At 43.4% G+C, this 144,179-nt stretch overlaps 2 protein-coding genes and 1 long non-coding RNA gene across 11 annotated transcripts; all 3 read right to left on the bottom strand.

Annotated features, from left to right (window-relative positions):
* Positions 1–22,315: 22,315 nt before the first annotated feature.
* On the bottom strand, positions 22,316–29,518 carry LOC133926702 (uncharacterized). 3 transcript variants are annotated; one of them, XR_009911166.1, is made up of 4 exons: positions 27,712–29,518; positions 25,413–27,285; positions 22,961–24,432; positions 22,316–22,845 (listed from the first exon to the last, which is right to left on the bottom strand). It is a non-coding gene; the product is annotated as an uncharacterized LOC133926702 (long non-coding RNA). The 3 variants fall into 3 exon arrangements; XR_009911164.1 differs by having other exon boundaries at positions 25,413–29,516; XR_009911165.1 differs by having other exon boundaries at positions 25,422–29,516.
* Positions 29,519–44,542: 15,024 nt separating this feature from the next.
* On the bottom strand, positions 44,543–83,219 carry LOC133926700 (1,4-alpha-glucan-branching enzyme 3, chloroplastic/amyloplastic). Of its 7 annotated transcripts, none has more exons than XR_009911160.1 (22): positions 82,761–83,219; positions 82,364–82,435; positions 82,194–82,258; positions 79,913–80,590; positions 78,684–78,856; positions 78,525–78,614; positions 76,969–77,044; positions 76,009–76,116; positions 73,418–73,508; positions 73,194–73,295; positions 72,002–72,104; positions 71,551–71,688; positions 71,278–71,340; positions 69,641–69,745; positions 57,610–57,687; positions 57,383–57,490; positions 56,489–56,569; positions 55,319–55,423; positions 54,850–54,935; positions 54,675–54,733; positions 54,460–54,603; positions 44,543–44,862 (listed from the first exon to the last, which is right to left on the bottom strand). XR_009911160.1 is itself a non-coding variant. In XM_062372724.1 (21 exons), the coding sequence occupies exons 1-21, from the start codon at positions 83,210–83,212 to the stop codon at positions 54,557–54,559; spliced, it is 2,880 nt and encodes a 959-aa protein (XP_062228708.1). In that variant the 5' UTR covers positions 83,213–83,219; the 3' UTR covers positions 54,457–54,556. The 7 variants fall into 7 exon arrangements, 2 of the variants coding, with proteins under 2 accessions (XP_062228708.1, XP_062228709.1); XR_009911162.1 differs by having other exon boundaries at positions 44,546–44,862; positions 54,679–54,733; XR_009911159.1 differs by lacking the exon at positions 44,543–44,862 and adding an exon at positions 50,555–51,159.
* Positions 83,220–90,476: 7,257 nt separating this feature from the next.
* LOC133926699 (uncharacterized) lies at positions 90,477–92,589 on the bottom strand. The gene is made up of 3 exons (XM_062372723.1): positions 91,622–92,589; positions 90,848–90,886; positions 90,477–90,757 (listed from the first exon to the last, which is right to left on the bottom strand). The coding sequence occupies exons 1-3, from the start codon at positions 92,466–92,468 to the stop codon at positions 90,633–90,635; spliced, it is 1,011 nt and encodes a 336-aa protein (XP_062228707.1). The 5' UTR covers positions 92,469–92,589; the 3' UTR covers positions 90,477–90,632.
* Positions 92,590–144,179: the final 51,590 nt, after the last annotated feature.

Below are 144,179 nucleotides of genomic sequence, written 5' to 3'. Positions count from 1 at the left end.
ATGAGACTATGAATTCCAGTTCCACCATATACTCATTTACTGTGTTTTGATCCTAATTTTCACGATCACAATACTATGGAATAGGGATTTAAATCTTGTTATCCAAACGGGGCCTAAGATGTATGCCAATGAATTTCTTCGGTTTCGTAGCCTCAGCAAAACGATTTACATAAGGATTTTAGTTATTAATATTGTTTGGACTTTTGTGACTATTTTTTTTTGTAAAACAGAAATAAAATAAAATGCAGATATGCACAAGGAATGATCTTCATCCATTCATAGATTAGCAATTTAATGTTCAATTTCCAACCACATGCCATATATGAGACCATGAGTGGGCCCTTGGTTTTCAGGATTAATATTTGGGCCAAAACAGATACAAATACACATTCCAGCAAAATCAGTCACATGTCCGATTCAAAACATTTCCTTTTCGGAAAATCACTCCTTGCAATACATAAAATAATATTGGGTTACGATTTCATGATGCAATTCAAAAGTTAAGGCTCGACGTCAATTCGAATAAATAGAACAATAACAGAAAAAACTTGACATATATATTCTTGATAATCGTAATGTTGGCATATCGATAATTACACGACGACATGGAAATACAATGTAAATGGACCAAACAAGTATTTCTATGCTTCACCATTTCAGTAGGCGTTGCAGAAATTTGTGAACACTTAAAGGGGTGCCAAGAATTAACCATTGGCTTGTGCTTTAAAATTTCTGCAACTCTCAAAGGGTGAAGCAAAGAAGCACCTGCCACAAACATATCATTTGTTGCAACTTTGATGTATCAATATTCATTGAAATTTTAATGATCCAGACAAATCTAATTTGTTCAATGGCTCGAACACTTCTGCTGATGTTTATTCACACTACTACAGAACTGACCTTATATGCCGGCCCATCACTACCGGTTCATAAGCTGAGTGGGAAGATTCAGTCATCGTGGCTTACGAGCTAGCAGTAATAAGGGGCATCACTGCTACCCGATGGCTTGACCCAGCAGTGATACCTTGATCCATCATCACTACGGTTTGAAGTCACCGACCGAGAGTGATATAAGGACATCATTGCCGGCTAGTTGTATGAGCCAGCAATGATGTCTCCCAGTGGCTCTCCCCTTCCCCACCTTCTTCTAGCTCGAGCTAATGTAACACCCTGGTTTTCAATTTCATAATTTCCTAAAATTTTCTAGAATTTAATTACAGTTTGAATAGATAAATAGGATAAAACCTATTTTCTAAATCCAAATATAATTTGGCATAGGTTGTATTTCCTTGAGATGCATTCATGCTAAGAATAGGCATTTATGGTTTATTTATTTTTGTTGGATTTGATTTGTGGCTTTTGTTTGAATTTGGTTAGCTTTAATTTGAATTTCAGAAAATTGAAATAGAAAGGAAAAGCCAAACCTCTACCCAGGTTGCCTCTCCTCTCTCTTTGGCTCAGCCGCCAGCCAGCCTATTTTTCGCCTCATTCCCCCCGCCTCCTGCCTGGGCCGCATGTGCACCCGGCCTAGCTCCCGCTCCGTTCGGCCGGCGCCTCAGCCGAATTTGCCTTCTCCACTATGTCGCGCGCCGTGAGCCGCTTTCTCCCTCCTCGTGCCTGAGTCTGAGCCAGCCATGCTGCCACCGCCCTTCCCCCGAATGGAATCACAACAAACTCGGCCTAATCCGACTCCTCGATGAGATATGCCCTGCCTATATATTCTAAGCGTTGCCCTCTATTTTCCCATCACCTTAATCCATCGCTTCTCGAGCCCTCATGTTGAAACCCTAGTTGCTGCCTCGACCGAGCTCACAGCCGTGTCGCTTCCACCGCGTTTTGTCCCATCTGAGCCGCCCACAAGCTTCGCCGTTGCCTGCTAAACGTGTTGGTTTCATTGCCTTCATTCCCCGTTCACTGGATCAGCCTCGTCGTCGAGTTCCCATATGCTGTCATGTCTACTATCGCTGACCCTCTTCCCGTGTCGTGCCACCCACAGTAAGCCATCAAACGGAAGCCCCACGCTATCCTCTCCGTTTTCCGCTACTCTCCATCACCATCGGCGAGCCGGAGTGCCATTCCGAGCCTCGATCACCTCTGTCCTCACCGTCGGTCCCCTGCCCTCTCTCTCATCCATTCAATCTAGACCCAATGGCCTGGATAAATCAATACCCATTCAGGTTATGGATGGTCCACCGTAGACCATGGACCCAAGGTCAAGGTCAGGTCCATGGGTCCATAGACCCGATCCACCCAATAGTAGTCGTGCTGACGACATCAATTGCGCAATAAATTAGTTTTTTAGAATAAAAATAAATCCAATAATATATGAAATTCTTGTAATTTTGCAGAAAAAACCATGTTTAGTTACATTACTGTTTCTTTACTCATATTTTTGCAAAGATATCATGTGTTAGCCTATCCTTGTTGAAAGCCTACATGCCATTACTTTACCACACTTGTTGAGTACTCCATGTGCTCACCTTTGCTATCTCCCACAATACATATGCTACTCAATAGAAGACTTTGAAGATTTCTAAGATGATGACCTGGTGTATTAGGAGTGTGTCTTTCGATCGGTGCCTGTGGAGTTGCTTGGACGCCAAAGCTTTCGTTCTGCTACCATCGTTTAGTTTACTGTTATTTATGCAATAAAGTTGTTCAGTTTAAGTCTTTATGTAAGAGTTGAATAGTTGTATGTTAAAGTATTGGTACTGTTACCTTCACCTGTGAGGTCCTTATGTGTGTTAAACTTCTGGGAACACATAAGCCATATTTTATTTTATCCGTTAAAACCGGGTGTGATAGCTAATAGACCAATTCTTGCTTTCTCTCCCTCACAAACTCTCCAATGACAACAACCACTTCATCCCTTCTCCCCCATTGATTTCCCCACCACTCAAGCTCAATTTTGGTCAAGAAGAAGGTCTAGATGAGCGCTCTCTAACTATCCAAACAAAATCCTCTCTTTCCTCTCCATTTGCTCATTTGTAATTTCTTTATTTTTTAGGACAAGTGAACCCTGGAGTTTTCCCCAATAGCATGTAAGCTTCTAGGAGCCTCTTGAGCTCAAGTAAGCTGAAAACCCCAAGTTAAATCCTATATTTAGCATTTTAACTCAAAATGTTAGCTTAAAAACCAAAGTTGATCTTATTCCTATGGAGACCCTAGGCAAATCTTCAATGCATGTAAAAATCAACCATACTAATGAATTTAGAAGTCTATAATGACCATTTGGATAACTTAGGATTGTTGTAAATCAAGTTGGAAATCAAATCACAGTGAGTTTACTCTCTGTTGACTTGTTCCATCTAGGAAAATTATTGTCACACAGAAGTCTATAATTTGACCCCAGACACTATCCGAGTGCTTATGGTGGAAGTTTCTTTATTATTTATTTACATTAGCTATATGTATGAGCATATTTATTTTTGATTTTTAATAAATTAGAAAAATTAGCCATAAAATTAAGATATATAGCAAGGTCTAATTATATTTTTATATTTTAATTAATTAGGAAGCTCCAATATAGAAACTTTAGGTATGAGCATATTTATTTTTGATTTTTACTTAATTAGTCCTACATAAGGGTTGATTAACAATGAAAAAATCTAGAGATGACACCAACAAACACTCATTGAAAGTGGACGTGAAAGCATACAAAAGACGGCTCCTCTAACCTAGGTCAATTGCCGATAGGAGATGACAAGGTAATTTATTTGTTAGTGATTGCAAAATCTTTTAGCTTGGGGCTGTATGATACAAATATTGATTTACAATAATGATATAGTTGTAGATGGATAGAAGATGGATGTACGATATGAGCCGTGTGGGTGCAGAGTACAAGAATGGTGCGGAATATTTCCTAGTAGTAGCCGCGACGCATAAGTCAAATACACTGTCTCAATACATGTGTTGTCTATGCGTCGATTGTGAGAACAAGAAGTAGTTTTCCACCATACAGCAGATACATTCACACTTAATGCCAAGGGGCTTTATGACTGACTATACCCGTTGGACCGAGCACGATGAAGTTGAGATCGTACATGAAGGGCAACACATTGACAGAGAAGACGAAGACTTAGGCACCAATATGTCAGCTAACGAATACACTGATATGCCACCTGTCGGAGATACTTGGTCAATAATGATCTAGAGAAGATGTTGGCTAACAACGACAACGATGATCTGGAGTAGATGTTGCATGATAGGGAGGGGAACTTCACCAATGAAATAGAGTTTCAAAAGTTTTAGCGTATGGTAAAGGACTCTAAAACACCGTTGTTTCCGAGCTGTGAGAAGGAGCACACAAAATTGCATATCGTGCTTTCACTGCTAAAATTGAAGGCAAGCAATGGGTGGTCTGATATAAGCTTCACAGAGTTATTATTGTTCTTAAAGAAATTACTTCCAAAGGAAAATATGCTGCTAGAAAACACGTACCAGGCCAACTAGGTTGTGTGCCCATTGAGGTTGGAAGCACAAAAAATACATATATGTCCAAATGATTGCATGTCGTATCACGAAGACTATGCAGACTTGGAAGCGTGTCTCATTTGTGGTGCAACACAGTACAAGCATGACAGTGATGATATCGATGGTGAGGGAAAGAAGAAAAGGCCTCTCTTCATGGTGATGTGATATTTTTCTATAGTCCCCCATTTGAAACGTTTATTCGTGAACAAAAGGTATGCCAAATTAATGCGATGGCACACCAAGGAACGCAATGGTGATGGAATGCTGAGACACCCTATTGATTCTACACAGTGAAGAAATATCGATAGGAAATACAAGAAGTTATTTGCAGAAGATTTGAGGAATATAAAATTTGGGTTGAGTACGGATGGGATAAATCCATTCAGCAACATGAGCAGTAGTTATAGTACGTGGCCCGTGATTCTATGTATCTACAACCTTTCTCTTTGGTTGTGTATGAAGAGGAAGTATATTATGATGCCGGTGTTGATACAAGGGCTGAGGAAACTTGACAACGATATCGATGTCTACCTGAAACCATTAATAGAAGATCTTCTAACACTGTGGAACAATGGTGTGTGGGTATGGGAAGAATACAAACGAGAGAACTTCACCCTACGCGCAATGCTACTCGTAATAATCCAAGATTGGCCTGCCCTTAGTAACTTATCGAGCTACACTGTCAAAGACTATTGTGCATATGTGGATTACTTGGATGAAACAGAGAGCTTATAGCTGAAGAACTACTGAAAAATGGTATATCTAGGTCATCATAAATTTCTTCGTAAGGATCACCCGTACCGCAACATGAGAGCTTTTGATAGAACAGTTGAGACTCGATCACCTCCTAAGTATCGCATTGGGAGACAAGTATATGAGATGGTAAAGGGATTTAGGGTTGTCCTTGGAAAGGGATGCGGGAGTACATCGGTTCCGAAATCTAATCTTAGAACTCCTATGTTCAAAAAGAAATCTGTTTTTTATGAGTTAGCTTATTGGCCAGATTTGGTGGTTTGACATGCAATTGATGTCATGCACATTGAGAAGAACGTGTGTGATAGCTTGATTGGTATGTTACATGATATACATGGCAAAACAAATGATACACTTCAAGCACAGAAGGATCTAAAACATTTGAAACTCGGACAGGACCTACATCCCAAAGATATGGAAGAATGCGACAAATATCTTGATCCTGCTAGCTATAGTCTAAGCAAGAAAATTGCAATATGCGGGTGCTTGTATGGAATCAAAGTTTCATCCGGTTACTTCGCCAACAAAAAGAGACTAGTAAATGATAAGCCCATGGCTCCTTCAGATATGATCAATACCGCTAATAATCCTCAAATCATACAAGGTCCAATTACAAGAGCACGTGCACGACAATTAGACCACTAGATGAACTCGTTTCTCGCTATTCATGCTTCCTTTGATGGATTACTACCAAATTCTTGTGATGTTTTATTGCTTAGGAACCTGGGAGAAGTACCACAATCTTACCTGGATGTCACCCCTCGAAGGCCATGTCTACTCGGACTTGAGGTTGAGCTCTAGTCATGGTTGTGATCGTGATCGAGTCTTAGGATAGTACGTCAGTAAAACAGTCATAACTATATCATACGAAAGAGAGTAAGAGAGTATCTTTTTTACCTTTATACCCCTACTCTCTGAAAAATATTTGTGACCCACGTACCTCACTGGTCTTAGAAAAGGTAGTAGAATAGTTTTGAGTTTATGTCACATTCAAAAAAAAAGCAAAGAGAAAAAAAAGCAAGAAGCAAAGAGTTTCTAAAAAAAGAGAGAAAAAATCAGTCTGCATTGCGAATTTTGTTCTATTGTGCTTGTGTCTATTATTGTTTCCAGCTTGCTTGAGCTAGTTCTGGGAACATGTTCGAGCCAGCAACTGTGACGAGTATTGTGGACTCTTATTCAGCTTTGCTAATCTGATTTCAATTATTGTTATTCCTTGCTACTAAATACTGCATATCCAAGCTACACCTTCTCTCGATCAAAATAGTTTCTTTCCTTGCAACACCTCACTCGCACCCGATAAGTTATAATGAACCAGCCACTGGTTATACCAACTGTTGTGATTGGTAAGAACACTTGCAAGAGCATGATAAGACACTTGAGAGTGTGTGACTCCACTTTACTTTCCACCACCTAGTAGTCAATAGGGATTCTTTTGTTATCTTGTGTCTGTTACTAACCATAACAGATAAAATATTGGATGCGAAAGTGTGTTTTGAGGGAAAAACTCATAATGTTTTTGGATGATCATCGACAAACTATTAGTGACGATATTGATAAGAAGCTTGCAAGAACCAACACCGCATTGTAGCGATTCAATGAAAGCATTGCAATACTCAATACACGCTTTAATCGATTGGTTAATCCACCACCGAACAACGATCGAGTGGATCATCATGGTGTAGCTCATGAACAAGATGAGTCCGTCGCGGATGTTGAAATTTTGAGGCAAGAACATGACACCTTTGATGAATGACAAAGGAACCGATTGAACTTCAACCGTCAAGGTATAAAAGGTAATATTTTTTAGCAACATAACCCGCGTATTAATGATGATCCATTTGCTAAGGTTAAGTTTACTATACCATCTTTTGAGGGTGCTTATGATGCAGAAAGATATTTAGATTGGGAGATGATGGTAGAACAGAAGTTTAATGCTCATTTAGTTCCTAAAGTGCATACAGTTAGGTAAGCCACTAATGAATTTAAAATTTTTGCAATCATCTGGTGGAGTAGGGTATGCATTGATGGATTAGCACCTACTACATGGAATTCTTTAGAGGTTGCTATACGTAACAGATTTGTTCCACCTTCTTTTAATTGTGATTTGTGTAAGAAATTACAACGCTTAAACCAAGGTGATAATTCTGTAGAAGAGTATTATCAGGAGCTATAAATTAGCATGATGCATTGCAATATTATTGAGGATGAAGAGGCTGCAATTGCATGCTTTTATGAAGGGTTAAGACGTGAAATTTAGGGTATAGTCAATTACAAAAAATATGATAGCATTCCTAAGTTGTTTTAACTTACATGTTTGGCAAAAAAATTGCAAGGATGACAACATTGGCCAATGAGTAATTTTGGAAAGTCAACTACTTCAAAATCAATGCCGGGTTAAGACAAAATAGCCCCACATTCAGCTCTATGGTCTGCTGCCCCCTTCTCAAGTAGGCCGCTTTCAGCAGTACCCTCGACACCATTACACGCTCCTGAGGTAAGCAAATCTGCTAGTGTGCAGGCTCTAGCGAAGAGCTCTTCTTCGATCGCTTCGACTGTTCGCACAACTGAGATTATTTGCCACTGATGTAAGGGAATGAGTCATGTCATGATGGATTGCCCAAATCAGTGAGCGTACATTGCAGCAGAGGACTGTGGATATATAAGTGCTAGTGATGTTGAGGATGAATATGCTCTTGCAGCTAACCTTAGAGGTGAAGAGGACGGTCACGTGATGGATATCGACCACGAGGAAGAATTTGGTGCTGCTGCCACGGAGAATTATAGGAATCTTATTGTGCAGCGAGTGTTAAGTACTCAAATAGAGCAGGCGAAACAGCTACAACACCACAATCTATTTCAGATGTTCCTCATAGTCAAGGATTACTGTGTTCGCGTCATTATTGATGAAGAGAGCTACAAAAATTTGGTAAGTTCATATTTAGCTGAGAAGCTTGTCTTACTGACAAGAACTCATCCTCACCCTTATTATATTCAATGGTTCAACAAAAACAGTAAGGTGAAGATAATGCAAACGGCTAGGGTGCATTTTTCTATTGGTTCATACCGTGATTGTGCTAATTTTGATGTAGTACCTATATAAGCATGCTCTCTTTTGCTAGGTTTACCATAGGAGTTTGATACAAATGTAATATATGAAGGTAGAAGTAATAAGTACACCCTTATATATAAACGAAAAAATAACATTTCTACCTTTAACCCCTGTTGAAATTGTGAAATATGAAAAAGATATAGCTAAAAGATAAGATAAAAGAGTATAAGCATGAATCTGAAAAAGAGATAGCTAAAAATCTCCACCCAAAAAGGAGAAGGTGACAACAAGTTCTAGGTCCGATAGAATTAAATTAAAAAGGTGTGTTATACTTGGTACAAAATCTAACCTTGCTGAAATTTATGACAATGAGCTTCCAAGCTATGCTTTGATATGCAAAGATGCCTTAGCTTCACTTGATGATATATCTAGCTCTTTGCCTCCTGCTATTGCTAACCTTTTGCAAGAGTTTATGGATGTTTTTCCAGCTAAAGTACCTCGGGATTACCACCAATTTGAGGAATAGAACATCAAACTGATTTGATTTCAAGAGCAACTTTGCCAAACCATGGTGCATATAGGACCAACCCGGAAGAGACTAAGGAAATTCAACGACAAGTCCAAGACCTTTTAGATCACGGGTACATATAACAAAGCCTTAGTCCTTGTGTTATTCCTATTCTTTTGGTTCCTAAGAAAGACGGTAGCTGACGTATGTGTGTTGATTGAAGAGCCATCAATAATATTACTATAAGATATCGTCATCCTATTCCAAGGCTAGATGACATACTTGATGATTTGAATGGTTCTATAATTTTCACTAAAATTGACTTGCGAAGTGGTTACCACCAGATTAGAATGAAACTTAAAGATGAATAGAAAATTGCGTTTAAAACTAAGTTTGGCTTGTACGAGTGGTTAGTAATGACTTTTAGGTTAACTAATACACCTAGTACTTTCATGCGATTGATGAATAAAGTTTTACGTGTTTTCATTGGAACATTCGTGGTGGTATACTTTGATGATACCTTGATTTATAGCAAGTAACATGAGTCGCACTTTGATCATCTACGTGCTGTTTTTAATACTTTAAGAGATGGACGTTTGTTCGGTAACCTCAAAAAGTGCATCTTTTGTATGGATCGAGTTTCTTTTCTTGGCTATGTTATTATTCCACAGGGAGTAGAAGTAGATGAAGCACATTGAAGCCATAAAGAGCTGACCAACCCTTAAGACTGATATTTAAGTGAGAAGCTTTCATGGTCTTATGGGTTTCTATCAGCGCTTTGTGCGAGATTTCAGCTCCATTGTTGCCCCCATTGAATGAATTGACGAAGAAAAGAGTGGTTTTTAAATAGGGATCTGCACAAGAAAAAGCATTTAAGCTGTTGAAAGAGAAACTTACCTATGCTCATTTACTCCAACTCTCTGATTTTGGTAAGACCTTTAAGCTAGAGTATGATGCTAGCGGAATTGGAATTGGCGGTGTGTTAATTCAAGAAGGTAAACTTGTTGCTTATTTTAACGAGAAATTAAGTGAGCTAAGTCTAAATTATTCTACCTATGATAAAGAATGGTATGATTTAGTTCGTGTGCTAAAAAATTGGCAACATTGTCTATGGCCCAAAGAATTTATTATACATTCTGATCAAGAATTGCTGAAACATATAGAGTTAAGCTAAATTGAATAAACGATATACTAAATTGGTCAAATTTATGAGTCTTTTCCATATGTCATAAAGCATAAGAAATAAAAAGACAATATGATTGCTGATGCGCTTTCTAGACGTTATACCATGTTATCTCAACTTGATCATAAATTTTTTGGTTTAGAGACTATTAAGGACTTATATGCTGCTAATTTAGATTTTAAAGAACTGCTTGAACATTATAAAGAAAGAAAAACATGGAATAAATATGTGCTGAATGAAGTATTCTTTATCGTGCTAAGAAGCTATGCATTCCAGCTAGCACCGTTCGTCTTTAGTTGTTACAGGAGACGCATGGAGGAGGATTGATGGCACATTAAGGAGCAAAGAAGACTGAAAATGTGCTAGCCGCCCACTTCTTTTGGCCAAAGATTAGACGTGACATCAAGCGCTACATTTTATGTTGTACCTCTTGCAACAAAGCTTAGTCTCACTTAAATCCACATAGTCTTTATATGTCTCTTCCTGTTCCTAGTGCACAATGAAAGGATATTTCTATGGATTTTATTTTAGGACTATGTAGGACAATGAGAGGGAGGGATAGCATATTTCTAGTTGTGGATAGATTTCTTCAATGGTACATTTTATACCTTATCATAAGAGCGATAATGCTATAAACATAGCTAATTTATTTTTTAGAAATCATTTGACTACATAGTGTCTAATTCTATCATCTCGGATCATGACACAAAGTTTTTGAGTCACTTTGAAATAAATTGGGGATGAAGCTGCTATTTTCTACTACGTGTCATCCCTAGACCGACGGTCAAACAGAGGTCGGTACGCTCCACCACCAAGATTTGAAGCCCTACTCGAGAGAAAAGGAATAGCTTAAGTCGAGGATGACTCCAATTCAAGAGGGGGAGGATCCCATGGCTCATTCGGATAAAATCAATACCACTAATAATCCTCAAATCATAAAAGATCCAATTACAAGAGCACGTGTACGACAATTAGACCACCAGGTGAATTCGTTTCTCGCTATTCATGCTTCCTTAGATGGATTACTCTAAATTTTGTGATGTTTTATTGCTTAGGAACATGCTAGAAGCACCACAACCTTACCCGAATTTCACCCCTTGAAGGTCAAGTCTACTCGGATTTGAGGCTGAGCTCCAGTTGTGGTCGTGGTCGAAGTCGTGGTCGTGTCTCAGGATAGAACGTTAGTAAAACGGGCATAACTCTCTCACACGAAGTCCGTTTTAAGCGATCTTAAACATTTTGGAAAGATTACGATGAGCTCTTTCCAATGGATATGAGCTTGACTAAATATTCCCTTTGATTTAGTCAAAGTCAAAGAAATAAGGTGTTGCACCACTGTTTTGACCTAGTTGGGTCTTGTAACCGTGTCGGGGTCGGAGTCCAGGTTGTGTACGCCTCTTTCCATGGCTGCACAACCCTAGGTTGACCTCCTCACGTCCCCCTACAAATATACAGTAGCCATCATAGTTTAGACTCGAGTTTAGCTCAGATTATTCTGTTTTAGACAATTTCGTCATTTATCGGTTTGTTAAATCCGAGTACTTTATTGGTAATCAGCAATATTCAGATTGTATCTACCGGTTTTTTCTTGTGTTCTTGATTCGCTGGCAGGAAAAGCTTTCTTAGCGAGGTCAACCACATCTTGGCACGGTTGATAACCATGGATTAGTGGTGTAGTGGTTGCGAGGGATTTTGATCTGTTCTGATCAGAGCCTTTGGATCATCAACATCGAAGCTCCACCAAATCGACTTATCATATTACCTACAGAAGATCAGGCATCCTCACATTAGTAAACATGAAAGATTTGAAATTAACTGGCGTGAAATCTCATGATTGTTATTTGATGATGACACAGACACAATGTCACAGAAGGCCATCGATCTGACTAAGGTAGATAAGCTGCAGGAAGATGTGGTCGAAGCTCAATTCCAGTTTGAGGTGTGTTTCCCTCCATCGTTTTTTGATATCATGATGCATCTCATTGTTTACATTGTGAAAGAGATACATATTGTTAGCTCTGTATTTCTGGATTAGATGTACCCTTTTGAGAGGTTTATGGGAGTTTTGAAGAAATATATTTGTAACTAAAATCAACCAAAAGGCTGCATAGCCGAGGGCCAAGGAACCCAGAAAGTCATTGATTTCTGCAGCAACTACATGAATCTCAAATTGATTGGTGTGCCTATATCTCTCCATGAGAGGAGGCCACAAGGGAAAGAGACGATAGATGCAAACTCATTCCACACTAACAACCCCATTAAATTCACGCAAAGCATATTTGTAGTTCTATAATAATCAGTTGTAGTGGTCCCGTGTGTCGAAGAACACCAGAAGATGATATGCACCAAAAACCCATGAAAGTCCGATGTTTAGATTGTGCGAGAGCATCAAGATAATTCTAGCTCCTGGTTACGTAGACATGTGATGAATAAGCAAATAGAATGTGCTCAGTTGAATGTGTTGGCTCATAAACTGTCAACTACAATACTCACATTCTAAGGATACAACATAAATGACTTTACATTTTATACGAGAGCACAATATAATAAGAGCGGCAACCAAAAGTGATGTCCATATAGATGCGTATGACTACAATGGCATAGAGATGGTAGTGAAGCCCCCCCTTCATTGTTGGTACACACATTTTGCCGACAGTAAAACCCCTATTCATTATCGGTACACTCTCTAAGCTAGCAGTGAAGCCCCCCTATATAACCAAAGTGTCGCCTGTACCCTCCTAGACTTAGAAAATTTTTCCCCCTTCCACAAACGCCATCGCCTCCACCTTGTCCTTGCTCACGCCACCGGAAGACGACAAGCCCATCCTCCTCGACACCATCATCCTTCTCCATGAAGTCATCGCCATCCTCCTTCTCCGCGACGTCATCGCCATCCTCCTCCCCGATGTTGACCATGTCGTTCTCGTCCTCCACCCTGATGTTGTCCACATTCCCCTCCCCGAGGACTATGAGGCCACGCCAAGGAGCCCGAGCCCACCGTCCCCATCGTCCTCAACGTCATCCCCATCCTCCTCCCCGACATCGTCCCCATCCCCCTCCCCGAGGTCTTCGTCGAAGACCAGTAGCCACTTGTGTCGACATCGAGGTAAGCCTCCCGCTCCTCCCCGTCCACCTCCTCCCCCTTCATCCCCTCCCCCTCCAGCAGGAGGCTGCAGTTCACAGTGTTAGTTTGGTTTTACATCTAAGGAGACCGAAAGTGCATGCATGGTGATACACAATCTCTAATCCTTGTCTATGATGATGAAAAATGGTTCTCGAAACAACAACATGTTGAAATATAGACTTGGTGCTTGCTGACTGCTTGAATTAGTCAGCTGAAGATATGCCAATCTGTTCTTTGATAGTAGACCAAAGTTCTGCACTTGCATTTTGTATTTATAAAATAGCTTCTCTAGATATGCTGTCGAAATGCAATTGCTTTGCATTCGTATTCGAAACTAAACCTAATAAGAACATATTCTACCCTACTTTGCTCGATGATTGCATGTGTGCTGGTCCTTTTGTCCCTGTACACATACTTGGTTAATAGATTCTACTCTACTTATGCCCTTAATCATGCTCCACTGAATATATTAACCCTATGATGTGATCCTGGGGGCAAGACCCTATTCCCTGCTGTCGATTACATGGGAACCAGGGGTCCCCAAGTTCCGAGGCCAGGACAGCAGAGTGCCACATGGCGCCCTCCCTCGGGGATTATCTCCCCGAGGTCCGAGAAGACCAAGTTCTGAGAGAGGGTGCTCGGGGCCATAAACAGTGGTCCCCGAGTACCCGAGTTCTCCGATACCTTAGAAGGCCAAGTTCCAGGAGAGGGTGCTCGAGGCCATGAACAATGGTCCCCGAGCACCCGAGTTCCCCGATGACAAGAGAAGTCAGCTCCGGGAGAGGGTGCTCGTGGCTATGAATAGTGGTCTCCGAGCACCTGAGTTCCCCGAGGACCCGAGCAGTCAAGTTCCGGGAGAGGGTACTCGAGGCCGTGAACAGTGGTCCCCGAGCACCCGAGTCCCCCGAGGACAAAGAGAGGGTATATCCGGGAGAGAGTGCTTGGGGCTGTGAACAGTAATCCCCGAGCACTCACAGTTCCTCGAGGGCCTGAGATGTCCTTCGCCGGTGGTCCCCACAAGGGCTCGGCGGTGAGGTGTCAATTTGTGAGAGGCCCGATGCTGCATTTAAGAGGGCACGTGGCCTGTCACTTCCAACAACTCCCCCCACGCCTGCTGTCAGTCCCTGTCACGGTCTGGCAGGGAGGCGTGGGGACATTTAATGCGCGGGTGCCATCGCGCATCATCCGGCGCACCTCGGGATAACGTCGTAGGGCTCGAGGCGTAACACCGCCGCCCTGCTGTGTCAGACTCGCTCTGACCAGGCGGGCACGCAGGGCTGCTCGGTGGCTGCCCGGCGGGCCCTCCCCGCTGCACCCGCTGAAAAGCGGAATGATGACGACAAAGACCGGACGGGGCGCGTTTTTAACCCTCCCCGTCACCTCAAGCAGCAGCCCATGATGGTTGCTTTCCATTTATGGCATCTTGGAACTCACGCCATCCTTTCTGGGCACGCTACCAACCTCGACGGGGTATAAAAGAGGGGCGGGCTCCCCGGAGAAGAAGGACGGGGACTTGGATCAGACGAAACACACGGAACGAGCTCAGAAGACAAGCTAACGAAGAACAAGAAGCACGAAGCTCTAGACTTAGACAAACATTCTTGTAGCACAAGAGATCCTCAGAGAGACTTTCCCTAAGCATTTATAGCATACACACAGGAGTAGGGTATTACGCTCTGTGCGGCCCGAACCTGTCTAAAATCCCCTGAGCATTTATTTCCTCCGGCATCCGATCATCCACTCCACCTGCATCTAATTTACTCCCATTCATTTCACGCACAAGGCGGACTCAGAATCATCCCCCAGGCCAAATCTCAAAGAGGGTCCCTCCGGATCCCTGCTTGTGGAGTTCACCCTCCGACAGCTGGCGCGCCAGGTAAGGGGGTTGCATCCCTGAATCTGCTTTGTGCCTGGCGACGTCATGTTGGAGGTGTAGTTGAAGGTTAGTCGGGAGAGGCGATCCTCACCCGTCTCGGCCCTTAGCCGCTGCTCGGCTCTGGAGGTGCTCCATCTGGAGCCTAGCGACGGCGTGTCCACGACTCAGTTCTCGTTGCCGGACGTGGTACTGTTGGTGGGGTCGGTAGCGACGGTGTAGGGTTGAGGGGCCGGGGATTTGCTTGGGAGTTGACCCCAGGCCTCCGGACCCTGCGCTGTCCTTCGCCCACTCCTTCTGCGGCCAGGTATTCTGCTGGCCTTCTGAGGTATTCCTCCCGGAAGGTCATGAGGGTGCGACAGTCGTTGGTGTTATGACCACGCCCTGGTCTGTCCAGGACACACCCGTGTGCCTCCGGGGGCGCCGGAGCTTGGAGTTATCATTGGGGTCTCTAGTTCAATTCAATTCAAATCTTATCCAAATCCTTATTTAAATCCAATCTCTCATCTTTCTCAAATTCTACCCAAATCTAAATTCAAATTCCTTATCTACTTCCATTCTTGTTCAACCTCATCTTTTGGTTTCTCTCGAATTCACTCCAAGCTCAATTCAAATTCAAACCATATTCAAATTTCCTTGTAAAAGTTCCTTTTCTAAAACCCTAGATATGCCTAAAGTGCCTTTGGACCCAATCCTACCCAAGCCAAAGCCCTTAGCTGGTACAAAAGTCATCTAGAAGGCCTAACACAAAGGATCCACAAAATCTGTAAATATTCGGAGTCCTTGACAACCTCATCTTCCGATATAGTTTCGGAGTTCAATACGGCTTCAAATGCAAATCTTGACAATACAAAAGTTGTAGGTCTCCTCGAGAGCTTCGATTTGATCATATGGAAGTCCCCTTTTGGATAATGAAGATAGGAGTTATGGCCTCCGAAATCAGTGCTACACAGATAAGTCTCAGTTCAAATAGTTTATCTTGTGACACATTTTTAGAAATCAAAATGGCATTTTCAGATGAATACAAAAGTTGTAGAAATTTTCGAGTACTACAATTTAGAGTCCACAAACGTCCAATTTGGAGTCCTAAATGTGGAGATACAATCCTCGGAATAAAGAGCTGCGAAAAAGGAAATCGTAACCAACTCGAACTCGAATCCGAATCGTGTCTGACTTGGACTCCACATCAACTAGCCACCCCTAGCTCTATAAATAGGGGTTGCACGTCATCTCCTACCCCCTTTTCATGCCTCCAAGCCCTAGCCGCTGCAGCTGCCTGTCCTTGCGCCGCCATTCGCCGGTGTCGCTGCTATCCCCGCCCGTGATGCGCTATTTCATCGTTTCCGCCAATCCTCCTTCCCCGATCATCAAAGAAAGGTGAGGACCCCTCTTTATCCTTCCTTACCCTTATTTTACCATCATGCTAAGTCCCTAGATAAGCCCTAACCCTAGCCAAAGCTCGATCTACGCCGCCACGATCGTCGCTATCGCGGACAGTCGCGCCGTCGCTGACTGGCATCAAGTTCCTGGTGACCAGAGGTCAAATCACCATGCCCTTTCACCAGAGCATGACCCATGATGTTTCCCATGCCCTCACCAACTGAGTCGTCTAGTAGAGCAGCCAAACCGTAGAGATCAATGTCGACATGCCTGCTATCCGGTTTCTGGACATGTTCTGCACGCACACCGAGTTCCTATCGCGTTCCTCGTCAATTCAGAAGACATATGGATGTTCCATCTGTGTCACAACATGTCCCATGAAGTATTCTACGTGAACCTATGACCTTTTCACCTATTGTGTCGCGACTCCACCGGAACGTGTTTGCCAACCCAGCATATCGCAACCGCCACCCATGTCATCTCCGTTGATCGATCTTCTTCTCAGAGGATGATCTACCTAAACCCATGCTATAGCATTGTGTTCCTAGGACATATGAACATCTCTATTCAAATAGTTTCTCAAATTTCATAGCCAATCTCCTTAAACACGAGCGTCTTTGTTGCTGCATCTGTTCGTAGTCACCACCAAACCTTGCAGCAGTCGTCGCTGTTTTTCTGCTACCTTGGATGACCCCTTCCAAAATCGACCATACCTTTGAGTTAGCCTTTCCGCGTTCTACGCTATGCTTCCCTAGTTTTTCTGAAACACTACTGAAGCCCAACATCGATGCCAGTGGCCACGTGCCCGATCGTCGTCTCCAATGAAACCTGAGCCGTCACCGATACGCAGGGTCATCGGTAATATCCTTAACCCAGAAGCACAACCTCCAGCCATTTGATCCATCATGGACGGCTTAGGCTAGACCACAGCTCACCTCTTCTTTAATCCAAGGCAATGCTTATATAGCATGCCAAGTCAGCACCACATCATCCTCTTTAGCCTAGTCAGTGAAGTCTAGTCAGCCCTATACCTCTTGAACCTTGCATAATGATGTTGTCAAGTCAGACACAATGATTGTGTAATAAACCTTTTCCTATAGGAAGATAACTCTAGTAAACCAGACTTTCCTTTTCATCCTAATCCATCTTCCGAAAGCCGTTATCTTTCATCCTAACTCCGACTTAGACGATTCTTGAATCTAAATTTCTTCTCTAAAATCATACCCATCCAACTATAGTATTTTGAAAGTGTTTTGATTATGTTTGGTATGTTATTCTTAGGGTTTTCCTTTGTGTTATTTGTCATTAGTTTTCACGATTAGTTAATGTTCCGAAGGAGCTAGACGGACTTCAAGACCAAGACTTTTCTGAAGACACAACTGAGTCGAGTGAAGGCAAGTTATGTTCTTGAACATACTTATCCCAATTCTTAAATGTTTTTGTTTTATAAACATGCATGTTAAAAATTTGTTAGGAATCCCAAGAGTTAGGCTTTACCTAGTTTTCCCTTATCATTCTTATCACCTTAGTTTGATTTTGGGTTATGAAAGGGTAGATGATGCTTAGCCTTGCTTTGGGATGGTAATCATGATTAATGCTCTATGAACTTGATAATAGTCCTATGCAATAATGATAAAATATGATGAAATAACTTTTGTAGCAACATGGTATAGGGATTTGAGCATATGGTATGATGTGATGTATGGTTTGGAAAGTGGTAGTCTTGCTCAAATCTAAGGGTCGGTTCGTGGGGTGGCCTTTCTGTGTTTACAGTACAACCACAAGCCTAGTGTGGGTCAGACCTAGTCAATTAATTTTCTTACTCTCAGCATAGTGTAGATCAGACAGAAGAGCGGTGAATGAACGATGTCTTGGGATCCGAAAGGAGCAAGAGGGGGCTTCCGTTGTTGAGGTGTAATCACGCGGCACTGAAACCTTAGCAGGTAAACATGTGCTGAGAGGAGCATTGTAAAGGCATGATAGTGATCTCTTGGCCACACACCTTGGATGAGTGCAAGTGTCTAACTAACACGGGCAAAATAGAGACTTAGTCACCTGCTTGCGGGTGGTGACATCACCACTTGTTGGTATGTACAACCTCTGCAGAGTTAAAACTGAATATTTAGTCGTGCTCACAGTCACGAGCGGCACGAAAAACCTACCATGATTATAATTTGATGATTTGGTCAGTGTGATCAACTGTGGTGGTGGGGACCATAGTTGAGGTGTGGGTCATCACGATGCTGGGAATCATGGTTGAGGTGGTTAGTAGTTCAACTTTGGTGGTGGGAGCCATGGTTGAGGTGTTGGGTGTTCAACATTGGTGGTTAGAACCTTGGCTGAGGTGGTCAGTTGGTTAAGTCAAGATGGGTGGAATCTTGAGGTGGTTGGTTGTTTACAGTCATATACTTAATTACCACTACTTTTCAAATATTTTTACTCAAATTTTGTTTTATGCAAAAGATCCAAACTAGCCTTACCTTGTCAAAGCCTTCATATGCATAATATTTCCTTCACAACTTGCTGAGTACAACATGTGTTCACACTTGCTATAACCAAACACTCAGTTGAAAAAAAAAATCGAAGACCTCGTGAAAGATGCATTCTAGTGAGATGCTCTTCGTCGATTACCTATGGAGTTATCGATGAAGATGTTGAAGACTACTAGGATAAGGTTATGACGTTCTAGGCGCGTCTCCCAGTTGGTTGCCTGCGGTGTTGTTGAGCACAGTGCTTCTGATCCGCTGCAGATATCTACATAGAAGACTATATATGTCAATTGTTGTAAGATTTTGACGTTTATTTCTTTAAATTATTACTTTTGTTACTTCACCTATGACGTCCTTATGTGTGTTAAATATCCTAGATACACATAAGTCGTATCTGATTTTGTCCGTTAAAATCGGGTGTGACAGAGCTGTAGGCCAATAGAAATCTTGTCTAAATACCTTCTCTACCCTGCTTCTAAGAGATATACTTCATGAGTACTCCGCCGGCGCCTCTTTGATAAAGAACGCCGTCTAGCAGGGTATACATCCTGGATCGATGGAAAATCTGCTCGGATAGTACTTTGTCTTTAGGCATAACTCGATCTTGAAGGTACTTGTGGATAGAATCCATCCACAAAATTTTGCTTTCGAGCTGAGCCATGAGTTCCCTCGTGACTCCTTTTGGGATGTCGATCCCTAGCGAGCCCCCGAGCTGGTAATAGGTCTCGTAGACCACCACTCTTTCTATTGTGTTATCTGATGATCTCACATACAACTTCGAGAGTTTCTCTTTGAAAATCATGGTTTGTCCTAGATATCATGAGGATGCTAGGTGGGTAAGACTATCTAGGAGGCAATTATCCTTCCTTGGGATATATTTGACCTTGAGTCTGACAAATTTCTTTTCCAACTTCCTTACCTCCGTGAAATAGTCCGTCAGAGTCTCATCCGAGGTTTGATACTCCTTGTTAACTTGCTTCACCACCAATTGTGAATCCTCCTTTCACGAGAAAGGCGGATGCAAAGAGCAGGAGCTACTCAGAGACTAGCGAGCAGACCCTCATATTCAGCTACATTGTTTATGACCAGGAAGTCAATCTGTAAAGTGTATTGCATGCTTTCTCCTATAGGAGAGATAAGTATAATTCCAGCCCTCACGCCTTGAAGCGTAAGCGATCCGTCAAAGAAAAGAGTTTATACACCTGATAAGTCATTGCGGCTATCCTAGGGTTGATTGAGTTCTTTTCATTTATCAACTGTCAGACCCATCCAAATCGCACTCAACTTAATCAACAGAGCCAACTGTCTATAAAGATAAGAGCTAACATACACCAGGTTGGGTATATACTATCACAACTCCAAGGATAATGCATTTAGTTAAATAGCAAGGAGTAGCCGCAAGGTTAAGTTGATTTAGGGAAAGTACGTTCATCAATGTAATGACCTAAAGAACTAGCATTAATCATTAATAATCATAATCTCTAAGAAATGTAAACATGCTCAACTCAAATAAGCATCAGGAGTTGCTTCTCCTTAAAACCCATATACTTTCTATTTTCCCAAACTAAACGGAATTCAACGATTAATGTCCAATAGACATTAAATGTGCTCATGACCGAGAGCGTGGAAATTCAAATTGATCTTACACCTTGCAGGGGAGTACTTCTTTACCCACACGACATGACTATTCGTCTTGTGCAACTGGCCACAGCTACACAAGGGGTACCCATGATAACCTTTTCCAAATAAGCTTCAATATTTGAATATGCATCTATAGGTGCGGAGGTTAGCTAGTCTACTTCCCAAGAAGCCTAGATGCCTCTACAAGCACGCTTTACTCACACCATAGGCCAACAAGCCAATGGGTCATAGCCCTATAAGGTATTCGGCCCATCTTTACCATATTTAGATATGTGGTAATACGAAAAAGTGCTCAAACCAACGACACCAATCATCGATACTTAAATGATACAAGAGGTCTGTGGCACCTGGGTCTCCTCTCTCGAACTACCCCTAACAACACCCACATCATGTCTCAACTTCTATAGCACCTGGGTCTCCTCTCCCGAACAGCCCCTAACACTACCCACATCTTGTCTCAATCAACTCATCATCTCAATTTGTCATTCCTTTAAAACAGTAATTGAAGCCTGATAGCTTGTGAATGATAGATGTAAGGGTGGCAACAGGTTGGGTCGAGGCTAGGTGGAGCCAGAAAGCACCTGACCCAAAACCCGAGATAGCAAACCCGACCTAGCCATGAATGCTTACCGAGTCCAAAACCAACCCCGATCACTGCCCACGCGGGCCAAGACCTGGAAGAGTAGATCTAGATCATTCCCGGTGTCGGCTCATCTTCCCCGCACGATGGCGCAACTCCCTCACCATCGGCTCATCACCCTCCCTCGTAGTGACTCCCTCATCGCCTCCCGCACGGTCGCCCTCCCTTGCCATGCCTCCCGCATCATCACCCCCCTCGCTACGCCTACCTCGCCGCACCTCCTGCACTGACGCCTCCCGCGTCGCACCCTCACCCTCCCTCCCGCGCTTCTGCACTGTCACACTCCCTTGCCGTTCCTCCCTTGCCGCTCGTCCCGTGACGCGCCCTTGCCACGTCATACCCTCCCGATCCGAGGAGGACAATGGTGCCAACTGCAGCCGCTGCACGCGAGGGACGGAGATAGGGAGTTAGGGAAGGAGCGGACATCGGAGACTATGGTCTGCAGAGTGTTGAACAGGGTACTGGGTGACCCAGCTTAGTCCATGAGTGGTGTGGACTATGTGTCACTGTGGCCTGTGGGCCATTTGGCTGTGGGGTGGGCGGGTGACCTCCGGTTTTGGGTGGCACCCGCGGTGCGAAATAGGACCCAAACCCAAACCCGACTCGGATCAGCCCCCGACCCGATAGCCCTGTGAGGCAGTTTTTACCCCCAAACCCACCCCACTGGATCTAAAACCCACAGGGACTCGACCCTACCTAGCACACTGCCACCCCTAGATAGATGTTGCACTGCTCAACTTCTACTGATAAGTTATGTATTGCTAAGCATTCCAAAGTTCTTTTATTACCCAAGTTACAAGAATGAAGATGAATATATTAAGGTAGCGACAGATGCATCAAATAAGTTTTACCCGATTCCCGACATCGACTCACTAAAACATACATATATGACTCAGAGTAATATCTAGAAAATTGATCAATAATTCACCAAAATATAGGAGGAGAAATATAATAGATGCTTCCCTGGTGCTTCCTGTTCTTCCCTCACGTGATGCGCATTTGCCTGATCTTTTGGAAGGTAATATGATAAGTCGATTGGTGGAGCTTCAACGTTGAAGATCCAAAGGCTTCGAATAAAACAGATTGAGAACCCTCACAACCACTACATCACTACTCCATGGTTATCAACCATACCAAGACGCGGTTGACCTAGCCAAGAAGGCTTTTCCTGCAAGCGAATCGAGAACACAAGCAAGAATAGGTAGATGCAATCTGAATATCGCTAATTACCAATGAAGTACTCAAGTTAGGGTTCTACAAACCGAGCAAGCGGTGAAACTATATAAAACAGAATAATCTAAGCAAAACATGAGCCTAAACTATGATAGGTATTGTGTATATACAGGAAGATGTGAGGAGGTTGATCTAGGATTGTGCAGCCATAGAAAGAGGCGCACACAACCTATACTCCAACCTTGACACAATTACAAGATCCAACTCGGTCCAAAATGGTGATGCAATACCTTATTTCTTTGACTCTGACTAAACTATAAGGAATATTTGGTCGAGCTCATATCCATTGGAAAGGGCTCATCGTAAGATTTCTAGAATATCCAAGATTGCCTGAAATGGACTTCGTATGAGAGAGTTATGCCCGTTTTACTAACGTGTTGTCCTGCGACTCGACCATGACCACAACTTCGACCATAACTAGAGCTCACCCTCGAGTCCGAGTAGACTTGACCTTCGAGGGGTTACGTTCGGGTAAGGTTTTGATGCTTCTCCTATATTCCTAAGAAATAAAACATCATAAGAATTTAGTAGTAATCTATCCAAAGAAGCATGAACAGTAAGGAACGAATTCACATGGTGGTTTAATTATCGCGCACGTGCTCTTATAATTAGACCTTGTATGGTTTGAGGATTATTGGTGGTATTGAACATATCTGAAGAAGCCATAGGCTCATCATTCTCCCTCTCTTGAATTGGAGTTGTCCTCGACTCAAGCTCTTCTTCTTCTCCCAAGTAGGACTTTAGATCTTGGTGGTGCGGTGTACCGATCTCTGTTTGACCGTCAGTCCGGAGATGACACGTAGTAGAAAACAGTAGTTTCGTCCCCAGTTTATTCCAAATTGATCTCCAAAAGTGACTCAAACTGTCACAATCTGAGACGATAGTATTAGGCACTCCATATAGTCGAATGATTTTCCTGAAAAACAAATCAGCTATATTTGTAGCATCATCGCTCTTATGATAAGATATAAAATATATCATTTTAAAAAAAATCTATCTACAACTACAAGTATGATATCCCTCTCTCATTATCCTAGGCAGTCCTAAAACAAAATCTATAAAAATATCCTCCTATAGTGCACAAGGAACAGGAAGAGGCATATAAAGACCATGTGAATTTATGTGATATTTAGCTTTGTTGCAAGTGGTAAAACGTAAAACGTAACGCTCGACGTCACGTCTCATCTTTGGCCAAAAAAATTGGATAGCCAGCGCATCTTCAGTCTTCTTTGCTCCAAAATGTACCATCAATCCTCCTCCATGCACCTCCTGTAATAACAAAAGACGAACGGAGCTAGCTCGAATGCGTAGCTTGTTAGCACGATAGAGCAATCTTTCATTCAGCACATATTTATTCTATATCTTTCCTTCTTTACAATATTCAAGCACTTCATTAAAATCTAAATCAGTAGCATATAAGTCTTTGATGATCTCTAAACCAAAAACCTTATGACCAAGTTGAGATAACATAGTATAACATCTAGAAAGCGTATTAGTAATTACATTGTCCTTTCCTCTCTTATGTTTTATGACATGAAAATAACTCAATAAATTCTACCTATTTAGCATATCGTTTATTCAATTTAGCTTGACTTCTAATATATTTAAACGATTCATGATCAGAATTTATAACAAATTTTTAGGACCATAGATAATGTTGCCAAGTTTCAACACACGAACTAAAGCATATAATTTTTTATCATAAGTGAAATGATTCAGACTTGGCCCCTTAATTTCTCACTAAAATAAGCAGTAGGTTTACCTTCTTCAATTAGCACACCTCCAATTCCAATCCTACTAGCATCACATTCTAGTTCAAGATCTTACCAAAATCAGAGAGCTGGAGCAAAGGAGCATGGGTAAGTTTCTCTTTCAACAACCTGTATGTTTTTTCCTGTGTAGGTCCCCATTTGAAAACCACTCTTTTCTTCATCAATTTATTCAATGGAGCAGCAATGGTGCTGAAATCTCGCACAAAATACCAATAGAAACCCGCAATACCATGAAAGTTTCTTACTTAAGTAACAGTCTCAAGGGTTGACCAGCTCTTTATAGCTTCAATTTTTACTTCATACACTTCGATTCCCTGTGGAGTAACAACATAGCGAAAAAAAGAAACTCAATCCGAGCAAAAGGTGAACTTTTCGAGGTTATCGAACAAACGTGCATCTCTCAAATTATTAAAAATAGCACGCAAATGATCAAAATGTTGTTCTTGTGTCTTGCTATAAATCAAGATATCATCAAGTATACCACCACCAATCTACCAATGAAAGCACATAAAACCTCGTTTATCAATCGTATGAAAATACTAAATACATTAGTTAACCCAAAAGGCATTTCTAACCACTCATACAAACCAAACATAGTTTTAAATATAGTTTTCCATTCATCTCCAAGTTTCATCTTAATTTCGTGATACCCACTTCGCAAATCAATTTTAGTGAAAATTATAGAACCACTCAACTCATCAAGTATATCATGTAACCTAAGGATAGGGTGACTATATCTTATAATAATATTATTAATAGTTCTACAATCAACACACATACGTCAACTGCCATCCTTCTTAGGAACCAAAAGAACGGAAACAGCACAATGGCTAAGACTTTCTCCCCTTAACCCTCCATAAAAGTGTCATTGCAGCCTCTTCATCATCAATAATATCACAACACGACATACTAATTTGTAGTTCTTGGTAATATTCTTCTACAGATTTATCACCTTGGTTTAAGCGCTACAATTTCTTACGCAAATCACGTTTAAAAGAGGATGAAACAAATCGGTTACGTATAGCAACCTTTAAAGCATTCTATGTGGTAGATGCTAATCCATCGATACATACTCCATTCCACCAAATGATTACAAATTCTTTAAATTCACTAGTAACTTATCTAACTCTATACACTTCAGGAACTAAATAAGCATTAAACTTTTGTTCAATCGTCATATTCAATCTAAATATTTTTCAACATCATAAGCTCTCGCAAAAAGATGGTATGATAAACTTAACCTTAGCAAATAAATGATCATTAACGCGTATATTAGGTTACTAAAAATTATTACCTCTCATACCTGCATGGTTGAAGTTTAATAGATTCCATTGTCGTGCATCAAAGGCGTCTTATTCTTGCCTCAAAATTTCATATTCTTACCTCAAAATTTCATAATCTGTGACATACTCCTCTTGCTCATAGGCTGCGTCATGAGGATCTACACGCCCAAGGTTTGATGGCTGATTAACCACTCGATCAAAGCGTGTATTGAGCATGAAAATACTATCATTAAAATATTGCAATGCAGTGTTTATCTCCACAAGCTTCTTATCAATGTCGTCATTAATATTTTGTCGATGATCATTCAACACCATTGTGAGTTCTTCCCTCAAAACACACTCATCTGCATCCAATGCTTCTCCTGCCATGGTTAGTCGAATATAGAAAACAACAAAAGATAAATTATCCCTATCAACTACTAGGTGGTGGATGTGGAGTCACACTCAAGAAGCGTATTACCACTCTTACAAGTGTTCGTACCAATCACTGTAATTGACACAACCGGTGGCTAGTTCGTGATCGGGTACAAATGAGATAGTTGCAAGGGGAGAAACCGTTCTGATCGAGAAAAGGTGTAGTTTGGATATACAATATTTAATAATAAGGAATGAAAATAATTAAAATTAGATTAGCAAAGCTGAATAAAAATCTATAGTACTCAGCACAGTTACTGACCCGAACACGTTCATAAAACTAGCTCAACCAAACCAAAAACTATAACAGACACATGTATAATAGAACAAAATTTACAATGCAAACTGATTCTTTTTTTAATTCTCTTTTTTCTTTTTTCACACTCTTTGCTTTCATTTTTTTCACTCTTTGCTTCTTGCTTGCTTTTCTTTCTTTTCTTTTTTTCGAATGTGATACAAATTCAAAAACTCTTCTACTGTCATTTGTAATATCAGTGAGGTATTTGGGTCACAAACTTTTTCTAGAGAACAGGAGTATAAAGGTAATAAAAAGATAATCTCTCTCTAAACTTTGGCTACCTCTGTTTGGGCTATCGAGTGATACTCGAACTTTGTCAGACAATGCTCGATATGATGAGTTCGTAGGATGTCCGAGAGCAACCAAAAACAGATATACTCTGACCAGGTTATCAAACCTGAAAGGATGGTTGGATCCGAGAAGGTGGTTGATTCCGACTAGGTGGTCGGAGTGACTGGTCGGGACCCCGAGTGGGTGGTCATAGTGACTGATTAGAACCCCGAATGGGTGGTCAGAGTGACTGTTTGGACCTCGAGTGGGTGGTTGAAATGACTGGTTAGAAGGACTAGTGGTCGAACCTGAGTAAATGGTCGACTCAAATAATGGTCAAACTCGAATAAATGGTTGAAGCGACTAGTGGTCAAACACAACTTGATGGTCGACTAGACTAGCGGTCAAACATGAGTAGATACAAAATCTCAACTATAGCAAATAAGGTTAGATCGAGATACACGACAACTAAACAACAATACTCGACACTAAACTAGATCACGATGACTTGACCAGCAACAAAGACACCGACAATGGACTCAAACTCAACATCGCAAATATTGAAAACAAAATTGCGAAGGCACAAAGTGGTTTGAACAATGGATAAACTAAGATCTAAATATTTTTGTAGGGCAATTTTTCTAAACTCTAGATGATGAAAAACGACGAAACAAAAGGGATAACTGGGATTACCTAATGGACAACCGAGACTCTGATACTACTTGATGCACATATGCCACATTTTTCGAATGGTAATATGATAAGTCGATTGGTGGAGCTTTGACGTTGATTATCCAAAGACTCCGAACAGAACATATCGAAAACCCTCGCAACTACTATACCACTACTCCATGGTTATCAACCGTGTCAAGACGCGATTGAGCTCGCCAAGAAGGATTTTCCTGCAAACGAATCGAGAACACAAACACAAACAGGTAGATGCAATCTGAATATCGCTAATTACTAATGAAGTACTCAAATTGAGGTTTCACAAACCGAACGAGCGGCGAAACTGTATAAACAGAATAATCTAAGCAAAACCCGAACCTAAACTATGATGGCTACTATATATATATAAAAGGAGAACATGAGGAGATCGACCTAAAGTTGTGCAGCCATAAAAAGAGGTATACACAATCTGGATTCCGACTCCAACAGGACTACAAGACCCAACTAGGTCAAAAATAGTGACAACACCTTATTTCTTTCACTCTGACTAAACTATAAGAAATATTTAGTCGAGCTCATATCCATTGAAAAAAACTTGTCATAAGCTTTCCAAAATGTCTAAGATTGCCTGAAATAAACTTCATATGAGAGAGTTATACCCGTTTTACTGACGTGTTGTCCTGCGACTTGACTACGACTTTGACCATGACTAGAGCTCAACCTCAAATCCGAGTAGACTTGACCTTCGAATGGTAATGTCCGAGTAAAGTTGTGATACTTCTCCCATATTTATAAGTGATAAAACATCATAAGAATTTAGTACTAATCCATCTAAAGAAATATAAACAGTAGGAAACAAGTCCACCTGACAGTTTAATTGTCACGCACGTGCTTTTGTAATTAGACCTTATATAATTTAGGAATTATTAGCCGTATTGATCGTATCCGAAAAAACCATGGACTCAACATAACGAGTTCCATTTGTTCATCTTCTAGTTCAAACACACGACACTCCAAAACATCGTTTTCTAAATAAAAACGATACATCTCAATGAGTATAAATAACATACGATGAAAGATGCTCCATAATACATGATAATTAATATAAGTGGAATACATCATGTCATGAATCTATAGCATCCCTGACTTCTTAATTTGGGTTATTATTAATTGTTAACATTTTTGGATTAATTAAGTTTAAGCCAAAATTTAATCCTAAACAAAAAATTAATTAAGTACAGCATGAGGATGAATATTTTTAATCAACAGGGAAAAATATAACAAGATTAACAAAATTGGCTTCTCGAAATTACCAAAAATTAATTATAAATTATTAAGTTTAAACACATCTCATTAAGTATAGAAATTTCAGTATATATTTTATGGCTCATGATATATTCAATATGTAGAGCATGATCATATAAAGCTAACAAAAGCAGTTTCATGATTTTTGAAGCAACAATTATTTTCCTATGAATTTTACAACTTTCAGCTGATTTAGCATTGCAACAATAATTCAATTTCGCTTTTTCTTTGGATTATCCGAAACAGTAACACAGAGCATTTTTACCCTTACTCAGCTAGCTACAAAGACTGAATAGTGGGTCCAGACAGGTTGACTCCGGTCAACATGACTAGGTTGACCAGGTTATGTGCTCTGTACAGAACAGCCTGTACAAGCAAACGCCATGGCCGGCGTTCGGCAAGCTCACCGGCGGCGAACGGCGAGCGGCTCGGCCAGGAAAGGACAAAAGCAGCACCAGCGCGCAATGGAGAACTCATTTAAGGCACAGCCGGGCGGAGGGCCTGGCCGGCGGCGAGCACCATAGCGCGGCAGCGCTCGGTCCGCGTGGACGGCCATGCCGGCGACGGGCCAACGATGAACTAGCGCGGGAAAAAGTGCAAGGAGGGTCCCATTAAGCTCACCGTGCTCTCGTTTATCCGGAAGGAGCTCTGCAGCCGCGGCTCGACGTGCGCCCGGATCGGCTCGCCGGAGTTGGGGAAGACGACGCGTGAAAGCTCTATTCGGCTGAGGAAACTGAGGGATTCGCGCGGGAACTAAAGGGACCAGATGTGCACGACCCTCCTCCGAGCTGCTGGGACCTCGGCCTGGGCGGATTGGGCTCGGGGTGTTGGATTTTGTGGCGGCGTGCTGCTCAGTGCTCTATTGCTTTGCTCTGTGCGGTCGTGAGCTCAGTGGCGAAAATGGCGAGAGACAGAGCAGTGAGGGAGAGGGAAACTGAGAGAGGAGCTGCTGTTGTTGCACTGCTCGGTTGAGCTCTGTGGTGAAGAAGAGAGAGAGAGAGAGCAGTAGCAAAGGAAGAGCTTTGCTGCCATGGTTCTGCTGCTCGGTGTGGTTGCTGCTCAGTAAAGAAAGAAGAACGAGGGCCAGGGAGAGAGTAGAGAGCACGAGGGAAAAGAGAGCGAGAGAGGGCAACTGCTTCTGCTGTGAAGAAAATATCAGAGACAGAGCAGTGAAGTGGGTGGAGATAAGGATGAGGTGATGGCCTCACTTGGTCAGAGAAAGCGGCGGCCGACTCTGTGATCTGTCCAGAGGTGCACGAACCAACGAAACAAAAACAGTTCCCGAGCTCATCTACTTATCGGCTCCGTGCCTAAACAAAGATCTTTCTGTATAAAAAAAAGCTACAAAGTTTTATAGGGTTCTATAATTTATATACAATCACTTTAACTGTTTTGTCTTCAAAATTAAATTAAATAAAAATTCTTCAAAGTTGCTAACTTTTCTAACCTGCTCTAATTTTTAAGACTTCAAATAATCCTTAAAATCTAGAAAAATTCGCTAATATCCTTCACATAACATAGACTAATTTATAAAATTGTTTTGAACCTTATGTTGCATAGAAAAATTTGTGAGCTCCTTCACAGAGCATCACTTCTAATTAAACTTAACAATTTAAGTTTATTTTCAAATGCATTAGTTAATTACTCAAAGCTTCAAATACGATGCTAATGATGTTCATGAATGCTTAATAACATATTTATGAAATTTTGGATGTGACAACAATGAAGTTAGTGAGTACTTGTGATTTGATTGCATTTTGAGGTATGAAACGAACGTAGAATTCCTCGAGCTTGACGGCCCACTTTGCAATTTGGCCAATTGTATCTGTTGTGGAGGATTTTCCAGAGTAATAATATTGATGGTACGGTGATCTTGTGACCTTAGAAATAGTGTCATAACTTGCGAGAGACCATCAATACCGTGTATGGTAGCTTTTGCACTTGCGAATAGCGCTCTTTAGGACCGTGGAGTACTTCACTAACGTACTACACCAGTCGTTGACTCTTTTCTCACTTGTCAGGCACTTCCCGTTCCACCACCAATATCTCACTCACGGTACGTGGTCCGGCCGCTATGTTTAACATAATATCTTCATTTAGGTTGGTTGCAAGTAGCACAGGGGGATGAAAGTTACCTCTTTAGATTTTTTAATATCTCGTCTACCTCTTCTGACCATTCAAACTTGTCGTGTTGGTGCAGTAATTAAAAGAAATGAAGTCCACACTCTTCAAGTCAAGATATGAAACGACTAAGGGCTGTCATGCACCCATTTAACCTTTGAACTTCTCGCACTGACCTTGGGGGTTGTTTTTCTTCGATGGCTTTGATCTTATCGTGATTAACTTCAATTCCCCTGTAAGACACTAGGTATTCGAGCAACTTTCTTGCGTCTACTCCAAACACACACTTCTTCGGGTTAAGCATGACCTGATGCTTATGCAGATTATCGAATGTTTCTTGCAAGTTGGCGATGAGATCTTCCTTCTTCTTAGTTTTGACGACAATATCGTTGACGTAGGCCTCAATGTTTCGACCAATTTGATCATGAAGGGTTATCTGCATACATCTTTGATATGTGGCACCAGTGTTCTTCAATCCAAATGACATCTTAACATAGCAGTATATTCCGAAGAGTAATAAAAGAGGTTTTGTCCTCATCTTTCTGATGCATACTGATCTGGTGATAATCGAAATAAGCATCGAGAAGACTCAGATAGTCGCACCCAGAGGTGAAGTTGACTATATGATCTATGCGTGGTTGGGGGAAGGGGTCCTTCAGACAAGCTTTATTGAGGTCGGTGAAATCCACGAACATTCACCACTTGTCGTTCAATTTTTTAACCATGATGGGATTAGCAAGCCACACGGGATGGTCTAGGTCTCTGATAAATCCTGCCTTGGTAAGCTTTTCTATTTCCTCTTTAATTAACTCCTTCTAGTCGGGCGTGAATTGCCGGAGCTTTTGCTTGACCAATTTCTCATCGGGTCGGATAGCTAATTTATGCTCAATCACCTCCCTTGAGATCCTAGGCATATCAGATGGTTGCCATGCAAACACGTCGGTGTTTTCCTAGAGGAAGGTGACAAGCGTGAGTTCCTATTTGGGATTCAGGTTAGAGCCAATCTGGATGGTCTTGGATGGCTATGTTGGGTCTAGAGGAACAGTTTTTATTTCACCATGGGACTTTACGACACCTTAGGACTCAAGTTCTTTGTCTCCTTGTCAGGTTGGTGTTGCGTCGCCATGTCAAGACTCCGCATGTCGCAGTAGAGGCCAGCTTTCGAGCAGCCCTAGACAGTAATGACTCCCTCGGGTCCTAGGATCTTCACGCACTGGTATGTGTAGTGCGCACTGGCCATGAATTTGGCCAGAGTTGGTCATCCTAAGATGGCATTGTATGCCATCTCGAAGTGGACCACGTCGAACATGATCTTTTCTGTCTGAAAGTTGTCATACTTCCTGAATGTAATAAGGAGCTCTACCACAGAAAGGGTCATCCTTGCCACCCTTTTATTGCCAGTTCAGTAATAACCGATAGTGATAAAGTATCATTGTCAGTTTTTAAGCTCCAGACATGTATAAAAAACCAAGCCAGTAAGAACTGGCAGTGGTAGTATTTATCACTATCAAACTGGTAGTGATAATATTGTTATCATTGTCGGTTCTTCAAAAGACAAGCATAAAAAGATGTGCCTTTAATAACTTGCAGTGATATGTTTATCTCTGTCGATTCATATTCCAAACCGGCACTGATAATATTTATCACTATCAGTTTTTAAAAAGACGTGCATAAAATACGTGCCTTTAATAATTGACAAAGACGAATTGGTACTTAGCACTACCGTTTTGTAATCCGAATCGGTAGTAATAATTCTTCTATAAATAGAACTCATCTCCCACAGACTCCCCCATCTTATTTTGCTCTCCTGAAGCTTCTCCCGAGGGATAGATACTGATGCGCGTTTGCCCGATCTTCCGAAAGGTAATATGATAAGTAGATTGGTGGAGCTTCGACGTTGATGATCTAAAAGCTCCAAACAGAACAGATCGAGAACTCTCGCAACCACTACACCACTACTCCGTGGTTATCAACCATGCCAAGACGTTATTGACCTCGCCAAGAAGGCTTTTGCTGCAAGCGAATCAAGAACACAAGCAAGAGCAAGAACAGGTAGATGTAATCTGAATATTACTAATTACCAATGAAGTACTCGAGTTAGGGTTCAACAAACTGATAAACGGTGAAACTATCTAAAACAAAATAATCTAAGCTAAAACCAAGACTAAACTACGATGGCTATTGTGTATATATAGGGGGATGTGAGGAGGTCGACCTAGGGTTGTGCCGCCGTGGAGAGAGGCATACACAACCTGGACTCCGACCCCAACATGATTACAAGACCCGACAGGACGCACATCAGTGATGCAGCACCTTATTTCATTAACTCTGACTAAACTATAAGAAATATTTGGTTGAGCTCATATCCATTGGAAAGGGCTCATTGTAAGCTTCCAGAATGTCCAAGATCGCCTCAATCGGACTTCGTATACGAGAGTTATGCCTGTTTAACTGACGTGATGTCCTAGGACTTCGATTAGACTTTGGAGTTCGACTAGGACTCAACTTTGACTTCGAGTAGACTTGGCCTTCGAGTGATGACATCCAGGAGGGTTGTGATGCTTCTCCCATATTCCTAAAAATAACAAAAACTTAGTAGTATCCTATTCTTTACGAAGAAAATATAAACAATAAAGGACAAATTTACCTTATTCTTTAAAAGACCTTGTAGTTGTGTATCCAAGGGAGTCGTGCCCTCATCAGATGCAGTCGCAGTGGAGCAATAGTCACCATCTCCACCACAGCTTTCTCTGTTCCTTATGCCTAGCTTCAACGCATCATCGCCGTCTGCCCAACCGTAGCCACCTTGCCATCCGTCGAGCTTCTAGTTGTAGCCATATCATTTCGCTCTTCGCGTTGAGCTTCAACTCATCCTCCACACCGAACTTCGAGCCATCTCGCCATCTCCCAAGCAACCCGTGAGGCCACGTGCCTTCCTCGTCTCCTCATCCCCTCTCCCCCTTGTCTCCTCATCTCCTCTCCCATGATCACCTCATCTCCGCTCCCCATCTCCTCTCTCCTCTCCATTATGAATGTAGATTTAGATAGACATCTCCACTGCGCACACGAATCTTGTGTGAAGATGATTGTAGCAATAGGTAGATCTAAATGAATGGCAACGACACAAATGTGTTGAAGATGAATGGTGTTTTTGCCATTCATTTAGGTTTACTATTGTCACTACGAATGCAGATTTAGATATAGGTATAAAGTACTCTACTAGGAACATTTTGGCATGGGATCTTCTATCTTAAGTTTGAGTTTCTCGAACTTGAGACAGATCCCCATGCTGAAGAGTTTCTAGTAGAGTATCTTTGCAAATACGGAAGGATTATCACTAGCAGTTCAATACATGAGCCATTAGTGATAATTGGGTTATCATTGTTGGTTCAAGACATAATTTGGCTGTGATACCCAGTATCACTACCAGTTTCTAAGCTGGCAGTGATAATACCGCTAATTTACTGTTGGTTCAAAAACTGGCAGTGATGTCAATTTTGAACCAGTATACCAATGGGAGTGATCGAAGATCAGGGTACTATGTTGTGGAAGTCCTGCGTAACTGGTTTGATGGTAGATCGGGAGATCAGTATCACTTTGAGTGCACTCACGAATAGGATATTGGTATAACTCTCCGTATCGCTAAGCACTTAAAAGACCTTGTAGTTGTTGATCGTAGGCTCAACCACTATCGGGAAGCGTCCTAGCCGTGCAAAGTTGTCTAGGCAATCATCCAGACCGAACGAGATCTCAACATTCAACAACTTGACAGCCTAATGACCCTTGGGGATGATAGCTAAAAGTTATTGGGCCACCATCTTGTACATCCTCTTGGACTCATAGGATGAAAAACCACCGAACATGTAGTCGATGGTCCTCTCGTCTGGCTGGAAAGACATCAGGTCTGAGTCATCCTAGTTGTTGTTGGAGCTAGAATCCCTACTCTAGGTCACGACCTGGGTCTTCTTTCCCTTGGCATTTTTTATCTCAGCCTTGACCATCTTCTTCCAGAAATGGTGGTCGTGGAGGCTATGTTGTCAGTCTGATGGAGATCGCAACAAGGTTTGCCGTCATGTTTGCCAGTGCTGAGTGTGTAGATTTTGCCCCAAGATGAGCCAGAGCACTTGTTAGGATGAGTGTCGACTAGATCTGCAAAAACTTCGCCAGCTTTGGCTTTCTTTCCCTTACCTCCCTTGGAGTTCTTCTTATGCTTCTCTTGGCCACACTATTGTCGAGCCCATGTTGGGGGTGTTTGATGCCCTAGGCCTTCTCCTTTACAAATAGGAGCGCCTCTTCAGCCTTGGCTACCATGTCAACGATCTTCATGAGCTCCTTAACCATCTCAGGCTCCTTCCTGGTGATGTCTTCAACGCATCATCGGCTCCTAATCATAATCCCTTATCTTGAGGGATGGTGTTCTGGGTATTGCTGAAGTGGTGCATGGACTCACGCAAGGTTTCTTTGTCTGTCTGTTCACAATGGTAGATATCGTTTTTCATACTAGGTCGAACGTACATACCCTGGAAGTTAGCCGGAATACATTGCAAAGCTGCTCCCATGAGTAGATTGTCTCTGACAATGGTTGGTTAGCCAAGTTTTGGTTGCCTCTTAAAGGGCTATGGGGAAGTAATTTTCCATTACCTTCTCATCCCCACCGACCGCTTGGTGTCGTGGTATAGATTTGGAGGACTCAATGGGATTCATGCTCCCATTATACTTCTCGATTGACATGGGGTGAAACAGTGCTCGCTTGTTCATATTCCTTAGATCTAGAGAGAAGGTTTGGCACCCGTTGATGGCACCTTGCTCGGTCCGAGTAGCCACAAGTGTTCTATCCACGAGGGTCGAAGATTGGCCCTGGCTTGAGGGGTATCGGGATGTCCTTCGATCAGACCATCGAGGCGTGATTGATGCCTCCTCAGGGGTCTTCGAGCACCTCTACTAGTTGATAACTTCGCACAGATCGTTGCTCAGATGATCTTTGTCCAACGAGGTCCTTCGGCAGTTAGTTGCTCGACTATCTTACTGGGTCATTTTGTTCCAAGGATTGCTCCTCTCTAAATTTGATCCGTCATGAGAGGGAGCGTTATGGGACTTCCCCAGATTAGAGCTATTCCTAGTGATGGCTAGATAGGAGTTCTCGACCTGAATGAGAGACTCCTTTGTCATGTCGGTCATCGAGTTGATTCAGCCTTTACCAGTGGGGGTTGTCAGATCTGTAGTCGAAGGGTGCATAAGAGCCTCTTGTAGAAGGAGCCTTTGTGCCACTATAGATCTATAGCGCTGAGCCATCTACTGATGGTCAGGAGACATCAGATCGGACACACCTTTCAGATTTTGGATCTGGGGGCTGGCATGGCCAGTGGAAGCTGACTGTCGCCCGGAACAAGAGCAGCGGGGACCTGCATGCTCGCGGGATCATCATCATAATTGTCCAGACCATCGTCCCCGTCTCCAATGGCGAAGACTTTTTAGGGGTAATCTGCACTAAAGGAAGAGTCTTGATCCATCATGGATTTGTCATCGAGTGCTTTGGGTAGGTATCTCGACAATCCATATTGTCTATAGCGGGGAAGGATCCCGACTTGTGGTGAACATCGCTTTCACGATCGTATTGGAAATCGAGTGATTAGAACTCGATGTCATAGTCCTTGGTGCATTGATCCATAAAATGACTTAACTCTTCACCGAGATCCACCCGATCGATCACCGGCTTGTAGTTGGTCGAAGGGGTGAAGTTGTTGTAGAACCCCTCATCTAAGAAGCCGGTCCTTGGTGCAGGCTTGGGCGAGGTCAATGGCATTGAGTGTGTAGATTTTTCAAGATCTATTGTCATGATACCCACAGATGATGCCAGCTATTGATGATTGGTGAATCGTCGTCTTCGTGCTCCTGGCAGCGATGTATTTTTGCTGGCTCCTAGTGGCTGGCAAGCATGGGCGATGACAAATTTAGGAGAGTATGAGGTGTTGAATGGGAGAAAATGGAACATAGGTAGAAGATAGATGTGACATGTAGGGCTAAGGGAAAAATAGACATTTCATCATGTTTCTCTCTGTTATTCCTCTAAATATTCATATTTAATGTATGCAACGTCGAAGGGAAAATAACCACTATTCAGTAGTGTCTTCCCCCAAACATAAAAAAAATAGTGCACAAAAGCTAAAGTCATAAAGTTAGAGTGTCTAGGAGTAAATTTGGCCTTGTTAAAAACATGGTATCTGTATTTTCAATTTTTCACCTTGTTTATGGCCAACGTGCACCGCCAACCTCCTCCACATTAGCAAGGGTCATGGTCACCGGAGTGGGATGCGTCCCAGCTACAACAACTGTGTATCATCCTTAACACCCAATAGCAAGGGTCATGGTCACCAGAGTCGTCAGTCTCCCTGCCAGAAGAGGACTCCACTCTAAATGTCTCACATGATTTCTCCATGACTCCAAGCCCGTCGTTGCTCTCACCTTCGCCTCCGCCTACCCATGGAGCCTCAATGCGATGGCCAATGGTTGAGCTGTGTGTGATTCACCGATCATCTACCATCAATGACAACAAAGTGACACTCTCTAGGTAGTTGGTCACGATCTTCGATGAGACGGGGCCCCATGTCTCGATCGAGTAGGTGTGTCACCTTGTTCTAGAGCATTTCGCGATGTTGGCCGGTTCGTTCACCATCCACAACCATAGCCTAGAGGATTTCCTTCTCATCTTCAAGGAGACGACCGACATGGACCACGTCACCAAAGTCAAAGTCTAAACACTTGCTTGAAAGTAAATGGTCTGTTGTGTCCTGATCACCAAAGTCATGTGTTGCATCTTGTAGCTCCTCCCTATAGGCCAATCAAAGACTGGATCGGAGTTGGAGTGCATCTACTTCCTAGAGGCGGCAATATTGTTTGTCATGTTGCCATCAACTGTTCATCGACCGGTTGTAAGTTCATCATTGTCACTAGGGGATCCCTTCCGATCATCACTGATGACTTGGCCCTGACATTCGCCAAGGACAGTTTCATTGCTTCCACTATTGAGATACCTTCGACCCAGTTGATGCCTTCTCCTGGTGTTTAGGGCTCACTGCTTTACTACATGAGGCAACACCTGCCTCAAGGGATCACACCATTCGGCCCCTTGCCAATAGAGCTAGGAGCCCCTGTGGTCCAGGTTGTCATGTCGTACGATTCTTTAGGGTTCAATGCCACTGTGCTAAGTGTTCCTACTAGGAACGCTGCGGGTGCGATGAATGACCAGCGTAGCCTTTCTTGTCTATTGTGCGGTGTTCCTTGGCTACATTGATCCAAAAGTCAACACCCCACGTTGGCGCGTTCGCTCACCAGACATATTGTCACGTCCCAAATTCTTAATCACACAATTAAGCATAATCATGCTTCTTAAGCATTATGTTTAATTTTGCATGCATAATTGTAATTGGGAATACTAATGCACTTCATTACAAGTTAATTGGATGAGGGAAGGAAATTCGGGAGAGAAAAGGGTTGAATTCACAATCAAAACGGACTCCTTTCTCTAACACGTGGGCCCCACACCTCACCCACTCCAACCACTCAAGTGGGTAGCCCCTACCTGCCCTCTCTCTCTCCTCCTCATTCTCCCTCACGTCCCCACCCGAGCTCCCCCTCCCACTCAAGCTTTCACTCCCTCTCTCCATTTCTTCCAAAATTGGACCTCAAGAGAGGGACTGAAGGTATGCATGTGGTACCATTGAATTCTAGAGCTCATAAGCTACTCATCCATCCAATTCATTTTCATTTTCTCGAAAGATTCGAGCCGGATTTGATGTCTTTTGGTGTTCTTGGTTGAAGCACAAGGAAAACCGGAGTTCTTCGATTTCCCTCCGTTTCCTCCATTCCTCGGCGGTCACCCAACTCCACAAGAATCTTGAGTAAGTCCCTTAAGCTTCCCATGGCAAGAATTCGTGATTTGGTTCATCGATTTCAAGTTTTAGCAAAGTTCATGAGTTTTTGAGATTTTGGACCAAAATGAGAATTTAGATGAGATTTGAGTTTGGAATCGAGTTGCTAGGTTGATGAGTGAATTCTAGACTCCATAAACCATCTCAAAAACGTTCCTCTTTAGTTGGAAAAGATCACAATTCGATTTGGCAAATTTTTCCCCAAAATCAGAGAAGTTCTGGGCAGTGCGGAGTATCCGCATAAAAGTGCAGATAGTCCACAAAAATGAGGAGGTTCTGCATCAAAGTGCGGAGGGTCTGCACTTTCTGGGAAAATGGCAATTTAAATTGTATTCATGATTTTCTTAGGGTTAAGCTACAAAGTTTGTCTAGAACCCTTGGTGTGGTATATGCACAGGAGTATGTAGCATAGATTCAAGTTTGGGATTAAATCGATCGACAAATCATCGAAAACACATTTTTAGCCCAGGTCCGGAGTGTCCGAACAAAAGTCCAGATGGTCCGCATATGTTCGGAGTATCCGGAGAATTCTCCGGATAGTCCGGAGTTTTCCTGAGTTGCGCAATGTCCGGATGTTCCGCATAATTTTGCGGATAGTCCGCATATGTCCGGAGGTTCCGGAGAATTCTTTGAAGGTTCTGCACTTTGGCAACTTTTCAAATTGGTTTGAATCCCAATTTTGTTCTAGCTCGCATGTTTGCACTTTTAACATGTTTTGCGCATCTTATGGCATGCATTGTTGCATTTCATCCATACTCATAGCATTGCACATGTTATTCTTTTTAGAGAACGCCGATCCGACGATCTCGACGAGCGAGGGCGGTCCAGAGGCACCCCACCTTTGTGAGCCAGTGCATCAAGGCAAGCAACTAAACATATTGATCCCTCTTGCGTAATTGGATAAGTCTAAAATTGATGAAATATGCTTATGTATGTATGCATGTTTAGTGAGTCAGTGTCAGGTACCAATGGGTAGAACCTATGCTGATTGCATTCTTCTACTTTGAATGCTTGTGTATTTACATTCCTTGTAGCCTTGAGGTGTTGTCAATGTCTAGGTATGAGTTCGACTTATATGCTTAGCCATGCTTAGGTCATTCGGTAGAAGTCGAACGACGGCGCATCCCGTTGTTCGCAAGCATAGAAACTTCTTATGATTACATACACTTGTTGAGGTTGAGATAGTTGTATGAGTGGTGAGTATGAGGCGAGGTGTGGGCGGTGCTAGGAGGTGTTTTGTCCTGCTCGGATGTGGAGTTCCCCTCGTTAGATTGGTAGAGGAAACCGGACATCGTAGTCCACTTTGCGCTGATTAAGCACCGATCGTCGGTGTTGTTGGCTGTAGCACTTACCTTACTCACCACATGCCGATCTAATGGTAAGGCAAGCCTAATACCTTCGCAGTTGTGGCTTTTTGGGCGTGGACATCGACGGTGTGAGCGGACGGGCTTGTAGTGCTACTAGTTTGCTCCGGGAGTAGTTCTAGTACCGCCACGCCGAGCGATGCATGATCCAAACAGTTGGGGCTGGTTGGGAAAGGTTGTCACGAGTACCCCCTTGTGTGCACTTTGGCCGGTGGCACAAGCCGAATGGTCCTCGTGTTGTGTGGGTCTAGGAGTATCCCCTGCAGGGTGTATAAACAGTTCGAACTGCCGCGCTCTCGGTCATGAGCATGCTTCTATCCATCTGCATCAGTCGTAGAGTTTCGAGTATGGTTTGTGGTTCGGTATGTGGGAGATGGTGATGTGGGCACTTGTTACTTATTGATATACATGTTGTTTACAGTTACACTTGTTCAGTTGTTAGTTGCAGGGTAGTTTTCATATGTTTTGGTTAAGTTTCAGTCCCTCACACATATGTCAAGGAGGCTTAGTGCATATGTTTTACTTAACCTGTGGTTCATCCTTGCTAATGATCAATGCATAATCCTTGGAGTCGAGCTATGTATATGTGCTCTATATGGTTTAAGTCTTGCGAGTACCTTCGTACTCATGCCTGTGCTTTCAGGTACTCCTGTTGCTGGTGAGGAGGCTATTTTTGGCTACTTCGTGCCTGACAATCAGGGTGGCGGGCAAGAGTAGTGCATCCTACTCTAAAAGTGGTGTTTTTGAGACGGTGCCTAAGGGCATACAGCGATGTTCTCTTTTGTTGTTTATAAGTTTAACTTTTCACTACGTAGTTCTCTTGTGGTTAGGGGTTGAGGGGTTTTGTCTGCTCCTAGCTCACTTTTGTTGTAAATTGTTGAAATCAGTTGCATGCTTAATACTTGTAATATAAATGTTTATTAATCGCTCTTTATTAAGCTATGTTGTGATGTACATGTTGGAAGACATGTGTTCTGATCCTTGGGCACAAAACACATGCCGGGACTACCGGGACGATATTCTGGTTAATCATTGAGGTTGTGATTATGAATAATGATCCTCCTGGTGATTAATTAGAATATTATTTGGACGGTTCCTCACACATATAAAGGGTCTACTAGTCATAGTATTCACCTCATGAAGAAAAGTTACGCCCGGACCACGGATCCGATAACCGTTGTTGAGAACATTGTGGTGGAGTAGATCGGGGTGACGACACCGCATGAAGTGATGCACGATAAATCCTTTGAGCATCATGTGAGGGTCTTCCCCAAGGTCTCAATCATGGCGCTATTTCCATACCATGTGCTGGACAAGTTGTGTCCAGAAGAGGAATAGTAGGACGTCCAGTCCCTTGGTCGCTTCGGGTCATGGTGTAGGTTCACTTATGGTGTGCGAAAACATTCTTTCTGAAATGTGCAGGATCTCAACTCCATAGTTTGCTTTTCGGCGGTGAAAGATGTAGTCGTGTTAGATAGGATTTCTCTTTTGTTCTTGCAAGAAACTAAGATGGATGTAATCTTTTGTAATGTAATTCTAGAAATTGTAGGACCGGGTTTTTACTTTTACTTCCTGCTTGCGGTTCATTAGTGTGGTGGCATTTTACTCACATGGCATACCTCAACGTGCTCGGTTTCTAATTTCTTGCGTCTCTCGTACTCTCTCATGACAAAGGTCACCCTCCTTGGGCCAAATCACACTTGGTAGATGATAGGATTTTATGGTGCAACAAATGACCAAGAGAAACCTATGTTCCTATAGGAGTTGCGTGAACTATGGCAAGGTGCTCTCGGCCCATGATTTATGGATGGAGACTTCAACCAAATCTACCAGGTTGAGGACAAGAATAATGATTTTCTTAACCACTGGCTGATGGGTCGTTGCACCGCCTCATCAACAATTTGGAGTGGAAAGAGCTCCATATCAGCAGTTGCCTATACACTTTGAGTGGAAAGTGCTCCATTGCAATGTTCTCCATGCTTGAATGTTGCTCCTTCAAATGGATGCCACCTTCTAGGCAAAGAAGATGTTCCGATTTGAAAGCATCTGGCCCAAGTATCCAAGGTACCTAAAGACCATTCAGCGGGCTTGGAAGTGCCCCTTGCTTGATGTAGCCCCTTCCATCGGATGGATTGGCTTCTTCACTACACAACACATGCCCTCCAAAGTTAGAGTAGCAAGTTTGTAGGGAGCATTCAGATCCAACTCTCGATGGGGAACACAAGTATGAAGTTCTATCATCTTCAGGTGAGCTATCATCGTTAGAATAACTTCATCGCCACTTTAGAAAACAATGGTGCCATGGTCACATTTAAGGAGAGTAAGGCTCACATGGTGTTCGATTACTTTAACTCCATCCTCGAACAATTGCATTCAAGAGCCCATTCCCTGGAACTCTCTCTCCTAGGCATCTCATTCTTGGACTTACCAGGCCTTGTTGATGCATTCACTAAGGAGGAGGTGTGGAAGTTGGTCTCCAACCTTCCTTAGGATAAGGCCCTGGATCCATATGGCTTCAGGGGCATCTTCTACAAGATGACTGCAGATTATCAAGCCCGATGTGTTACGTGCGTTCAATGCATTATCCTATATAGATACATGCAGCTTCCACTTGATTAACAGGGTGATCCTCATGCCCTTACCCAAATCGTCTAAGGCAAAGTTGGTGAATGATTACTATCCCATCAGTCTAATCCATAGTTTTGGCAAGATCGTGTCCAAAGGATTAGTAAATAGGCATGCACATCCATGATAACTTCAGATTCGTGCAAGGAGTAACTTAACTTTTGTATGGCAAGCACCTTCCAATGCTCCTACTCAAGGATGAAATGTCCAGACTTTTGACTATGTCTCCTAATCATTTCTCCTTGAGGTCATGGTGCATACGGGCTTCTCCTAGTCGTGGAAAAACTGGGTCTCCAATATTTTATCCATGGCAAGCACGAAGATTATGCTTAATGGTTTTCAGGCACGCTATATTTGCCACGATCATGGGTTGTGTCAGGGAAACCCTTTGTCACCCATGTTTTTCTTTATTGTGATGGAGTACTTTAACACCCTCATCATAAGAGCAAACACCGCCTCCCTTTTCTCACCAATTGGCCATAGGTCAATCACCCACATGGTGTCTCTCTATGCTGATGATATGGTCATCTTCATCTCACCGATCACCCCAGACATAACTCTGATCCAGGACATTATTCGCTATTTTGAGGGTGCCTCAATATTAGGAACAAATTTATTCAAGTGCCACATCACTCCTATCGGGTGTTCCGAAGATGACCTAGACATCGCACACACTTCCCATGTACAATCATTGAATTCCCCTACAAATACCTTGGCATCCTTCTCTCGGTCACCAGTCTAGCCAAGACTGACCTACAACCCTTGGTTGATGCAGTCGCTGACCGGCTTCTTGCTTGGATGTCCGGCCTCCTCACTTCTAGGGGTCGCCTCATCCTCACCAAGGTGACGTTGACATCCATCCCAATCTACCTCTCGGTATGAACTAAGCTTCTACCTTGGATGATTCACACTATAAATAAGTTGAGGAAAGCATTCCTCTGGTGTCGCACTGAGGTTGTCTTTGGAGGTCACTGTTTGGTCACTTGGGATAAGGTGTGTCAGTCAACGGAGTTGGGTGGCCATGGAATCCTAGATCTTAAGATCCTTGGCCAAGCCCTAAGGATGTGCTAGTTGTGGCTTAATCGGACTGATAACTCCCTACCTTGGTTGTCTTTTATTGCCAACTCTTATCTGGACATGGTTGGCATGGTTGCACTTCCCTTTCTGTACAGGTTGGTTATGGCAGTTCGGGCCTATTTTGGAGGGTCAGATGCATCAACAGGCAGTCTATTGAGTCCATCTCTCTCAACTTGTTCTTAATCATCCCAAAGAGAGATCGCATCAAACAAACCATCCATGAGGCTCTACATAATCATTGTTGGGTACGCGACTTACAGGGCAAGATCACCATGCAAGTCTTGTTGAGTAGTTATCTCTCTAGGAAACCTTGAAGGGACTCACCCTTCAACTAGATACCTTCATCTGGAAGTGGTCGCCGTTAGGGTCGTACTTTGCTAGCACTCCTTATCAAGCCTTCTTCATCGACCATTTGGGGGGACGAGTGAGGGCAGCCTTGGAAGGCATGCGCTCCCAGCAAATGTCGTTTCTTCTCTTGGTTGGTCATCCATGGTTGTTGCTGAACCTCAAAGCAATTACAGCACCATGGGCTTCCAAACCATGGCCCCTGCGCCCTCCTGGTCGGTTGTGTCTTTGTCATGAGACCTGGTTTCGGCTTCTTCGTTGTGCTCGGCTTCAACGCCTTACTCTAGCCCCAGATTCCATCTTCATGGACCGGTGGTTAGAGTGCAGGAAGGAAGTACCCAAGCCACGACGACACAACTTCGACACCATGGTCCTCATATGCATCTAGAACGAAAGGAATGGCAGGGTCTTCCGCAACTTAACTACATTGCCATCAGGACTGATGCAATTGATCATTGGTGAGGCCCTTCTATGGGATAAAGCAGATCATTTGGTTTGGTCAGATTTACTTCAGATATGAGTAGTTTATGTCTATCTGTTTTGGTTGACGGCAAGGTTTTATTTACCAATAGCAGAAATTTATCGGGAGTTACTGATAAACGAGATTTTTGGATTTATCAGAATTCTATCGGTGGTAGACAAACTTTTTCGTCAAAATTTAGAAAAAATAGCACAATTTATCTAAAAAATAACACTATTGTACCCAAACTATTTAACATAAAAAAATTACACATAATAATATAAAGTATCACTAATTCAAAGATACAACAGTAGTAGTGTACCGGTATGCCGCTAGGTAGGATTTAAAAAACGAAATATTTGAGTGATAAAAAAATTGGCCGGGCCCAATCAGTAAAACGAAAATATCCAAAATATCGGAGTTCATATCGCAGATAATTTTTTTTCCATGGTCGACGGTCAGTTGTTTTGTGAGTAATAACCCTAGCGTTCGGTGTGCCTTGCCTTTCCGGCCTCTTGCCCGGTTGGGTTGTAATTCTTGTTTGTGAACTCCTTTCTTCATAATGAAATATATCCATGGCACGCTCTGAAAAAACAAGTAGTCAGTGACGTACGAAAAAACAGCGGGAAAGAATATTAAGATACTGGTCACTTCAATGATGGCCTTCCATGGATACCATAAACACCATAACAGTGTTGTGGATCCAAAATCCCAATGTCATAAATTAATTATTCGCAGCTCCATTGAGCGGCATTCTCTGACATGACATCGCTGTTTTTGTAATTAATCCGCGTGTCCATCAATTTCAGAAGGTGGTGGAAAAGACAACTGGAGTGATGACATCTTGGAGAATGCCAGCAAGGGAGCAACTAATTAGTTTTCACAATATACAACAGGGAAGAAGAAAACGAGGCAGAGAGGGCAGAAGGACGCCACAAGAGAAATTTCGTAGGAAATAAGAAAAGGAGTTTTTTTATTTTTATATTTTTTTTATCAAAAATTTAAATAAATAGATTCCTCGTAAGATAATTTACAAAACTAGACGCCTGCAGCCCTCTGAGAGGGCGATTAGAGATCCTAACCGCCCCCTCAGAGGACGGATACAGCCTGCCCGCCCGAGCCGGCTCCCTTACTACCCTCTCTGGGGGCGGTAAGGGGCCTCCCTGCCCACCGCGCTCCGCTGCCCGCCCGGCCACCCTCTCCTCTAAAAAAAAGCCAAAAAAATAGGCTAAAATTTCATTATAATCCGAAAAAAGAAAAAGTTGAGAAGAGGAGGAGAAGAGAGGGGAGGAGAGTGGAGGAAGAGAGGTCGGCGAAGCCCTGCTGCATTTGAGCTGCGGATTTGAAGAATAATTTTGGATAAGTCTTTTTTTTCCTTTTTATTGTTGTTAATTAGTGCAGTAGTAGTATATGACATAGGTTTTAGATATTTATGACCTAGGGTTTAGAAAATTATCAAATTTATTTAGAAAATTGTACGATAGCAGTGCAATGTAAAATATTATTTTTAGTATATTATTTTTACTATATTGGGGTTGTACCTGTGGACGTAGGAGGTAGCAGTATATGATAATTTGCGAACCTAGGATAGCATTTAGAAATAATTTTATCCGATAATTAGAAATATAGTTTATTATCTTAACATTGGTTATGTTTGCGGGTGTTTCCAGGGATGACAAATAAATTAATTTTTCAGATATATTATGGTGAGGGTGAAATTAAGTACGGTCCTAACGGTGTAGATCTGTCTGGATTTCGTCATGTCATGAAGGGTCTTAGTAAAGCTAATGAGAGGACCATTGTGGGTGTGTGCAAATGGCTCATACGGTTTTTCCAACTGGATCCGCAGTAACATGAGCTGAAGTTTAAAGCCGTCCTCAGCCGTGCTAGTCATGGATACTTTGGTGAGCTTGTTCCCATCGAAGCCACATCAAATTAGAGGGCAGTATATAGATATATGTTGTGAATGTGGCCTGCAGCTTGTTTTGTTAGCTGAGGCGTACCTGAAAGAGCAAAATGAGGTGAACTCTGCGGAAGCAGTAGTAGGACCAAGTAAGGTAGTGGAAGATGAATCAGAGACGGCTAATGTCGGGTCCAAGGAGGAAGTTAGCAATATTCCAGAGCTGCAACTGATGGGTATAGCTGATGAAGGGGAGCACATCCCTAGCATCATTGAAGATATGGATTTAGAGGATGAAGAGTTGGAGGAAGGCCTTGCCGATGGGGATTCGTCTGACGAGGAGGGTAATGCTCCAGTTCCTGTAGAGTGGAGGCAGCATGAATTTTTGAAGCTGGTGGTTAGCGAGACTGACCGGACACCGTGGCAGTACTATGAGAACGAGGTGTCACAGGGTGCTATGTACCCTACAAAAGAGGCAGTTATTAATGCAGTGAAATTCTGGTCATTGTCTCTTCGTAGGCTCTTCGTAGGCAATTCAAGGTTGTTAAATCCAGTAAAAGGGAGTACAATGTGAAGTGTTTGGTACCGCAATATCCTTGGCGGGTGCACGCATTCAGAGGGAAATGGGTGGACTACTGGCAGTGCTCAATAGTTAAGGAACATAATTGTCACATTGAGGAAATAGAGTTCGCCCACCGAAACCTGTCTTCTGCTTTCATTGCAAATGTTATGTACGGAGAGATTGTGAACAACCTAAGGTATGAGCTACGATCAATAATCCGTGCTATTGAGCAAAGGTTCCAGTACACAATAAACTATGCGAAGGCATGGAGGGCGAAACAAAAGGCTATTGAGATGAGGTTCGGAACATATGAAGATTCATATCACAATCTACCTCGTCAATTAGCCACAATTTGTGGAAGAAACCCAGGCAGCTACTATGATATCAAGCATTAACCCTCTACTAATGTGGAGTACAGCGGAAAAAGAGTGTTACAGCGTACTTTCTTTGCATTCGCTACAACTATCAAAGCATTTCGATATTGCCGACCCATCATATACCTTAATGGAACATTCCTGACTAGGAAGTACAAAGGCAGATATTGTCTGTAATTGGGGTCGACGGTAACAACCAAGTCCTGCCACTAAGGTTTGCTTTCGTGGAGAGTGAGAACGGGGACAGCTGGTATTGGTTCCTAGAGCGGGTTTTCGCAACCTTCGTTTTACTATGACTTACATTTACCGTGGTTCAAATGCAGGTACACACGAAAAGGCCAGCCAGCTGGCAACCTCTGGGCAGAGCGCTTGGCCACTTACGTGGCAACATGGGCCCAAGCGCTACAAGATGTTCTGGAGGAGGCTCGTCCCCACACCAAGCGGAACTTCAACGAGTACTTACGGTGGTACGTTCCACGTACATGCACACGTGTCACCTACACCCCAGAGGGTGTTCGGCCCCACATCGCGTCGACAACGGAGGCATACCCGATGCATTAGGACGAGGACGCCGCATTAGCAGGAAGTTATTTTTTGAAGTCAGTAGTCCATACTGAATGAACAAAACCGTATACTTTAATTGTTTACTTCTGTTCGTATCCGCAGACAGATATCATTTATGATGTACATAGGGATGTAGCTGGTGCCATGGACCGCCTCCAGCAAGGGCACCACCTAAGTGCGTCAGATGTTGCGAGCTTCATCAAGCGGGTTTTCGACAAGACAGCGCGCACCTTGAAGCTTACCTCCTGCCGATCTACCACAGATGTAGCAGGGGCGCCTCCCAGGTCCATTGGTGTCCACGCCGAGTCGTCTCGGCCGTCAGACGTGCACCGTCGTTCATCCGTGTCGGCACCCACACGACCCCTTTTACCACGTCATGGAGGCTCGGAGAAACTTGGTACGAATTATACTTTTGAATAATATTGAACAATACCCTTTACTTACTACTGCATTGATTATTAAACTTTCATTAGGTCCACCTGCACAAGTCTCGACGCAACCTCGTAGATCGAGCCCTGTGCGTCCACCCTCAGGTACTGGCGGCACCCTTCATCCAAGTTTTTAATACTTTCAGCAAAATAAGTTAATATTGTGCTCAGGTTACTTCAGTGATGAGGCCGGTCCGTCTTCGGCGGCCCCACGCCCGACCCCGCCCTCAACGTTCGAGCCATACTGCGGCACGATAGCGTGGCTTTCTTCTACTGCACCATCATACCACGCAGGGACAATTATACAATTTTTACTACTACTTCCAATACCACATTGTTCATATCTAACGTGATTATTTGTTCGTAGACCCCTCCAGCCAGTACACATGGATACCTGCGGAGCCTTCACAGTCCTCCTACCCTAGTCAGGAGGATGAGGCTGCCCGGACGCCGCATACGACCTCGTCCGTGACTTCTTCGGGGGCACACCTGACTATGACGTCCTCCAGCGGTCCCAGGTTTCCAGTGCTCCCCTTCGGACACAGCCCACGCAGGACGAGGCATCGACACCGGTGCTCCCTACTAGGCCTACTAGACACGTCGGTCCACCCGACCCCCTCACCTACTCCAGGGGTCACGTGAGGGTTAACCAGCGGCATCGGGACCACGATGGGGCGCATGGGCGACAGCAACGAGGGAGATAGCAGTAGAATTTTACATTTTATGTAACTTACATATGCATATTCACTTCGTGATGTACTCCTTTGTATGGTCGAACTTAGCATGTTGTAAATGCATTTCGTATTCAAATACGTTTAATGAAGAAGTGACCACACTACTAAACTTTAATCATGGCTTGACAACACATGCCTCCTTGCGCAGGCTTTAAATAAGACGTGACAATACTACCTAGCTTTTTCCAAACAATAAATGACAACACGGGTACCAATAAATATGGAATCTCTTACCATGATCAATGACACAACTTTCTCATTCTTCAAGATGGAATCCGATGCTCCTGCCACCAGCTACGCCCCTGCCCTCACTCCTTTCTTCAATAGCGAATCCAATGCTCATGCCTCCCCCAACTATAAATAGTAGAACCTTCTTACATTGAAGCATCACTCATTTCTAATATCTCTCAAGTGCAATGTCTTCCTCAGCTTCAACCCACCAAAGAAACATTGGGGGACTACCGTACCTGAAGGTCTCGAACCACCAATGTGTTTCTGTGGTGAACCTTGTAAGCTCCGCGAGTCGCATGACATCTCATACACCTATGGGCTGCGCTTCTTCAGGTGTGCCAACTACGAGTATGACAAGCCTCAACATGCAACAGCTGGTTATCGACCGGTACAATAACAGATATCCGCCTCATCTCTTCCGATTTCGCACCCTCTTTTAATAACCGCTCATCTTGTTCCATTTATTCAGTCCCCTCCACCGCTCTATGATTTTATTCAATGGCTCGAGAATGAGCAAAATAACTCACAGAAGCAGTGGGTCGACATGAACATGAGGTGGAGAAGGGAAGCGTACGTACGTCGGGAGTACGAGCAACAGCAAGAGGAACTTCGCCTCAAGCGGGAGGAAGAAGAGCGCATGAGGAAGGCGACGTACGACCGTACCGTTGCTCAGGCTCGGGAGGCTGAGAGGGAAAGGAATTGGGAGAGAGCCCGCCGTGCTAAGGCAGCAGGTCTCGATGCCCTCCGAAAGGGAAAGTATCCTAGATGCATTCAGTAGAGAGTACCTAATGTACCCGACATACTTTCCCTCCCTAAGGCATGTTATGATTAGGATCGACGCACTAATAAGTAAGTCTTAGTGCGAACCGTACATGCCACCTTTGTTTTCTTATCGTGTTATCGCAATTACAGTGTATTGTAATGTTTTCACCCTATGTTTAATACTATGTTTGTCCCCGTTCGCACCCCATACCCACGTAAAATGCTACGACTGCTAATTACTGATTTTTTATTCTCCGACTATTACATAACCTACTCCAAATTTAAATTCTTAATTTCCTTAAAACCCTTCCTTTTTATTTCTTGAATTACACAAAAAATTACATTTTTAGGGAGGAAAAAAGATCCTAACCGCCCCCTCAGAGGACGGCAAGAGAGGCTAACCGCCCTCTCAGAGGGCGGTTCCACCCTCTAAGAGGGCGGTTAGACCTGCCACCCTCTCAGAGGGCGGTTAGAGCCTCTAACCACCCTCTGAGAGAGCTGCAGCCCTCTCAAGCCCCCTGAGAGGGCTGCAGACGCCTAGTTTTACAAATTCTCCTGCGAGGAATCTATTTATTGAAATTTTTTAATAAAAAATATAAAAATAAAAAAACTCATAAGAAAAGTAAGGTCGGTGACCGCGCAACAAGGCCCACTCATCGGCCGTGTGGGTCGATTCACTATGGAATCTACTCGAGGAACAGTGTAATTGGACAAGCTGAACATAGTATAGCAACAGTCCCATCAACGAGCCTGTTACGGTGCTCTTTTCTGCACACCTAAAATCTGGCGTATTCGCATCCTAATATCTATCAAACTTGATTACACATATCTGATCATTCTAAATTACTCCAAGCTAACGACAGTCAGCCCGGCAGATTCTTATTCCGATGGAAACAAAGGCTGCAGACTAGAGCCAGTAATGTTGTAGGTAATGTTTTAATTTGCACATAAAATTCTTGTTATAATACTACATTCATCGGCCAAACATCAGCTATTGTCCTCATAACTGCAGCATATCACTTCCTGAGCTTGTTGGTTGTTGGAAAACGAAGCTGACAGATGAAATCACTGATCAGAATAAAAAGTGCATGCACTTTATTTGTCCACTATCCTATATCTGAATCATCAATCCAACAGTCTGCATGCGGCTTTCAGAGTCCAGGGATGGCACCGTTGTATGTAAAGGTCACTGTTGGGTGTAGCTTAGCTGACCTGTTCCCTTCGTGATCACTTGCTGACTTCCTCGTTTAAGTCAGTTCAAAGCTAATGAAGCATCCCCTCAATATGAACATAGTTCTAGAAGCTAGACCACTAAGGTGGCACCAATCTGTGTAGATGATACAGAAACTCAGTTAAATTTGTGCCATTCTCTATTTAAGGATACTTAACTCCGCCTATGTTGTCTCGACATAGCCGGTCCCAAGCCCGGGTAAAGGAGGAGGGTTGTGATAGGCTTGGCGAGCCAACATAAAACTCAGCCACTTTTATGGAGATGAAACCCGAAAGAAAATCGTTGGGACGTAACCCTCACTTTTATGGAGATGAAACCCGAAAGAAAATCGTTGGGACGTAACCCTCTTGATCGACAAATAAAAATGGAGTAGGCATCTTGATCGACAAGAGCCTCAAGTATGGAGTGGTAGACGTCAAGAGGCAAGGGGACCGGATTATTCTGGTCATGCTGATCGTTGGGGACTTAGGTCTCAATATTATCAGCGCGTATGCCCCTCAAGTAGGCCACAATGAGAGCACCAAGAGGGTGTTCTGGGAAGGACTGGAGGACATGGTTAGGAGTGTACCTATTGGCGAGAAGCTCTTCATAGGAGGAGACCTCAATGGCCACGTGGGTACATCTAACATAGGTTTCGAGGGGGTGCATGGGGGCTTTGGGTATGGAAGCAGGAATCAAGAAGGAGAGAATGTCTTAAGCTTTGCTCTAGCCTACGACATGATCATAGCTAACACCCTCTTTAGAAAAAGGGAATCCCATCTAGTGACCTTTAGTAGTGACCAACACTCTAGCCAGATCGATTTCGTCCTCTCGAGAAGAGAAGACAGGCGTGCTTGCCTAGATTGTAAGGTGATATCTGGAGATAGTGTTGTCCCTCAACATAAGCTTTTGGTGGCTGACTTCCGCTTCCGGATACGTGTCCAGCGGGATAAGCGCGCTAAAGTCGCTAGAACGAAGTGGTGGAAGCTCAGGGGGGAAGCGGCTCAAGCTTTCAAGGAGAGGGTAATTAAGGAGGGCTCTTGGGAGGAAGAAGGTGATGCAAACAATATGTGGATAAAGATGGCGACTTGCATTCGGAAGGTGGCTTCCGAGGAGTTTGGGGTGACGAGGGGAAGTAGAAGCGAAGTGAAAGATACCTGGTGGTGGAACGAGGATGTCCAGAAGGCTATCAAGGAGAAGAAAGAATGTTTCAAACGCCTACACTTGGACAGGAGTGTTGACAACGTAGAGAAGTACAAGGTGGCGAAGAAGACCGCAAAGTGAGCAGTGAGTGAAGCAAGAGGTCGGGCGTATGAGGACCTCTACCAGCGGTTAAACACGAAGGAAGGGGAAAGGGACATCTATAAGATGGCCAAGATCCGTGAGAGGAAGACGAGGGATGTCAACCAAGTCAAATGCATCAAGGATGGGACAGATCGACTTCAGGTGAAGGAAGATGAGATTAAGAATAGATGGCGAGAGTACTTCGACCAGCTGTTCAATGGAGGAGGTGAGAGCTCTTCCATTGAGCTGGACGACTCCTTTGATGATGCCAACAGGCGTTTTGTACGAAGGATTCAGGAGTTTGAGGTCAAGGAAGCTTTAAAAAGGATGAAAGGAGGCAAGGCAATGGGCCCTGATGGTATCCCTATTGAGGTGTGAAGATGCCTTGGAGACATAGCAATTGTATGGCTAACTAAGCTTTTCAACCTCATTTTTTGGGCAAACAAGATGCCCGAACAATGGAGGCGGAGTATATTAGTACCAATCTTCAAGAATAAGGGGGGTATTCAAAGTTGTACTAATTACCGTGAGATTAAGCTGATGAGCCATACGATGAAGCTATGGGAGAGAGTCATTGAACACCGCTTACGAAGAATGACAAGCGTGACCAAAAATCAGTTTGGTTTCATGCTTGGGAGGTCGACCATGGAAGCTATCTTCTTGGTACGATAACTTATGGAGAGATACAGGGAGCAAAAGAAGGACTTCCATATGGTGTTCATTGACTTAGAGAAGGCCTACGATAAGATACCGCGGAATGTTATGTGGTGGGCCTTGGAGAAGCACAAAGTCCCAACAAAATATATTACCCTTATCAAGGATATGTACGATAATGTTGTGACAAGTGTTCGGACAAGCGATGGTGACACCAATGATTTCCCAATTAGAATAGGACTGCACCAAGGATCAGCTTTGAGCCCTTATCTTTTTGCTTTGGTGATGGATGAGGTCACAAGGGATATACAAGGTGATATCCCATGGTGTATGCTCTTTGCAGATGATGTGGTGCTAGTCGACGATAGTCGGACGGGGGTAAATGGAAAGTTGGAGCTGTGGAGACAGACCTTGGAGTCGAAGGGTTTTAGACTTAGTAGAACTAAAACTGAGTACATGAGGTGCGATTTTAGTACTACTAGGCACGAGGAGGATGAGGTTTGCCTTGACGGGCAGGTGATACCTCAGAAGGATACCTTTCGATATTTGGGGTCGATGCTGCAGAAGGATGGTGAAATCGATGAAGATGTGAGCTATCGAATCAAAGCCGGATGGATGAAGTGGCGCCAAGCTTCCGGCGTCCTCTGCGACAAGAGAGTACCACAGAAGCTAAAAGGCAGGTTCTATAGGACGGTAATTAGACCTGCGATGTTGTATGGCGCAGAATGTTAGCCAACTAAAAGGCAACATGTCCAACGGTTGAGTGTAGCGGAGATGCGCATGCTGAGATGGATGTGTGGCCACACAAGAAAGGATCGGGTTCGGAATGATGACATACGTGATAGAGTTGGTGTAGCACCAATTGAAGAGAAGCTTGTCCAACATCGTTTGAGATGGTTTAAGCATATACAACGTAGGCCCTCAGAAGCGCCTGTACATAGCGGAAGAATAAAGCGTGCGGATAATGTCAAGAGAGGTCGAGGTAGACCAAACTTGACATGGGAGGAGTCTGTAAAGAGGGATCTGAAAGACTGGAATATCACCAAAGAACTAGCCATGGACAGGGGTGCGTGGAAGTTAGCTATCTACGTGCCAGAGCCATGACTAGACTTGCAAGATCTTATGGGTTTCATCTCTAGCCTACCCCAACTTGTTTGGGACTGAAAGGCTTTGTTGTTGTTGTCTATTTAAGGATACTTAGAGAGTGATAAATGCTTTATGGGGCACGTGCTACAGTCCTAAAAAGGGCACGTGCTACGGTTAGATAAATAATCATGTACACTTTTTACTTTGTATTTCAAGCTGCAAAAAAGGTCGGTAATTCATTTAATAAACTGAGAATATCAAACTAAAGTGGATTTCATGTTGACACTAAGACGAGGGTCTGCATATGGCCCATTAAAACAGGTCTATAGCATACCTATCAATTTATGGAGGAATCATAAAATACAAGAGAAGAGAACTCAAGACTGTCCATACCTCAGTTTTGCCATCCTATCTTCCAATGCTGCAAGAGTACAGATATTGCCTTCCAAGCCCCATCTTCTAAGAGGCTGCATGGTTCTATCAACAATACTCATTGTTTACATGCTAAATTCTCAAAATCCGGACCAACTTGTACACCTGCAAATATACAGATCTTTTAGAAGATATGTATCTCATATATTCTAAAAAGGACTAGTATTTTAACGTACCCACCTGAGCACTTCTAGATGGTAATGTTAATTCCAAGGAGTTGCGACAACCATCAACTCTATAAGAAAGTAAAAATGCTTAGGTTGTTCGCACAATACTAAGAGTCAAATGGGAATAACAAAAAAAGAAACATGCTACCAAGAAGGCAGATTATTTGAGTAATGCAAATAAAACCTTTTGTCACTGGTTCTCCTTATATACTGACTGCCCTTGAGCTCTCCACATCCACCATATTTAGTTTCATCCGTGTTCAAGATGAGCTGGTCAAATATAAAAAATAATAATATTTCAGTGCTGAAAGCAAATCCAAACTGCTGAAAAGTTATTTCTAAACAAAATGCATTTGTCCACTATTTATTACTACTTCCTAGACGGATGCAGTAGTTTCAGTGTGGGAATGGGCAGTCCTCTTTTTGTTTCTCGGCTCATATCAAAACTGGTGTTATGCAACTTCACACCAGTTTGGTTAGGATTGTGTCCTGCCCTTGTTCTCTTTTGCTAGTTTACTGCACAGCAGATTTCTTTTTCAGTTTGGGTAGTTAATGAACTTTATAGAACATCTGCAGTGATGTTTCTTCAAGCTCTGTGCCTTGTAGCTGCCATACAAAAGAATAAGTTCATGCAAGAACCATCAGTAAGTTACTTGATATTCCCCAGCTTCATCCACACCAACATGATACAACTGATGGGAGACTTCAGGATTGAAATTAAATACAAAAAGGAAAGGTCCTCTTGTGAACGATATGACCTGCAAGAATGAGTAGCTGTAATTAGCATAGAACTTACAAATTTGAACTGAAAATTGTTGATAGAAAATGAAACATTGTTGATTTTTATCTATGTACAAGTTATAAATTAGAAGAGTAATATGGACTTATATACACTCAAGATGTTCACAGTCAAGGGAACCCTTCTTGGTGCGTGGGTTGGTGGGTGTCTTTTGGGTGGCAGGGTTAAGCGTGTTTGAGAAATAAATATACTAATTCATTCTGATTCTCACATGGTAGGAACAACTATGGAGCAAAACTACGAATGGTCTTATTGATACTGTTCAAATTGAAAAACCTCACAACTATGTGAATCAGAATTCAATCATTTTGCCAAACTTTACAAATTAAAACTTTAAGGCGAGGACGGACCAGTCAAAAGCAAAATTATCTCATGTACATAGGACTTGGTACTTGGCATTTTCCCAAACACTCCACATAATAGTGACTTTGTTGACGGACGACGCAAGTTTTTGGTTATTTGCCGGAGCAAACTGTTGCAATAAAAATATAATTTGAGGGATTTAGAAAGGGAAACGGTTTGCTACTCTCTCCCTCTCCATGGAATGCTACCGCCTCCAAGGTCCAAGATCTTTTTGTTATCCCCTAGCATGGCTTCAATGCCCATAGTGTGCTTCAATAAGCGACCACAGAAAAATGTTATTATAATTTCATTGTGCAATGTGCACGATCAAACTAAAAACTAATGACCACAAAGAGTTCCAATAAATCAAAATGAGCTAATTTTGCCCCCAAAATGTATTCTAAAATTTAAGCCTCACCAATGACACTATAATGTCATTTGAAGTGTGGAAGAACGACAAGCAAAGCACAAAGAAACACATAATTGATGCAACGTATTTAATTGGATGTATCCAAATTTCTGTACAATGAATGAACTATATAATGCAAAAGTGTATGCTACTGCAGAAGAATTCATTCTTGGTCATGAATAACAGTAACTGATTTCAGAAGAAAATCACATGTTTGTCAACATTAGACTGCAAAATATATTTGAGTTTATCTTTGCTGAAAGATGTGCATACCATGCTTGTGTCATCACAGTGATGAATGTTGGGTGAACCTCTAGAAATTATCCTTTCATTTTCATCCAAGCTCATGACATCCTTGGATAAGAAAATTGCTTGGTTAGTAATAAGTCGATTCATGTCGTAGCAACATACCAATGATGCAGGAATGATGCAGACAGCATATGTAGAACTAACAAATAATGGTACCTAAAGTAGAAGAGACAACATTACAAATTCACAAATCTATTTTGCATGTCAACATATCCGATTAGTACTGAATATCAAGAATGTAATAAACATAGTTGATTCAGTTATTTACACGAACCTAAAAATATGTCAAGTTAGGTGAGCACTTTAGAAGAATAAATTAAATTATCACAATGTAGAAATTCTCTAAATCCCAGTCCCCACAAGTGAGGGGCCCATGAATTTGTAGCTATTCACTTGGATTCATCCTTAACCAAAAGGGTTACACCTGAATAGCTATTTTGACCTCAAGCATTCTATGTTCTCACTCTACACTTTATATATCCAACGTGTGGCTAAACCCATATATTGTCCACCTCTACATGGGTCAAGTTTTTTAAACGTCCTCCTGTAAGTCCCAAGGTTCGATCTAATTAAACATATGAAGCATCTTATATTAGGAAATATTTAAATATTTCATTTGTTTTTCGACGAAAACAAGCATTGGAGAAAAAAGAACTCCATGTGCATTGGAACCAAATCTAATCTGACTAGCATAACTTTGGAAAACAGAATATGAGAAAGAGATGAAATGCATGGTGGAGAATTAACATTTCAATAAACATGAAAAATCAGGTATTAATAACTTTGTACCATTTGCATGTAAGCTATATCATAATTTGGAAGGCACTCAGGGAAAATAGTTACATCCATCTTCCATACCTTGTCAAAGTTGAATAGATGTTTATGAAGACCCTTTTCCAATAGTTCCCATTGCCGATTAGCTAGCCGGAAGGAATAGTCATTGCTTGACATAGGAAATTCAACTCTCTGAAATCAATCAGTAAAAACTTAAGAAACTCTGGAGAACAAACCGAGTAAAATAAATGAAATAGGTTCAGAATTGAGAAGTACAGATGTAAAACTCGACGACAATCTAAGTAACTCACTTTTGGATGTGCAAACTCATTGCCCATGAAGTTGAGATAAGCACCTCCGCTCGTTGTGAAAGTAATTAGTTTGATAATCTGAAACATAGTGAGGAAAGTTGAAGATATATTTTTGCAACATAAAGTTTGAGAAATAGTCAGATTGTCGAAGTGTTCATTTGTAGGTTAGGTGTCAAATAGGTATTTTAGAGGCAAGTGTATAATAGTCGTACTCATACCTAGTTTATCCTGCAATGTGACAATTTCCAATAAAGAAAACAACACCAAAGGGTTTGTCCTATTAAGCCATATTAAAACATGAGAAGCCCCACCTGTGGATTTTATGTACCACTAGATATGGTTGAGGCGCCCAGATGATATATAGTCTATTGAAAGTGAAGTAGCAGCTTGCTTGGGAGATGATCAGCTTCAACCAAATTGATAGAGAGCAAATAGCTGATGCAACAGTCTAATAAGACTACAGTGTTAATCATATATGTGTATGTGGATGTGAGAGTATGGATAGATATGAGCCCACAAGGCACAAGGCCCAAGCACGGGCGGACCTATATTGATGCATGGGTATTTCCAGGAATACCCAACAATTTTGGCAAAAAATCGAGTATATGTATGGTATATATATGCGTATAGTTTATGATTTTCTTGAAGATTTCAATTCTTTTTTGTTAAGCATGGAACCAAAATTGCTAATATGGATGGTTTCTACAAACCGGTTGGAAGAGATAGGATATTCTTTACAAAAGTCAAGAATTTACATCGTTTCCATATTGGCATGTTCTTAAGTGTCATTGATAGGCAACTTTGAGAGCTTAATGAGAGATTTATAAGGTAAACACAGATTTGCTCCTTTGTATGGCATTATTCAATCCCGCTGATTCATTTGTTGCTTATGACAAAGCTAAATTGGTTAAGCTTGCTCAATTTTATCCTAATGATTTCTCAAGCTCGGAGTTGAACCATCTTCCTTATCAACTTCAACTCTTTGTTACTGATATGCGTAGAGATGAAAGGTTTAGAAAAGTGAAGAATCTTGCTGATATTTCTATTATGCTTGTTGAAACAAAGAAGCGCATCAAACATGATGTTGTGTACAAGCTTCTCAAATTCGTGCTAATACTTCCTGTAGTTACTGCTAGTGTTGAGAGAGTATTTTCCTCAATGAATTATGTGAAGAACAAGTTGAGAAATAGGATGGAAAATCAATACTTGAATAATTGTTTGGTCACATTTATTGAGCGTGAGTTCGTTTTGCAAGTTAAGGACAATGACATTATCAACCGCTTCCAAGCCATGAAGGAACGCAAAGTTAAAATTAAATTGTAATTTTCATTAAATATCTCTTTTTTCATGGACACTTTAGTTTGAAAAATATGTACTTTTAATTTATGCTATTTTGAATGTTTCATATTTTTTGACTGAACACTTTATTTTGGCTTGGGAATACCCAATTACCGATTCCTGGCTCCGCCACTGGGCCCAAGGCTCATGTCCGGATGTATTTGTATCCTTCTCAAACCCTAATGCAATGTGTGAAGTTGCTATCTCTCTTACCTAATGTAAGATACAGAAGGAGGAACAGGCATGGGAAGGTGAGGAGAATGCTCAATGAATAAGGTGGCAAAACAACAAGGCATTGGCTTTGCCAGCAGGCATGATGAAGAAAAAGGAATGGGAGAAGAGGAGAAGCCAATCGGCTTAGTCGGCGCAACTCCCTTTTGTGATGGCTTTGGTAAGCTAGGAGAGGCAGGGGAGACTAGAGGCCTCGGTAAGCTGGAAGCCTTGACAAGGGTGTAGAAGACAACTATCGGTGACAGTTGACATGGAGGACGACTGTAATAGGGCTTGCCACAGGGGGAGGCCAAGAGGGAGGAACAAGCAAATCAACAAAAAAAAATGAGTAGCATCTTAGGCCAAAAATTTATCAAAGCTTGGCTGTCACGTAAAGGGACCTACACACACAAAGCACCCCACCTAAGCTTTAATCCTCGCATTACGTAAAAATATTAAACCCTGAGGTATTTATTTCGGACTAGAGGCATTATGCTAGCGCAACTCATTTCAAACTTCCAACAAGGTAATAACCCACCAGAACTCCAGAGACCACAAGGAACTGCTCAAACAAGCTGGGGAGTTATACTCACATGACCATCTTAAATGGTTGACACTCCCTCAGCAAACCACATTCATGGTAAATGCCTAAAACCATTTCATGGTTTAACCCTCGTTTGTGTACTAATGGATTGGGCACGCACATGCACGTTCCTCTGAAACAAGGATTGACCCCTTGATTCTGCTATTAGAGATATTTCTTGTTATATATTGTACCTATATAATATCCTCATGCTATAAAGGGCTCTTTGCATAATGCTCACATATACTGGCCTATAGCCTCCACAGAATGCAAGTTTCTATTCTTAACATGGTATTAGAGCCAAAGCTAGGGTTAGGGTTTCTCTTCTCTAGCTGCCGTTCCTTGCGTGTTGCAACTTCCACGCATCCCACCACCATCCTCTGTGCCAGTCTTCTCTTCGCCAGCCGCCCTTCTCCCACCCGCCTCGTCCATGATGATATAATCATTATAGGAGATGATTCTAAATAATATTGCCTTTGTGAAGACTCGTCTCAATGAGCAATTTCTTATGTTTGATCTGGGTCTTTTTCGTTACTTTCATTGGATTGAGATTTCTTTTACATTTGAGGGTTTCTTTATGTCACAAGAGAAGTATATTCAGGATCTTCATGATCGTGTTTCTCTCACTAATGAGCACAATGTTGAGACTTTCATGGAGCTAACCTTCATTTTCGGTCTATTGATGGTAAGCCTCTTGCGGATCCCACCCACTACTGTCATCTTGTTGGGAATCTTGTTTACCTTGGTGTCACTCGTACTGACATTTCTCATACAGTGAACATCCTCAGTCAGTTCGTTTCTGCTCCCACTCAGCTCCACTATAATCATCTTCTGCATCTTTTGCGCTATCTTCGTGGGACTCTCTCTCATTATCTATTCTTTTCACATTCCAATTCTTTATAGTTCGTGCATATTCTGACGCTATTAGGCTAGTGATCCTTTTGATCGCTGGTCTCTTTCTGCCTATTTTGTTTTCCTTGATAGCTCTCATTGCTTTAAAGACTAAAAAGCAGACCACAATTTCTCATTCCAGTGCAAAGCCTAAGTTGCAAACCAAGGCGTTGTTGACAGCGGAGCTCAATTGGTTACAATGGTTACTTGAGGATTTTGGTATTTTGTCTCATGCACCTACTCCTCTTTACTCCAATAGTACATGTGCTATCAGTTGTCACATGTATAATAGTCAAGGGTATTATACTAATCTCCTAGTCTAGGGAGCGTGCCGACCATGGGCTCGCGCGCCTCAATCTTGTTCGCCGACACTAGGGAGAGGTTGACCAGTGCTGTGTCGACTCACTTGGTGGCGTGCCGCAGGAGCAACATCATGCACCGAGCAGTCGTGGACTACACAACGTGAGTTGCCGCTTCATGCTCTCTGGCATGGATTCCCAGAGGGCATCCATCGTGCGCCGCCCTGCTCCCCTCCTGCCACGGTGTGCTCGACAGGCCTACCTTGGCCTCGCGCCCGCCTTCGACTTCCCCTACTGTCACTCTCCCTGATCGTTTCCCCAAAGGCGACCCACGTGCAGATCAACAAGCAGAAGTTCATGGCGGATGGGGTGTTCTTCGCGGAGCTAAACGAGATGCTGACCTACGAGCTTGCGGAGGACAGCTACTCCAGCATTGAGGTCCGCATCACTCTCATGTGCACTGAGATCATCATCAGCGCCACCCGCACCCAGAACGTCCTCAAAGAGAGAGGATCTTCCAATACAACTCGATTTCGTTTATCACCGAGCTCCAGGCTCCTCCGATGCAGGGCTCCCCTTTGCTCCACTACTGCTTTGCTCGTACAACACCAATGTGCGCCTCTCGCTCTAGCCCTCAAAGGAGGTCGTGCGCTCGGGCATCCTCTGCATCTGGGAGGATTACTTATCAAGGTCAACAACAACGAGGTGGTCTTGCTCACACAAGGATCTTCCACTACGGCTCGATCTCGCTCATCGCGAGCCCTGCCGCTCTGCTCATCTCGCCGCCATACTGGTGTTGCCTCTCCACCTGTGCTAGCAGAGGTCACAGTTCCTTAATGTGGGCTTCTCCCATATCACATGGGGAAGTGCTCTCTCCTGGATGGTAGCATTGCTTTGGGCTTCATATCGGTGCTATTTGGTCCTGCTACTGCACACTTTTAGTACTGCTCCTGCTGTTGTTGGGCCTCTGCTTGGCTTCTCTAAGTTCTATAAAATTAGTTTTAATTCCTAAAAATGTAAATAAATTCTATAAAATTATTTTAATTAGTTTATGTTGAAAAATAATTCGAGAAAATTGTAAATAAATGTTTTAGACCTTTTAAAAATTAGGTTTAATTCTAGAAAAATAGTTTTCACCTTTTTCAGCCGTTTAAAAATTCGTTTAGCTGTAGTTTTCACGTCGTGGCTCCGATTTGGGCTATTCTTGCGCTTAAAATCTTCCTAAAATCGTGCTCTAGGCAATCCTAGCGTTTGTTTGATGTGTTAACTTTGTTGGATGCTTGTCCTTAGTGTTGCTTATTTTGTTCGCGTGTAGAGGAGTTTGTCCTGAAAATGTTGGACAACATCCAAGACCAGGACTTTGGTGATTTCAAGCAAAACTTTGGAGAAAACAAGTGTCCTTGAACATTTTGTGCCTAGTTTTATAAAGTTTTATTTTACAAAATTGTATGCTGGTCAAATATGATATCCTATGGTAGGGTTTACTAGTATTTTCCTCAACATTCCTTGTAGCCATAGTATGGCTATCGTGTTATGGGTAGAAATGCTTAGTTGTGCTTACTCATGGGTAGTATAGGTTTAATAAATTGACACATGGGTAGTATAGGTTTAACTTTGGTAAAAATGCTTAGACACATGGAGTTAGGGCCTAAGCAAGTGCGGCATGATGGTTGACATGTGGATGTGTTTCAGGCAAAATTGTGGGCTTTGACGGATATTTGGTGATTACCCTGTGTTGCATGATGCTGGTCTTGCACAGACCATAGTAAGAACCGGTTCGAATGGACACCCATAAAAACAGTACAACCACAAGCCTGATATGGGACGGACCTAGCCGAGTAATTCGCTATCCTCTCAACATGGTGAAGAATATTTAGTGGTACGAGGATAAAAGGGTGTACTTCTTGGATCTGCAAGGCACAAGAGGGGGCTTCTGGAGTGGAGGGTGTACTCACATGGCGGTGAAACCTTAGCGGGTCAACACGTCCTGAGAGAGATGATGGAAAGGCTTTGCAGTGAATTCCTAGCTCACACCTCGAAAATGTGTAAGAGTCTTGTGAGTAAAGTGTATGAGCTCTACAGAATGAAAACTAATATATCAACCGTGCTCACGGTCATAAGCAGCATGGACCCTCTCATGATTAGACGAGTAGATTCCAGGTTGCTTGTTGGTTAGTTATGATGGATCACAGTGGTGGGAACTTTGATTCGAGTTCGGTTTTATTTAGAGGTGGTTGGAACCTTGGCTCAGGTTTTTTTAGAGAACCTTTCACCTAGTAAATAAGTTGCCTTTTATAAAAGTTTGACTACAAAATGACATTTATGCAAACAAACCCCTGAATTAAACCTATCTTGACCTTAGCCCACATGTCATGTTTTCCCATGCCGAGTATTTCATATACTCGCGCTTGCTCTCTCCCATCATCTTGTTGTTGCCAAGAAAGCGAAGAATTCGAGGATTTCTCAGAAGACGGAGCTCAGTTCTAAGCGTGTGGCTTTTTAGTTATTTGTTTGTGGAGCTGGGTGCCACCCTGAGTCTTTTTGTTGCTATGTATTTTCCTTTTAGACCATTGGGGTCATTGATGTAATGAATTAACATTGTAATAATGGATATTGCGTTTGCTACTCACTTGTAGCGTCACTATGTGTATAAAACTTGATCCTGACATACATATAATTTACATTCGGTTTAGTCTTAAAACTAGGTGTGACAAACATGTATGGTGAATTGAGTTTTTCATTGCTCCTCTCTGAACTTCTTGCGAGAACTAGTGCAATAGAAATGGAAGCATGCTGTGGTGCGCAAACGTTCTGTGAAATAACCAGACAAGATTGCATCTGTGTCCTGCAATCTGCGACACATAAGTTTTAAAATAGCTTTTAATAAGCCAAATGTTCACAGTTACTAAAATCAATGTTGTGCGGAGGGAGGTGTAGGGAGGCAGCATCAGGGCGAGGGGAGGCAGCATCAACAGATGGAGGCAGGGGAGGATGGCAGCTCGGAGTCCTAGAGAAAGGCGGGTCACGGCCAAATTCAGTGAGATGGTCAGGTTTGATTGTTTACTGAGAGTATTTTGGACATTAGGCATGGAGAACACTTCCTCTCTACATCCGGACTGCAAATGAATCTACCGAATGTGACAGGGTGGTAATTTTCTAAACGGAGCAACCTTTTGGTTGTAGTGGTATAAATCTGAATGAAATACTTTTGGTGGTATGTCTCTAAACTAGTTATCTTTTTATGGTACAGAGCCAATTTTTCATTGCTATCATGTGATTCATCATTCATGTTAAACGATCTCCCTTTCTACCATTAGAATATCGATCAACTGGGAGAATACGAGCCGCTTTTAGAGATCCCAGTCAGCAAATAAATCCATGCCATTATGATTGTAACACTCGAGTGTTCAGTCAGCCAGCTAACTTGGTGAAGGATGAAAAATAACACAGTAGATCAAACAGAAATAAACATTGAAAGCAGAGAACAATTCAACCTGTATTTTGCCCCTTCTGTACTGACAGTCTGGCACAGAGGGCAGGGCAGTGTGAGTTACTAAACAATAAATGCATAAAATAAACAATGTAGACCCACTACATCTGTCAATTTTTATCATTTCTTATTAAATACTCACATATTAATATATGTATGCAAGCCATAATTGTTAAGGCCCATATTTCATCTTCGCCCATCTCATGGGTGTATATACACATCCACCCTAATGACGTGATTAAGCTCTCTAATCCTAAGGTTAGTAACATGGTATCACAACCATGGATTGGGGTTAGGGTAAGCCTAATGATAATTTTTAACCCACCCAGCCCCTTTAGCCGCCATCCATCAGGCTGTCATCAATCCATCAGGCCGCCGTCACGGCCGTCTTCCATTGCACGGATCCCTTCTCTGCCGTCAATCGCAGCCCGTCACCGCCCTTCTGGCCGCCGTCGTGGTTGTTCTTCATCGCCACCTGTCGCCACCCGTTAAGCCTCCATCGCGGCTATCTTCTTCCGTCGCCAAGCAAGGTTGCTGCTGATTGCAGTCTTCATCCCGCCGTGCACCTGGAGCAGAACAAGGGTGTCGTGGCCATTTGTCGGAGCGAAGTGGACCCGCTCGTCGTGGTTTCGTCTTCACCCGCTGCCATCCTCCCCTCATCGCCGCCGCCTGTCGCGGAGGCATCCTCCTCATCAACCCTTCCGCCCATCTGGAGGGCCTGACTTGACCATCTTGGTCCGTCGTCGTCCGTTGTGGATCTGCCTCACCGGCCGCTCTGGTCCCAGCTGTTGGTGGAGGCCGCCTAGGAGTCTTCTTCCGGTTGCCACCAATCAAAGCTAAAGACCTCTGTTTTGGAGCTGTTGTTTGCGACTGGTCAAAGTTGGACTGGTGTACTGCAGTGTGGTAACTATTCTGGTTTCTTCCCGTCGCATCTGTGCTTTGTTGCTGTTTATTTTCCAACATGTCACGAAACAATGCCATTGCTATCAGTATCACTCTTGATGGTCAAAATTATTGGGATTGGGATTTTTCTGTAGAGACTGTATTGAGGGGTTATGGTCTAGCTTTCCACTTGACTGATGATCCACCTGTACGTAAATCTGATGGTACTAATGAAGCTAAAATCAAAACATGGCAAATTAATGATGGAAAAGTGATGGCTGCCATTGTCAATTGTACTAAGCAATCTATGATTATGAGTCTTTCTAAGTTTAAGACAGCCAAGGCCATGTGGTCTTCATTGCAGCAGTGCTATGTTCAGGATAGTGGTGCCCTTTTGCATACTCTCATGCAGCAAATCCATGTGATTGAACAGAATGATGTCCATTGATGAGTACTACTCTGCTTTTGATCGTTTGATGGACCCTTGATCTCCATGGTACCTCAGTGCACAACAGAGGAGTGTACAACTCAAAACATTTATTGAAAAGTTTCTTACATATCGATTTGCCATGGGAGTAAGGGTAGAATTTGAGTCCATTCGTACACGGTTGCTTCACAATGCTTCTACTCTAACCATGGCACAGGCACTGTCGGATTTGATTGATGAAGAGACCCGTCTCAAGTCTGTGTACTGCTCCTGCGTCAGTATCTCATAGTGTGCTAGCAACTTCCCAGAGGATCAGTGCACCTAGAGGTAGCTCTTCAGAGCCTCGTGAGCATTGCAAGAAGACTGGTCATCGTTCAGAAAATTGCTTTGCTTGACATCCAAAGAAATCGGCTGAGTATCGTGCATGTCGTGCTACTCATGGGCATGGTACAACTTCCAATTCTAGAGGCTTTGTGTCTGTTGCTGCTGCCTCACCTGTCAATGCTTCTCAAACGTCTTGGATTCTTGATTCAAGGGCTTCTTTTCATGTGACATCTGATCAGTCCCAGTTGGTTACTTGCAAGCCGATCGCTGATGGTGCTTCTGTTCAGACAGCTGGTGGTACATCTTGTCATATCACTCATCAGGGTTCACTTTGCAATTCTTATTTTTTTGTACCTGATGTTTCTTTTGTATCTTAGTTGTTCATGAATCTTCTTTCAGTAGGTCAAGTTACCGACCATAACTGCTTTGTTGGCTTTGATGACTCATCTTGTTTTATTCAAGATCGTCGAAGCGGGACTGTGATTGGGACTAGCCATCACCGTAGAGGTGCTCCTAGCGTCTACGTTTTGGACACCCTGCATCTTCCTTCTTTCGCTGCTTCTACCGCTCATGTGTCATCCGCTGCATCATCATCCATTTCTTCCTGTGCCAAGTAGCATCATCATCTTGGTCATCTATGTGGGTCTCGCTTGTCTACATTAATAAATAAGGGTTGTTTAGGTCATACACCTATCGAGTTAGCTTTCATTGTAAGGGTTGCAAGCTTGGCAAACCAATACAACTTCCATATTCCTCTAGTGCTTCTCATTCTGCTAGACCTTTTGATCTTATTCATTCAAATGTATAGGGTACTGCACCTTTTGCTACAAAGAGCGGTCATAAGTATTGTCATTTTTTATTGACGATCATTCTCGATATACTTGGATTTATTTCATGAAGCACCATTCCCAGTTGCGTTCCATTTACCAGTCTTTTACTCGCATGGTTCACACTCAATTTTCTACCCCCATTAAAATTTTCGTTCTGACTTTGGTGGTGAGTATTTATCTGATATTTTTTGCCAGTTCTTGACCTCTGAGGGCACTCTTGCTCAGCTCTCATGTCTTGGTGCTCATGCTCAGAATGGTGTTGCTGAACGCAAGCATCGCCATCTCATAGAGACTACCCGAACACTTCTGATGGCCTCATTTGTTCCTTCTCATATCTAGGGTGAAGTTGGCTCCACTATTGTTTATCTCATCAATCAACAACCATCATCCAAACTGTCTAACAAGTGCCCTGGTGAAGTACTTTTTGGTACTCCTAGCTATGATCATCTTTGAGTGTACGTGCTATGTTCTGCTTGCACCTCATGAGCGAACTAAGTTGACTGCCCAGTCGGTTGAGTGTGTTTTTCTAGGGTATAGTCCTGAACGTAAGGGTTATCGTTGTTATGAACCTTCCTCTCGTCGCATACGTATCTCTCGTGATGTGACCTTTGTTGAGGATCGTCCTTTCTTTTATAACCCTTCTACTCAGCCATCCTATTCTCCCACAGAGTCCACATCGTTTATGTGTCTGCCTCCTATTTCATTCAATTATGATGTCTCTACATCACCCCCATCTGTTCCACTCATTTCTAATGAGCCTCTTCCACCCACTTCTGCTCCACCTCCACCATCTAAACCACCGATCATACATGTATACACTCGTCGTCCCACAGATCCCACAAAGCTTTCCCCTAGTCCTACCTCCTCGGTTAGTCCTGATGCTCCTGTTTTTGATGAATCTAACAATTATGATGAGTCACATGCTATTTCTGATGAGTCACAGGTTGGTCTAAGATATAATCTACGGGATCGTGCTACTATTGAGCCTCCTGACAGGTTAGGTTTTCCACGTGTGAGTTATTATTGATGAGTCATCCACTTATCAGGAAGCTTCCATTATTCTGGAATGGCAACTTGCTATGTCTAACGAGCTTGCTACCCTTGATCATACTGGCACTTGGGATATTGTTCCATTACCGTCCCATGCAGTACCTATTACATGTAAATAGGTGTTCAAGATTAAGACCAAGCCAGATGGTTCTATTGAGAGATATAAAGCTCATCTTGTTGCCAGAAGTTTTCAACATACTCAGGGACAAGATTATGATGAGACATTTCCTCCTGTTGCTCACATGATTACTGTCCGTACTCTGATTGCCATAGCTGCTACCTATTCTTGGACTCTCATATGGATGTTAAGAATGCTTTTCTTCAAGGTGATTTGTATGAAGAAGTTTATATGCAGCCACCCTCAAGTGTTGATGCTCCTTCTATACATGTTTGTCATCTTCGTCGTGCTTTATATGGTCTTAAACAGGCTCCTCGTGCTTGATTTGAGCGCTTTGTCTCTGTGATACGAGCTGCTGGTTTTTCGCCTAGTGATCATGATTCTGCTTTATTTATTCATCTTTCTTCACGTGGACATACTTTGTTTCTTCTGTATGTTGATGATATGTTGATTACGGGTGATGATGTGGAACATATTTCTCATGTAAAGAAGTAATTTAGTGAGCAATTTCTGATATCTGACTTGGGTCCTCTCAGTTATTTCTTAGGGATTCAGGTTTTACATTCTACCAAAGGCTATTATTTTTCTCAATCCAAATACATACAAGATCTTATTTCTCGTTCTGGCATTACTGATAACCGAACAGCTGCAACACCTATAGATCTTCACTTGTAGCTTCGTCCTACTGATGGTACACCTCTTGAGGATCCCTCTCGATATCGGCATATTGTGGGCAGCCCTATTTATCTCACTATTACCAGACCTGACATTGCTCATGCTGTCCAAATTTTGAGTCAGTTTGTAAATGCTCCTACTTCGGTTCATTTTGGACATTTACTTTGTGTGCTGAGATACTTAAGGCATCATCTCAGTGTTTGTTTTATGCTCGTGATAGTCCGCTTCAGCTTCATGCTTACTCGGACTCTACTTGAGCGAGTGATCCGACATATTGTCGTTCTGTCACTAGTTATTGCATTCTTCTTGGTTCTTCTCCTCTTGCATGGAAGTCCAAGAAACAGGCAGTGGTATCTCAGTCCAATATAGAGACAACTTTGAGCACTTGCCACTATCACTTCTGATATTGTATGGCTTCGATGTTTGTTGGCTGATTTTGGTATTTCTTGTGATGATTCCACACCTCTTCTTTGTGATAATACTGGAGCCATACAGATTGCCAGCAATCCCGTGAAGCATGAACTTACAAAGCATATTGGTGTTGATGCCTCCTTCGCCCGGTCTCATTGTCATCAGAAAACAATTACTCTTCAGTATGTGCCATCCGAACTGCAAGTTACAGATTTCTTCACTAAAGCACAGATTCGAGAGCAGAATCGACTTCATTTGCTCAAACTCAATGCTTCAGATCCGCCTTGAGTTTGAGGGGGGTGTTAAGGCCCATATTGGCCCATCTCATGACTATATATACACATCCACCCTAATGATGTGATTAAGCTCTCTAATCCCAAGGTTAGTAACAATAATAAGATAAAGACATACTATGAAAATGGTCATAATTATGGTAACAGATTTGTGCATACGAAATTAAAGAAGAAGTGCAATCATGAATGGAAGTAGTACGAAACTCATACCTTGAGCAATGAGGAAGTTCTGATCAGATCATCGTCGACAGAACAAACTGAGTACTTTCCAGTATTAAGAATTATTTCAGCAAGAGACTTGCGGCCTGATATGGACTGTATCAAAAAGTTATATGTGAGAATTCAATCACAAAAAAAAGGCCCTCAAACAAAAAGTTGCAGAGTTTCCAGGGAGCTTGCTTTTATCTGAATCTCTAAGTATTATGTAAAGTTAAATAAGGGCCCAATTAATTCACACACAAAAGAGCATAGATGCTCTACCTTTTTCGCAGTTTATAAAAAGCTGCAAATGGAGGTGAACCGCCGCACAACCATTGCTAAGCATGCAAACAAAGAAAATCATGATTCGGATCTAGTTAGATGAAAGTATCCTCTAATAATACCGCAAACACAGAAAATGAGGTAATAAGACAGAAGCGGTACCCAGTCAGAACGAGACAAGTTTCTCAGAATGGTGGCGCATAGCAATGAAAAAAGTGAAGAAAGAGCATAAAAAGGGAGTTAATTCCCTAATCATTTTGGGAGCTTGGACAATTTGGAAACATAGAAATGCTTGTGTCTTTGATGGGGTCTCTCCTTCAGTTAACTTGATCATAAGTGAGCTGAAAGATGAGTACAGCCTGTGGTGTTTGGCAGGGGCCAAGAAGCTGCAGGGTTTGGGTCTTGGGGGGTTAGGCCTACTCTGATTGGTCCTCCCTCCCGGTCAAGTCTTGTCTTTGTTTTTAAAGTTAGTCTTTTTGTGTTTGTAAACAGCCTCTCATAGATGTTCCCATATGAGAGGCTGGGGATGTATGGGGACTTTTTTTCTCTCTCTAATGCAATGAAGCGCAGTTTCTCCTGCGTTTTCAAAAAAAAAAAAAGGTGGGTGTTAATGGGTAGAGTTGAAAGTGATATTTTAGGAGAGTCCACCTTACAAGTATTTGTGAGCAAATAAAGTGGTCAAAGGTGACAAGCATTCGCAAAGAGATGGAGTATATTTCCCATAAAACGAAAATAAACATTTGCTCTCCTATAAAACAGCTGACGCTGATGTGGTTCAGGGGTAAAATGGGAAAAATCAATAAAAAAAGGAAGAATGCACATGCATGTCTATCGGATTGTAGAAAACTAGAAATAGCACAAGACATAAACCATTGTTGCTACATGTCACTCCATGCGTAGCAAATGTCCTTATGAAATACTATGCCTTGAAAGCAAAGAAAACAAAATAGTACGCTGGCTATGACAGATAAATACAAAACTGATACACATACAACAGGTTCAAGTTCATTTCACGACAAGAATCAAGTATTGCCCAATTTGATCTGCATTTTTTTTATATTACATAAAGAGAAGAGATAGCAAATAATTATCTAAAACTTTAGTAAGGCAATCTAGAAAATATTGAAAAGCGCAATGTGAATCAGTAGCACCGACTTGTCATGTATGAAATGTAATGAAATAAGGTAACAATCCAATATGCATTATACAAGAAGATATGGGCCAAGTTACTAAAAATGATGGTGCATTTCAAAAACTAATGTTTGATTTGCATAGTTACATAGAAGTTTTTCCTTTCTTTCTAAGCATGAAACAGAACACGGTATGATTTTTTAGCCAGAACAAAAAAATAATGCAAACACCATTACCTGGTTATGATTTTCAACATATGAGAGCATATTGTGGTTTCTGCTTACCAATACTTTCATAATCTGCAAGAACAATCCAACATAGTTAGTAGACGAGAAATGTGATATTGGAAGGAAAAAAACAAGGGAAAATATTGTAAAATCGCTGAAAAAGTCTTGTCTTAACACTAAAGGATTATGATAAAATTGCACAAGGAAATAAAAGGACACCCCATCCCAATATATCTTGCTGCGTTAGGGTAGCATGCAAAAACGTCTTGATAGCACACATACTTTATCCATGCTCCATTCTCGCTCAGGAACATTTTCAAGATGCCACAACCACATTTCTGGAACAGAAAGATTGACCCAGTAGTCGAATCCTAATCCACCCTGAGTGATTGGCTCACATAATCCAGGATAAAATGTTGCCTGCATAAACAAAACAATATAAAAGCTATATTGCCAACAAAAGCTGGATGAACAATCATTCGGACATTTGCTCATACTATCTATTGAATAGGCAACTAAGGATAGTAAATAACAGACACTGCATATGTGCCTTACATACTTTTTTATCCCTGTCACACAGGCCTCTTGGTATTAGAAAGTACATAAGAAATATGCTATAAACAAATTCACATGGGTGATAAACATCTCTATAAACTGCATGTCTAAGACTAAGAACTATGTTTACAAGAACATAAATTTACAGGCGAGAAAACTTACAATAAAAGCAACTTACATCTTCTGCTATTGTTATAATATCTGGATGAAGGTCATGTAACATTTCGTTTGCTAGAATTAGATATATCAGTGCAGCCTTGTCAACATATTGATTGCAATACCTACAATTAATATTTTGGGAAATAGTAAAAGGGCATTTAATGAATAATAGTAGGTACTGCTTTAAGAAAAAAAATAACGTCACAATGGAGGAAAATTGAAACAGTGCAAAGCATTTGTAAGGAACACAACCAAATGACTTGTAAACAATTGGAAAAGTACAAGTTACCCTATTCAACTCTTCAGGTCTTCCAGTTTCAACTCTAAATTACAACACCATCTAATAGGCACCGTTAAACACTAAAAACCAGCACAAATAGCCGTCACATACTAAACCACTTCTGGTTTTCGCTGACGGTGTACTAGCAGGCAACATTTGCTGACACACAGATAAAAAAAAATAAAAGGTGGAACCCACAGCTTCAGATCTCTCTTCTTCCTCCACCAACTTGTTCTTCACTCTCCCTTATTTTTCTGTCCACTAACTCACCGATCTGGCAACCTCCAAATCTCCAGGGAGCCCTCCGCTCCCTTCCCTAAATCTGGTTGTGTCTCATGTGTGACCGACGCCAAGTGGCTGCGTGCTCCGCCTTTGTCATGTTCCCTGGAGCTCCTTTGTGATCGACTGATGAGGAGCATGCAAGTGGAGTCCTTCCCATGGTTTGTGGCGCTGCTGATCGCCAGGGCTACCTGTCCTTGCTTCTTGGTGGTGTCTTACCAACCACTTTCAGTTGTGTGTGCCCTTGGGCACTATTGCACTAGCGATTCAAAATTTCATACAGCTCTACTTAATTTAGATCCTATGTAGGATCAGGGTTAGACTGGCCTTACATTACTGTAGGATCCTACTACACTAGTCGAGATTTTGATAACTTGGTGTTATTATCTTATCCCACAAGTATGAATAGGAAAAGGGGGGGGGGGGGGGGGTTCCACGTGGTTGGGTGGGGATATTTTGTTTTAGTTGGCAGTAGTACACTGGTACCTGTACCAGATTCTACTCTAGTACAGAGTACAGACCCGCCCAATACCAAATCCACTTTAGCTGAATAGACAAACTTGTCCAACTTCCATGCCATAGAGAACAACTCGGTAATATCTAATACAAGACGGCCAGATATCGTTAATAATGAAAAGTAAATGGCACTTACTCTTCAATGGCACCAGTAAATGTAGAAAACCCATTATGAGTATATAACATCGAAGCCAACGAATGAAACTGGAATCCATCGATCCGGTATTCAGTGACCCACCTAGCAAGATTAGTAAGAGATCTATAAGTAACTAGGCAGATTACGTGGCAGATGAACAAATTCATTTGCCATAGTATTTTGCAAGGTAAGAATATAGTATGAACAGAGTTTTATGGTTTTACCAATTTAAATTGGACAGTAAGAAGTGGAGAACATCTGCATCATCATATCTAAACATCCTGGTGCCCCAATATTTGTGATGCCCTCTTTTTCCTGCCAAGGATCCATTAGAACCAGGACATTGTATTAGCAAAGAAGAATAAAAGAACCACAGAAACATAATGATGAAATACAGTATGCACTTCAAGGTGCACATCAGACAGTATTTACTAATAAGACATTTCAAGGTGCACATATGTAATTCAATATATATTATCAATTATCAAATCATATTCAGCAGTCATCAGTTTGGTTAGTATGAGGCCCATACTGGTCACTCGATAGTATTACTATGTCACTTTTACCATCACACTTGTTATGAATAGCACTTGTATTGAATAATAGCCCCATGGGGGCAATATATGGAGTACATGAGTGTGTAACGGAAAAGGAAAAGGACTCTACTAATGAATACATAAAGGATTCTATATTCCTAACATCCCCCTTCAAATGCAAGGCATATGCAATAGCATTGCATTTGAAAGAGCGGACACTAAGTGGAGGAGCAGTAAAACGAGCGGCCAGAACTAAAGACGCAGATGAAGATAGCTATAGAAGACCAGCAGCATGAAGACGAGTCTCCTCAGTACGAAGAGCAACAAGAGCATCAATCAGAGACACAAGAGGATAGCGGCTGAGCATGAAGAGGCTCAAATTCGGACCACAGACATGTCAAGAAGTCGTAGGTACGATGGATCTCCAGATGAGTCTTCTGACCATGACAAGACAAGAGTGTCAAGTTGACGCCACACAATAGACATATGATGAAAGAACTCATCAACTGTAGAGTCACCCTGCTGCAAGGCCGGCTTCTGGAGTATAGCAGCGAAAAAAGTAGACTGTCCAGTAGGTTCATAGCGTCGACGAAGAGCTTCCCACATTTGCTGAGTAGTGTCCATACCAATGACATCACTGGCAAAGCCTTCCTGCATACTGGCAACAAGAATGGAGCATGCACGAGCATCCTCATCCTGCCATGTAAGGGGCGAACTGAGCCACAAAGGATGCCATGGCATCTTCATGATCAAAATTTGCTTCCTCATTAGCCTTATCAAAGATCGCAGGTGTGGCCGGGATAGGAGGACAAGGCAAACAAGGCAACTCTCTAATAAGAAAATCCCAAAGCCGCAGCCCACACATGTGAATGCGCATGCAAAAAATCCAATCTAGATAGTTCATGCCATTGAAAAGTACAAGGCAGAAGATGACATTTTTTCTTTTTTTAACAAAAGCACCGAACAGGTACTCTCTGTTATGAGGGAGGATAGAGAGCACACACGAACCAGAGCTCCCGTCGACGCACGGCCAGAATCAAGCGACGCGTGCCCAGAACGGCGGCGAGCAGATCCACGACCGGTGGCGCAAATAAAGGATCCCGGTGCCGGTCCCCAACGCGGAGAGACTCGAGCAGCGGTGGTGGCCCATGACACAAAGCGGGGGTGGCGACCTCTGACGCAGAGCGAGAGGCGAGATCCCGACCCCTGAGGCAGCGGCCGACGAATCTAGAGCCCTGTCAGCGAATCCTCTGGCAGCCGAGGCGACACTCGATGAAGCTGCGACAGCAGTGGGTCCCTGGAGACGGGATCCGGCAACGGTGCCGACTCTTGACGAGGCCCTGCCAGCGGAAGATAGACACCGACGCTTGACGATCCAATGGAGGCCGACGGGCCTAGATTGAACAGCGACGGCATGAAGAAAGGTCAATTGGCATAGCTCAAAACGATGAACGAAGTTGTGGCTACTGCTTTGAACGAAGAGCAGCAGCAAAAACAGCATAGAGAAACCAGCAATGTGCTCAAGATGAAGAGCATCGTGGTGGGGATGATTTGGTGGTGGGCAGGCGCAAGTGCAACGCCATAGGGAGAGAAAACCCTAACACTAACCTTGGCTCTGGTACCATGTTATGAATAACACTTGTATTGAATAATAGTCACATAGAGGCAATATATAGAGTACATGATTGCATAATGGAAAAGGACTCTACTAATGAAAAAAGGATTCTATATTTCCTAAATACGTAAAGGATTCTATATAGCTAACAACACTTTGAAGGCAATATTGGATATGTAGTTAGCTTACATGGCACATAAATCAGGTATGGCAGTTATCAACTAATAGTGGCATAAAAAACCATGTAATGTTTACAACATAAACTATGGTGCCAAAAGAAAATTGCACTGACCAACTTGGTTAGAGTGACCTAGTTGTCTCCTCATGCTTTAAGCTAGCTTATGACTATTCTACCATTTTACTTGTGGTGTTTGGACGAAATTATTTACTTCGCCAGCTTAATTAACAAGAGGAAATTACTTCCACTTTATTAAGTAATTCAATCCACCTATAAATGATCCTTGACCGGTTGTTGAGTACATCAAGTCAAATTGTTTTACTATGAGATAGCACATGTGCTATTTGAGAAGAAATGCTGCATTTAGACTCCCATTTTATGAATTAAAATAATGCATTGATCTCTTGAGTTCTTTCCACCATTTCTCAAGAACAAAATATAATTTTAAAAATCTGAAAATATAAAAGAGAGATTTAGTTATAATACCGCTGTGGAAGTAACAATCACTAGAGCCATCAAAAAGTGATAAGCCAACCAGTTCATCTGCCGATGCATACGAGTGGACAATATCAAGAAGCACCACTAATCCAAGGCCTGAGCAAACCAGGGATGAGAAAATGGAGATGCTAATGTTAATCAGTGTTTCACTATTTCCTTGCACTGTATTGCAAGAGTGATAAAACTTGCTACTAATATGTTATTTCATGTTCCATAATCACATGCATAAAGAAACATAATCGATGAAAAGCCATAAGAAGATGCCCAATCACACAACCAGTACGAGAAAAGGGCTTAATAGTTAAAACACTTGGCTGTTTCAACAATGACCTGTCAATGGCAACTAATATCAAAAGCAATTAAAAAATGTTCTACTGGAAGGAAATATAAAAGGATTTCAATTTATATATCGCATTGAGAGCCAACTAAGACAAAATATGATCTGCATAGAAAAATAGGATGTGTTAAAAGAGGATGAGTAACAGATTCCTCAGCATGGAACTACCACCTTTCAAAAAATGTGTAACTATTATACGTTAAACACCAGATGTTTGTGCGGACTAGTCATGTACTCAATTCTATGTATTTTCAACATATGGCTCTTTGATTAAATGCTTCTAAGTTTTACCCAGGCTAAAGTGGGCCTGTCCCAAACAAAAGTGTTACTGTACTTAGGCACCAAGCAAAACATCTACATAGGCGACTAGGATAGTTGAGAAAATAACACCAGTACAAAATGTCTTTGGACCTATCCTGTAATTATGTTATCATCCCTCACATCTCTCTTTTCTTATTTTGTACCTCATAATAAAATGAACTCACACTGAAACCACTAACTAGGTGTATATGATATATGATTCTTTCAGAATGAGAACCATAAAAGTATATTCTTAGAACATTATGTGAATTTCCAGTATTATTTATAAATAATGATCTTGAGAAACTGACCATGTGCCTCATCCACTAACTTCTTGAAGTCATCTGGGGTGCCGAATCTGCTACTGACTGCAAAATAATTCGTGACCTACAAGAACAATGCAGTTGTTTTGAGAGTAGAAATTAAATCTTCCAACAAAACAAAGAATACAATTTTATAACAAAATGAAGTAATCATCTATAGAGCATATGACACAATGGAGTAATCATTTAGATTACAGAATCAGATGATAATTCTGAGAAAGAAAAACTTGATATTTACAATTACTCTAAAGTGTACATTACACCAACAAAATGATTTTCTTTTACTTCATATATTATCAAATTCTGTGGAAAGCTAGGCAACTACATAAACATAATGATATGTCATTTATACTAGTTCCTAAAATTTTGCAATCAAGAGAATTATCTGACTTTAATATGAAGAAATCTACATGTGCGCACTTGTACATATGAGTTCATACCAATTAATATAGTGTGCTATCAAGATCAAGAGAAAAATATCAAAGGACCACAACGAAAAATCCACACTGAAGGTCGTAAGTGTTCCAAGTTCTAGTTTCGATGACGATGAACTAATATTAAGATCCATGCTGGAGACTATCTTAACAAATTCTAAGTTTTAGTGTAATTGTCGGCATTCAATTCTGCCAACGTGGCCTCTTCACCCTCAAGTTGGGCCACAATTTGGCCATGGGACTTACCCTCATGCTACGAAACTATCACTAAGTTAGGATATTATCTCTTGTTACCTAATTAGTTGGTTTCTAACACTTAGTTGTTATCGTGTTAGGGGCAACGCCTATAGAAGGGAATTAGCCACATCATTATGAATCGAGCAAATAAAGAAGTCTCTCTCCCGGATATCTTTTCTCCCCCTCGCCTCCACCCTCATAGCCATGGCAGCCAAGGTGCCACAGCATCAAGCTTTGTCCTCCTACTACCCACAAATGCACTGTTCAACGTCTAGCCTCTTCCATTTAGTCAAGCATATGCAAAAAGTCAATTCCATGGGCACATGTAAAAAGTCAACAACAACAACAGCAGCATTTGTCCCAAGCAAGTTGGGGTAAGCTAGAGATGAAACCCACAAGATCCAGCTAACAAGATGATGGGAAAACAATAATGATAATAAAGTAAGAAAGTAATAGTAAAAAAATAAAAGTAATAGTGGTACAAAGAAAGTAAGAAACTGATGCATAAGTTATGATTCTGGCACGTAGATTGCTAACTTCCACATGTTTCTATCCATAGATAGTTCTTTAGGGATATTCTATTTCTTCAAGTCTCTTTACAGACTCCTCACATGTTAGGTTTGGTCGATCCCTGCCTCTCTTCACATTATCAACGCACCTAAGTATCCTACTATGCACAGGTGACTCTGGAGGCCTCCGTTGGATATGTTCAAAATATCTCAACTGATGTTGGACAAGCTTTTCTTCAATTAGCGCTAGCCCTACCCTATCACGTATATCATTATTTCGGATCCGATCCTTTCTTGTATGGACACAAATCTATCACAACATGTAAAAAGCCAAGCATGTACGTTTTACATAACCAAATCTTACCTTATAGCCAACGGAGGAGTAATCCTTGTGCTCCACAACTCCAATTAATTGAACCGCATTGTATCCAGCATTTTTTATATGAGGTAGAACCTAATGGTAGAAAAAATTAGAGAAGTAAACTTGCCAAAAATAATCAAAAGGACAAGGGTCAAGAAATACTTTGGATGTGAACTCCTGAAATGATGAAATTTTTTGCTCAGATCCACTTATGCCAACATGACATTCGTATATCCTAAGTGAACACTTCACTTTCGGCCGTTCAAACCTCCATTTGTAAATTTCTTCAGGGGGAGGTTCCCAATGTACTGCGTAGGATTGCTTCCCTTCAGCATCTACAAAAAACTAAAAAAAATTAATCAACATGTGATCAATTAGAAAATTAAGCTGAACATTGTCTCAAAAAGAAATTAAGCAGAACCAGACACAGTGTGCTAGACAAGATATATTAATAAGACAGACCAATAACGTTCTTGCAAGACAAGTAGAGTAGCTATTTAAAGTGAAATCATTAACAATATGCATTAAAGGAAAATTGTTGCGAGAAAAACAGGGAAAATGCTAATACCATTGTAATGTCAGTATGTCAGAATTCCCTGTGGTGGTCCCATGATAAAAAAAAAAAACCTTAAAAAATGGAAAGTATCTCTAACTAAATTACGAGTTGTGCCATGACAATGTTAGACATAGTGACTTCTTAATATTCAGTACGGTTCTCACCAGCTGCCACACCCCAAAAAAAGAAAGCATGTCTAACTAAACTACGAGTTTTCCTCAACAAAACTGCAGTACATCACTTTCTTACAAGGGAAATTTTGTTCAGTAACACTACAAACATGCATACACCAGAAAAAACAATGTGAAAGATCAATACTATTTCCATCTCACATGATCATTACAGTGTTACAGAGCAATTTACCTCTTTTACTAAACCATTGATATACATATGTCAATTACTAACTTTGCATTTGAAGCACCATTTATATGATGAAATGAGCATTATAACCACTACAAACAACCATTCAGGAATTCAAGTTCTTACACCACACCACAACCAATAAGAAAGGAAATCTAGAAACCTAACTAATGAAACAGGTTCACCGTCTTAGCTGAACGATACAACAGAATATTCCTTTCTGCCGAGCACTTTTCAGTTACATTGTTTCTTCCTCGCTCAATCAAGTAACAAACAAATGGTTACAACCAGTGACGGAGCTTGGACTCCGCCCCTGGTTACAACCCAACAACTAATCATGATCCTTGCTACCCCTGTTACTATGTATTTTTCATATTTTGTGCAGTAGATCAATGCAACTTTTCAATCTGCATTGTACAACCCCATAATTAGAACCAGTAATAAAGAAAATCATTACAAAGAGAAATTGACGAACCTGGAAGAACATATGTAGCCCAAGCAGGAACACGTTCTAAAGCACCATCAGGAGTATTAAAATAAACCCTGTACTTATCCTTATGAGAAATCGTTGGGACATATTTCTCTAGCCATGCTATTCGTCCTTTCCTCATTTCAACCCAGTAAGCAAGGGGAGCTTTCTTTGCTTGAAACTTTTCGAATGATGCTTGATCCGTTACAACATTGAAAATGTCAAAGGGCTGCCCACTATCAATGATATCATAGGATGGTGATAAACTTGCCGAGTCAGCCTTCTGCGAGGCTTTCCACTCATTGTATCTTGTCTGAGCATCAGGTATTTCACCAAGCTCCTCCTCTGTTTGTGGGCCATTTGGGCCAAACATTTGCTCGTATAGCTTAACAACCATCTCTAACTGAGACTTGCGTGACCTAACTTCTCCAGGCTCCCAATAATCTTCTTTCATGCTACGCATTAATTCCTCAGCATCAACACCATTGTCACCTTTATCATAATCATCCACATAATTGTACTCCTGGAAAAAATATTCATCTGGCTCTTGCCCTTCTCTGAGCTTATCTTCAAGTATGATAAACCAATATCCAAAATCATCATGTCCCAAATGACCTTCTCGTGCACAGTTTTCAGTTGGTGACCACTGATTAAAATCACCAACCAGAGAACAATAGCGAGCACCTGCATGGCAATTCTTCTTTCAGTAAACAATTGCAAAAAAAATGTTCAGAGTAAAGTTAAAACACAAAAACAAAACCATACAAAGAGGATGCAGAACCAAGCAGTACATCAATTATAACCATTAATTCAACACACAGAAGCATCTCTACAGTCAAGTAAAATTAGCTGATAGAATGTGTTCTGGTTAACAATAAAACAAGTTGCGCTTTACATGTTTTGTTATCACAATGGATTAACAATTATGTTTAGCTTTATTTCTCATTTGTCTCTCTGAGACTTGCCTACTCCTAGGCATTGTACATTTTGTGTCTTTTCTTAATAAAGTGGCTGTTATCCAGTAGGGGATTCCCCTATTGGAGTTCTTCAAAAAATAAAAATAAAATAAGGTGCATACAAAAAAAAATGAGTGAATTGCACAAAAGTACAAGTATTGTGTCATATGTACCTCAAAACTACAAGTATTGTGACTAGTAATACAAAACTACAAGTATTGTGCCTAGTAACACAAAACTACAAGTATTGTGCACTAATTTAACACAAAACCCGATTTTAATTAGATTCACCTAAAAAATGATCTTATGTTTCTCCAATCTTTGTGTATGTGTTCCATAATCCATGTGCAAACCATTTTAATTGGATTCGTCCAAAAAACCTGTGTAGAATTTAAACTAAAATTCTCCAAAAAGACTACTTTTATAACTCATAACAATTGTTAGGGCCTCAAATAAAATCCTAAAAATATGGGAAAAATCACTGATATTCTTCTTATATGATGGACTAATTTCTAAAATTATTTCGAGTCCTAGGTTATATGGTGAAAAAATGAGTTCCTTTGTAATGCTCCATTTATATGGTTCATTTATATATATATATATATATATACTTACAAAGGAACTCACTTTTTCACCATATAACCTAGGGTTGTAAATGATATTAGAAATTAGTCCATCATATAAGAAGAATATTAATGAATATTCTTATATTTTTGAGATTTTATTTGAGGCCCTAACAATTGTTAGGAGTTATAAAAATAGTCTTTTTAGAGAATTTTAGTTTAAATTCTACACATGATTTTTGGTGAATCCAATTAAAATGGGTTGCACATGGATTATAGAACATGTACAAAAAGTTCTAGGATTTTTGGAGAAATATAAGACCATTTTTTAGGTGAATCTAATTAAAATCGGGTTTTGTGTGAAATTAATGCACAATACTTGTAGTTTTGTGTTACTAGGCACAATATTTGTAGTTTTGTGTTACAAATAACACAATACTTGTAGTTTTGTGCAATTCACTAAAAAACATAGAAAAGGCATTATTGCAACAGCTCAAAAATATAATCCGCAAACTAAATAAAGTATTGCTGAAACAACTAACTCAAGCTATCGAAAAGAATTAAAAGTACATGAAGGTCACATTGTTAAGATATTTTATTGATTTCCAAACATATACATGGAATTCTAATGAGGGGCCCTTGTGTGTTGAAGGGAACCACAAAAAGAGATTCTCATTTTGCGTCAACGAGCAGCAGGATGACAAATGACTTTAGATGGTACATGTAAATCTGCTGCAAACTCAAACTTGTCCTAAAAATGACCCATACCTGGTGCCCATTCCATGAAATCCACGCGGTGCTGTCGATGCCGATGCATGCCCATTAACTCAAACCTAGCAGAAAAACAGAAACAAACCACAGGCCACATCAATGGATCAACCCCCCAAAGCACCTGTTGAGGGTAACAAAATTGAAAGGGCAAGATGTGATGGAATTACCCAGAGGATGCCTCTTTCAGATCGATAAACCGAGAACACACCTCCCATCTACGGTCCTTCAAAGCTTTGTGCCTGACAATAACTACACAATAAGCAAACAAGACCTTCTACCTTTTTCCCGATAGATAACCGAGAATGACCTATCAATTCCCCACCGCACTGGTCAACAATTCAAATCCAAAAAACCTTATATATTCGCACACCGTTTCCGCCAAAAATCCCAACGAAGTTCCCACGCGGAAATCGGTTACAAATGCGCACCAAATTACCATCAATTGTTCAGTTCCAACAAAATTAGTAAAGGGGAAACCGGAGAACGGAGATTGGAATCGGAGTTGGCGAGGAAACGATACGCGTGCCAATTACCGAACCAAAATCAAACGCTCGGAGCACGTACCGGTCGCGGAGGAACTGGGCGAAGACGCGGTCCGAGACGCCGAGCTTGGCGAGGAAGCCCACGGGGTCGACGGCGTCGACGCGGCCACCGGGGCGCTGCGTCCGCTGCCTCTGCTGCCGCGGCCTGGGCGGGCGGTCGCGAGGCGCGTGGGAGGAGGACGAGGAAGAAGAGGAGTCGCAACGGAACGGGCAACCATGCCGGCGTCCGGGGCGAGAGCGAGGGCTGGTTAGGGTGTTGGCGCGGCCCGCGAGGGGTGGGTGGCGGTTGGCGTCGACGACGGGAGGAGGGGGCCGTGGGGTCAGAAGGTATAGAGGGCATGACGCCATTGTTTTGACGGTGGTGTCGTGGCCGAGGTGGGGAGTGAGGAGCGCTGGGAGCCGCGGCGCGCCGGAGGGGAAGACGAGAACGACGAGTCGAGGCGAGGGTTTTGGGTTTAGGATAAGCTTGGGCATGCCGCATGCTTTGTTAGGGGTCAAACCGTTGTAAATTTCAAACAAAATATTTATTTTAGGCCAGTTGCAGTTATTCAAAGCGAACTTTGAAACTGTTTAACCTTCAAGATATCACTCTTTCAAATTAGGACTTTAATTTGAATCTGCTAAAATCACTGACACAGTTTTTCAATATCAAACTACGTCAATAGCCTTAAACTAGGAGGCTGATTTTCTCATCATGGTCCTGACCAACTAAGAGCTAATATAGTCGGTGGATCTTACCAAGAACATACTCAATGCATAAATAGAATATCAATTTATTGGAAGGCTGCCTTGGAGTCACAATCATTCCGCTTAAACTCCACTCTCTAATCCATGGTAGATTGATTGACCACTTTTAAAACCGTCTTAAGAAATTATTCATGGTAGTTACTTAGGTTATAATTGAGGAATTGTCAATTATTCTCCCAATTTTGGTGATTCCCATATTTTGATTGCTTTTGTTTTGGTTGTATAATAACTCAAACAGATAAAGTCGAGTCCTAGTCCAATATGATACCTAAAAGCGCCTATAAATATAGGTCATCCATGTACATGTATTCTTGTATCATCATATAGTAGGTTTTGTCTCCCGTGGTTTTTCACCTCTGTATTGGAGGGGTTTTTATGTAAATCTCGTGTCCATTAATCCCTAACAAGCGGTACCAGAGCATCTTCATGTCACATGTGCAAATCCGTCTTCGCGCCATCGCATTCACACACTTCTGCTCGGATTCGCGATTTTGCGTTGTTGCATCTGCTCAATTATGTGCCTGTGATTCATTGTACCGTCACCATCGAATTCAACCATGCTACACCGTCACCCCATCATTACCAGATTTCCTCTGGCCTTTACACATCACACGCCATCGTCTCGGCTTCGTGCTCACGCCACCCGCGTGCCATACTTGCACATTCTCTAGCCCGTGCTGCTGCGCCGCTGTCACGCATGTTCTTGTAGTCCCTGTTCATAGCCGCGCCGATGGTCTCCTCTGTGTCCGATGTCGCGTGCTCACCATGCGCACGTCGAGCAGACGCGTATTCCCAACAGAGCAGACGACAATCGTGTGCCACTGATCTAACTATAGATGCACCAGCCGCAAAAGATCCAATCAGCATCAGCATCAGCATCAGCATCAACACCAGCACAGTACCTGCAGATTCTGGCCTAGCCCAGTAATGTTCATCAAGACTGGCCCAATACTATGAACTCTTGTCTCGAGCCACTGTTGTTCACCCGTCGCACATACTGTTCACCTGTTATTTGCTATGTGCACCTGATTTACATACCAGGTTTTTCAGCTAATTTTGCTACGCACACTCGGATCACTACACTAGGACTTTCACAAACTACTGATTTCTGGCTATTTCTTGTTACGCGCACCCATCATATATTTTGATTTGCAATTTTTTTTCCTCCAACATGTCATCCACTAAATTTGATATTAAGAAGTTCGATGGCAAAATCAATTTCTCCATATGGCAAGTTCAGATGAAAGACATTCTCATATAAATTGGTGTTCGCAAGCCTTTGGCTGCTAAACCGGTTGACATGGCATATGACACATGGGAGGAATTAGATCAAAAAGCATTTTTCACCATACAACTCAGTTTATCTACAAATATTATGCGTGAAATTATTAATGAGACGATTGCCTTCATATTATGGAAGAAACTGGAGGAATTATACATGAAGAAAAGTCTCGCCAACAAATTGCACCTTAAAGAGCGTATGTACATGATTCATATGAAAGAAGGTACATCTATCCAGTCTCAAATCTTAATGAGTTCAATTCGCTCATCATTGATCTTCAGAAATTAGATGTGCAAATCTATCTTCGCACCATCGTATTCAGGCGCTTCTGCTCGGATTCACGGCTTTGCGTTGTTGCATCTACTCAGTTATGCACCCATGATTCATTGTGTCATCGCCGCCAGATTCAACTGCGCTACACCATCACGATGTCACCGCCAAATTTCCTCCGGCCTTCACACATCGCGCGCCATCGTCTTGGCTTTGTGCTCACGCTATCTGCGAGCCATGCCTACGCGTTCTCTAGCCACGTGCCATGCCTATGCGTACTTTGGCCACGTGATGTTGTGCCACTATCACGCGTGTTGTCGTCAACGCTGTTCACAGTTGTGCTGACGGTCTCCTCTGTGTCGCTCGATGTCGCGTGCTCACCATGCGCACGTCGAGCAAACGTCTGCTCCTAACAGAGCAGACAATAGCTGTGTGCCACCGATCTGACTACATATGCACCAACCGCAAAAGATCTGACCACCATCAGCACCAGCACAGTACCTTCAGATTCTAGACTAGCCCAATACTGTTCATTAGGACTGGTCCAATACTGTGAACTCTCATCCTGGGCCAATATTGTTGACTCGTAAGCCCGGCATATACTGTTCACCTGTTATTTGCTATGTGCACCCAATTTACATACCAGATTTTTCAGCTAGTTTTGCTACGCACACTCGGATCGCTACACTAGGACTTCCACAAACTACTGATTTCTAGCTATTTCTTGCTATGCGCACCTAGCCACCGTACCAAGGAGTTCTTTTTTAGAACTTATCATATATTTTGATTTGCAATTTTTTCTTCCAATATGTCATTCACTAAATTTGACATTAAGAAGTTTGATGGCAAAATTAGTTTCTCAATAAGGCAGGTTCAGATGAAAGATGTTCTCACACGAGTTGGTGTTCATAAGCCTTCGGGTGCTAAACCGGTTGACATGGCAGATGGCACATGGGAGGAATTAGATAAAAAGCAATTTCCACCATACAACTCAGTTTATCTATAGATGTTCTACATGAAATTATTAATGAGGTGACTACCTTCACATTGTGGAAGAAAGTGGAGGAATTATACATGATGAAAAGTCTCGCCAACAAATTGCACCTTAAAGAGCGTGCGTACACGATTCACATGGACAAAAATATATCTATCCAGTCTCATCTTAATGAGTTTAATTCACTCATCTTTGATCTTCAGAAATTAGATGTGAAAGTTGATGATGAGGATAATGCTATTCTTCTGGAGGTTTCTTTGCCTGCTACCTTTAAACATTTCAAAGAAATTATACTTTACGATAGTCATGACACACTTAGTTTTGAGGATATTAAATCAAATTTGTTGTCTAAGGAGAAATTTGATGTCAATTTTTGTTCTGAAGTTAAGGCTAAGGGTTTAATTGTTAGAGGCAGAGCATCACATAAAGTTAGTTCTTCTAGATCAAAGTCCAGATCTAACTTAAAAAACCTTAAATCCATACTTTTTCCATCATTGCAAGAAAAACACTCATGACATATCTCGGTGCATTCAATTGAAAAAGAATGAAGAGAAGAATAAATCTCAAAAAGAAAATCTTTTACGGTTAGTTTTGTAGAAAATAAATTTGATGGTGAGGCACTAATCAACACTGCTAGTATGAGGAATCGAATTGCTTATATTATTGATTCGGCTTGCACTTTTTATAAATGTCAATATAAATAGTGGTTCTCTACTTATGATCCTATTGGTAGTGGTGAAGTTGTAATTGGTGTTGAGTCTCCACTTGAAATTGTTGGAAATGGTTCTATGCAAATTAAAACTCATGATAGCACTGTTAGAATCCTTACAAATGATCGCCACGTTTGCAGAATGAAAAGAAATCTTATTTCTTTGGGCACTATTGAATCCTTGGGATATAAATATGTTGGTAAAAATGATATTCTTAAGATTTTAAAAGGCAACCTTGTTATGTTAAAAGACAATATAATCAACAATCTTTATCACTTGCAACGATCTACAGTTACAAGTATTGCAGGTATTTCTACTATTGCATCGGGTCCTCGTATCACCAAGCTCTAGCACATGCGCTTGGGTCATATGAATGAGAAAGGTATGCATCTCCTTTGCAAGAAATTTAGATAATATTGGCAAACTTTATTTCTGTGAGCATTATGTTTTTGGCAAACAAAAGCGAGTCAGTTTTAGTATTGTAACTCATGGGACTAAATGTATTATTGATTATATTCATTCTGATCTTTGGGGCAAGTCTATGTTTTGTTCTCTCGGTGGATGTGAGTACATGATAATTTTAATTGATGATTTTTCTCGCAAAGTTTAGGTGTATTTCTTGAAACATAAGAATGAAGTTCTTTCATTGTTTCAGTAGTGAAAAGCTTTGGTGGAAAATTAAACTGGCAGAAAAATCAAGAAACTTAGAACTGATAATGGATTGGAATTTGGAGTGGTGAGTTTGATAAATTTTGTGCTAATAATGGTAATGCAAGACATTTGATTATTCCAGGAACCCATCAGCAAAATAGCGTGGCAAAGCATATGAATCGTACTCTTCTGGAAAGAGCATGTTATATGTTTTCTAGTGTAGGCCTATGGAATAGGCGTGTGTTGTGGGCTGAGACTGTTTCTACATCTTCTTATTTGATTAATCGTTCTCTAAATTACACCATTACTTTTTAGATTCTAGAAGAGGTTTGATCAAGTAAACTAGTTGATTATTCAAATTTAAGAATATTTGGTTGTCCTGCTTATGCTCATGTTAGCACTGAGAAAAAAGAGCCTAGAGCAAGTAATTGCATATTTGTTAGTTATGGTTCTAGTGTCAAAGGATATCATTTATGGTGTTCTGATTTTCACAAATTAATCATTAGTTATGATGTTATTTTGAATGAAGATGTTTTACTCTCATCAGGTAGTGATAATATGGATAGTTCTTCCATAATTGAATCTAAAATTGATGAAGTTGTTACAATGAATGCAAAATTTTAGGTAGTCTTGCCTATCGTTGATAATGATTCTTCAGTTACTCCTACTCCACAGCCAGTTTCTGATTCATCATCTTTTGATAATATTGGTCATTGCATTGCTCGAGATAGAACATGAAAGGATATCCGATTGCCTAATAGATATTGTGACACTGATGATATGGTATGTTATGCTCTTCTTGTTGCACAAGATATTAATAATATTAATAAACCTTCTTCTTATTTTGAACCTATCTCATGTGAAAATTCTTTTAAGCGGTTGATAGCTATGAATGAAGAAATTGAGAACCTTCATAAAAATTATACATGAGATTTGGCAGAGCTTCCAAAAGATAAGGAACCTTTAAAGTGCAAATCGATTTATAAGAAGAAGGAAGATATTTCTGGAATTGAACATGCAAGATGGAAAGCCCGTTTAGTGATAAAAAGTTTTAACAAAAGGGAAGATATTGACTTCAATGGAGTTTTTTCTCCTGTTATATGCCACTCTTCCATTTAGATGATGCTTGCTTTATTTGATTTGGAATTAGAGCAACTTGATCTTAAAACTGTATTCTTACATGGTGGTTTAGACGAGGAGATTTATATGATACAACCTGAAGGTTTTGTTGCTCTTGAAAAAGAGCATCTAGTTTATCACTTGAAGAAATCTCTTTATGGTCTTAAACAAGCTCCTAGACAGTGTTATAAAAGGTTTAATTCTTTTATCATTGCACAACAATATTCTCGCATCAGTTATGATAATTGTGTTTACTTTAAGCAATTTCCCAACAGATCTTTTATTTGCTACTCTACGTTGATGATATACTCATTGCTTCTCATGACATGTCATTAATTGATTAGTCGAAGGCTCAACTTAGTCATAAATTTGAAATGAAATATCTTGATCCTGCAAAGAAACTTCTTGGCATGTAAATTCAGTATGACCGCAAGTCTGATAAATTATTTCTATCTCAGAAAAGCTACATTGATGATGAGGATAATACCAAGTTCAAGTATTGTTTGGGTTATTAGGTATTCGTGGTGTTTAGCCGCTCTTCGGGGTTTCGGAGATAATTTCTTCAAGTGCATATTTATTGGGATTTTAAGTCAAGAGGAGGTTTATTGGATAATGACTCAAACAGATAAAGTCTAGTCTTAGTCCAATAAAATACCTAAAAGTGTCAATAAATATGGGCCACTTTGTACATGTATCCCTATACCATCATATAGTATTTGTCTCCCGTGGTTTTTCTGCTCTGCATTGGATTGGTTTTTCATGTACATCTCATGTCTTTCCTGTCCATTAATCCCTAACAGTTTTGAAGCATTTAGTATTGGGACATGAGATTGTTAATATTGTGATCTCATAAATTTTTATTGCATTTGAGCAAACTGTAACGTGCCTAACTGCGGTGATAAACCAAATGATTGCCTTCAAAATTCAAATTCGTCTAACTTTTTTTTGTCAAAGCTCATTAATAAAGCTTTGAAATAGGAAGAACGCTAAGCTTCCTTGCTGGAAGCTCAAATTTTAGGTTCTAAATTCATGCTTAAATTCGTTCTTCTCACTAGCTGCAAATTTTAGCTAGTGAGAAGTTCTTAAATTCGTAGAAGCAGGATCCTGAAAGCTCAAAATTCTGAACTTCTCACTAGCAAAAATCTGTAGCTCTACTATGTATACTCCATAGATTCTTCTTCCTATCTGTCGTTCGTTGTATATATCAATATATGCCCCTTCCTAGTTATGTTTTTGTTTTTTTGGAGACACAACTAGGAGATTATATTACTCATTATAGGAATCAGAGCCGGTTCCACTCCAGTCATACACTCCTGAGTGTTCATCAAGGCCTTCAGTTTCATCAAGCTCATCGAAAATGAGTCCATCTTCAGCTATGGGCTCAATTAAGTCTGAAATATCTGTAAATGATACGATAGAAAAATGATAGAGACATAGAATGGTTATGGAACACAACAAAAGAATACGAAAAATGTGCTAGCTAAGCAGCTGTACCACTAACCATGGTATGGTTCATTCAAGTCAGGCAGTGTTCTAATGCAACAGAGTTTATGCTGATGCACTAGTACCACTAACCTCCAATATTTATACTCATGCATAAGCTTGGTGGCAAACTAATTTCCCATTCAAAACTGCATTAAGCGGTCTCTAATTTTTCGTTCAAAATTTCAAAGCCACAAGTTGGAGTCGATTTTGCAGAAGGAAAATTTTCATTTAGGGATGCATGCCTAGCGGGATTTTGCTTGGAGACTCTTCAGTTGCCTGTGTGGTTGTACATTAAACATGCATGCATGTGAGCATGCCCGTACCAGGAAAGAGTATTAACTAGGGGCAAATGAGTCAATTTATGTAGCTCCTTGGTTTATATGCTGGAGAGAAACACGTCTTATACTTTTGGACGGAGGGAGTATCATACGAAGACATTTGTCTCAAAATTATGCAAAAATATGTCATTTGAAAAGAATATGCAAAAGTATATCATGTTGGCATGGTGCTGCATTGTATACACATCACGGAAATTGGCTAGCAAAATCTGGCATGTTGAGAAATATTCGCCCTCTTTTTATGATAAGGATGTTCTTCTGACCCACTCTTGCCAGGGAAGTATTTTCTGCGTTCAGCTCAAAAGAACCTATTTTCGTTACTCTGAACCCCACAGGTCACCACTTTGTTCGATCTAATCTTGCGAATGTACCACACGAGGCCCCCAACGCCAATGGCCGCAGAGACTGAGAAGACAACACTTGCTGCATGAAAAACGCCCAAAGTTATAACCGGGATCCCACTTAATTTGAAGAAAATGTGTGTGAGCAAGGATGTGGGGATATGGTTCTCACCAGCAATGACTCCTGCTGAATTCCTCGAGGCGCGACCACCTGTGTAAAAAAATCAACACGAGAGCTTGCTTACGAAATATGCTTATTCTTTCCACGGAAAGGTAGAGGATATGATTCAAAGATATAGGGTGGGAGCACATCGCATAGGCGAGGCCTAGTGCAAAGTGCATTTCAACTTCTAAGTAAGACCCTTCGATCCGAGGATGAAAACATAAGCATGATTTGCCAAGTGCCTGATTTCTCTAGTGTGGTGCGCAAAACGAATCCTATTTTAACTGAAACGATATGTGAACGGTACCTATCGATGTTCACGATGAATAGGGCAGTATTGTTTTGATAGAAAATTCTCTTGTTAAAATGTGGTAAGGAAACGCCAGTATCTATGACACCACTCCACTAGTGTATCTTAGCCGTTGGATCTTTCTTCAGGGTACCTTAGCCATTGGATCTGAGTAGTTGACTTGGATGTGTAAATACTTTCGAAAATTGGAAAAAAAATTCTATGCAATGGTGCAATAGGAGGAACTATTTGTAACACAATCTAGATAACCGCTATTTATCTCTAACATAAATCTTATAATGCTAAACGAGATCTACTCAACGTTAATCATATATGTAAAATATGAACCTACAGAATAATTTTCTATTTAAATAAGAATCACCGATTTAAGATCTATATTAATAATATATGACAACTATTTAGACGATGCTACATCATTGTTGCCTATATTTTATTTCCTAAAAATTGGCAGGACACACAGCCCGCGCACTCACCTGCACAGTCCGTGCTGGAGTTGCGGCCGTCGTCGCAGATGCAGACGAAGTCCCTGGTCGCCGGGTCGAACCCGCAGGTGCCCCCGTCGCCGCGCCGCTTGTCCTGGCACTGCAGGCACCGCGTCGTCACGGGGATCTCGAAGTCCACCCGCACCCCGTACTCCGGTACCTGGTCGTAGGGCGGGAACTTGTCCCCGACGGCGCGCCAGTACACGCTGGTGTACGCCTCGCAGTGCCGCAGCATCGTCCGCAGCGACTCCGCCGCGCGGGGCCGGTACGCGCAGCAGGTCATGTTGCTCTCCTCCAGCGCGCCGCGGCAACCCGGCAGGTTCCGGCACAGGTACCCCGCGCTGTCGCACGCCGAGTCGCACCGGTCCGGGTACCGGTCGCAGCTCGCGGGCCGCGGCGCCACGATGACGCGCGCCTCGTCGCAGTCGAAGAAGAGGTAGTCGTTCCTTGGGGACAGCGAGAAGCGGGTGCTGGTGTCCAGGCTGAAGGGTGCGGCATGGACGGAGGTGAAGGGCCGCGCGCAAGTCCACATGGACGGGTCCCTCACGACGAGGTGCGGGTCGGAGTAGTCCGCGCCCGCGACCGGGTACGTGCCGGACGGCGTCCGGAGGCGGAGCGTGGCGTTGTCGGCGCAGGTGAGCATGTTACGGTAGTACGGGCTGCCGCACCCGTCGTTGATGCCGAGCGGGTAGTGGACCGGGATGTTGCCGCAGTTGTCGCGGCAGATCCCCGCGGCGGCAGCCGATGGTGACACCGTGATGACGAGTACAAGGATCGTTAAGACATGGAGATGGTGATGAATCTCCTCCATTGGTGAAGAAGCGGAGTGGTGCAACATGGTAAGCGGAGTGAGCGCTTGCTTGCTGCTTTGGGTTTGCCTGTGTGAGTTCTGAGGGAAGCGGAGAAGAATCAAGTAAAGACTGAAGGTTAGGCCGCTGTCTGCCTTAGCTTTGCACTTTTTCTTTGGAGTGAGCTTTGAGCATTTGCTTTGCTTGTGTTAGTGTCTTGTTTAATGCACTGCCGGAATCTAATCCGGTGGCTTTTGTCGGCTGCACATCACTAAGCAAGGTATAGTCCGAGAACCTTTATTTTTTCTTGTTCAACAAGTGTTCGACTTCTCTAAATAAAAGCAATAGTATTGACGAAATTGCAACTATAACTTCGTTTCAGGGCACTGTCCTGTCAGGTATGCTCTGTAAAGCTGTCTAAATGGGTTGGGTTTATTGAGCTTGTTCAAGATCTGTCACTCTAGGCATGGTCCATACACGACACGAGATCACACACTGTGCTTGGCCGAGCACACGACACGACCTAGTTGAGTCAGATCAGCACAGGAATAGCTAGGCCTGACATGCCTAGGCCTGGCTAGGTCCGGCCAGCCTGCCTAGGCACACACAGTAGTGACCTAGCTCGGCCGCTCGGGCACACTGAGGCATGACCGGCACGGCATGACAACGCCCATGCGGCACACCTGGGCCAGCCAAGAGTCATTGCACGTGGGGCCGACCCGATGGGGCACAGTCAGTACGAGTGGCCCGACCGGGCACGTAGGGGTATGACTAGGTTAACGAGTTGAATAGGCATCGCTCGGCTCATATAACCCGTTAATCTGTTTATTTCGAATCTTATAGTCATTTTGTGACTGTTTGTACTAATTTTTTTTTTAAAATCACCATTTTCACCTATAAATAGAACCACCATGCATTTTTATTCCACATGAGCAACAATATTTGCTCTCTTATTTTCTCCTCTCATTCATATCTTAAAGTCCCTGAGAAATTGTAATAATTTAACAAAATTAGTTTGAATTATTGCAAAAAAAATCCGAGAAATTTCATCAGCCCATTATAACACCCAGTTTTAGAGGAATAAAACCAGGTACAACATATATATGCCAAGATCAAATTTCCATACATACGTTAAATCATCAGTGTATCATCATAGTGCCATTATTATAGTAACATTATTAACTTATTACAAAAGGATCTGAGGGTCTTAAAAGAAAACACAACGCAAAAGATAAACTCCAACGCCAGAGGGTCTTCCATCTTCCACAGACGTCAACCAGGGGCACACCAGCATAGAAAAGGAGCTTCGGATCGAAGTCATCTTCATCGAAGGATGTAACTTCATTGACAGCTTCTGAACATCAGAATGATGAAAGAGAGAGAGCAATGGGTGTGAGTACATAATGTACTCTGCAAGTATAGGGAAAATATGCTATAGGGATTAAGTCAAGAAAAGGTTAAACCCTGGTAGACTACACTAAGCAATCTTAACCTATGACTCCAACAACAGACATCCTATTTACCAATATGAAAACACAACTATAACAAGAAGGAATGACTCATCGGATTCCATCTGACTACCAAGACTCACCAGATAATTCCATTACCCGGCGACCTGACTAAACATACCAAAACCCTAATCCTATCTAATCAAGAAGAAGTCCAATCCGCTCTTGACCATGAGCATGTCTGATTGATCAGTTTTATACTCTGCAGAGTTTGCATAGCTTTCCCCACGAGTCATGATTCTCATGCTACTTCACACTTCCAGGGTGTGGAGTTGGGGTCTCACTACAAGACCTTTACAAAGCTCCCACCGATTTGTAGGCATCCATTAAGATTTCACCGCTAATAGAGAATCTATCACTGCAGAAGCCTCATCTTGTGCCACTCAACCGTCCACTAGTGCTCACAGAATCGGAGGGATGACTATTTAATTGGACAGACCGTACCCATATAAGCCTCGTGGTTGTATGGTTTACCTGAATTCCATGCTTCAAGAACCGGTCCTTAGGATCCTACACAGGAACAACCACAAATCAACTGTTCATTTCTTGCACACGTGCATTCCCGCACCATCATCACACAATCATCCTGTTAGGATCCCAATACCATGTTGCTACAAAATTACCATACCCAGTTCATTTTGCATAGACATTATTCAATATTAATATTACCCCAACCATGATAGAAACTAGCAAATGTACCTTCATTTCGCATAACTCATCAACTGTGACAAAAATAATCATACAAAATCTAGTGAACCCTAATCATAGGTTTTCATTTTAGACAAGCACGCAAAGAAGGATAAATAACTACATATAAACTCTAAAATAGGAAAAAGATGTTCAAGGACACTTGCCTTCAGCTGAGTGTTGCTTGAAGTCTTCAAAAGCTTGGTCTTGCAGGTGCACGAACTGCTCACCTCCTAATTAACACACTGTAAAAGCATACAACAGAAATCACTAATAACAGTACACTAAATAGTACTAAAACTAGGTAAAAATACTATAAAAAGATTCTACATATTGTTATGAGAATTTGAGTGTAAAAATTGCCTAAATCGGAGCTACGAGCAAAACGTTATAAGCTTTTAAAGTTCTAAGGGATTTTTTGCAAAATTTATATTATTTCAGAGAATAAACCGAATAAATTTTATACTAAAAATCTTGATTATGACATCATAAAGCAAAAAGGGAATATTTTTCTATTTAAAAACCCATGGAAAAGGTTCATGGGCCCATGGACCACGGCCTGAAGGCCTTTCTATGGTCCACGGTGGATTACCTAAGAGTGAAAGGGTATGTGATCTGGGCCACTAGATTTTGATCAGACATCTAAAAATCGATGGGGGGGAAAAGAACTCAAGCAGGCGGCACTAGGCATGGCCTCCGGCCAGCCGATGGTAGAAGGTGGCCAGAGCATCACCGGAGTCGTGCGAAAATGCACATCCGGCCACGGAACTTGATGGGTAGAAGTGCAATAGAGAGAGGAGGGCACGAGGATCTTTACCAAGGGTGTCACAATGGCGGATAGGGCGGTGGATGGCCGGTGATGATGAGACGTAGTCAGTGGAGCTCAGGCTCGGTGCGGGCGGTGCTCTAGGGGTCAAGCGGCGCTGAGAAGTGATCGGGAACCTCTCTGGTGACCTTGCGATGCCATAGAGGGGAGGAACAGGCTCAAAGGTGGCTCGACCACGGGGAATCAACACGGCGGAGCAACTCACTGGAGTTGGTGAATAAAGCCGCACCGACGGTGAATCTGAGCGGGGAAAAGGGGTGAGAGTGGGTGGAAATGGTGCAAAACCTCGCCAAGAAGATGAAGGATGACTTATATTTGCGAGAGGGGAAGGGAATCGGCAGGGGCTTGAATGGCCATAAAGGCAGCAGTTTCCGGCATTAGAGAGGTATTAGGAAGGGGGAAACAGGTGGGACACTTGATTGAGGGGCGACGATTACGGAAGCGGCTTTGAATCGGAGAGAAGCGGCTCGGGGAGGCGATCAGATTTTGAATCCTGGCGGGATTTGGGGGTGGTAATGGCGGAGGGGATCGAGCTGGCGGGAGAAAGAAGAAGGGGCACCAGCTCGGGAGTGGCGGGTCAGTGGCTCGGGTGGCTTCAACCGGGCCCATGCAGTAGAGAGAGGGGCGGCGGGGGGGGGGTGAGCGGGCTCAACATGGGCAGCGGCTGGCTCGGGCGTGGGGCAGGCCGGCCCGAGGCCTAGGCGGGAGAAGGAGGAAGGCGACCCATGAGGGGGAGATAGGGGAAGGGAGGGGGTTAGGCAGGTTTAGGGGAGGATGAAAATGCATCTAGGCCTCATATGTGGGTTTTGGCTAATTGATGACAAACAATTCAGGGACTAACATGTTTATTGAGATTATGAGCAGGTTTTAGTTCTAATTGAGAAGTTAAACGACGATGATATCCCTCAAAAGAAAAGAGAAGCAGCATGTAGTCACTCAATAGGTTTTAATTAACTTTGTTTTCGAAATTGAGTTTATGAATGCTGTTCTATCGAGAGGGACGCGTATTGATAGTTTTGATGATGTCTCAGACTGTCAACACTGCATGCTATGCCATCAACCTGTTGTATCTTCACAAGATCTTGAAAAAGACCGCTTATGAGCTTCTAACCGGTAACAAGCCTAATGTTTCATACTTTATAGTTTTTGGTAGTAAATGCTTCATTCTAAATAAGAAAGTAAGAAGTTCCAAATTTGCTCCTAAAGTAGATGAAGGTTTCTTGCTTGGTTATGGATCAAATGCCTACGCCTACCGTGTTCTCAACAAAACCACCAGCTGTATTGAAATTGCGCGTGATATGACATTTGATGAATCTAACGACTCCCAAGTGGAGCAAGTTGATCGTAATATTTTAGAAAATAAAAAAAATCCCAAGTGAGGTGATAAAGAAGATGACAATAGGTGAAATTAAGCCTCAAGAGCCTAAGAACTACAAATGACCAATAATGATCAAGTTTCATTTACCTTCATCAACTCAAGTGAAACCATCTACATCAACTCAATATCAAGACCAAGGTCCAGATCAAGATCAAGCTCATGATGACTCTAACAAATTCCTTGATGATAATTAAGTGGAAAACATTCAACCCCAATCCTAAGTGCAACACCCAAGAGTTTATTAAAGTGTCCAAAGAGATTACCCCATCGACAACATACTTGGTGATATACAAAATAGAGTAACCACTCATTCTAGAATTACAAATTTTTGTGAATATTACTCTTTTGTCTCTTCTTTGGAACCTTTGAAGGTAGATGATGCACTTGGAGATCCAGGTTGGGTGATGATCATGCAAGAAGAGCTCAACAACTTCGAGAGAAATAAAGTATGGTCATTGGTGGAAAGATCCAATCAAAACGTGATTGGTACCAAATGGATCTTCCGCAATATATAAGATGCGAACGAGTTCGTGACAAGGAACAAGGCAAAGTTGGTTGCTCAAGGCTTCACACAAATTGAAGGTTTGGATTTTGGTAAGACCTATGCTCCAGTAGCTAGGCTTGAGTCTATTCGAATATCACTTGCCTATGCTACTCACCATGATTTCAAGCTATATCAAATAGATGTGAAAAATGCTTTTCTTAATGGGCCAATCTCCGAATTGGTTTATGTGGAGCAACCACCGGGATTTTAAGATCCTTAGTATCCTCATCATTGCGTATAAACTTCATAAGGCGCTTTATGGGCTTAAACAAGCACCTAGAGCATGGTATGGATGTCTTAGGGATTTTCTTATCAAAGGTTTTGAAATAGGCAAAGCCAATTCTACTTTTTTCACTAAAAATGTTGATAATAATTTATTTATTTGCCAAATATATGTCGATGATATTATATTTGGTTCTACTAACAAAATCTTATGTGAAGAGTTTAGTAGGATCATGACCAAGAAGTCTGAAATATCAATGATGGGTGAGTTTTAGTTTTTTCTCGGATTTCAAATCAAACAACTCATAGAAGGGATCTTCATATGTCAAACCAAGTACATAAAAGATATGCTCAAGAAGTTTGACATGAATAATGCGAAGCCTATCAAGACTCCCATGCAAGCCAATGGACATCTCAATCTCAACAAAGATGGGAAGGCCGTGGATCAAAAGGTATATCGCTCCACGATAGGATCTTTGCTTTACCTTTGTGCATCTAGACCCGATATTATGCTTAGTGTGTGCATATGTGCAAGATTTTAAGCCACTCCAAAAGAATGCTATTTAATGGCTGTTAAAAGAATTCTTAGATATTTGGTTCATACTCCTTACCTTGGCTTATGGTATCTTAAAGGTTCATCCTTTGAACTCATTGGCTATTCGGATTCTGATTTTGTTGGTTGCAAAGTGGATAGGAAGAGCACATCCGGGACTTGCCAATTCTTGGGTAGGTCCTTGGTGTCTTGGTCATCAAAGAAACAAAATTTCGTAGCCCTATCTACCGCCGAAGCCGAGTATGTTGCCACATGCGCTTGTTGTGCTCAACTTGTTTGTATGAGGCAAACCTTAAGAGATTATGGCTACAAAATGACCAAAGTCCCATTTTTGTGTGACAATGAGAGTGCCATGAAAATAGCCAACAATCCTGTACAACACTCAAGAACCAAACATATAGACATACGGCATCATTTTTTGAGAGATTACTCAACCAAAGGGGATATCAATATTCACCATGTGAGAACCAAAAAATAACTAGCTGATATCCTCACCAAGCCACTAGATGAGCAAAGGTTTTGCGAGCTGAGAGGTGAACTAAATATCCTAGACTCTGGCAACGTGGCTTGATATATTGCACACAATTGATTGTTTTAGCTTTATAGCTTTGGTAGCTAGAAGTTTGCAAAAATGTCATTTGTGTGCTATTTTCAAAAAATATTTGGTTCTTTGATCTTTTGATCATAATTTGCTACTTGTGATCATAGTTATGTATTGTTGTTTGTTGGCTGATCACAAGTAGTGAAAATATCTTATATGTTCAACTATCCTCTCTCCAAAAGATCCGTGTCAAATCTCATCTCAAATTTTCATGTTCAGTTATCTCCAAAACCCGGAGTATCCGGATTTTGGAGGTCTTCAAGACCTTCTCTGTTCTATCGGGTTGATAGTACCCGGAGTGTCCGGGTTCACCCGGAGTCTCTGGATACTGTCACTCAACCCGAAGGGTCCGGGTTCCCCTCCGGGAGTTCTTCTCGGTTTGGAATTAATTTCCTACTCAGAGTCTCCAGGTTCATCCGGATACTCCAGGTCATCCAGACTTTTTTATCCCCCCGAGAAGTTACCCCTTCACTTCATCTTTTACAACTCCTCTTTCACCTTCTCACCATGGAGAATCCCCCTCTGGCGATTTCAAGACTCCACCATGGAATTTGCGACTTCATCACCTTTGGTAGAAATATTCCTTATCCATCCTAGAACGACATACTTTAAGGGTTTTGCAATTTATTGGACAAATGACCCATATCCCATGTCATTCCTCTCGGAGTCGGGCTACCTAGACTATCCGGGTTGGCTCAGATACTCCGGGCTGTCTAGTTTAGTTCATCTGAGAGATGTTTATCAATTCAAATCTTGTGCAATCCTTCTTGAATCTCAAGTTTGACTCTCAAACTTATCAAAGAAGGACGAAAGCTCGATTTGATTCGCATGCTCAAAGCAACTCTCCTCCACAGCCGACTGAGTCTAGTGGAAATGAGAGTGGCAGTGGAAGCGGTAGTGGCCATGGGCGTGTCCACAAGGCCACTAAAAGGATGCTGGTTCCGTCGGGCGGGATAACGGATTGAAGAACTAGCCCAAACCGCCAATGTGCCTCTTGGCACTACCTTGCCTAGAAGGAGAACAAAGAAGGCAACTAATAGAGGGAAAGTCAAACCGGTGGTTTCAGGATCATGAGATCATGGAGAAGAAAGTGATAAGGAACAAGAAAAAGGGTCTATGTGCAACCTTTAAAGCTTCACCAACCCCTCAGAACATGCACTTTATCTGATGTGCCTAGGAGAATGGTGGATTATATGAAAAGGGCCGGCATAGCTAAGGAAGAAAGAGAGGAGGATCCCTTTGACTATTAGAAGAGTACCATAGATCATTGCTTTTGGAATGACTTTCAGGCAGATTTTTATGAATGTGTGATCCTTAAGAAGTAGAAACCCGTCTCTTCTATATATTGGATTGACTAGGACTATATAGTTAGCAAGAATGATCCTATCTTCAATGAGGTCACACTACAATAATATTTGGCCTTCTATGACAAAACCAAAACGTCATTGTAGGTCTAATTTTCGTCATAAAATTCCTTTTGTGATGAAAAATGAGCGTCATGCTAGTTGTCATATATCGACCGTTGCTAAATGTGCATTGTGAACATTTTCTCGCACTTTTGTCACAAAATGTCCAAACTTTTTCTGACGATCAGCAGGATGTCATAACACAGTGACATTTTATGACGTCTAATCTGCGTCACAAAATGGTAAGTCAACTTGTCACAAATACCTATAGTCGTCATAAAGAAGTGAATCCGAACCATGGTTACAATGGTTTTTGTGACGAAACAATATATGTCATAATACATATGTATATTTTATGACGTATCCATATGTCACATAAAATGTCCTATTGCGTCACAAAAGGGCACCAGTAACCATGGTTAAGGTATTTATATGACGATACTTGTGCTATGTAAGAAGTGTTAACATTTTAATATGGTTGTTCTTGTCACGAATAGTAGCTCTATTTTGTCATTGAATCCTATCCTAGTAAGCATGGATATTGTGTTTTATGATAGAATCTCTCGTCACTGATGTTCGTATTTTGGGTGACAATGTGCCTTCTATGACATTACAATGTGACAGAAAATGGTGCACAGGAAGCATAAATTTATTGCATGATGTTGTCATAGAAGATCTTGAATCAAAGTGAACACAACACACTGCCATACAGGTTGCAACTTTAACAGAGCTCACTACCATACAGGTTGCAACACTAATCTCACATAATAAAGTTTAATATTAGGATATGCATGACATATTGGACTCGTACGATACAGTAGAACACAAGTTATAATATGCCAAGTACATACCAGTAGCCACAACAACCAACAAAACTTAACATGAGATGGCAACAAACACTTGTCCATATAGGAACATAAGACCTCTAACCACCACACATTGTTCTAGTGAAACAGTGGCCGAAGCCATAAGCAACCTGATATCATGTATACTTACCCCTAGGCGAACGGTGGCTCGTTTGACCCTGAAGCAAAGTATGTAGTAGCTTATCAGTCTCTGAAAATTTCTGACTCATCCCCCTCACCTCATCCTGGGTTTGCCGAAGTAAATTTTGATTGGCATCAAGTGCAGCTTGGTTAGCCTCAAGTGCAGCCTGGTGAGCAACTACCTGGTCATGCAAATCTTGTTGTTTGCGGGCAACTTCCTCTCTTTGTGCTTGGAGTGTCGCCTCAAACTCCTCACGAAGTCTAGTTTCTGAAGTAGCAGAACTAGACCTAGACCTCTTGGAGGGGAGAGCAATGCCCATGTGTGGAAGGAAGTTGGTTGAGTGACTGATTTGGCTGAGAGTGTCAGCAACAATCTGAGTAGGAGACTTCGGTTCTTCACCTTCTTTAGGTTCATTTTCCTAGGTCATCTTGTCCTAAGGAGAAGAAATACAGATGTCAACTTGTAGCATGTTTGGTAATCTGGGAAAAATGTCATGCAAACAAAAGACATATACATGTAAAATAGAATCAACAGGTGGAGAAGCAAAGACATCTCCAGAAACAGCGGCAGTCAACATCCCTGGCCCAGCAAATCCAGCATGGGCATGCTACAATGAGCATGCTACAAACTAATGTAGAATACAAACCAGTTATAATATGGCTCAAACTAACGTACTATACAGACCAGATTTTATCAAAGCAACGGAAATAATTTCAACAGTGATAAGATTGTCTGAACCTAGAGTATGATGGAAAAACTGTATGTAAACAATAGAAGAAACATAACGAATTTTCCTTGCAAGGGCCATGACGCACCACCATTCACTTGGGAAAGCAGCATTTAATTAACATGAGTGCTAAGGTACTCTTGATTCCTTAAAGATGCTAATAAACAGATTAAGGCTTAGTTTGCAGGTAGCATACTTTACCGAAACAATCCATGTGTTGAAAAAATAATGCGTTATATGTGCCTATTTGAAAAAGGGTCTAAAATGCCACACATAGTGTAGCAGCATGTTTGCAATTTAGAAATATGTGATGCAAATCATTTAGACTTGATCTCAGCAAGTAACTTACAAAGATCTCAGTTGCTAATGAGTACGACCTTTCTTAGCACTAGTCATACATTCTCCAAAGAATTCTACAGGATCTGGGTCTCGGTCATTGTACTTCGACCTCTGCAAGATGAATGCATTATGACTTACAAAATGGTATAGAAAGACAGGTATAGACATATATGATGGTACTCATACACAAATATGCTTACGAGGGAGTAGCGATGGGCAATATAGGATCGAGATCCTGTTCTTTGGTGAAGCTGGACTTGGCCTCTATTTTCTTTGTTCTTAACGCATCTTTCTTGTAATATAGATGCAAAAAGCGTTCTGAATTTAGAATTCCTAATGGCAATGTTTGTAGCAGATGTTTGCAATGATAGGAGGAAGATCATCTAGCATGCATTTCATGGAACGATATAAATGATGATATTGAATGATTCAATAATAAGTGAGTTTCCCATAGAATTGAGACTCCAAAGTAAGCATAGTTTCAATCTTCCTTTTATTCGATGTAAATTGATGTAAGTAACAATAAATAATGAACATTTACTATGCAACACTTTTGAACTAACAGAAAGCACAAGGAATATATTTAAAACAAGCAAGCATAATAGACTAATACGTTAGCCTTTAGGACAATGCCACTTTCTTGCTCTTTGCCAATAGGTACATGAAAAACATATAAACTAAATTATCCATTGATAAGCTCTATCCAGGCAGGAAACACCATAGTTTGATAAGCTCTATCCAGGCAGGTTACACTCCCATTTCATCGTATCAAAATTATCCATTGATAATCTTTACTGCAGTTCTTGCTTGTTGCTCTAACTGTAAACTGAAGCTAACATAGCAGCATTGGAATATAACATGCCGTGATAGTTCTCCAATTTCAGGTTCTGATCAGCTGTCGGCTACAGGAGTAGCTCAAAACCTTATGTACCTGATTTAGGCAAGATCAGGATGAAACCTAGCAGTGACACTGCTTAAATCCTAATGATCCAAAATTTGTTAGAAATCATGCAAGACATACAACAACAACTAAATAGATGATGAGAACAACTGATAGGTGATAGTATTACATTGGACAGCAATTGCTCATAGCAAGCCCAACAAGTGCTGACACGTGATGAGAACAACTGACATGATGAAAATGTTTTGACACCCAACATTAAGCCAGAATCTTAAGGGCTTGTATTAAAGGAAGGCAACTTGTGAATGATCCAGGAACATTTTTAGTCCTTGGCTCTGAATTGCATACATTACTCGTCATCACTTTCATAATCTGAGGCATTGACCTCATCAGTACTACAATACTCCATTAATGTGTCATCTTCATCTTCACTATCAGTTTCGTTGCCATGAGGTGGTGCTTCACGGTTGTGGATCTTGTCAACAATCTGAGAATCGATATTAGTTGCAGTCTCATCAGCACGGTGCAACAAATACAAATCAGGATTAATGCCTCCCAAAACACAAGCTTCTGATGTAGAATTATCTACTTGATATGCCACTTCAGACCGCACATGTAGTCATTTTGTTACTTTGACTTTCCTTAGATTCTATCACGTCATATATGTGCCTGTGATCAAAATCCTGCACAACTCGCCAACCTTTTCCAAATTTTGTATCTTCCAAGTAAAATACCTGTGATGCTTGTGTGGTGAGAATGAATGGATCCTTCTTGCACCAATGCCTCCAACATTAATGCTTTTCAAGTAACCATCATCTTTCATACGGTTATTCTTTCCCTCCAGATTGAACCACTCACATCGTAATAGAATCACACATCTAGCTCCATTCTTATTTGCAATATAAGTCAACTCTATAATTTCTGTTAGGATCCCATAGAAGTTGATAGTTTCATTATTGTGAGTACCTTCAATCTTAATGCCACAATTTTGAGTTTTCTTGTGTGCCTCACGAGCGACAATGTGGCATCGAACACCATTTATCACACATGCAGAGTATGATCTCACGCACTTATCAGGACCACATGCGAGTGCATAAAGGTCTTCATCGACATCTCCTGTCCCTCCATGATGTAACCTGCAAATCTGTAGGCAAGTAAGGCAAACTATCAATTATGATAGTTTATAAAAAATCAGAAACAAACTGAGACTTGCACTTACATGGTTCTGAAACCACATTAGAAATTCTTTCTCCATTCTTTGCTCAATGTTATCTGCATTTTCTTGCTCCAATGCATCTCTAAACATCCTATGAAATACAATTCATATGTGAGTTTGTAATGGGAGTGACATTGAATAAATTTGCAATTTTATGCAAATTGGGACTTACTCTTTGTATTGATCAACCTCAGGACAATTATTAAGCAAAAATCAAAGCATCGATTCATATTCACTATCCATGCATTTCAGTTTTGAAGCTCCCATTACTTTAGTACCATGTGCAAAAATTAATAAATCATCGGCCAAGATATTTTCTCGCCCATCTTTGTTCCTTTCTTCGATGCTGAATTTTGTTTGAATGTCACTGAAATAGCTTGCGCAATGTAACAAACACTCGTATGCCGTTTATGCTTCTGCAACAGATCCTTCTGGCCTTGCTTTATTGCGCACAAATCTCTTGAAGGTGCACAACCGTCATTCAATGGGATACATCCATCCATATTGAACTGGGCCCCTTAGAATGGCCTCATCAAGTAAATGCACAGCCAGATGAACCATGACATCAAAGAATGCAGGAGGAAAAATTTGCTCTAGCTTGCACAAGATTAGTACAATTTCATCCTTTAACCGATGCACAACATCAACTTTTAGTGTGTAAGCACATAGTTGTCTAAAAATGGTTCCCAACTCAGCTATTGCCTCATATACATCTTCTTGCACCAATCCTCGCAGGCCAGCTGGTAAAATATGCTGAAGGAGTATATGGGAATCATGTGTTTTCAGCCCATGCACTTTACATCCATCAATATCCACACATCTTGATATGTTAGAGCCATATCCATCTAGAAATTTAACTTCACTAAGAAAGTGACAGAACTTTCTCCTTGCATCCTTGTTCAAAATATAGCATGCTTTTGGCTTGGAGTAGGAATTACCTTCTTCCTGGATATGCAGCTCTCTCCTTATACCTTGATCTTCCAAATCAAGTCTAGCACTTATTGTGTCGTTTGACTTGCCCTCAATGTCAAGAAGGGCCCCAACGATGTTATCGCATATGTTCTTTTCTATATTCATAACATCTAGGTTGTGTTGTAACTTAAGTTTCCACCAATATGGCAAATCATACAAGCTAACCTTAATATGCCAGGTTGGTTCATCCTTGTTTGTGCATTTTCTCTTCTTATTTGCAGGATGCTTACCTGAAATGTCTTGAACTTTCTCCAACCTCTTCAGCACTTCATCAGCACAAAATTTTCTTGGTTTATCCGTGTTTTCAATATTCCCATTGAAAGCTTTATTTTTCCTCCATGGATGGTTACGTGGTAGAAATCGACGGTGGCCAGCATACCCAATTTTGTTTCTCAACCCTTCCGAGCACGGATCCTTGTCACAGTGCACACATGCGAAGTAACCCTTTGTGCTTCTCCTTGACGTAGTGCCTAGTGCAAGATAATCATGAATTCCCCCAAATAATTGCTGCACGTAGTGAAAATTGTTGTCTACCATATGCATCATAAGTAGGAACTCCATTCTAAAGAGAAATCAAGTCTTGTATCAAAGGTTGCATGTATACATGAAACTCTTTTCCTGGTGCTTTTGGTCCTGGAATAAGCAAGGCCAACATATAATTGGACTGCTCCATGCACATCCATGGTGAAAAATTATATGGTACTACTATCACTGGCCACATGCTATACGCGTTACTCATGTTACCAAATGGGTTGAAACCATCTGTAGCAATGCCTAGCCTTAAATTGCGAGGATCTAGTGCAAATGACTCAAAGGTCTTATCAAAATCTTTCCAACCTTCTCCATCTGCACGATGTCTCATTTCATATTCAATGGCCACCCTCGTCTCCTTGTGCCATCGTACAAGCTCAGCTCTATCCTTTGACACAAAAAGCCTTTGCAGTCTTGGAATTATAGGGAAATACTGAAGCACCTTGTGGGGAACTCTCCTTTTCCCCTCACTGCTGTCTTTCCACCTTGACTCACCACATACTGGACACTGGATATCATTTACATGCTCCTTCCAGAATAATGCACAATCATATTTGCAAACATGAATTGACTAATATCCAAACCCAACTTACCAGAGTATAGTCTTGGTTTCATTGAAGGACTTTGGTAGAGCGGTACCATTTGGAAATACCGATGAAAGCAACTGAAGCAATGCATAGAAACCTGAGTTTGTAATCCCATTATATACCTTTATATGAAGCAGTTTAATTATAAAAGACAACCTTGAGAATTCTGTACAGCCTGGATAAAGTTCCTGCTTTGCTTCTTCCATCAATTTTGCATATATGTTTCCACTAGTGTCATGGTTTGCAGTTGTGTACAGATCCTCAATTAAACCTTGAACTCCACCACCGTTCTCTTCTATGTCCTCTTCACCATCTCCAATCCCAAGACCCTCACCATAGAACCCTTGCTGATCTTCACCATAACCATGGCCACCATCATTGCCATCACATTCCTCATCATCACTAGCTAATTCTCCATGGTGTATCCACTGAGTGTAGGTCCTTGACATACCAGAAATATTATGTGATCCTCCACTTCATCTTGAGATAGCAATTTCTGATTAAGGCATCGGCGGTAAGGGCATTTTATTTCTTCATTTTCACTGAAATGTGCTCTGACATGTTGCATAAATTGATCCACACCAGCCAAATATGGAGCAGTAAATGGCAAACTATTATAAATCCAGCTCCTATCCATTTCATCCTAGGGAAAATGAGTTCAGAGTTAGATATTTGGCCAACAGCAACATGAATGTCTTGTTTACGAATTTCATTGACCACCTGTGGGCGGCTTGCAACTATAGCTAGTTCAAATCGATTTATTAACCAAGCAAGCAACAAAGCCATGGTTTCAGAAATGAGAATCCACAAAGCATAGCTTCAGACACACCAATTTTCCTAGTTCATGCAAATATTAATGGACTATCAAATCATCTGCACAGCGCACAAATGAACTCACCTCTGATGTCCAATCGCTCAACCGTGTGTCTTCCCTTGCCTACAACCAATGAATTGGGAGGCTAAGAGGAGCAAAGAGCATCAAAGATTGGACCTGCTACAAGCCCACATGAGTTAGGGAGAATAAGGGCGCCGCCGTGCCAGGGCATCGAACAACCAAGGATGAATTTCCACGAGAGGAACAACCGACCATCTGTGACAACAAACAAACAGTCGTCATAAAAAACACGGATACTGGGTCAGCGCATCCGCCTTCTTTGATGACCAAGGTCGTCATAATAAACCAAACAATATATGACACCTACACAATCATCACAAAAACTATAACTAGTGTCATAAAATCTCCTCCCATAGATCGACACCAAGATCATGCATTTTAGGATGAACTCTCATCACCCTTTGTGATATTTTTTAAGTTTTTGTCATATATAGTTGCGACGACTCCAATATTGTGATGGTGGTGTTTCCACCATCATAAAATGGTACAGTACATGACAAAAATTGTTGTCGTCACAAGGATTTTCGTCACAAAATAACGATTTTCGTGTAGTGCCATTGCAACATGTGAATACAAAAGGGTTAAATGAATTTTGGGGTTGAAGTATGATTGGAGTGTTGAAGTCATAGCTCAATTCTATGCCACACTTTACTTTGATCGTGAGGAGAACCAAACGATGCAATGGATGATAGAAGGAGAGAGATATCAAATCAAGTATAGAACATTTGGTCACTTGTTTGGTTTTGATATCCATGATTCAAGCAAGACTAAAATCCATACTGAACAGCAAAATGCTATCTATGCTAATTTGAGGATTGAGCCTCCTTGCTCTCCAGTTGCCTCAGAAGAAGATGTGAGTGAGCCAAAAGTTTTTGAAAATCCTTGGGATTGGTATGATTAAGCTCAAGCTGCTGCTAGCGGCACCATAACGTCTCATGCTCAAGAAATGGAAGAAGAATCCGAAGAAGAGGAAGAAGCCTATGGTGGTGCCGAGGGAAGTCCTCAAGATGATGATGATGCTAGTGGAAGCGGGGATGGAGACGAAAATGCAGAGTATGAGGGCAGTGACTAGTTCTCTATCTTTTTCTCTTTCTTTTTGGTGCTTGATGCTAAAGGGGGAGAGATATCTCAGTTTATTCCTTTTTCTTTTTCATTGGACATGTACGCCTATTGTAATAATCTGTGATGACTATGTATGGTGTGCTTGATGATGTACTTTTAATTTTTAAGGACTTAAGACGTTAGTGTGAGATCATTGCTATGTGATGTGATGCTTGATGTAATGCTTGTTTTTCTCTTTCTTTTGTTATGTGATATACCATGTCATAAGTATTTCATTTATCATGTTCACTAACACTTGTTGCACCCCACGAATGCTAAGATATAGGGGGAGCTCCTACACAAATTCTGTTAAATATGTGCATTTGATCTCAAATTCAAATTTCAATCAACGCACACATTTAGGGGGAGCTCACCATATATCTTAGAATTTAAAAATCTTTAATTCAATTATCTTTTGTAAGCTTTAATCGCGTTGTCATCAATCACCAAAACGAGAGAGATTGAAAATGCATATAGGCCCTATATGCGGGTTTTGGTTAATTGATGATAAAAGATTAAGGGATTAACGTGTTTATTGAGGTTATAAACAGGTTTGAGTTCTGATGGAGAAGTTAAACGATGATGACGTCCCTCAAAAGAAAAGAGAAGCGCCATGTAGTCACTCAATAGGTTTTAATTCGCTTTATTTTTGAAATTGAGTTTAGAAATACCGTTCTATCTAGAGGGACACGTATTGATAGTTTTGATGGCGCCTCAGTGCTCAAGTATCCTTTTAGAACCAAAAATTGAGAGTCACAATAGTTCACGGACACTAGGAAAGTGTTTTTTTTCTAAGTCCGGAGTCTCTGGGTTGACCCGGATATTTCAAATTCTGGACAGCAGCTCAGAGTCTCCGGGTAGAGCTCCGAGCTGGGCTCTCGGGATGGGTTTAATGTTTTAACCCTGAATCTTTGGGTTGGTCTGGATACTTCGGGTGACAATAATCCATGAACACTGGGAAAGTGCTATTTTTTTATCTGAGCATGGAGTCACAATAATCTGCAGACCCGGAGTGCTGTTTTAATTGAGAATCACAATAATCCGCAGACATTGGGAAAGTGTTATTTTTTTGTTTGAGCCCAGAGTATCTGGGTTGGCCCAGATACTCTGGATTTTGGACAGCAGCCTGGAGTCTCCAGGTAGAGCTTCAAGCCGGACTCTCAGGATTGGTTTAATATTTTAACCTGGAGTCTCCAGGTTGGCCCGGATACTCCAGGTGACCGGAGTCTCCGGACTATACTCCGGGAAAGAGTCTCGATTAGAGCCTAAAAGTTTCACCTGGACCCTCTGGGTTGACCCAAATACTCTGGGATTCTGTGTTCATTAGGATCCTCCGGGTTGGGTTCTGAACAGGCTCTTGGTTGTGCGATTTGTGCCAACCCAGAGTCTTCGAGTTGACCCAGATACAGGTCAGTTCAAAAGCACAGTATCGGCTAGTTTTTGAGGGGGAGGGTATAAATACCCCCTCACTCCCTCCTTCATTTGCTGCTGAATAACTCATGGACAAACTCATTCATAGCCATTCAATAGCCCTCCTAACTCCTCTAATGCCTTAAATCTTTGAAGATTTGGGGAGTATGGTTGGGAGAGTGAGACTAAGAGCTAGTGAGCTTAAATCCAATCTTGAGCACTTGAGTTCATCGTTAAGCCGTCGATCCACATTCTTTACTCTTGGAGCCTTGAGCTCCTAGATGGTTAGGCGTCACCCGAAGAGCACCCAAGCTTGTGGAGTGCCCTGGGAAGTTTGTGTTACCCCAACGATTTGAGTTAGCAATCCTAGCGTGATCTTGGTGGTCACTTGGGTGAGGAAAGGGTTGAAAGAGATCTAGCTCTTTGTGAGCTCCTCAGTGGAGACGTAGGCACTTTTTTGTGGAGTGGCCAAACTTCGGGATATAAATTCTTGTCTCCTTTACTTTTTACATATTTTCTTGCTCTAGTTGATTTTGGGCGATTTGCCTCTATCTACTTGCTTGTGAGTGTGTACTTGCAGGGTGTTGGTCAACAAGTCTTGAGAAATCTATTAGAACATGTGGTAACTCATAGACTAAAGTAGATTTGCATAAAAGTTCTTATTTTTTGATTTCCTGTTCAGGCCGAACTATCCTGGTTCACTCGGAGTATCCGGGTTTGTATAACCCCGAGTCTCCAGATAGACCCGAAGTATCTGGATGCTGTAACCAAATTCTTTCTAAATTAAACTAAATTTACAACTTCTATTTACTTCTAGCAAATTTTAAACTATTGCAAAAATTGAGAGTTTAGGGTGTTACACTCATCCTGCTATCTTGAAGAAATCTTGGTGATTTTTTGCATCATTGTTCTTTCTTGTTTCTTCCATTCTTTGTTTGTTACTTGATTATTTCTAACCCTGAATATTTGAATTTTTTGTAGTTTCATTGAACATTAACCATGGACGTCGGTTGTCATGATAATACATCCATCGGTCATGATTTTTTTCTTCTAGGACTTGAAGGGGAGTACAACCCCTTTGGTAGCAGTGCTGCAGGTGACCGACCCGACAGTGAACCTCCAGTAGCACCTCCATCGTCGTGCTTTATAAGTGCACACACATTAGCAAGCACAGTCTCTAAAAGATCAAGAGCTGCCAGTTCCAAAGTTTGGCAAGATTTCGAAATGATCTACAAAGATGAAGGTGGGTAAGTGTCAGGTATGTTAGGTGTTATATTTACAAAAATGAATTATCTGCAAAGTCTCCACATGGAACGAGACACTTGATAAGGCACACTAGAACTTGCAAGTGAAAGAGTGGAACAATCATGAAGCAGACGATGCTACAGTACTACCCCGATGGCTCTGTTCGTCATTGGTAGTATGACTCCACCAATGCTCAAAAAGAGCAATGCTGCTTCATTGCAAGAGCAGATCTACCACTCAACATTGATGAGTTTGCTGCATTTGAAGATTACATTTCTAGGTTCACACATATTTCTAGATTGACAACAACTAGGGATATGGTAAAATACTATAATGTTTGTTGTAGCAAGCTTAAAGAAATGTTAGAAACATGTGCTTTTCAGTTGCTTTGACCTCGGACATATGGAGGGCTAGAGGATTATCTTAGTGTGGTTGCTCATTTTGTTAATAATGACTAGGTTATAAAAAATATAATAATAGGTTGTCTGTTGATTTACAATGCACATATCGGTGAAAATATTGCTAAAAAATATCTCAAGTAATTGAAGACTTTGAGCTCACAAATAAAATATTTTCTATCACTTTAGATAATACCAGTGCAAACTCTAGAGAAATAGATATTCTTACTCCGTTGTTTAGTACATATGTTCAATATTTCTTGTTACATTAACATTGTGCTTGTCATATTATCAATCTGATAGTAAAATCCGGTTTAAAAAGGTTGTCACAATACCTAGATGATTTTTATACTGCAATAAATTTTGTGAACTCCTCTAACCACAAATTGCATCATATAAACAGTATTATGTTTCAATGGGTGTACATCCACATAAGTTTGATGTGGACATGCCGGTAAGATGGAACTTACTCTCTTGATGCTCAAAAAATATTATACCATATAAGAGAACTTTTAGTGTGTTTATTCATACACACTACCATCATCATGGGGTCAAACTTTACTCATAGAAGCGCATTGGTATGTTGCCGAAAGGATAGTAGAGTTTTTTTTGAATCTTTTATGATTTAATTGTGAGTTTATAAAGAGTTTATTATTCAACATCTTGTTTAGTAGTGCATAATGTTGTTGAAATTCCTACTCATTTAAACAGCTATGAAAATGAAAGTCTTCTAAGAGATTGTGGAGTTCCTGCAAAATCTAATTTCTTAAAGTATTAAAAAGAAATCCTTTGTTATACGTGTTTGTCTTTATTTTAGATCACAGAGCTAAAATTATAGGTTTATGTAAAGTTCTCACAATTCTAAGTTATGCTCTTGGCCACAATTATTCTACTTATTATACTAATGTTCATTCTAAGTTATTTGATATTGATAGTAAATATGAAGCAATATATGGTAAAGTTCACCTGCAACAACCTCTACTAGCATCCACAACAAGTAAGAAGACAACAAAGTGGGAAAAAAATATTTGGTGGATGTTCTTCATCAAGAAGTTTAGACTCTTCGTCACGATCGTCTACCAGTGTCAGAATTCCAGCATCTGGAGGGGAGCTAACAACCTTCATCAACAGTGACGTTATCAGCCATGAAAGTAAATTCAACATACTGCAATGGTTGCATGAGCACAAGACAAATTATCCAGTGCTTTCATTGTTAACATGAGATTTGTTAACAGTCCCTGTATCTATAGTTTCTTCGGAGGCTATCTTTAGTCTTACTAGAAGGATAATCTAAGAGAGAAGAACAAGTCTCACAAGTGAGATGGTGGAAATACTCACTATAGTAAAGACTGAGAACAAGCTAAAATGCGAATACAACACACTATAGAGAACACTGAGCTTGAAGATTCATTCAAAAATTTGTATCTAGATATTGACGAGAACATGTAATTTCCAATTTTCTGAGCTTGGTTGTACTTTTTTTTTCTTCCTTTGCTATAAAGATTTTTAACGAGTCAACCTATCAATAAAACTCATTTTTAGAATTAATTTTGTGTCCCTATTATTTTTAGTTTTTATTTTTATTATTTTTCTTTATTTTTTTTGAAGATGACCCACCACCCACCCCTCGTCTTACCCTATAAATAGCCACCATTCCAAACTCCTAGTGATCCTATCAGTCACCCATCTCTCCTTTAGTCCTTTTCTACTTGCTTGGCCACAAATCAATTCCATAGTTTTGTTTATGAATCAAGATGCTGAGAACTCGCTTGCATGGTCATTAGTGTGGCAACATTTTAAAAATATTTAGAGAAATACATGGGGAACATGTAAGACTTTCTAAGTGTAATATATGCAACATTGAATTAGATTCCATGTCTACAAGTGAAACAGAGCATTTGAGGAAGCATATTACATCTTGCAAGACAAAAACTCTGGAGTATCCACTAAAACCATGTAATTTTTGAAGCATAGGTTGTACTATTTTTCTTTTAATGGAAAGGTTTTTAACGAGGCCACCAATCAATAAATCTCATTATTATCAATTTTCTATATAATTTTTAATTTTGTAACTATTTTTTGTTTTTTCAGATAGCTCATGGCATCGTGCCGCAACCGTGTTCGGTCCAACCTGCACGCCCCGATGCATGACAGGTCATATCGTGAACCGAGGATGTGACATGTGGACCGGTATGACAAGGCCTGTTACACTAGCCGGGCCATAGTCAGGCCGACCTATAGGTCCTCTGGTGCTATGTGCTTCTGCTGGAAAATGGCGCCATTTTTTTTGAGATTCTACGGACGTAGCTATAAATAAACAGAAAAGAGAGATTATATGGGCTTCAATTTCTCTTTTAAAATTAATAGGAACTTCCTTAGCAATGGGTCACCGATAGAAATCGAAGAGTAGATCATCCCATCATTTGCGAGCTATAGGGCTTTAATTATTATTTCACGAGAATGATCGGTTGTGGATGATGAGTAATATTGATGAGACGAGGTTTGAGCGAGTGATAGGAGGTAGTTTGGGAGAGGAGTCCGAATGCCATAGACCCTCTTGAATGGATTAAGTACCGATCGCTGGTGCTATTTGCTTAAGCACTTTTTTGTACTTTTACATGTGTGAATAGGGAAAAGGTGAGATAAGTATCGTAAGTTGCCTCATTTATTTGACTCATTGGTCCTTGATGTGAGTTGTCAGGTTTGTAAGACGCATTTGAGGCTGCTCTGGCAGTAGACCTAGGCAGCCTATGCATGCATGGACATGAGATCAAATGTTCAGGGTGGGTATATGAACGGTTGTCACATGAATCATCATTTGCAACCAATGGGTTATATGAAAGGTGCTCTCGTGTCATGTGGTTAAAGATGTACTCCCCTAAAGAGTGTAAGAACTCTTCAAATAGCCACACTTTCAGTCATGAGCATGCTTATTAATGTCCATTGGACATCATCAGAGTTTCATTTTATATATGGCACATGGATGTACGTGGGATGGTATGAGATGGTTCTAGGAAGTCTTATGTTCAGGAGATCATGTTTATATCTTGTCTATGTTTATGCACCTGTGGTCATTGTAGATATAATGTAGATTGATGCTCAATGTTAGATGTTCATATCACTTGTTGATTAAATTGTTTTTTCGCTAAATCAATTTAACCTCATGGACCATTCTTGCTACTTCATCCAAATGCATTATTCTTATAATCGGGACTAGTATATACCCATATTATATAAGTCTTGCAAGTACTTTCGTACTTATGGTGCTATTTTTAAGTTTTTACAGGTGAGGATGAGCTCATTTACGGCTGCTTTTTCCCCACTGATGCCAGCGATAGGCAACAGTAGCACTGTTCTACTTGAGCTAACCCAGGATGCCTTAGGATAATGGTGCCACCGATCTTTTGTTATTTTGGCTTTAATTCCGCTGCACACAGATGTTTAATTGCTAAATGAACTTGGTTTGTAATATAATTCTCTAGCATATTTAATGTCTATTTGAGAGCTTAAACTTGTTAATTTAACTCTCAACCTTTAAATTTCAGATTGTGGTACTTAACTTGTAATATTGTTTAGGACCTGTAATTTAGGTTAAATACTTGCACTCTATTATGTTTTGAGATGATATGCTCGTTGTAAAGATATGTGTTGTGATCTTGGGCTTGTTAAGCACATATCATGACTACTGAGATTACTCTTCTTTTAATCGGAGTGTGGCTACAAAGGAGGTCTTTAGATGTGTGTTAACACGTGACATGTCAAATGATAGATGTGTGTTAGCTCTTATCTTTATAGACGACCAGCACAATCGATGAAACTGAGTGTGATTTGGATGGTTCTCGCACAACCACACCATTGAAGCTCAAGAATTATATTTTGTGACATCCTCGCTACCGGACGCAGAATTACAAATGGGTGCTTTTGGTGTTGATTCTCATGGCATTTTTGCGAGACTCATGCAGACTCCGGTTGAGCTTCCTTATGTTGTAGTTTGAATAGTTTGAATCTATGGCATGAAATGTAGACAACTGTACAATTGGAGCTCAAGAATTCTTTTTCCTAACATCCCTGTGAGAGACAAGAACACGTAGACGTGCGATTGGGTGTTTTTACCACCGATTCTCATGGAATTTTTGCGGAACTCAAGCAAACTCCGTTTGAGTTTTCTCTTGATATTATTTGAATATACAGCAAGAAATTTAGACAACCGCACCATTGAGGCTCAAGAATTCTTGACATCCCCGTGAGAGACAAAATGGCATGTAGAATTGCAAACAAGTGCTTTGATTCTCGTGGGATTTTCATGGGACTCATGCAAATTCTATTTGAGCTTTCTCTATTAGTTGGTGATCTCGGGCTAATCATGATCCTAACTGTTGGTGGAAGAAAATATCTTTCACGAACAAGTACGGCGAGAGCACACTCACACGAATGGCTTAATCTTGGAGAGGAAGTGGAGAGGAAGGAATACCAAATGTATTGATCATCAAAAAATTCATCCTCTAGTCAGGTGGCCAGGCGTCGAAGGTGACAAACCAGTCAAGGCCATTCGTTCTAAACATCTCCTCATCGTCGGAAATGATGATGGCCTCGACTGGTTTGTCACCTCTGACGCCTGTCACGGCGCCTCGGGAGGCGAGTGATTTCATGGACATGCTTTCAAGGCTAGAGCCAGTGCTTGCAAAGTTGGAATTGATGACAATCATGCTCCCATCCTTGTAGAGGGGGCCATCACTTGTTGCTCTGACTCAACCTCCAATCCGAGCGGTTTCTTCTATCAAGATCATCGATATCTCCGGTGATGAAGGGGAGGTCGACTGGGATCTCTTGATGAAGGAGATCGACAAGGAGGACATAGGCATGATGCGTCTATAGGTGTGTAGGCTCCACTGCCTACCAAGGCTATACAATGCCTTCTAGGTGACCTAGGCTTGACGCCTTCCAAGTGGCCTAGGCATGCTATGCATACGGTGCATGGGTGTGTCCACCACCGAGGATGTTCCTCAGGTGCGTCACATCTCCGCTAACGAGAATGTCCCTTTGGTGCATGGCATCTACACTACTAAGGTTATGCAATGCCTTCCAGGTGACCTAGGCATGCTACGCCTGCAGGTGTGTAGGTTTTCATTACTGTGTGCTATTTAAATGAAGTCATAACTTAAACGAAGTCTTTACTACCTACTCTTTGAACAGGGATATAGCTTAAGTTTGACAGTCTACTGTTGTCAGAGAAAGGCTAGTTGTGGCACAAGTGATGACTAGGTCGGACGGCTATTCTTAGCATATGCCAAACTAAGATATAACTTATGTTTCACTGTCTATTGTGAACAGGAATATGACTTAAGTTTTACTATCTACTATGGAAACAGGGATATAACTTCAGCTCTACTATTTCTACCTAGTTGCTATCTGTCGTAGAGACTTACAATAGCTAGGCTAGATATCAGCTAGGCATACTATTGATGGGTGGTCATAGGTGTACCTTTGCTAAAATAAGGTCTCCGCTGCAAGGTCGGAGGCCCGAAAACTCTTGTAGCTCTAAGGCAGTGGAAGGGTTGGCCCCTCCGTCCTGAGTCATCTGTCAGAGGTTTTTGGTTTTGTGGACCTTCGGAGCACCCAGGGCCTTCTTGCTGGGGCCGAGCATCCTTTCCCTCGATCGACCCTACTCATATTGAGCCCATTAGGGGAGGCCTGCCGAGAGCTCTGACTATCCGGAGCCTAAGGCGGGACCCTATTGTGTCCACCACCTATCGGGCTCCATTATGGTTAGGGCTGTCGGGGCGGCTTAACCCTCATCACTAGGGTATTGTATTGTTGGCAGTGGAGTTGGAGGTGACAGAGTGGGGTCAGAGGCCTGGAGACCTGCCCAGGGGCCCACTCTAATCCTACGACCCATGTGTCACACGTCATCGGCTTCCTCACCAGCCAGGTGTCCTGCCTGCCTTCCGAGGTAGTCCTCTCAAAAAGTTATGAGGGTCCAACAGTCGTCTGTATTGTTGCCATGTCTAGGACTATGCAGGATACACCTGTACACTTTCGGTGGTATTGGACCTTGTGGTCAACATTGAGGGTGTCATGGGGGCTATGCACACTAGAGCATGTGGTTTTCCCATAGCCCTTTTTCGTTCGGGGAGGTCAGCGAGGTTGTCTGGCAAACCGGCTTTCGAAGCCGAAGTACTCCTGACTATGCCTTCTCGACCGGGATGGACTCGGAGCTTCTTTCATACGGTTGGCATCATGATTGTTGCATCGATGGCATTGGCGGGGTTTGCGCACCCTGGAGTCCTGGTCCCCCTTGGAATCCTCTTCTGCCGGAGGGAGTCATGGAGGATGCTGGGCAGCCAGACACTCTGAAGATGTTGGTTCAGTAAGGGTGCTCCAGGTGTTGTCAGAAGAAGTGCCTCAGAGTTGGGCCCTGGCATGAATACCCTTAGGTTCAAGCGCCCAGAACCATTGGAGAGCAGCCTATGTGGTTACGGTCTCGGCCGTAACCTCCATGCTAGCCTAGATCTCCATGCCTACCCAAGCTACTAGGTCATTGTTGGCTAAAGGGTTGCTGTTCCGCCCAGCTGCGAAGCTGGCAGGGGCACATGGTGTGCTTGGTCGCAGCTGCCATGCATATTTCTTCATGGGTGTGGCAATCATAACGGCTGCTAGGGCTAGCATCTTGGTGGTATTTGGTGGTGTCTTACCTCTCTTTCTACTTCTATATTCAGATCCCCACGGACGGCATGCTATTGGTGGAAGAAAATGTCTTCCAGGAACAAGTATGGCGAGAACACACTCACACGAATGGCTCATGCTTGGAGAAGAAGTGGAGAGTAAGGAACACCAAATGTATTGATCGTCAAAAAATTCGTCCTCTAGTCTGGTGGTCAGGGGTCCGTATTTATGGTGCCATTCAGGGTATAAACGTACAAGTATGCCCCTACAGAAATAATGGTACGAGTTACCACCATACTACAGGGCCTAGGACCAGTCGAACTTACACAGCCCGAGCCCTGGTAAAAATACTTTTACCCCACCTAGAAGATATTATCTATTATGACAAATACAGTGGTGTACACAACCATAAGGGTGCGATGCTGAGTCCATTGTTAATTGCTGCACGGCGCCACACTATCCTAGGTGTCAGGATAGCCTCTACTTGCACTAGCATTAATTACCAGTTACTTCGTGTCAGATGACTCCTGGGGGTGTCCTTTCTTTGCTGATATTTCCTCTGGAGCTAGCAGCCTCCCTGTGTGGAGAAGGACCGGCCTGATGAGACCTTACGACCTCCAGAGGTTGTAATCTCGGTGGGGAGACCGGAGCCTTAGGGCTTTGGAGTGGCACCAGCCATCGATTTCCTAGTAATGCCCGTGGGCTGGGGCATTTCCCCAACACTAATAGACTAACCTGAGATTAAAGAGGCAAAGACCCCACTAACGCGCCTGTGATCAGTGGGCTCAACCTAAAAACTGGTTTCGGTCCCGATCACCTAGCGCTACATATAAATAGGGGAGTTAACGACCTAACGCATACAGCCTATCGCTAGGCTCGTGCAACCCTAACACACCCGATCTATGCTGCGGTGCTTTGGTGACCGAAGATCGACTACCGCCTTCAACTCATCACCGTCAGCCTCATCTCAACACCAACACTAGCGATCACTAGGAACACCTGCACCGACAACATCAACACCATGTCTGCATCGAGCAGCCATGGGTCATCACATAAGCATCCAATGGCTTCGCTTAATAAAGGTTATATCAAATTGATCAAACTATTTCCGCTGCTAATTGTTGGTTCTTAGTGCTTAGGTTAATCATGATTACCTAGATTAGGTGTTTAAGCCTAATATTCTCTTGTTGTAGTATGAATCTACGGTACAAAACGTACAATATTAACCCTATACGAGCGTCAATTACAATAGGATCTCTTATAATTTTTGTGTTTATTTTCAATTGGATTTTGACCCAATCAAATGCTCTACAATATTATAAAAGTTTTGGCTCACTTGTTGCACCCATCATCTCTGAACTCTGAGCATGCATGGTAGCAAGGCAGGAAATAGATGGAGCCCAAACCATACTATGGCGCTACACACTATGGCACCGACCTTTGAATGTACGATGCCACAGGTTATGGCGCCACACATTATGGATGGCATGGGTTCCTTCTTCACAAAAGGTTTAGGCCCCGGTTTATGGAACGATGCCATAATGTGTGGCACCATGTTTTTATACTATGGAGCCACAGGTTGTGGCACTATATCCCTTCAGCACGACACCATATGTGAGGAACCGTCCAAATAGTATTCTAATTAATCATCAGGAGGATCATTATTCATAATCACAACCTCGACGATTAACCAGAATACCATTCCGGTAGTCCCGGCACGTGTTTTGTGCCTAGGATCGGAACACATGCCTTCCAACTTAAATATCACAACACAGTTTAATAGAGAGCAAATAATTAAACTGGATTACCATTATTAAACATGCAACTGCTTCCACAATTTACAACAAAAGAGGAACAACAACAACTAAGCAGCGGAAGAAAAACCTATACAACAAAAGAGTATGGAGCCGTATGCCCTTAGGCTCCATACCAAAAGCTCCGGAGTTCAGAGTAGAAGGTGCTACTCCTGCCCGCCACCCTGATCGGCAGGCACAAAGTAGCCGAACACAGCCTCTTCCTCGCCGACCTGCGAACCTGAAAGCAACTTAAGGGCAGCACCCCTTAGTACGAAGGTACTAGCAAGTCTTACACAGTATGAGTATATATATTCTCGACTCCAAGGATCATGCATTTGAAGCTGTAGCAAGGATTAAGACATGTTTAAGTTCATTAAGCGGTAAGCAACCTAGACTCTAGGTGTAAGCAACTGACTTAACCAACCACCGACTCAAACCCTGCCAACCAACTGATCAGAACAGATATATGAACAACAAGTGTATAAAAGCAAACCATTCCCACCAAACCACCAACCACATACCGACCAAACCACCCCAATCCAACCATGCCACAACCCACATCGAAACTCTACGACCAAAACATGGTCGCTGGGTGGAGATAAGCGATAGCGATGCTCATGACCGAGAGCGCGGCAGTTCGAACTGATTATACACCCTGCAGGGGATACTCCTGGACCCACACGACACAGGGACCATACGGCTTGTGCCACCCGCTAAGATGCACACAAGGGGGTACCCGTGACAACCTTTCCCAACCAGGCCCAACCATGTGGATCAACCATAGCTCGGCGAGGCGGTATTAGAACTACTCCCCGAGCAAACTAATACCGCTAAAAGCCCGGACTCAAACCGGACTCACACCGTCTATGATGAGGCCCACATGACCACGTCTGCGAAGGTAATCAGCTCGCCTACCATTATATCAGCATGTGGTGAGTAAGGTATGTGCTAAAGCCGACTACACCGATGATCGGTGCTTAACCGGTGCAAGCGGTCTACGGTGTCCGGGTTCCCTCCCCGAACTGCCTGAGGACTCCTCGTGAGCAGATGACACCCCTAACACCGCCCACACCTCGTCTCAACTCACCACTCACCAAACCGACTCATCATCAACACAACCAGAAGTGTGAACAAGTAATAAGTCCTAGGCTCGCGACAATGGTGGACGCCGTCGTCGACTTCTACCGGAAAGCCTAAGTACCACTAAGCATAGCGAACTAAAATTAGACCTCGATGACACCACTAGGCTCCTAGGAACAACACATGACACGTGACCGAAATGGGATAATGCATCGGCATAGGTTCTACCCAACTCAGTACCCGACACATGCAATGTATACATAAGCGTAGATAACATATTAAATTTTCAAGTAGACACGGTGCAATATGAACGATGCTTGCCTTGCTGCCCTGGATCAGAAAGGTGGGACGCCTCACGATCGCCCACGGCCTCCGGGATCGACGGATCGGCGTTCACTATAGAGAGCAACGCGTGCAATGTAATGAGCATGTATGAAATGCGACCATATAAGAAAAATATGCTTCATAATACATGACAATATTTTTCCCAGATCACACTATCCAAATCAGAATTTTCCAAGTGGTCTCATAAAGTTTGGAGTTCGTACGAATTAACTACGAATTTTACAAGCTATCAGCTATCAGGAAAGCCTGATAAACCGTGCTCGTGGTGCCCGGGATGAACAGTACTCACGGGTACTCGGGATAAACAGTACCCGGAGTGCTCGGGTGAACAGTACCGGGGTGCTCGGGTGAACGGTACCCGGGTGCTCGGGGGAACAGTAACCGGGGGTGCTCGGTGAACAGTACACGAGGTACTCGGTGAACAGTACCCGGGAGTGCTCGGGGTGTTCGGTGAACAGTACCCGGGGTGCTCGGGTGAACAGTACCCCCCGGGAGTGCTAGGAGGTGCTCGGGTGAACAGTATCCCCCCTGCTCGGGTGAACAGTACCCGGGAGTGCTCGAGTGCTCGGGGTGAACCGTGCTCGGGTGCTGGGGTGAACAGTGCTCGGGTCCTTTGCTGAGATTGGTGACCGCCAGTTGAAGGAGGAAACGACGGAAAATGGCTTGGAGAAGAGTGGAAAAACTGCTGCTTCCTTGCTTCACCCAAAAAACACCAAACAAGTTCAGAACCAGCTCGAATTCCTTCGGGGAAACTGAAAATAAATTGGATGGACGAGTAGTCCTTGAGCTGGTAGTCACGTGAGTACCACATACGTACCTTGATCTTGCTCCCAGAGGTAGGGATCCAAAAGGGAAAAAAAAGGGAGCCTAAGAGAGAGAGTGAGAGACAGCCAACTCCAACTTGCTTCCTCAAAAAGCCTTATCTGGTGGAGTGGGTGAGTAGTACGTATGGGCAAGTTTCTTCTTTTTAGGGGGAGAGAGAGTGTTGTTGCCCAGCTATAGAGAGATATTTTCCACCCAAGTGGGCCCCATTTATCTAGAGGAAAGTCCAGACTTACTTCTAGCTCCTTTATTTCTCTTAGTTTTCCTTCTCCCACCTCATTGATTCAAAGTGAAGTGTTCCAGTGACCCAAACTGGAACATGAGGTTGAAATTGCATGTTTTAGGATTAAAACACACAATTACGGATTTCAGGACGTGACAAACCTCCCCCCTAAAAAGAATCTCGTCCCGAGATTCAGTACGAGTCGGGGAGAGAACGATGAGCACACTCATGTGAGAGATTCCAAATATACCATATTGCGACATCTTTCACAAGTCCTCAAAGAACTCAGGATACTCGGAGCGGAGCTTATCTTCCCGCTCCCATGTCGCTTCGGCTTCTGTATGGTTGCTCCATTGGACTTTCAGGAATTTGATAGAATGGCGCCGTGTCTTGCGCTCGGCTTCATCCAAGATACAAATTGGTCGTTCACAATATGTCAAATCCGGTTGCAACTCTTGGGGTGCAACATCAACGACTTCCGTCGGGACTCGGAGACACTTCTTCAATTGTGACACATGGAACACATTGTGTACGGCGGAGAGAGACAGAGGCAAGTCCAACTGGTACGCGACCTCTCCACGCCGAGCAAGAATCTGAAATGGGCCAACATACCGAGGCGCCAATTTGCCTCGGACTTGGAATCGACGAACGCCTTTGAGAGGTGAGACCTTCAGGTACACGTGATCCCCCACCTCAAATGTGAGCTCTCGGCGACGTCGATCCGCATAGCTCTTCTGCCTAGACTGGGCCGTGAGAATACTCTTGCGGATATTCTGGACATGGTCTTCTGCCTCCTTGACCAAATCTGGACCCAGAAAAGCCCGCTCACCGGATTCAGACCAATTCAGCGGCGTATGGCACCTCCGACCACAAAGGGCCTCGAATGGCGCCATCTCAATACTAGCCTGGAAACTGTTGTTATACGAAAATTCCGCGAACGGCAGGCATATGTCCCACTTCTTCCCATAAGTGAGCACACAAGCACGGAGCATATCTTCGAGAATCTGATTTACCCTCTCCGTCTGACCATCCGTCTGCGGGTGATATGCCGTGCTGTGGAACAACTCGGTTTTCATAGCCTCCTGGAAATTTCTCCAGAAATGAGAAGTAAATTGTGTACCCCGATCAGAAACGATCTTCTTCGGCACTCCATGGAGACAAACAATTCTAGTGAGGTACAACTCCGCATACTGCTTAGCAGAGTAAGTCGTCCTGACAGGAAGGAAATGCGCGGACTTTGTCAACCGGTCCACGATGACCCAAATAGAGTCATACCCACTTGAAGTCTTCGGTAAGCCTGTAATGAAATCCATCCCAACTTCTTCCCACTTCCAAGATGGAATGGGCAAAGGCTGGAGTGTGCCGGCAGGCTTGATGTGTTCAGCCTTCACCCTTCGGCAGACGTCGCACTCAGACACATACCTAGCAATCTCCCGCTTCATGCGAGTCCACCAGAAATGGGGTTTCAAATCCTGATACATCTTCGTACTGCCAGGGTGAATGGACAGCAACGAATCATGAGCCTCATCAAGGATCTTCTTCCTCAGCGCCTCGACCCTCGGAACCACTAGACGGTCCCCAAACCAGATAACGCCTTGATCATCCTCAGTAAAGCACAAGGCCTGCCCGATCTTCCTCTTCTCTCGAATTCGGGCCATACCCTTATCATCCCTTTGTGCAGCCTTAATCTCATCAATGAGCGTGGACTTGATTTCGAGATTGGCAATAAAACCATCCGGCACCATATCAAGTCTAAGACGCCGGAAATCATCACATAACGTGGAATCCATTGGTGAGGCTATAAGACAGTGACAATGAGCCCTTCGACTCAAAGCATCGGCGACCACATTCGCCTTGCCAGGATGGTAGCGAACCTCTAGCTCGTAGTCTTTGATCAACTCAAGCCACCTGCGCTGCCTCATGTTCAAATCTGACTGCGTGAAGATGTACTTCAGGCTCTTGTGATCCGTGTAGATACGGCACAAGTTGCCCATCAAGTAGTGGCGCCACATCTTCAGAGCGTGCACGACAGCTGCAAGTTCAAGATCATGTGTCGGATAGTTCTCCTCGTGACGCTTCAGCTGTCGGGATGCATATGCAACGACTCGGTCCTCTTGCATCAAAACACAGCTGAGACCGATGCCGAACGCGTCGCAATACACATCAAACCCTCTGGTCACATCAGGCTGAGCAAGCACTGGAGCGGTCGTGAGCAATTTCTTCAATGTCTGGAAGGCAGACTCACAGGCATCTGACCACTCAAACACGCTGCCTTGCTTCAACAACTCAGTCATCGGCTTCGCAACCTTGGAGAAGTTCTCGATGAACCGACGGTAATAGCCTGCAAGTCCAAGAAAACTCTGGATCTCACTGACATTCTGGGGCTGAACCCAGTCGAGCACATCCTGCACCTTGCTCGGGTCAACTGCCACCCCGTTCTCTGATAGAACATGTCCCAGAAAAGCCACCTCCCTGAGCCAGAACTCACACTTGCTGAACTTGGCATACAACTGATGCTCTCGGAGCCTGCCCAGAACAATACGGAGGTGCCCAATGTGCTCTTGTTCAGTCTTGGAGTATATCAGAATGTCGTCGATGAAAACAATGACAAACTTGTCCAACTCCTCCATGAATACCGAGTTCATGAGGTACATAAAGAAAGCCGACGCATTAGTCAAGCCAAATGACATAACGGTGAACTCATACAAGCCGTATCTAGTAGAGAACGCTGTCTTTGGAATATCCTCTGGTCGGACCTTGATCTGGTGATAGCCCAGCCTCAAGTCAATCTTTGAGAAGACTCGGGCTCCAGTCAACTGATCAAACAAGATGTCAATCCTAGGAAGCGGATACACATTCTTCACCGTGACTGCATTCAGCGGACGGTAATCAACACACATCCGGAGAGTGTCGTCCTTCTTCTTCACGAATAGAGCCGAGCATCCCCAAGGTGAGGAACTAGGACGAATGAAACCCTTCGCCAGCAGCTCCTGGATCTGCTTCTTCAGCTCAACTAGCTCAACTGGCGACATCTTGTACATCTTCTTCGAAACCGGGGCCGCACCGGGCACGAGATCAATAGAGAACTCCACTGCCCTACCAGGCGGCATTCCAGGCAACTCATCCGGAAAGACATCCGGAAATTCCCACACCACAGGAATGGTCTCCATAATCCTGGTGGGGACAGCCTTTACGGCGAACAGGCAGGACTTGACATCCTCTAGCTTTAACTGGACCCGAGTACCTGACAGACCATTGAGGGTGACGGTCCGCCGAGCATAGTCCAACACAGCCTTGTTCTTGGAGAGCCAATTCATTCCCAGAATAATATCAATTCCCTTCGAGTTCATCACTAATAGATTGACAAAGAAGGGAACTCCGTTGACAATTACCGCCGCTTTATTCACACACTGGTTGATTAAAACTTTGGCCCCTGGGGCGTCTATAAGGTACGGTGTGTGGGTAGCACTGACTCTCAACCCACTTTTCCAAACATAACCCGAAGATATAAAGGAGTGAGAGGCTCCTGAATCAAACAAAACCACTGCAGAAAAGATGTCAGAGTTGAAACTCATATCCAACGTACCCATTAGGACGGTGTCACCCTCCTGAACCTCGTCGGCGGTAGTGTGGCGAGCTCGACCACGCTTGGGAACGTGAGTCGCCTGCGAAGACTGCGGTGCTGACTGAGCCGGCGGTGGTCGCGGGGCACTCACCGCGGCTCCCGGCCTCGGATACGGGCACTCCCTCGAGAAATGGCCGACGCGACCGCAGTTGAAGCACGGACCGCCTGAGCCACCGGTCACGCTCACTTGGGAGCCGGCTGGTCGTGCAGCCTGCCCCTGTGGAGCGGAGAACGCAGGACGTGGTACAAACCACATCGGTCGTGGGTAGCCAGCCGACGGCACCTGAGACTGTGGAGGCTGACTCTCAGAGCGGGCACGTTGCGAGCTTCCACCCACAGAAGACGAGGAACCCCTCTTCCGCCTCTTCTCCTCTTGGTGGCTCTTATACTTGAGCTCCACCGTGATCGACGTGCTCACCAACTCGTTGAAGTCGACGAACTTATGCGCGGACAATCGGTCCTGCATCTTCGAGTTCAGGCCATTCACGAAGCGGCGCTGCCTGCGCGCATCCGTGCTGACCTCCTCGGTAGCGTATTGTGCAAGGTGGTTGAACACCTGCACGTACTCCATCACCGCCCGACCTCCTTGCTTGAGGTCCTCAAACTCCCGCCTCTTAGCCTCCATGAGGCCACTCGGTATGTGAAACGAGCGGAAGGCCTCGCGAAACTCCGCCCATGACACGCGGTGATCGGCAGGGTGCATGGCCAGAAAGCCGGACCACCACGCACCCGCCGGGCCCTGAAGCTGATGGGCGGCGAAGAGCGCCTTCTCGTGATCCTCACAGTGAAGAAGGGCGAGCTTCTGCTCAATCGTCCGAAGCCAGTGATCAGCATCGAGAGGATCCTCAGCTCGCGAGAAGACCGGCGGCTGAGTCCGCAAAAAGTCCGAGAAGTCGTCTCGGCGCACGGCCCCACCTCCTCCATGAGGAGCCGCGTTGCGCACGAGAGCCTCCAGGAGCGCTTGGTTCGTCTGGAGGAGAGCGTGATTCGCTTGGCGGTTCTGCTCGATTTGCATGAGCACATCCGCCATGGTCGGCGGTGGAGGAGGGTTGTTCTGACCGGAACCCTCCGGAACCTCCCCACCACGCCTAGTGACAACCATTCTGAAATGTAAAACTAAAAGGGGAAACGTCAAATTCCGACTCAGCACAATGCATTCGCCGGATATATTGTTAGAATCCCGTAATACATGTATAAATATGAATGCATGCATGAATGCCATGAAATGATGCATGCTCGAACCTAGCTACCGCTTCTTTCTCAAAATAAGAACCGCACCTGCAAGCATCAAAATCACAGGCAGTTTATAACATCAAGAACGTACCCTTCGCGCTAGAAAGAGTAAGAGCGCGAACGGCCCTTGTACCACATGCCGTACAAGCGACAATCCATACGTCGACAACGACGTATTCACTTCCCGTAGACCCTACGGGACATCTCGTGTAAACGCCACACGAGTAGACGACCATGTCTCCCATCGCATGGTGGATGTTCATACGCTATTGCTAGCGTATTCACTTCCCGTACGGATCACCGTACGGAACATGCCGGGCCCCTGCCTCGCATCCGGCTGAGCCCTCGGTGATTAACCGCCACCGAGCGTCGTACCTTACCTTCCGACGATGCAAAGCCGAAGATGCAATGCTCAACATGAATCAATGCAGGGGCGAAAGCAAAACAATGTGGTATAAGACATATAAACGTCACTCATAATACGCATTTTAACTTAGGGGCATAAACGATAGCAGTTTAATACATATTAGACATGAAGAGGCATAAACATAAATCATGGGTTGTTTAGGTGAAGTTGTCGACTTACTAAACAACGCACTAATTATGTTTAGGCTACTAAATTAAACCAGGCTCTGATACCAAGCTGTGAGGAACCGTCCAAATAGTATTCTAATTAATTATCAGGAGGATCATTATTCATAATCACAACCTCGACGATTAACCAGAATACCATTCCGGTAGTCCCGGCACGTGTTTTGTGCCCAGGATCGGAACACATGCCTTCCAACTCAAATATCACAACACATTTTAATAGAGAGCAAATAATTAAACTGGATTACCATTATTAAACATGTAACTGCTTCCACAATTTACAACAAAAGAGGAACAACAACAACTAAGCAGCGGAAGAAAAACCTATACAACAAAAGAGTATGGAGCCGTATGCCCTTAGGCTCCATACCAAAAGCTCCGGAGTTCGGAGTAGAAGGTGCTACTCCTGCCCGCCACCCTGATCGGCACGCACAAAGTAGCCGAACACAGCCTCTTCCTCGCCGACCTGCGAACTTGAAAGCAACTTAAGGGCAGCACCCCTTAGTACGAAGGTACTAGCAAGTCTTACACAGTATGAGTATATATATTCTCGACTCCAAGGATCATGCATTTGAAGCTGTAGCAAGGATTAAGACATGTTTAAGTTCATTAAGCGGTAAGCAACCTAGACTCTAGGTGTAAGCAACTGACTTAACCAACCACCGACTCAAACCCTGCCAACCAACTGATCAGAACAGATATATGAACAACAAGTGTATAAAAGCAAACCATTCCCACCAAACCACCAACCACATACCGACCAAACCACCCCAATCCAACCATGCCACAACCCACATCGAAACTCTACGACCAAAACATGGTCGCTGGGTGGAGATAAGCGATAGCGATGCTCATGACTGAGAGCGCGGCAGTTCGAACTGATTATACACCCTGCAGGGGGATACTCCTGGACCCACACGACACAGGGACCATACGGCTTGTGCCACCCGCTAAGATGCACACAAGGGGGTACCCGTGACAACCTTTCCCAACCAGGCCCAACCATGTGGATCAACCATAGCTCGGCGAGGCGGTATTAGAACTACTCCCTGAGCAAACTAATACCGCTAAAAGCCCGGACTCAAACCGGACTCACACCGTCTATGACGAGGCCCACATGACCACGTCTGCGAAGGTAATCAGCTCGCCTACCATTATATCAGCATGTGGTGAGTAAGGTATGTGCTAAAGCCGACTACACCGATGATCGGTGCTTAACCGGTGCAAGCGGTCTACGGTGTCCGGGTTCCCTCCCCGAATTGCCTGAGGACTCCTCGTGAGCAGATGACACCCCTAACACCGCCCACACCTCGTCTCAACTCACCACTCACCAAACCGACTCATCATCAACACAACCATAAGTGTGAACAAGTAATAAGTCCTAGGCTCGCGACAACGGTGGACGCCGTCGTCGACTTCTACCGGAAAGCCTAAGTACCACTAAGCATAGCGAACTAAAATTAGACCTCGATGACACCACTAGGCTCCTAGGAACAACACATGACACGTGACCGAAATGGGATAATGCATCGGCATAGGTTCTACCCAACTCAGTACCCGACACATGCAATGTATACATAAGCGTAGATAACATATTAAATTTTCAAGTAGACACGGTGCAATATGAACGATGCTTGCCTTGCTGCCCTGGATCAGAAAGGTGGGACGCCTCACGATCGCCCACGGCCTCCGGGATCGACGGATCGGCGTTCACTATAGAGAGCAACGCGTGCAATGTAATGAGCATGTATGAAATGCGACCATATAAGAAAAATATGCTCCATAATACATGACAATATTTTTCCCAGATCACACTATCCAAACCAGAATTTTCCAAGTGGTCTCATAAAGTTTGGAGTTCGTACGAATTAACTACGAATTTTACAAGCTATCAACTATCAGGAAATCCTGATAAACCGTGCTCGGGGTGCCCGGGATGAACAGTACTCGCGCGGTACTCGGGATAAACAGTACCCGGAGTGCTCGGGTGAACAGTACCGGGTGCTCTGGGTAACGGTACCGGGGGTGCTCGGTGAACAGTACCTCGAGGTGCTCGATGAACAGTACCCAGGGGATGAACAGTACCCCCCGGCTCGGGTAAACAGTACCCGGGAGTGCTCGGGGGTGAACCGTGCTCGGGTGCTCGGGGTGAAGAGTCCCCGAGCACCCCGGGGTGAACTGTGCTCGGGTGAACAGAACCGGGGTGCTCGGGTGAACTGCACCAGGGTGTTCGGGTGAACAGTAGCGGGGTGCTCGGATGAACAGTACTTGGGCGCTACAGTTAAAATCAGCCTCGTGCAGCTCCAGAATAGCAGCTATTACGAAGGGAAAAAACTATGCTAAACTAACCTGGGAGTCTCTTTAAATCAAAGGTAAAAATGCCTAGAAGGGTGTACAGGGTCTAGACTTTGCTCAACCGTCTAGCAACATGATTCCTAACTCAAATCCACATAAATCCTCATTTGTTCCCAGACTGAAGAACTTTGCAACCCTAGTTCCAGATTCAAGATCTATCCAACCAAAAATGAGCATACTTGCCATGGGAGCCTAGCAGACTCACCCAAGGTCCTTTGCTGAGATTGGTGACCGCCAGTTGAAGGAGGAAACGACGGAAAATGGCTTGGAGAAGAGTGGAAAAACTGCTGCTTCCTTGCTTCACCCAAAGAACACCAAACAAGTTCAGAACCAGCTCGAATTCCTTCGGGGAAACTGAAAATGAATTGGATGGACGAGTAGTCCTTGAGCTGGTGGTCACGTGAGTACCACATACGTACCTTGATCTTGCTCCCAGAGGTAGGGATCCAAAAGGGAAAAAAAAGGGAGCCTAAGAGAGAGAGTGAGAGACAGCCAACTCCAACTTGCTTCCTCAAAAAGCCTTATCTGGTGGAGTGGGTGAGTAGTACGTATGGGCAAGTTTCTTCTTTTTAGGGGGAGAGAGAGTGTTGTTGCCCAGCTATAGAGAGATATTTTCCACCCAAGTGGGCCCCATTTATCTAGAGGAAAGTCCAGACTTACTTCTAGCTCCTTTATTTCTCTTAGTTTTCCTTCTCCCACCTCATTGATTCAAAGTGAAGTGCTCCAGTGACCCAAACTGGAACATGAGGCTGAAATTACATGTTTTAGGATTAAAACACACAATTACGGATTTCAGGACGTGACACCATAGGTCACTTCTTCTTAGAAGGTTTGGACCCTAGCTCAGGGCATGGTGCCATAATATGTGGCGCCATGCTTGTATACTACGATACCACAAGTTACAGTGCCTTACCCTTTTAGCATGATGCCACGCTTCTTCCCAGAAGATTTAGACCCCAGCTCAGAGCACGACACTATAATATGTGGTGACATGGTTGTATACTATGACACCACAGGTTATGGCACTATGCACTGGAAATAGCCAAACTGTAAACACCATACATATCCATGACTTCACATCCAACTTCACATCCAAACATCCACTACAAAAAGGCTGCACACATATTGACATCAGCATACATATCGTCGACTTCACATAGAAAGATCAACTTCCATACATCCAAACACACTTCACACGTACAACATACATACATAAAAATAGAGTTTGCACATAAAAACGATCGTAGTCTTACATATAGTAACATTTTGAACAATATCATTCATTGGAATTCACACATAGTTCACATCCAAATAGACTTGATACATAGTTCACGTCCAAACAGAGTTCACATCAACATTCATACACGTTTTCACATCCAAATAGAGTTCACACATAGTTTACATCGAAGTCACATGTAGTCCAAACAGACTAGACACATAGTTCACTGCCTTGACCTTTTCCCCTTTCCCTTCCCCTTACCTAGAGCATCCATACCCGAGGTGTATCGCTGAGTCCCTCAATGAGGACTTTGGGATGGCTGTGTAGGCGGTGGTGCATCTGCCAGCTCGGACATACCTACCTCGTCGTGGTACATGAGGTTGTGGGTGTCGTCTTGCTCATCGTCAGCATCGCCACCCTCCTTGGCATCCGAAACAGAGAATGTAGGCGTGCACAAGAAGCTTTGGCACGCTGTAACGCCCTACTCTACAATTAAAATATAATTTAGCTAAAAGTTCAAAATTTTGATAGCACCCCTTCTGTATTTTGAGGTACGACTAACTCATCAACACAAGCATAACAACAATAGCATCATAAATATGATATAAACAATAATTGAAAAATACCTCACGACATCTCTACACCATACAACTCCTTACGATAGAGACAGAATAAAATCTAATTTACACAAAAGCTTATCTCAAGCATAAACCTGTCATTAAGCATGCATAAGCATCATAACATCATGCTTAGCATAGTTACTTTGATTAAAGTAGTTAATCACATTTTGAAATTGTTACGTAATCAATCCATATGTGTTTCCACTATATGTTATGAGTGGAAATTGTATAGAAGCATTTAGGAAGACCCAAAATCATTTAGGAAGGAGAAGAAAAAGAAAAGAAAGAAACAGATAAAAGAAATGAAACTTTCAGCACGTGGGCCCTACTTATGGTCTGACTGGCGTCCCTCGCGGTCTAACTGCTAGAACACAGAGGCCACTTAAAGTCTATCCACCAACACTCTCACCCACTCCCTCTCCCTCACTCATTCTTTTCATCCTGAGAAAAAGAGAAAGAGAGAGAGAGGAGGCTCCCTAACAATTTCTCCATCATGAGTTCCCCACATTGTCCCCAAGCTCATCCCAAAGCATCCCTTTCGCTGGAGCAAGCCCGACGCTCTTCTTCCACCTCTAGGTCAGTTGGAGTACCCCAGAGCTGATCTCCACATCAGAGCTTCCCTGGAGCTAGCCAACCCTCAAGAAAGCTTCCCTACACTAAGGTGAAGCTTCCTAACCCCTTTCCCTCATCCTCCCTGAGTTTCCCCACTCCTCATAGCCATAGAATCGAGCTCCATCTAGGAATAGACATCGATTCATGGGGCCTAAGCTTTTGGCCCTATGAATGTCGCTCAAACCCCTTAAAATGGATCCCACTAGTTACATGGAGCGTTTAGGTGCCAGTCTTGGCCAAAGACATCGTCGAAATCATAAAGGTCAAACTCGCCAAGTGCTACCAGCCCAGGACAACGGTCTGACCACGTCTCGCAGCGGTCTAACCGCCATTATTGGAGTCGAACCACCCCTCAGGCTGGTCTGACCACCGAGAATCAAACTGACGCTCTTCTCAGGAGTCTGACCGCAGTTTCCCATGGTATGACAGCAACTGCCAGCAGTCTGACTGTTCATGTTTGCGGTTTAACCGTGGTCAGCTCAGACAGAACCATTTCAGTGCAGTTTACTATTTGCTAAAACTTGTAAGTTCATGCTTAGGAAAGGAGTCCCTTGATATATGGATATTGCTCGTAGGTACCAGGGTATCTCACATATATGGAAGTTTATCTCTAAGGATATCAGAGTCCTACTCGGGAAGGAGTCCAGATGCCACACGATGACCCCATATATATGGAGATAGGGACCCTGCAGAGGGAAGTCCATTGAAGTCCAACATACAAAACCTAAGCCTACAGAGGCCTGAAGACTTCAAGCCTTCTGTAATTGCATTCTGCATCGACATCTCTCCAAGACTACAAGCAAGGATCCCTCGACTAGGTTTAGATCTATCTAGGCTAGCCAAGACCCCCCTTGTACCATTGTTGGAGCAAGAGTTTATCTTGCCCCAGCAAGTACGACGAGAGTTTCTTCTAAGGAGGAGACTCAAGCTTGGAGACGAAGTTTAAGAGGAAGGAACACCACAAATGTATTGATGGTAGAAAAAATGGATCGATCTGGAAAGAGTATCACAGCGTGACTTGGTGTGGTTTCACCTCTGTGTCTTTTTTGCTGTCTAGCCCGTCTGTTAGCCCAGGCAACCATTGCTCCTATTTATAGGGCCGTGCGTAGCTTGGCGTACAAGTTATCATAATATACAAATATCTGGGATCTGACCGATTTACTAGGCCTTATCCCGGATAACTGCTTTCTACCCTATCTGGAAGATAAATATCTACCATGGTAATTATCGTGGTACCTACCCCCTGAATGAGGTGGGCCGATCGTCAACTGCGGCCTGGCACCGCACTTTTAGGGGTGTCAGGATAGCCTCCATTATGCCGGAGTGTCAGAGTGGCGTCCACTAGCCTAGGCATTTAATGCCAATCACCTCCTTGTAGGCAAAGTACGACCGGTGCTCCCCCTCTGTAGATCTTTCCTGAGGTCTGATGACTCACCCAGTAGCCTCCGGGAAGCCAACCCAAGCAACGGGATACCTAGGCTTCGGGAGACTGAGCCTTTGGGAGGCTGAGCCTTCGGGAGGCAGGACTCCGGAAAGCCGAGGCTTCAGGAGACCGAGCCTTTGGGAGGCTGAGCCTTCAGGAGGCAGGACTCCAGAAGGTCGGGCTTTGGGAGGCTGAGGTTTTGGGAGACCGAGCCTTTTGGAGGCTGAGCCTTCAAGTGGCAGGACTCCAGAAGGCCGGGTTGGTTAAGCCAAGGGGCTATCGGGGGTCCTTAACAATGACCCCCAATAGTAGCCCCTCGCGAGGGCGGCCATCGGAGTTGTCGGTCCCGCGGTTCCTTCGGAGCAGGGCCTCCGGCGGTCCTGGGCTTGTGGTTGATGGCTCGTGGTCCAAGTATTGCTTGAATTATCTGGGATGGTTTGACCCGGGTTACTAGAACGAGACGCTGGATGATGTCGGTGACAGGGGGCATTGAATGCGCCCTGGGGAAAGGCACGATCCTGCCCTGTCAGGTGGGCGTGCGACGCGTGTCGTCTTGTCGTTAGGGGGTCATGGGGCTCGGTTCCGCTCCCCCATGATTTTGGCTTGGCAGGCGAAAGGACTGGGCATGCGCCCGCCACCTAGGGGAGGTAAGTTGCTCCTTATTTGTAGAAGGAGGATTGCCCAGAGCGACCCTTTCGCTAACTCCTCATTGTCATCTGCCTTTGTCTTCAGCATCTTTTGCTTTGCGCGAGTCATCCTTTGATCCCTTCTCTTCCTCTCTTTTGTAATTCAACACCTTTTGCCATCTTCCTGTGGTTCGTATGGCTGGCTCGAGTACCCTGAGTGGGGCTAGAACTCGGGCGGCAAGGGAGATCGCTGGAGTAGCCACGGCGGGGGACCCTCAGGAGGCGCTAGCTTTCCTATCATTGGTGGGGCCACCGCCAAGGGTGGAGCTCTGGCATGCTAGCAAAAGCACCCCTAGCAAACCACCGCACTGGGGGCATCTATCATCGGTGACGAGGAGCTTGACTGGATGGTTAAGGAGGGGAAGATTCCCTCTAGAACCGTCGCTCGGCCTCCGCTGGGCAAGTAGGTCCCTAAGCCTCTGGCCCATGAGGTCATGGTGTTTAAGGCCTTCTTCGAGGCGGACCTGGGTTTTCCCTTGGTGTCGCTGCTCGAGGAGGTGCTCCGCCACTTCTACATGGAGCTTTTGCAGCTCCACGCTAATGCCATTGCCTGCCTGGCCACCTTCAAGTGGGCCATGCGGGCGGAGGGGTGTGAAGGGAGGGCAGATTTCTTTGTAGCCCTCCACTTTACCAACTGCCAACTGAAGCTGATTAAGGTCGAGGGGACAAAGAGGCCCCTTAGCTTCGGGAGTGTCAACTTCTAGATACGGCCGCAGTATCACAATGCCTTCTTGGCGAAGGCCATTAATGGTCGGTGGTATACCGACTGGTTGCAGCGGTGGTTCTACTACAATGTCAGCCTTGCATCGCCTCTTTGCTCCACGAACCAGGATATTGCGTATGTTCTGGAGCCGGAGACGGTGATTATGGATGACCAGTTCGCCTCACGGCAGGCCCTTCTTCCGGAGGGTGGCAAAAAAGATGAGCATGCGTGACCTCGTGGAGGAGTTCAGCATGTTGTGCATTCGGCCCCTTCAGACGGGCTGGAACTGCGTCTTTGAGCAAGGTGCGGAGGAGTGGCCGAAGGTGTACTTTTGCTGGCCTGTCAGTGCTGGTGACTTCCCCTTGTAGTTTGGTTTTTGATCTGCTGATGTGAGCCGTCTTTTTCTTCCAGAGAGCTGCCTCCCGCTGGAGCACGCGGTGGAGATTGCGGAGGTGATCCTGGCCCACCTACTCTCGCAGAGCGGGAGCGCTGGGTGGCCCTAGCACGGAGCTAGGAGCAGTACAACCATGTCTGCTTTATCTCGGAGTGGGGGATCTGGCATGGCGGGATCCTCCAGAGCCTAAGGCCACTAGAAAATGAGCGCATGTATCCCCTCAATCCATGCAAGGACACTCCAGGCCCAGCGGCCTTCTGCCTCCGGAAGCTCACATACTGGTTCAATGGCCGAGTCATCGGAGGTGCCCCTGGTTCGCAAGAAGTGCCTGAGGTGGGTTGGGAGCATGAGCGACCAGTCCAGAGGTGAGGGATAGTTTGGCGGTGATGATCAGGGGATGGGCCGGGCCTCCCTGGATATTGTGCATCATGGCTAAAGCTGATAGAGAGGCGTCGCTTCCATGGCTATGATTTTGGTATCATCACTTCGGATGTCGAGGACATTACGGGCCCTCCTGTAAGAGGTTCAGAGGAACTAGGTGGAGTGTAGTTTGCTTCATTAGCCATATCCTATTTTGGTCGTGCATAGGGATCTTGATTTGTGTTTCCTTGATTTTTTTCTAGCGATGCTCGAGGTGAATGCGTCCTTGACTCCACCCCCCGAGGCCCCGAAGGCCCATCAGGGATCGGGGATTCCTCTGGAGGGGTGTTCGAAGGTCGTCCCGGGGGACGTGGCTTTGTTTCTACGGAGCCCCAAGCCAGCTGCTGACCTGCCCTTGGCAGCTGGTGCTGGGGACACCGTGCCCTCCGCCGAGGGTCCTGTTGGAGCAATCGAGGGGAGATCTAGCCTCAGGGTCTTGACCCTAGACAACTTTGTGCTGCGCCCGGAGGCATCAAGGGCCTTCGCTGCAGCCTCCTCTCTTCTCCGGAGTGGAGAGGTCGAGCGATCGTTGGCCCAGCATCCTTTGGAGGAACTGGAGGCACGGTTGGTAGCGACGGCCCTTCAGGTCGGTAGTATTGGTTACGATTTGCCGGGTCCGGTGTTGGGTTCTTAGTAGCTCATTATGTCCTTTTCCTTCTTCTGTTGTGCCTTGTAGCAAGTAATTTTGATGAGGGCACTGGGAGGTGGGGGCGCCAGGCCTTTGCTGCGGCCCGTGAAGAGGTTGACGGCCTTTGCCAGGCCTTGGAAGAGGCCCAAAAGCGGGCAATGTTTGCTGAGGGTCATCTTCAGGAGGAGATGGCGCTTCGCGAGCGTGCGGAGGCTGAGGTGCGGAAGGCTGCCAAAGACTTCCGGGAGGCAAGGGAGTTTGCTGATGCGGCCAACGCAACTCATGTTTCCACCAAAGGCAACATTGACACCTTTCGGGCGGTGGTGGGTAATATGCAGCGAGAGCTAGAGGAGGCTCGGGCATTGGAGGGGGCACTGCGTTCGGAGTGCCAGCAGTTGATGGTACTTGCGTTAGAGGTGGCCCGGATTACCTCTGATGCTTGGAGTAGCCTTGGGGCTCGGTGCCCGCCACTGCCCTCTGACTCGAAGGCATCGGTTTTGCCGCTCTTCTGGCTTTGGTCTGTCGTGAAGGTCATGGTTAGAGCCACGGAGGTCTATGCGAGGTCCAGTGCCTGTGTGGCCACTACACTTTAGCTGACCCTGCTGCACGAAGCAGGAGTTGGTCCCCTCGAAGCACTGGAGCAGTAGGTGCCAAACTCCATGGTCGACGCCTTTCAGCCAGAGGCACCTCCTGCGGAGATTCACACAGCCCTGTAGAGCTTCCGCCATGGTGTATGGGCGAAGCATGGCCGAAGTGTGATGTTGCGCTACATGGCCGGTCAGGGGACTCCGGGTGCCTCGGGGGGCCTTCACCCAAGTTCTTCGTTGGGAGGTCAGGTCCTTAACCCGAAGTCTACGGGTGCTTCGCGTCCCTCTGGAGGTTCTTCGTCTGGCGCTGTTGCTCCGCCGGAGCCGTGCGTGGATGCCCTGGTGGTGTAGCTCTGCCGCTGCTATCTTTTGTTTTCATTTCTTTCTCGAGTGGGGTCAAGTTTAGCATGTTGACTACCCCCTTCTGCTTCATGTATATAATCTTTTCCTTATTTGATGGAACCACGCTTGTCTTCCTGTGGTTTGCATGTGTTATTTCTGGAATGTTTGTGCCTTTGAGTTTAATTGGAGTCCGATCTGCGTGTATAGGTATGGCGGCCTAAGGCCGGAGGAGGCCTCTTCCGTATCTTGGATAGTACATCCGGGGAGGGATTGAGTGTGTCTGGAGCATCGAGGGCTACTCCATCAGTTCAATGGCAGAGTTGTTTCGTTATGCCCCGTGATTCCGAGGGGCGTATTGATCTGCAGGTGGTCGCCGATGTCTTGGTCAAGGTCGAGCTAGAGGATCCCCTTGTGTTTGCTTCGGATGTATATTTTGTTGCAAGGGATGACTTGTGTGCAGCCCGAACAGCCCGGGAGGTTGCCGGCTCATGCTTCCTACAACGCTTTGTCCTTCCTCGGGGTTCTGACAGAAGAGTGCATTCAGAAATTCTTGAGTCTATCTTGGATGAGGTGAAGGTGGAGGAGGTACAGGCACCGTCGTCTTCCTGTATTGGTACAGGGAGGCGTAGCAGGCTAGCCAGTTTGCTGGGCATAGATTCGATGTACAGCGGCTAGCTATATGCAAAGACTCTTTGTATGTTATGTATGTACAACTTGCTTTGTGTTAGCTTGCTGTTTTCTTTCTTTCTCTCTCTTTTTTTATGATAGATCGCATCGATGCTTCGCCTGTGCCCCTTATCCCAGCCCCTTCACATCCTGCGGCTGCTTAGTGGCCACGGGGTGTGAGATTCGAGGGGCATTGTGTTGCAGTAGGTGGGAGTGGGGAGCTCGGAGTTTTAGGTTTTCAAGATATCGCAAGGGTCAGGTGATTTTGGCATGGAGACTTTTAGTCATGCCGGTGCCGGGGGTTATCCCCCCACCATGTTAGGTCATCCAGGCCTTAGAAATGACTGGGGGTGTTATGCTTGTCCGGTATGAAGGCACTACCTTGAAGATGCCAGAGCGGTCTTTGCCTATCTGCCATTTTAGGTTTGCTAGGCCCAAAGGATGACGGACGGAATGCTTGTCCAGCACAGAGACTTAGGTCTTCAAGATGTTGGAGTGGTCTTTGCCTATCCACCATGTAAGTTAGCTAGACCTTAAAGATGGTGGACGAAATGCCTGTCCAGCACGGAGGCTTATGCCTCCAAGATGCTGGAGCGGTCTTTGCCTATCCGCCACGTAGGTTAGCTAGACCTTAAAGATGGTGGATGGAATGCCTATCCAGCACAGAGGCTTATGCCTTTAAGATGCTGGTGCGGTCTTTGACTATCCGCAACGTAGGTTAGCGAGACCTTAAAGATGGCGGATGGAATGCCTGTCTAGCACAGAGGCTTATGCCTTCAAGATGCTGGAGTGGTCTTTGCCTATCCACCATGTAGGTTAGCGAGACCTTAAAGATGGCAGACGGAATGTCTATCTAGCACGGAGGCTTATGCATTCAAGATGCTGGAGGGTCTTCATTTTTTTTGTACCTTTGGAGAGGACTGGGCCTAGAGCCCCCTATACATAGTACTTGTGGAGGGTCTCTGCATTCCAACTGTGTTTGAGGGAGGTTCCTCCTGTATCGGCTAGGCGGTAGGAGCCGGGCCTGTTAGACTTGAGGACCAGGTATGGGCCTTCCCATTTGTTGCGCAACTTTCCCAGAGCTAGGGCACGTCGAAGCACTAGTCCGCCGGGTTTAAAGTTTCGTGGCGCAACCCTTGGATCGTACCATGCCTTAGTTTTCTTGATGTAGTCATCGAGATTCTGAATGGCATGGAACCACGTGCCTTCGGTAAGGTCGAGGGAGAGCTCCCTTTCTCCATCAGTTTGTGGAAGTTGTACCCTGAGTGAGCAGCCCTTGACCTTGGTGGGGGTTATAGCCTCGTCTCCATACAGGAGGCGCAAGGATGTGAACCCGGCGGCCCCTGTGACAGTGGTGTGGAGGGACCACAAAAAACCTTGGGAAGTTCCTCGACCCATAGGCCTCACGCTAAGCCGAAGAGGTTGCAATTTAGACCAGAGAGGATCTGGCCATTGGCCCTTTTGACGGCCCCATTAGACTGAGTGTGTCAAACTGCTGCGAAGCATAATTTGATGCCGAGGTCATCCCAGAATTGTCTGAAAGGCTCGGAGTCGAATTGTGTGTCGTTGTCCACCGTGAGCTATCATGGGACGCCGAAGTGGTAGATTATATTCTTCCAGAAGAATTTCTAGACATTTTTTTAACGTGATTGCAGTGAGGGGTTCGGCCTCGACCCACTTGGAGATGTACTCTAATGCTACCATTACGTACTGAAGGTTGCCTTTGGCACGGGGAAATGGACCGATGAGGTCCATACCCCAATGAGCCAGGGGCCTGACGGGAGTGATTGGTTGCAAGGGAGCTGGAGGTCGGTGGCTTCGGCGTCCCATCCATTGGCATCCTTTGCAGGTGCGGATGAGGTCTTCTACATCGGACATGATCGAAGGCCAATGGAGCCCCTGGTGACGTGCCTTACCGGCTAGGGCATGAGGTGCCAGATGATTGCCGTAAAGGCCTTCGTTTATCTCCCGGGGGAGGTTGGCTCCTTCTTGTTTAGTAATTCATCGAAGGAGGGGAGCGTAGATACCTATCATGTAAAGGGCGCCATTTATGAGACGGTAGCCCCTGTCATGATGCTGGATGCAGCGGAGTGCAATTGGGTCATCCGGTTCTACTACTCCTCTCAGGAAGGATAGGAGGGGAGCCCTCCAGTCCGTGACTTTGATGGGGAGGATGGCAACAGTCGTTTCGTCAAGAGCTCTAGTGGTCGGCTAGTGTAGGGTCTCGAGGAAGGTGCCTATCGGTGGGTCTTTACCCATTGTTGCGGCCTTTGCCAAGGCATCTGCCTGACTGTTGCCTGCCCGCGATATGCTTCGTATTGATATGCTGTGGAAGTGTGCCTCGGCCTTGCTAATGGCCTCGAGGTATGTTGTCATGTCCGGATGCTGAACTTGGAAGTTCTTGTTGACGTGACCAGCGACGATCTGAGAGTTGGTACGGATGATGACTCTGGCTGCCCCCAAGGCTCGGGCCTTTCGGAGGCCTAAGAGGACGGTCTTGTATTCGGCTATATTGTTGGTCATCTTGAAATCCAATCGAGAAGCATATTGGACCTGCTAGCCTGTGGGAGAGATGAGGACCACGCTGGCTTCGACGCCCGTGGAGTAGTATGGTCCGCTAGTGTAGATGGTCTAGATGTCTTGGGAGGGTGTGGTGGTGGGTTTGGTGGGTGCGGGGTCCATTCGGCGATGAAGTATGTCAGGATTTGGGATTTTATGCTGGTGCGGGTCACAAACCTTACCATGAAAGGGGCTAACTCTACCGCCCACTTGCCGATGCGTCCTGTCGCCTCCCGGTTGTGAAACATTTCGCCAAAGGGTACGAGGTTGGGACAATGATGTCGTAGGCAAGGAAGTAGTGCCGAAGTTTGCGTGAGGCCATCAGCAGGACGTAGCCTATTTTTTCAAGCTCGGTGTAGCATGTCTTGGTCCCAGCTAAGGCCTCCGAGACGTAGTATACAGCCCTTTGAGTGGAGCTGATGGCAGACGTAGAGACGGATAAGTATAGGAGTAGTCCTTCGCCGGGGAGGGGCATCGCAAGTGTTTCGAGGTGGGAAAGGTGTGCATTTAGGGCTTCGAATGCCGCCTGGCATTCCGACGTCCAGCTAAATGGTTCAGAGCCCCTCAACATTTTGAAGAAGGGGACGCTGTGCTCAGCAGATTTTGCAAGGAAGCGGCTGAGGGCCGCGAGGCGGCCGGCCAGGAGTTGTACTTCTTTCTGATTGGTGGGAGGTGACATTTCTGCGATGGCACGAATCTTGCTCAGATTGGCCTCGATTCCTCTTCAGGAGATGAGATATCCCAGCATCTTCCCACCCCTAGCGCCAAATACGCATTTCTCTGGGTTCAGCCACACTCTAGCGGCTCAGAGGCTGTTGAATGTTTCTTGTAGGTCGGCAACATGGTTGGCTTCTAGTTGGCTTTTTACCACAATATCACCTACGTAGGCCTCGACGTTGCAGCCCAACTACTGTTGCAACACCTTGTGTACTAGGCGAGAGAAGGTGGCCCCAACATTCCGAAGACCGAAGGGCATCCGACGTAGCTGTACACTCCGAAGGGGGTAATGAATCTGGTCTTGCTCTCATCCTCTGTTGCCATCCACACCTGGTTGTACCCAGAGTAGGCGTCAAGGACGCTCAGCAGTTTGCAGCCGGCGGTGGAATCCATGAGCTGGTCAATGAGAGGAAGGGGGTACGGATCCCAGGGGCATACTTTGTTTAATGATGTGAAATCTATGCACATACGCCATTTTTCATTGTGTTTCTTGACCAGGACGGTGTTGGAGAGCTAATCAGAGTGGATGACCTCTTGGACAATACCGGCTTTTAGTAGCTTCTAGACTTCTTCCTTTGCGGCTTCTGCCCGCTCTAGAGAGAGCTTGTGAAACCCCTAGCGTATGGGTCTTGCCTTCGGGTCGACCTGAAGTGAGTGCTCGATAATGCTACGGTCGACTCCTGGGAGGTGTCGAGATTACCCTGCAAGACGGCCAGAAGTTGGGCTTCTTGCCCAGAGGTGAGGTCTGCCCCTATTCGGAAGGTCCGGTCAGGTTGGTTTTGGTGTATGGGGACCAGCTTTATGTCCCCCTCTGGTTGTGGCCTCGGAGGGCAGTGGTGCCCGGGATGCACCGACAGAGGGTCCTTCGAGTCCTCCTGTGTCATAGCGTGGATGTGGCGACTAGGGTGCGGAGTAGGGTGCCCATACTCGATGCGCCTAGCCAGGTCTTGGTTGTTGTGGACGGTTATTAGCCCCTAGGGTCCAGGCATCCTCAGACAGAGGTAATTGTGATGGGGTACAACTCCGAATCTATTCAGAGTTCCCCATCCCAAGATGGCATTGTAGTCATATGGTACGTCCACGACATCGAAGGTGATGACCTCGGATAATGATGCGGAGCCCTCGCTGAAGATGATCGGGAGTTCCATCTGGCCTAGGGCGTTGAGGGGGCTCCATTGAATCCCTGGAGAGGTCTGCTGCTTTGTGAGAGCTGGCTTCGTGGAATTCAGAGCTGGTAGAAGGCATGCACGAATAGGAGGTCCGTCGAGCTACCTCCGTCGACCAATATTCTTTGGACCTCGACTTTGGTGATGTTGGCTGAGATGACCAGGGCATCGAAGTGGGGAAATTTTACCCCCTCGGAGTCATCAACGGTGAACGTCACGGGGGCATTGGCCCAGTCGGGGGCCTATCGATGGATGCTAGTCACTCTGATGTGGTGTACCCTGCATGCGTAGTCTCGCCGCTGTCGTTTCGAAGTGCAACCGGAGCTCCCTCCATCGAAAATGGTGAGGACGATCTGTTTTCCCCGCGCCCTTCGTCCTTGTATTGCTATAGGGATTCTGCAGGGCCAGATTGTTGACCCGTCAGTTGGCCGATGGCCTGCGATCTTTAGACCGCCCCTTGGGGGCCCCATCAGTTGAGGCGAAGGCTGTCTACCTCCCAAGGTACTCCTCTCGTAAGGTTGTGAGGGTTCGGCAATAGTCAGTATTATGTCCTCATCCTACGCTATGTAGAGTGCACCAGGATTCTTCCTCGGAATGCTGGTTTGGAGTGTTGCTTTGCTCGAGAAGGCCTCCGGAGCGTCCCCGGCCGCATCCCCTGGGGTGGCTTTGGTTCGGAGCCCCGGTGCCTTAGCTAATATTGCTGATGTTTCGACATTGTCATTGCCGCCCCCTTTAGGACCCAGTGGTAAGGGCCTCCTTGAAGCTCCTCTTTGCCGGGGGAGCTGGGGCGTGTGATGATTCAGCCTGCGAGTACGGCCTCTCGGAATTGGCACAGGAAGCCTCGCTTGCTTGTGAGCACCTCCGGCGAAGTTTTTCCTCCTCCGCCCGCGCAGATTCTTCAAATTTGCTCATGTGGACTTCTACCATGCGTATTGGGCGTCGATTTAGCCGATCGTATAAGGGGCCTGGCCGCAGGCCCTGGGTCGTGGCATTGATGACTGAAGAGTCTGATATGCTCCTAATCTGGGCCTTGGTCTGGAAGAACCTTCGGAAGTAGTCCCGAAGGGTTTCGTCTAGCTCTTGTCTGATAGTGAACAGGCTACCAGAGGTTACTGGTTCGATGAAGGTGCCCTGGAAGTTGCTGCAGAAGAAGTCTTGGAGTTGGGATCGGATGTGAATGGTGCTAGCGTCCAGCACCTAGAACCAGCGTATGCTCACCCCTTCTAAGGCGAGGGGGAAGCATTTAGCCATG

The sequence above is a fragment of the Phragmites australis genome, chromosome 8, assembly GCF_958298935.1.
Source record: "Phragmites australis chromosome 8, lpPhrAust1.1, whole genome shotgun sequence".
NCBI lineage: Eukaryota > Viridiplantae > Streptophyta > Magnoliopsida > Poales > Poaceae > Phragmites > Phragmites australis.
Note: the sequence above shows the minus strand (reverse complement) of the source record. Positions and strands in the feature narration are given on the sequence as shown.

Excerpts from the sequence above, each read along its gene's own strand:
- LOC133926700 (XM_062372724.1), bottom strand. The coding sequence starts at position 83,212 with ATGCCCAAGCTTATCCTAAACCCAAAACCCTCGCCTCGACTCGTCGTT. Across the intron at positions 82,436-82,760 it reads GCCCAGTTCCTCCGCGACCG|GCACAAAGCTTTGAAGGACC; the intron begins GTACGTGCTCCG and ends AGTTATTGTCAG. Across the intron at positions 56,570-57,382 it reads ATCTATTCAACTTTGACAAG|GATGTCATGAGCTTGGATGA; the intron begins GTATGGAAGATG and ends TTCTTATCCAAG.
- LOC133926699 (XM_062372723.1), bottom strand. The coding sequence starts at position 92,468 with ATGTTGCACCACTCCGCTTCTTCACCAATGGAGGAGATTCATCACCAT. Across the intron at positions 90,887-91,621 it reads CTCCAGCACGGACTGTGCAG|GTGGTCGCGCCTCGAGGAAT; the intron begins GTGAGTGCGCGG and ends TTTTTTACACAG. Across the intron at positions 90,758-90,847 it reads TTCAGCAGGAGTCATTGCTG|CAAGTGTTGTCTTCTCAGTC; the intron begins GTGAGAACCATA and ends TTTTTCATGCAG.